Source organism: Pongo pygmaeus, chromosome 5 (assembly GCF_028885625.2).
Source record: "Pongo pygmaeus isolate AG05252 chromosome 5, NHGRI_mPonPyg2-v2.0_pri, whole genome shotgun sequence".
Lineage (NCBI taxonomy): Eukaryota > Metazoa > Chordata > Mammalia > Primates > Hominidae > Pongo > Pongo pygmaeus.
In genome coordinates, this window is record NC_072378.2 from 26614282 (window position 1) to 26757017 (window position 142736).

Below are 142736 nucleotides of genomic sequence, written 5' to 3' on the forward strand. Positions count from 1 at the left end.
GTGTGTCCTGAAACTCAGCATCCAGAAGACGTCACTTGCAAGCTTTGTCCTTATTTGATCTGACTCAAAGCTCACCAAGTGTGAACAGGGTTTTCTCTGGGAGCATTTGTTGACAATAACCAGTGACAATTGTTTAACATCACTGCTGTCTGAGATGGTGGATAATCATTGGAGCAAACAATAACTAAAAAGCTTAATAGGAAAGGCTGAGGAGTGAAATATATACAGAGGGCTTTGAAAATCTCTGATGTATTTCTTAGATTCTAGAAGTCCACACATATACATAGGGTTGTGCACATGCCCAGGGCTGTGTGTGTGCTCTGGGAAGAACTGAGAAGGCCCTAAGTTCTCGCTCTAGCTGATCTTGAGGCTCTGTGTGGCCTCATCCTTCACAGGATGGGGACCCACTGCCACCACCACCAAATTCCTGGTCTCAGAGTCATGTAGAGAGGGCCTGGCCATCTTGACTACCACAGCACAGCACACTCTACCCCATGCCTGGTGGTAAATGAGCTCTTCCCTCTGGTCGCATAAAAGGACCTCTTCCAGTTGCTCCCATTGACACCCATTTTAGGCCCCAAACCCACCTCTCTTCCCGATTAAACTGTTGCCTTAGTAGCTCATTAGCTTATAACCATACGGCGAAGTCCTGTCTCAGGGAAACTATTGCTGCCACAGGGTTGTCAACCGAGGAGAAAAGTGTGAGAAAATGACATGTTGTAAACCACTTGCTTTAACATCAGGGTGGCACATTCAACCTAATGCTTGATTGACACTGTACGCTTGGACTTACAGTCCTCTCTCTCTATATATATATAGAGAGAGAGAGGGGGGTGGGGGGAGAGAGAGAGACAGAGAGAGAACTGCGGGGCCTCCTGAGGAGAAAAGGAAACCACAAACGAAGGTTAGAGACAGAAGTGGACAGATTGCTGGGAGAGGGAAACAGCTGTGAGCCTGATTAAATCCCACCATGACAGCTATGAGGCCCAGGAGCTGACAGCCCATTTCCACCCAACCTCAAAGATTTCCGTCCACACTGGAAATCTCCAGGCCTAGAACTGGGATGAAGAAATATTGTACTCTAAGTTTCCAGGAGAACAAACTCATGATAAGCTGACTTGGTTCAGGAGATCCTAGAATAACTAAGGCTGTAGGCATGGTTACCCATGACCTGAGTTTGAGCTTACTGGCAAGCAAGTAAGTAGTGAACCCGGGCTATCATTAGGTTCATCCTCAGTAGCCGGAGGGGACTGAAAGTGAGCCAGGCATCTAAAATGATGGCTTCAAGGGTAGAGTTTTGGATTCAAATCAATTCAATAATCCATTTTTGTAATAATGACCTGGAAAAAAATGTTTTAAAAAAATAAATTTATCAATGTCGGTCAAAACCATCATTAATGCAGTAGTCAGATCTGGAAATATTTAATAGGAAAGTATAAAAATAGATCTTTTATGGCTGTAGCTCTAGAGGAGTTGTATGCTTTTTTCATTTATTTCTGGTATTGCTGATACTCTTTGAACAGTTTTGTTTAAAGAAAAGGTACAACACTAAGTTTCAGGAAGAGAGAAATTCAGCCCTGGTCTCGCTGGTTGTATTTTTAAAAAGTCATTTTATTAGACCATTTTCACATTGCTATAAAGAACTATTTGAGACTGGGTAATTTATAAATAAAAGAGATTTAATTGACTCACAGTTCTGCATGGCTGTGAGGCCTCAGGAAACTTACAATTGTGGCAAAAGGTGAAGGAAAAGCAAGCACCTTCTTCACAAGGCAGCAGGAGAGAGAGAGGGAGGGGTGAGAGGGAAAGTGTCACACTTTTAAACCATCAGATCTCGTAAGAACTCATTCACTATCACGAGAACAGCATGGTGGAAACTGTCCCCATGATCCAATCACCTCCCATCAGGTCCCTTCTTCAACACATGGGGATTAAAATTAAAGATGAGATTTGGGTGGGGACACAGATCCAAACCATATCAGTCATATCTTCATGGTGTCTCTGTTTCTTCATCTGTACAAAGAGTGAGTTAAACCTGAGGACTTTTTAAAATGAATTTGTGTGTGCATGTGTGTTTAAGTTATAGAATGTTTCTATTCACTCTTTTAGAGTTCTCATGACAACCCTGTGAGACAGTTTATTTATTTTATTTTATTTTATTTTTTTCTTTGAGACAGAGTCTCGGTCTTGCCCAGGCTTGAGTGCCATGGTACAATCATGGTTCATTGCAGCCTCAACTTCCTGGGCCCAAGTAATCCTCCCACCTCAGCCTCCTGAGTAGTTGGGACTGGAAGCGCATTCCACCACACCTAGCTAATTTTTTATTTTTTTGTGGAAACAGGGTCTCACTATGTTGCCCAGGCTGAGATAGAGATTATTAAGTCCATATTGTGGTTGATAAAACTGAGGTCTGGGAAATTTAAGTCTTTTCCTTTCTGAATATTTCCAGATAAAATAAAAAAGAAACTGTTTTGTTTTTTTTCTAAATCCTACTCATCTATATCAATTAGCTATTATTGCTTAGTAAACCATTCAAAAACTCAGTGACTTTAAAAAGCAAGCATATCTATTGCTTACATTTCTACAAGATGACTTGGGTTTGGCTAATCTAAGTTAAGTTCAGATAGGGTGCTCTACTTCTCACCTGCCAGTTTATGTGTCAACTGGAATGCCTCTGCTCTATGAATCTACCAACCTCCTGGGACCAGTAAGCAAGCCAAGGTATCTACTTCTCATGCTGCTGGCAGAGACAGAAGAGGATGAGAAGTGACAGTCATGAGGCTTTTAAGTCCTATGATTAGAACTGGCACACTATCATTCTCACCCACATGCTACTGGCCAAAAAAGTCATATGGGCAAGCCTAGAGTCAAGAGGTAGGACATATATTTCACCCATGAAGAAGCATTGCAAAGGTTTCAGGGATGGTCAATAAGTCCTTCAACCACAACGTATCTCTAGGCCATAATTATTCATGTCTCTCACACATACAAAAATATCAATACATTCAATCCCAATCACAGGACCTTCAAAAGTCTTACCCATCCTGCCATCATTCTTAAAGTCCAGCACCTCATGTTCCACCTGAGGCTTGATCCAGCTCCTCTTGATCTGGAGACCAATGAACAAAAAAAGGGTAAGTCCATCCACCATCAGCATGGATCCCTGCATTACACACACATACCCAATGTACAATGGTGGAATAGAAGCAGAATTACCACATTAACTTCCGTTTGAGAGAGATTTATTGGAGACCCATAGCTGTCACAGTTCCACAGCAATTATGAAATGAAATCCTACTGGGCAAATGTTGCCATTCTTCCTTACTTTGTGATAGAGCCTGTTCCTTGATTAAGCTGTGGTTCTGTTCACTGGGAGTGGCTCTGGTGTCCTTGTCCTCCACAGCTCTTGGTTCCACCCTTTGGGAGAGTCTTCATTTTCCATCCTCCTCAGCCCCTTCTGAAGAGAACTTTAGAGAATAAACCATTTTGGGCTGCTGAGTAACTTTCTTGGCCAGCTTCATGGCATTCAAAATTGGGAGTCCAAACAATCTCAGTCTCTTCTAATGTAGGCTGACTTTGCCAATACAGTTTTCTCAAAGCTTTGTGAGTTTTCTTTGTATTTGATTTGAGTTCACTCGCATGTCAAAAGCAACACCCAAATTATTTTAGAGAAATACCTCTTTCTCTAAATCTTATTTGGGGTACCGCAAGCTGTTATGGGTCCACACCCTTTAAGCTACCTAGAAACCCTCTTGTACATTACCTTATTCCTTTCAAGGGATTTGAAAAGTATTTTGGTCTACACTGGGCTGTAATAATAACAATAATGATAATAATAAAGAAGTATGTTACAGCCACACCCATCATTTGATCTTAAGCCAGAAGCCATGTCTTACATGGCAGTCCCTGGATTTCATCTTTGCTCTCAGAGTATGTCAACTGCTGGCTGGAGATCTACTGCCTCATCTACACTCATAGATGAAAAACAGTTTTTTTTTTTCAACCCAGAAGCTCAAAGTTCTTTATCTTCTAAATTCTACTTAAAAGCTTGCCTGGGCTGTGCCTGGTGGCTCACACCTATAATCCTAGTACCTTGGGAGGCCGAGGAGGATTGCTGGAGGCCAAGAGTTCAAGATCAGCCTGGGCAACATGGCAAAACTCTGTCTCTACTAAAAATACAAAAATTAGCTGGGCGTGGTAGTGCATCCCTGTAGTCCCAGCTACTTGGGAGCCTGAGGCACAAGAATCACTTGAGCCTGGGAGGCAGAGGTTGCAGTGAGCGAGATCGATATTGCACCAGTGCGCTCCAGCCTGGGTGACAGGGCAAGACCCTGTCTCAAAAAAAAACAAACAAAGAAAGCTTGCCCATTCTTTCCTGAGCCCATCTCTTTCCCGCAGTATCTTATATGCAACTAAAAGCAATTAACTCACATGTCCAACATGTTGCCTGGAAATTTCTTTGCCTAAATCCAAAAGTTCATTAGATAACATTTTATATCTCTCAAGTTCTACAGGCAACAGTTTGAATAAATATTTGGTAAATACATAACACAGGTCACCATTTCTTCTAGCCTTCTCTGAGGGAAAAAACCAGTTTTTCTCTCCCTCTACTCACACACTCAAACACAGAACACTTTTGTGATCAGACATATGGGGTTGGCCTCTGCTAACCACAAGGCAATTATCCAGTGGACACCAACTGGGTATCTTATAATTCAATTCTGACACCATCTACCTGGAGATAGTGTCAGATCTCACAAGTTGGGGGCTGGGTCCAATAAGACTGCCCCCACTTCAGATGCCATTCTAAAATCTGGGCCACCCATACTTCTGACCCAACAGCTACAAACCAGGGCTTCCACAACCTCTTCTTTGGGGGGAGTTTGATTAATTTGCTAGGATGACTCAAAACTCAGAGAAATGCTTACTTACATTTACTTGTTTATTCACTTATTTATTTTTATTTTTTTTGCTAAACTCTCCTTGCAGACATTTACTGGGTTATTATAAAGAATATTACAAAAGATAAGCTCCACAGCCAGATGAAGAGATGGACAGGACAAGGTGTGTGTGTGGATGGGAGGGCGACACGGAATGTCCATGCCCTTTCTGGGCATACCACTCTCTAAGCACCTCCATGTGCTAAACAATCTGGAAGCTCACAGAGAGCTGTAGTTGTATAGTTATTGTCAGGCCTCTGAGCCCAAGCTAAGCCATCATATCCCCTGTGATCTGCACGTATACATCCAGATGACCTGAAGCAACTGAAGATCCACAAAAGAAGTGAAACTAGCTTTAACTGATGACATTCCACCATTGTGATTTGTTGCTGCCCCGCCCTAACTGATACGATATAGTCTCCCCGGCCCTTAAGAAGGTACTTTGTAATATTCTCCCCCACCCTTAGGAATTTATTTTGTACCCCTATCCCAAACCTACAAGAACTAATGATAATCCCACCATCCTTTGCTGACTCCTTTTTCAGACTCAGCCCTCCTACACCCAGGTGAAATAAACAGGCTTGTTGCTTACACAAAGCCTGTTTGGTGGTCTCTTCACACTGACAGGTGTGACAGTTATATAGTTGTACAGTTTGTGTAGAGCTTTGTCTGCAAACCCCATACCATTTCCTGGAGGTTGGCCAGTGGGGCTAAAAGTTCTAACCCTCTAATCCTCTGATCACTTAGTCTTTCTGGTGATTGGCCCTGTCCTGAGGCTATCTAGGGGCCCTACCCTAACTTATCGAATTTAATAGCTCAGGTGTTATCTAATTGGCTCACTATGAATAACAAAAGACAATCCTAAGAATTTTCACTCAGGACATTTCAAGGGTTTTTTTCTCAGTACAAAGACCAAATATATTTCATATTATACCACACTTTCCATAACAGTTTCCAGCCATTTTCAGCTTCCTATTAAGATTTTTTTTAGCTCCCGCCTATCCAAAATCAATGCCACATATTTTTGGTTTTCAATATTGTAACACCTCACTTTCAAGTATCAATTTCTGTATTCCATAGCTATCGCTGAGTAAAAAATCACCCCAAACTCACTGACTTACAGCTCTTATTATTGTTCATTTTCTGGGTCTCAGCTGAGTGTGGCTGATCTAGTCTGATGATGAGTTCTCATGCCTTCAGGGTCCCCCTTCCAACACCTGCCTAAATTAAAAAAAACAAAACCAACACCTTCATAGCAATGACCACATGGCCAGAGTTAGACACTTATTCCAGAGTTTTTAGAGATATGAAACTTGCTTCAAAAATCTCCACTTAAAGAAACTGAAGACTAAGAAGCAAAACAGAACAAAAACAAACAACACAGATTGGGTGCAGTGGCTCAGGCCTGTAATCACAGCACTTTAGGAGGCCAAGCTGGGAGGATCACTTGAACTCAGGAGTTCAAGACCAGCCTGGGCAACAGAGTGAGACCTTGTCTCTACTAAAAATTAAAAAAAAAAGCAGCCTGGCTAACATGGTGAAACCCTGTCTCTACAAAAATACAAATATCAGCTGGGAGTGGTGGCACGCGCCTATAGGCCCAGCTATTCCTGTGGCTGAGGCAGAAGAATTGCTTGAACCCAGGAGGCAGAGGTTGCAGTGAGCTGAGATAGCACCACTGCGTTGTAACCAAGCGAGTTATAGAGAAATGCCACACTTTGAGACTAATTCAGGAGTCCTTTATTGCCAGCAACCGAGAGACGGCTGGCACTCAAAATTCTCCCGGCCCCCAAGAAGGGGCTAGATTTTCTTTTACACTTTGATTTAGAAAGGGGAGGGGGAGCCTAGCTGAAGCAATCTTACAGAAGTAAAACAGACAAAAAAAGTTAAAAGACGAATGGTTATGGGAAAACAAACAGTTCCAGGTGCAGGGGCTTTAAATCCATCATAAAGTGATAGATGCAGGCCTTTTGGATACTATCAACCAGACACAAATGTGGGGGCTTAGGGCGAATACCTGGGAACTGCGGATATAGCTTGCCACAGTATCTTATCAGCTAATTGCATTCTTTGATGTGCTGGGAGTGAGCTTGCACAAGTTAAGTCCTTGAGGGAGGGGGTGGGTAAGGGGCTGCAAGTGAAGAAGACAAAATGGAGTTTGTCTGGCTCTCTCAGCTAAGGGAGAGTCAATTCAGGTTAGAACAAGGTAGGGTATCACAACTGTACTTCAGCCTGGGTGACAGAGTGAGACTACATCTCAAAAAAAAAAAAACAAAAAATAGCTGAGTTTGGTGGCGCACACCTGTAGTCCCAGCTACTCGGGAGGCTGAGGTGGGAGGATCACTTAAGCCCAGAAGTTGAAGCTGCAGTAACCAAGCCTGGACAACAAAGCAGGACGCTGTCTCAATAAATAAATAAATAACCAATACCTGAAGGAAAGTAACATCTCAATAGTGGCTGTTTAAAAAGTGGAGAGGGGCTCCTCAGAAAGCTGACTTATTCCTGATTCTGTGTGACTCTTGAGAAGCTAGAGAAAGGGAAGACAGAAGAATCTCCAAAGACGAGACCCCTTGCCACTTCATGTCACATTTTCCCCATTCCTACTCACTTCCCCTTATTCTCACTTTCCTGATTCTCCTCATTTCCCATACTGTATTTATTAGTTTGGAGGGATTTAAACATCAACTCCAGTGGTTTAATTTTTTTGTTTCTTTTTCTCACAAGCCCTTTCTCATAATATCTCTTGCTTATCTCCCTCCTCTCTCTCTCAGAAAGATTCAAAACTTTTTTGAGATGATCAAGTTGGACTTTGAGCCACTGTTTCTTGCTGTAGGAGGGAAGAATGGATTGGAGCACAGATGCAGCAGGCACAGAAGGCCCTGAGTCGCCCCCGACTCCCACACCATCATGCAATTAGGGGGAAAATACTTCCTCAGAGTTTCTCATCAACTTTTCTGGGGTATTTTGTTTTAGCTCCCTTACTCTAAGAGTGATTCTCTGCTCAGTGACTGTAACATGCCTCAGACTTCCCATTTAGACCATAATTTTTCTTTCAGAAATGAAATGGGGGGAAAACAGAGAAACGATGAATTTACTTCCTGGTCCATTTCACCATACCAGGCTATTTGTCAGGAATGTTCCATCCTGGTGGGGATTTAAACCTTAAACATGTGCTTGGATTCACACACTTTATGATGATTTCCAATCAAAAGTCATCTAAATGTACACATCTAGAATCTAGAAAATGATTCTAGGTTTTTCAAAATGGAAGGGACAATAAAAGTTATAAAAGCCAAATATGGCTGGGCGCAATGGCTCACTCCTGTAATCCCAACACTTTGGGAGGCCAATGTGAGCAGATCACCTGAGATCAGGAATTTGAGACCAGCCTGGCCAACATGGTGAAACCCCATCACTACTAAAAATACGAAAATTAGCCAGGTGTGGTGGCGGGCCCCTGTAATCCCACCTACTCAGGAGGCTGAGGCAGGAAAATCACTTGAGCCCAGGAGGCAGAGGTTGCAGTGAGCAGAGATCGAGCCACTGCACTCCAACCTGCAGGACAGAGTGAGACTCTGTCTCAAAAAAAAAAAAAAAAAAAAATGCCAAATACCTTTTAGACCTGAAAGAGAATGAGGGCTCTGATTAGAAAGAAAAAAAGCAGGCCTGACAGCTATCAGCTGAGAACAGGTCAGGCACTCCCAGCTAGGCCGCGTGTTTCCAACTGAAAATAAGAAACTTCACAGAGCACTAAATATCAAACAAGGCTATGCTGTGACTGTGACTGAGTGAGATAAAAACAAGACCACTTCATAATCATGCCAGAGCACAGACAAAATGGCCATACATACCCCTCTCCTGTCTAACCAGATTAACTGCTGCTTCTTTATCAACTACAACTTGAGCCTTCTCTGTTCTCCCACCTCCTAATAAAAAGCACTGGAATAGGGCCGGGCACAGTGGCTCACTCCTGTAATTCCAGCACTTTGGGAGGCGGAGGCAGGAGGATCGCTTGAGCCCAGGAGTTCGAGACCAGCATAGTGAGACCCTATCTCTACCAAAAATACAAAAATTAGCTGGGTTTGATGGTACACACCTGTAATCCCAGTTACTGAGGAGGTTGAGGAGGGAGGATCGCTTGAGCCCGGGAGGTGGAAGTTGCAGTGACCTGAGATGGAGCCACTGCACTCCATCCTAGGTGACAAAGTGACACCTTGTCTCAAAAACAAAAACACCCAATGCTTCATGACATTCATCCAGATCAATCCATTGCTTTCTTGAACATCTCCCAAATCACCTACAACAAATTCCTCCCATATTTTCTCGTGGGTGATGTGCTCCACCTTCCAATTCCCCATGGTGTGTGGAATCTGCCCACAGTGTGTGGAATCCAGGCTGCTGTAACAAGTATCCATAAACCCACTTGGTTGGGCTCCAGGGGGCTCCAGCTGATGAGGTTCAGCATGGCCACAGATCAGAGCCCACTATAATCCTCCCAGTGCCACTCTACCCACCCCAAACTTGGCCCTAAGGCTTTTCGTTCCCAGATACAGCAAAATTTCCTAGCATCTAAAGCCAAAAGGAACTTCCCACAGATTTCTAAGAACAAAAACTGAAACAAAAAGCAAGTTCATGATTTACTGATAATGTTTCAGTAATCAGGTATAATCAGGTATTCACAGAAGGGAACAGTTGTTTCATTGTGTGTTTCATGCACACATTCCATCTTCCTTCCCATATCTTTAACTCAAATGATAATTGGTTTTTTTTTTTTCATTTTCTAAATACACTCATCAAAGGGATTGAAAAATTCTGAGTTTTCTCTCTATTGTTTCACAAACAACAAACCTTTTATAAACCCCTCCGTTGCTGCAAAATGGAAAAGATCACAATTGTGTCCAGGTCAGAGGCTCTTCACTTCTCCAGGATTCTGAGCTCCTTCCTCTCAAGGGCTCAAGACCTTAGGATATATGAAAATGAAGAATATTTGAGACCCTGTCTCTACCAAAAAAAGGAAAGTAGGGTGAAGTCAGGACAATAATGAATTCATAGGCTGCTCCTAAGATGTCTAAGTCTTGCATTTTCACATTTATCATAGCCTGTCCTCCCACGGGAGAATGTACACCTGTTTTGGAAGGATCTACGCCACCAGGTAACAGGAAGAAAGACTAAGATGAACCGATATGGAAGATAGCTCAGAGGCTGCAATGGGATAAATTCTGGGCAGAACTTAGACAGTGGTGCACACAACCTTGATCCCTTCCCTGAACTCTTTCTCTCTTATTCAATCCAACCTCAATTTATTGGCTCCCATAAGTTCCCTGTCTACCCCTCTTGTTCTAGGAACTCTCCATTTCAAAAGTACTTCCAAGAATATAATTCAGGGATGTCCACACTCCACCAGATCTCAGCCTTTTGCTTCCCCAGGGCAAACCCCTGCTAACCCCTCTTCCACACAGAAGTCCACCATCTTCATCTCCACACCATCTTTGCTTCACTTCCCCTCTGCCTTCACATATGCAAGCTGTTGTGCATAAATTACACAAATTATAATTATAACATTATACAAACTCTGTATGTATAATTTTAACACAGGCTTGGTAAATAGCGGAATTATGTCACTATAATAATGTTGAAGCACCATTAGGTCATATCTGATTATTACTACCATATCAATAGTGTGTGCCCCCAAGAAAGAGCAGCTGACCACAAAGCTCACTAGCAAGCCACAGAAGAATACAGTATTGTACATGATGCCCATTCACCCCAGTCCTTTGTCTTGGCTCAGTATGGCCACATGTATAACAAGCCCAAGACCTTGAGCCAGAACCATCCCTCAGAGGCATCTCCATAACTCATGCAAAGCTGGTAGCTGCCTCTTCACAGAAAGCTTCTGAATAAGGAGCAAGATAAAGAGCTATAGCTGGGTAGGTGCAGTGGCACGTGCCTGTATTCCTAACTACTGGAGAGGCTGAAGTGAGAAGTCCCTTGAGCCCAGGAGTTTTGAGTCCAGCCTGGGCAACATAGCAAGACCACCCCCCAACCCCGCACCCTACACCCAACACCCCCCTCCCCACTCAAGAAAGAAAAAAAAAAAAAAAAAGAGCTGTAGGCTGTAGATCTTGCCCTGTGGACCTGTGGACCAGAGCAACTAGTAGTGAGAATCCTGGTCCTATTCCAGACCTACTAAATCAGAAGCTCTTTTTAACTAAGACCCACGTGCTGCTCTGGGAAGAATGAAGAGAGGGGATTGATAAATTACCTGATATGCTTGACTACGGAAACTGTGCTTAGAGTCAATTAGAGGAGTGGGAAAAACCTGTGAGGGGAATAAAGAAAACTAAACAAAGGAACAAAAATGAATCATTTCACCCCCTCTCTACTCCTAAAAAAACAAGAGGTTGTACATGAAAATAAATGTAATCATATATGATACTTGATCCCATAAAACTATAGTCGCATAGCCACAGTATTGGAAATATGGAACAGAAGTTGTGATGTATTACTACTAGTGGTATAAGAGAGCTAAATCATAATTGATCATAATAGGGTATAGAAAAGTAATATCTAGAAATGGATATATAGAGAAATAGCAGCATAAATATGGTATTGTCTCTAGAAATACGCAGATAAGTACCAGATAAAACAACTGAGCACTTAAAGAAGCTGTTTCTGGGGATTCAGGAGTAATAGGTTGGAAGTGGGAAGTGGGACTGACATTTCTTAAAAGCTCTTTGTCCTATTTGGTTTTTTTTTTTTAAATACATGTAATACATATAAAGAGTTTTTTTAAAAACTTTGACAGAATATGATATTGTCTTGAGAAATATGTAGATAAGTAACACATAAAACAACTGAACCACATTTAAAAAGAAAAGACGTTGACTGGGCATGGTGGCTCACACCTGTATTCCCAGCACTTTGGGAGGTCAAGGAGGGCAGATCACTTGAGGTCAGGAGTTCAAGACCAGCCTGACCAACATGGTGAAACCCCATCGCTACTAAAAGTACAAAAATTAGCCAAGCATGGTGGCGCATGTCTATAATCCCAGCTGCTTAGGAGGCTGAGGCACGAGAATCGCTTTAACCCAGGAGGTTGCAATAAGCTGAGATTGCGCCACTGCACTCCAGCCTGGGTGACAGAGTAAGACTCTGTCTCAAAATAAATAAATAGATTCAAATGGTTGCCTCAGTGATGAAAGTCAAGTAAGATGAGAATGAGAGTAACCATTGAATTTGACAAGAGGATAACACTGAGAAATTTGAACAGATTATAGTGAAAAGCAGGGAGGGGAAACAAATGCTGACATTTTATCATTAGGTTCCATATGAAGCATATCATATTCCTCAGCCCAAATGATTTCATGTCTAAGAAGAAGAAGTTTTTGTTTCTATCTCCCAGGGGGCCTGGGAAGAGCAGGAACTTCCTAAGAGCAGCGCCACCTCACAAGGCCTCTCCCAATCAGGAACCATGACAGGCAGGGGCATTCTAGGGGCATCCTAGAGGTTCTGTTCTCTAAACCTTGAGAAATTCAGAGATCCTGTCTTTCATTGTGTAAGACTGATGACTTGGTTTCTGTCAAAATGACCCAGATGCTATCCAATCAAAATAGTGTCTGTTATGCAATAGCTTGAGCTCTAAGTACTTTCTTCTTCTTTCCCCCAGACCCTTTCTTTTCAGTATGGCTCCCTTAGTTGCAAGTAAAAGCTCTTTTTTCCCCCTGAAAACAATGTCTTATGAGAATATGAAGCGTGAGACAAAAGTCTCATTGAAAGGGGCTGATAAGAGAAGTGAGATGAGGAAGGGGAACTAGATTATAGGTGATATGATCAGAAAGTTAAGCATGAAGAGGAAAATGGGACAGGAGCCTTTCAAACTAGGAAGGCTAAGGAACGATGGGTTTGAATGAAGCCACAAATTCTATTTCAGTCTATGTGCTGATGAGAAGACAGGGAGTAAGAACTAGGAAAGCTCAGTTTAAGAGGGGAAGATAAGCTTGGAAACAAAATATGACAATAAACACATCTGCTTCTGAAACTAGGGCTCAGATCAGGTGTCTGCCACGAGAAAGGGACCAAGTGTCACAGGATACACCTGTCCCATCTTCCAGGAAAGCCTACTTCTCTTGGAGGGGACAAAGGCTAATCAGGAGAAGCCCTAGAAGTGAGGCTGCATCTGCTTGATGCAATGTCTGAAAGACATTGCAGAAGGTGCAGCCCTTACATGAGCTTTTGAGGGAAGAATAGGAGTTCATCATAAAGATAAGAGGGAACAGGCCAGTCGCGGTGGCTCACACCTATAATCCCAGCACTTTGGGAGACTGAGGCGGGTATATCACTTGAGGTCAGGAGTTCAAAACCAGCCTGGCCAACATTGGGAAACCCCACCTCTACCAAAATACAAACAAAGCCAGGCATGGTGGGGCACGCCTGTAGTCCCAGCTACTTGGGAGGCTAAGGCAGGAGAAATGCTTGAACCTGGGAGTCAGAGGTTGCAGTGAGCTGAAATTGTGCCACTGCCCTCCAGCCTGGGTGACAAAGTGAGACTCCATCTCAAAAAAAAAAAAAAAAAAAAGTTAAGAGGAGACAGAATATTCTGGAAAAGGGAAGGCAAGCACTGCTATCTGGAGGCCTGAGAGGCATTGTGGGTTGAGGTAACCACACCCACTCCAAATTCAGCCTGTGGGTGGACAAGCAGGGAAGGAGAAGGGGAATGGAGAAAAGGCCCTCAGGAAAGAAGCAAGGAGACTGCCAGAGTATTTTCTTGACCAGATCAAGCTAGACCTACAGCATTTTCCTAATCAGATTAAGGTGCATAAACTTGATGCTGAGGTCACTAGGGAGACGTGGAAGGATTTTTAAGCAAAAAGTGATATGATCAGATTTGCATTTGGGAAAGATCATTCTCTTGGCAGTCTGGTGGGTGAAATGGAGCAACTGTCTTTTGTCTTAATCACAATTCCAATTCAAAGATAAATAACAAAACTGGGGAGAATGTTTGTTGCAAATATAATACAGAATTGATATTTTTAAGTTATTAAAAGTTCACACAGATTGCTAAGAACTAGCACCAGGACCAGTCTTGAAAACAATGGGCAACTGGCCTGAAAAGCTCATTTCTAGAATGTATTAAATGTCTAATTAACACATAAAAAACTCCAGCCTCACTATCATATAAAGGCAGAATAAATAATAATTTAATTAACTTGACTCATCCCAATAGTAAGGATGTGAAATAATAACTTCTCAGTGCTAGCAGGGATTAGGTGAGGGCACTTCCATTGAGGATGTGATGGGTTCAACATTTCAGGAAGGGACTGTAGACATATGCTGATACCAGGTCGGGCATGGTGGCTCACACCTGTAATCCCAGCACTTTGGGAGACCAAGGCAAGCAGATCACTGGAGGTCAGGAGTTCGAGACCAGCCTGGCCAACATGGTGAAACCCTGTCTCCACTAAAATACAAAAATTAGCTGTGCATGGTAGCACGTGCCTGTAATCTCAGCTACTCAGGAGGCTGAGGCAAGAGGAGAATCCCTTGAACCCTGGAGGCAGAGGTTGCAGTGAGCCGAGATTACGCCACTGCACTCCAGCCTAGGCGACAGAGTGAGATTCCGTCTCAAAAAAAAAAAAAAAAAAGAAAAGAAAAGAAATATGCTTATACCATTTGATCTGATGACTCTATTTCTGGAAATTTATTAAACAGCTTATCAGGACATTATCCAATTTGTAAATAAAGACTTATATATAAAGTGTATTATTTACAATAGGAAAAAAATCCCAAATGTCCCACAACCATGGCAATTATACAACTATTAACAATATTTTGAGTTACACAAAAAGTCTAATTGACTGCTTTTATGATATACATAAGCATAATATAAATCTTGGAAGGAAATATGCCAAAATGTGAATTGAGGGTATCGTTAGTAGATTAAGTGTGACCTCCATTTTATAAAAATATTTTTCTGCATTTTTAAATTTTTTAATAACAATGAGAGGTAGGTTTGTAAATTAAGGATTGTAGGCCTCATGATGAGTTGCTTCAAGAGAAACAATTGTCAGGAGGCAACTTTGGGGCCCTGTAAACAGAATTACACTTTATGAGCTGGCATATTCACAGCCTACCCTTAAGACTGGCCTTTAATGGAGTTGTGCCAACGGACACAGCACCTAAGGTGGACGGATGCTCCAATAACGAAGACGGCTATAGCCAGAGGCTACTGCTACCTTGGCCTCTGGGCTTTCATTTTTCAACCTGAAGAAATAATAATAGAATAACAATTTATCCTCCGCTGAGTTCCTACTATGTGCTAAGCACTTTACCTGCTTAATCTCACTTAATCCTCCCAACACCTCTACAAGAAAGGTATGATCAATATTATTACCATTTTAGAGATCAAAGAACTGAGGCTTGGAAAGAGGAAATAACTGGCTGAAGCCATCACCTCTCATTTGTGTGTTTCCTTGCCTCTCTTCTTTTTTTTCTCTTTTCTGCCTTTCATTTGGTCCAGCTCATCAACGCATATCTTGATTTCTGAGCTGAAGACCACAAGTCCAGTTTTCCATCTCTCTGAAAAACTTTTCTTGTCCCTTTTTTTTTTTCTCAAAGTGAATATACCAGGCCACCTGGAGGCAGGCTTTCCCGAGAGCACCTCCCCCTTCCTTTTCCTGCTGGCTTTTAACTTTTGCCCTGGGGGCCACAGCCAGCTTTCTCACTTGGTAGCAGTGGCCTCTTGTGCCTTTTTCTCCAAGATCACCCAGGTCAGTATGTGTGGTTACTCTCGGCTCCCTGAGGGAATGAGCAGCCAGGAGGGCATAGCATACTTCTCTCCCTCCAGCTCCTTTCTCCTTGGTCCTAGGCCCTCTACTCTTCAAGCCCTTTTGCTTGCTTCAGCTCCTGCTTCTTGCTCCATCTCCTCCCATCTTTTCTCTCTTCTCCAATTCATTTCCTTGGACTCCATTTCTGCCTTTATACCCTTATCTTTATTATCATTGCCAAAAGCAAATACCAAATTCTTGTATTTGAAAAAAGACTTTGGCCCAGCACGGTGGCTCACGCCTGTAATCCCAGCACTTTGGGAGGCCAAGGCGAGTGGATCATGAGGTCAGGAGTTCGAGGCCAGCCTGGCCAACGTGGTGAAACTCCGTCTCTACTGAAAATACAAAAAATAGCCAGGCATGGTGGTGCGTGCCTGTAGTCCCAGCTACTCCGGAGGCTGAGGCAGAAGAATCGCTTGAACCCAGGAGGCTGAGGTTGCATTGAGCCGAGATCATGCCACTGCACTCCAAGCTGGGCAACAGAGCAAGACTCTGTCTCAAAATAAATAAATAAATAAAAAGGAGACTTTTTTTTTAGTGCAGTGATTCCAAGATTTGTTCATCGATATGCAACCAACTAATGAGTGTTATGCCTCACAGTTCCCTTCTCCTAAGTTTTAGAGTTAGAGTAGTGGGTGGGAAGGTGATAACCACAGTGTAAACTAAAAATCCATACTGGGGATGGAGGCTGAGAGGAGGTTTCAGGGGCAAATGACCAGAACACTTGCTGCTGGAAAGAACTGTAGAGAGGACTTTGGAAAGCGGAGGGTTGACAGAACCGGTAGTTGTCTCCTGTCCATTCATCTCCTAGGCTGAAGCTCCTGAGGGACTCACATCAGTTATCTTGCTGCTCCAGAAGGGTGGGAGATGGCAGTTTTCCCAAGCTCCAGTCTCCCCAGATGTCTGCTCACCCTCATTCTCCTCCAGCTGCCCAAACTGGATTCAGGTAAGTCTCTCTCTCTCTCTGGGCTGCATAGTTGAACTATATCAATAAATGTAAAATAAACAATCCCACTTGGCTCTCCCTGGAGACCTCCACTGGATCCAGACAAACTCAGCTGTCAAAGGAGTAAGAGAGCGCGGGGCACTGCGCTTTGGCGGGAATCTGGTCGGTGTCTGTCCGTAGTTCCCATCTCCACATCCCGTCTGATCCCGCTCGTTTTTCGGCAGCTCCCTTTGACGTGATTGGACCCCCGGAGCCCATCCTGGCCGTTGTGGGTGAGGACGCCGAGCTGCCCTGTCGCCTGTCCCCGAACGCGAGCGCCGAGCACCTGGAGCTGCGCTGGTTCCGAAAGAAGGTTTCGCCGGCCGTGCTGGTGCACAGGGACGGGCGCGAGCAGGAAGCCGAGCAGATGCCCGAGTACCGCGGGCGGGCGACGCTGGTCCAGGACGGCATCGCCAAGGGGCGCGTGGCCTTGAGGATCCGTGGCGTCAGAGTCTCTGACGACGGGGAGTACACGTGCTTTTTCAGGGAGGATGGAAGCTACGAAGAAGCCCTGGTGCATCTGAAGGTGGCTGGTGAGTAGACGGGTTTTGACTTTCTTCGACGACTCCCCTGCTGTATACACTTTCGTATGGATCAGTTACTTTGGAAACCATCAGATTCATTCTCAAAATCTCTTTTAGGTTGATGTCGCCGGAGAGGGACGACTATCTGGGCGGGAGGCGAGGGGGGTAAAAGAATTTACCAAGACAGTTGTAAAGAAAGGCAGATTTACTTTTAAAAGTATGAAAATACTTTGCGAGGAGGCAAAAGGCAGGATCAGCAAAAGAGAAGCTGACTGCCAGGAAACAAAGGCTTGCTGGAGAATTTGTAGAATAGTTTTTATGCTGTCTGTTGAAGAGGGCTTTGTGCAGTATCTATAAGGCAAAGGTTGCAGTGAGCTAACTTGCAGGTGTTTGGTGGTAGTTGGACACAGGAAGGACGACTGTGAGTTATTTGCACAGGAGGGCTGTGTACTGGACCATGAAGAAAGGCAGACTTGTAGCTTATCTGCCTTATCTCTTTGCTTTCCCCTGATTAGGACTCCACAGCTAGAAGGTACTGAAGGTCCTACAGCAGGAAATCAGTGAGAAAGGGTTTTGAGTTGAACATGGAGAGAACAGTGCAATGTCTTTATTGTAGAACTTTATTTCAATTATCTCCAGCCCTTTTTCAATAATAGGGTAAGCATTTCTTCATGAAATAATTAAATACATGTAAGAGTTATATAACATTCTTTTATACAAGTACACCATAATTTACTTCATGGAGTCCCTGAATTGTACATTTAAATTGTATTTCTCACCATTACACATCTTATGGCTATGGTGAGCATACCACACACTTTAAGGCTGGCTTATGGATTAGTTTCTAAAGACTGACATCCTAAGATTAGAGAGCATGGCCGTTTGTCACATTCCTGATTCATATAGAAAAGATTCTGTTCTTGTTCCCTTTTTTGCTTCAAGCCAGAATTCAAAGGGAAACAATAAAGAAAATAATAAGCTTTGAGGAGGAAAGTACGCATTGAGGTCTGACTTTCTCAATTCCTAGTGAATGACATCAAGCAAATCTCTTTCTGATTTTTACTGTAAAACTGAGGATGTTTTTATCTAAGATTATTTTTTAAGAATAAAATAGTCTGGGACCAGTGGCCAACTCCCATAATCTCAGCGCTTTGGGAAGCAGAGGCAGGAGGATCTCTTGAGCCAAGAAATTCAAGGTTACAGTGAGCTGATGGTTGCCACTGCACTGCAGCGTGGACAATAGAGTGTGCTGTCAAAAAAAAAAAAAAAATGGTGGGGTGTGGTGTCTCACGCCTGTAATCCCAGCATTTTGGGAGGCCAAGGCGGGTGGATCACTTTTGATCAGGATATTCAAGACCAGCCTGGCCAACATGGCAAAACCCCATCTCTACTAAAAATACGGAAAGAAATTAGCTGGGTCATACCTGTAATCCCAGCTACTCAAGGAAAATCGCTTGAACCTGGGAGGCAGAGGTTGCAGTGAGCTGAGACTGCACCACTGCACTCCAGCCTGGGCAACAGAGTGAGACTCGTCTCAAACGAAAAAAAAAAAAAAAAAAAAAAAAAGAATAAAATAAAATTAGACAATATATGAGAAATGACCTCGCCAATTCTAAAAACATTATAGACTTATTAGATACTATACTGTGCCTTAAACTGATCTAAAACATATAATATACAAACATATTGCCTTTCACATATATATCATATAGGCATATGTTATCTAAATCTATATGCATATATTATATATATCTATATACATAGATATATATTCAAGTAAACATAAAGTTTGAAAAATACTTGGGTGAAATGTGGGTCCCTGCTTCACAACAGGGTCCCCCAGTTGCAGTATCATGTATAATTCAAATTTTGACATTTTGTTTTTAGGGAAGAAGTATCTTAAAGGTTGATTATAAAAACCTAGAGATTTGATAGCATAAAATGTGTTACCTTTTATGAGTGGCAGACACCCTTAAGAATCTGCTGAAAGTGGCAGCTCCTTCCATGAAAAGAATATACATTCTTGTATATACACACATTCTTGGAATGTGGATTTTAACCAGTGGTTGTGGAAATGTGTTTAAGAGCTCTTTTATGCAGCTCAGTGTTTTTCTGTACCATGTGGAATTAGAGAAAAAAGTAGGCTAAACACACAAGAAAAGCAGCTTTATGTTTATATATAACAGGCCACAATTATGTGAGGGAATATGAAGTTGAGACCATTTAAGAAAATTTCTGAATCAACATCATAGATAAAGAAAGCTTAAATTGTCAACTATAATCTCAAGCCAAAGAATCGCCAATCCTCTACTCAAGGATATTCCTCTGTTCATCCTTAAATACCCAGTCCTAGTTCTCCTCCTCCCCACCAAAGCCTTCTCATAATGCTCTCAACCACAGAGCTATCGGCCAGCTCTGAGGCTCTCAGCCTAGACCACTAACCCACCTCTGAGTTATTGGTCTTAGTGTTCCTGCTGGCTGGACAAGCACCCCCAAGTCTGCCCACCAAACTGCTGCAAACATTTCAAAGTCTTGATCCCAACAAGGCATCCCTCTCTGATAAGGTATATGAAATTCCTTTTATTGGTACTTCAATTTCCTTTAAAAAAAAAAAAAACTTTTTTAGAAACAGCATTTCACTCTGTCACCCAGGCTGGAGTGCAGTGGTGCCATCACAGCTCACTGCAGCCTTGAACTGCTGAACTCAAGCAATCCTCCAACCTCAGCCTCCCAAGTAGCTAGGAGTACAGGCAAGAACCACCATACCCAAAGAGATGGGGTCTCATTGTGTTGCCTAGGCTGGTCTTGATCTCCTGGACTCAAGTAATCTTGCCTCAGCCTCCCAAAGTGCTGACATTACAGCTATAAACCACTGTGCCTGGCCCTCAGTTTCCTTGTGTATTGAAATATGGAGATGAGTTCTTCCCACTACTAGTCCACTTGTGCCTTTCTGTCTCTCTCTTTCTCAAACTATGTAGCTCTATGGTTATAAGGCTCCCAAAAGGGGTCCACTAAAACATTAAGTCTAGATTCTCTCTCCACAGCTCTGGGCTCTGACCCTCACATCAGTATGCAAGTTCAAGAGAATGGAGAAATCCGGCTGGAGTGCACCTCAGTGGGATGGTACCCAGAGCCCCAGGTGCAGTGGAGAACTTCCAAGGGAGAGAAGTTTCCATCTACATCAGAGTCCAGGAATCCTGATGAAGAAGGTTTGTTCACTGTGGCTGCTTCAGTGATCATCAGAGACACTTCTGCGAAAAATGTGTCCTGCTACATCCAGAATCTCCTTCTTGGCCAGGAGAAGGAAGTAGAAATATCCATACCAGGTTAGTGGAACCAATGCTGCTGGATTCCTATGTTGACACAGCTTCAAAGCCATACCACCTGGGACAACTGCCCAGATGTGACCTCATGGCAGAGTTGTCTACTTTCCCCACCTAAGCTCTTGTCCAGTGACTTAAGGGAACCCCACCAACTTTATTAGAAGAGTTAAGATACTGAAGACGTAAACCTACCTTGATCTCAAATAAATTTCAGATTATTTATCTATTTATTTTTTGAGACAGTGTCTCACTCTGTTGCCCAGACTGGAGTGCAGCAGCAGAATGATCTCAGCTCACTGCAAGCTCCGCTTCCCAGGTTCAAGTGATTCTCCTGCCTCAGCCTCCAGAATAGCTGGGATGACAAGTGCACACCACCGTGCCCAACTAATTTTGTGTATTTTAAGCAAAGGCAGGATTTCACCATGTTCCCCAGGCTGGTCTTGAACTTCTGGCCTCAAGCAATCCACCTGCCTTGGCCTCTCAAAGTGCTGGGATTATAGGTGTGAGCCATCACACCCAATGAAATTCCAGATTTTCCATTTTAGGAGATCTAAGTGAGATAGAGAAGCTTTGTCCCTGGAGGCCTTCCTGATCCAGAGCCTTCTCTCCTCAAGTAAACAAAAAGACTAAGTAGGCCAGGCGCGGTGGCTCACGCCTGTAATCCCAGCACTTTCGGAGGCCGAGACAGGCAGATCACAAGGTCAGGAGATCGAGACCATACTGGCTAACATGGTGAAACCCCGCCTCTACTAAAAATACAAAAAAATTAGCCAGGCATGGTGGCGGGTGCCTGTAGTCCCAGCTACTTGGGAGGCTGAGGCAGGAGAATGGCGTGAACCCAGGAGGCGGAGTTTGCAGTGAGCTGAGATCACGCCACTGCACTCCAGCCTGGGTGACAGAGCGAGACTCCATCTCAAAAAAAAAAAAAAAAAAAAAAGACTAAGTTATTTTTCTACTTTTGCCATTTCCACCCATACTCACTTCTCCCTCCCATCCCATGCTAAGGCTCTGTCTAGGTTTCCAGGGTCCTCAGGGAAGCAAATCCTCTCATTATTCCCCAGATACTGTCTCTGGTTCAGGCAGAAACCTTTCCTTATTCTTTTGTCAATGAGTCCCATTCTGTTACATACAGAGGCACATTTCCCCTTCCTTATTTACCTCCTTCATCCTCTTGGCTCCCATTCTGCACTGATAGTTAAGGAAGAATTTCCATAATGACATGAATTGGTCCATTATATTTATTATTTCACAGGTCCTGTCCCAAAATTACTCTTCATTTCTCTCTTTCTCTGCTGACTCCTGCTTGAAGTCCATTTTTTTCTGAGAAGTTTAGAGTGGCATTGGAGTGAGTATTTTTTTGCTATATGAGGGACGAGAGTGGTCCAGGTCATCACCTCTTCTACCCTCCTTTGGAATCTGGAGAAAAGCTGGACTTGCTCAGAATTTCTCAACTAATGTCCTTCTTGGGGATTTTGTTTTAGCTTCCTCCCTCCCAAGGCTGACTCCCTGGATAGTGGCTGTGGCTGTCATCATGATGGTTCTAGGACTTCTCACCATTGGGTCCATATTTTTCACTTGGAGAGTATACAACGAAAGATCCAGAGAGAGGAGGAATGAGTTCAGCTCTAAAGGTAAACCATAAAATCCACAAGGGCTACGTGTCAGGAGTGCTTCAGAGGCAGGCTGGATCCAAGTCCTTTAGAATGACTTCTTTTAGGATGACAGGTAGATATTTGAGGCCGGGCATGGTGGCTCACGCCTGTAATCCCAGCAGTTTGGGAGGCCGAGGTAGGTGGATCAACTGAGGTCAGGAGTTCGAGATCAGCCTGGCCAACATGGCAAAACTCCATCTCGACTAAAAATACAAAAATTAGCCAGACTTGGTGGTGGGTGCCTGTAATCCCAGCTACTCGGAAGGCTGAGGCAGGAGAATTGCTTGAACCCAGGAGGCGGAGGTTGCAGTAAGCCAAGATCATGCCATTGTACTCTAGCCTGAGCGACAGAGTAAGACTCCATCTCAAAAAAAGAAGATACTTGATTCTAGAATTCTGAAAATTGGAAGAAATCATAAGGTTCCTGAAGTCATAGATGCCAATATGAAGAAGCACAGAGGATTGGGGCATAGGCAGAGTCTAATCAAGATATCAGGGCTGATATTTACTCACTACCCACCCTCAGACCCTACTCCCACTTTTAACTCAATTACCCAGTACCAATCTTATTATTAAAAATCTGAGGCCGAGCACAGTGGCTCATGCCTGTAATCTTAGCACTTTGGGAGGCCGAGGTGGGTGGAACACATGAGGTCAGGAGTTCAAGACCAGACTGGACAACATGGTGAAACCCCATCTCTACTAAAAATACAAAATTTAGCCAGGGTTGTGGCCCACACCTGTAGTCCCATCTACTCAGGAGGCTGAGGCAGGAGAATTGCTTGAACCTGGGAGGTGGAGGTTACAGTGAGCTGAGATTGCACCACTGCACTCCAGACTGGGCAACAGAATGAGATTCTATATTTAAAAAAAAAAAAATCTGATCCCAAGTCAGTTCCAATATGTAGGAACTTCCTGCATCTTTCTTCGAAAACAAAGCAAAACAAAATCTTTGTTCTTGATTAATTGGCAATGCTTCAATATTCAAGTAGTCATGAATTAAACAGTTCCTCCTTTGTGTGTTTCCCACACGAGTTTTGTCCCCTCCTTTACGTCCACTATAGAAAGCCATTGAGGTATTTTTGTTTGTTTTCCAGAGAGACTCCTGGAAGAACTCAGTAAGTTCTGTCTTCTTGTTATTTCACCCACAGAGTTTTCTCTCTCTTATTATATAACCTGTCAATGACTATCTTTCTCTTTTGTTGCAGAATGGAAAAAGGCTACATTGCATGCAGGTCAGTGGCTCTGAACTTCTCTAGGGCTCTGAGGCTCTATCCCCTAGGAATTCAAAGTGCTATGATACTTGGAAATGAAAACACTAACACTTTAGTGATGAGGACAGGAAGGGAAACGGTGATGACAGATGACCTCAACAGTTTCTGTGAGGCACATAGAGAACCCTCGGAAGATGGCACTTCCAGCAGAGTCCCATTAGGCCCTAGGCACAGTCAGCTCTTACATCACCCTCTGGCTGCTGGTAAGGGGGGATCCTGTGGTGAATGGAGACCCCTGAGCAGGCCAAACATCCCCCCACCTCCAGAAGACCTGTCAACTCCTACAACAGTGTTCTGTTTCTTAGGAGAAGGAAAGACAGTCCTGCAACCTGTAATATTCACTGATGTCAGACCTGCTGTTTCTTTCTCTCCAGTTGATGTGACTCTGGACCCAGACACAGCTCATCCCCACCTCTTTCTTTATGAGGATTCAAAATCTGTTCGACTGGAAGATTCACGTCAGAAACTGCCTGAGAAACCAGAGAGATTTGACTCCTGGCCCTGTGTGTTGGGCCGTGAGACCTTCACCTCAGGAAGGCATTACTGGGAGGTGGAGGTGGGAGACAGGACTGACTGGGCAATCGGCGTGTGTAGGGAGAATGTGATGAAGAAAGGATTCGACCCCATGACTCCTGAGAATGGGTTCTGGGCTGTAGAGTTGTATGGAAATGGGTACTGGGCCCTCACTCCTCTCCGGACCCCTCTCCCATTGGCAGGGCCCCCACGCCGGGTTGGGATTTTCCTAGACTATGAATCAGGAGACATCTCCTTCTACAACATGAATGATGGATCTGATATCTATACTTTCTCCAATGTCTCTTTCTCTGGCCCCCTCCGGCCCTTCTTTTGCCTATGGTCCAGCGGTAAAAAGCCCCTGACCATCTGCCCAATTGCTGATGGGCCTGAGGAGGTCACAGTCATTGCTAATGCCCAGGACCTTTCTAAGGAGATCCCATTGTCCCCCATGGGGGAGGACTCTGCCCCTAGGGATGCAGACACTCTCCATTCTAAGCTAATCCCTACCCAACCCAGCCAAGGGGCACCTTAAGGAATATCCCAGCTCATCTGTTTTCCTTTCCTCTAACCCCTCTCCTCCATAGTCTTCTGAGGCTTCACCTGCCAGCTTTATCCAGCCTGTTTCTTCCTGTTGGGTGGCAATTAATTAATCCTGTGAAGGTTGCATTGCTGCTGCTAGACAGGGTGGGGATTGCACCTTCCGAATCTGTTTCTGTACCAATATTTGGGGGATGGAGGGGTGACTCAAACTGCTTCTAGTGTTCTCCTAATCCCTTAAGACTAGAACCTATAGGAAACTACTTGGAGCAAACTCAAAGGACAGATTAGGGATCAAGATCGGGTCAGGTTAGCATGGAGTTGTGGTTGAAATATCTTGGTATCCAGAATAAGGGTATGTGGAAAAACAGGCTTTAGGCAAGTGGAAAATTCAAAATGTGCTGCGAAAGGACAATCTCAGGCTGAAATCCCATAAAGGAACTTGGAGGGAACTTGATGGAGGGAAGTGAGATGAATCCAGGCACATGATGAACACTTGGCTCATCCATAGAGTTTTCACAGCCTATATCTCAAATTTTCTAAGCCATGTCCTATAGGACAGAGGAGACTGGCCCCACTTCTATGGGTGCTGAGCTGTGGAAAAGGGGGAGCAGAGAGGAACTGAGATGAGCAGGGATGAAGGGTCTGACAGAAAGTGTGATAGAGGAGAGAATTTTTGACAAAACTCAAAAGTTGTTTGCACAGCTGTCCTTTGTACCCTGTTCCTTTCTCTGTGCCCTCCTGTTTCTCCCTTGCCTGGAAGTCATTCCACCCTCAATTTGTTAACTCCACAAGTTTCCAGTTGTCCTCTTCTTTTTGTTATAGCATCTCTCTATTTCAAAGATGTTCCTAGAAATCATCCTTCAGTGATATCACCACTTGCTCAGTCACCATCTCAACCTTATGTCACCTCAGCCCTCATCTCAATGCCCAAACCCCTTACACACACCTTCAGTTAGCTTCAACTGCCTCCATTTCCCCACTGTGCACCTTTCACTGTTTCCCTACCCAGCTTTCCTACATGCTGCCTCTCCTCGGGGTCCCCTGAATGCTGCATTATTGTGTTCAGCACAGCTGGACTGATTGCACCTGTGTATTTGCCCCTGAGCACTTTCCTTTACACATGTGGCTTGTCTTGCCAATGGACTCCAGGCTTACACCTTCTGTTTCCATCGTATTCTCCAGTTTCCAGGATAGACATTGCTCATCGTCTTTACCTAATAAATAAGTTTGTCTGTTTGCTGAAAACAGCCTCTTAACCTTTCTTTTTTTATATCAACTGAAACAAAATAAAACATAGGGAAAGAAACCTGCATGGGAATGCAGCTGTCTAAAGCTTTGCCATTGTATGTGGTCTAAGACCCATCCCTAGGCCTGATGGCAGTGGGCTCACCAGGGCAGGTGCACATGGGGGCTGATGCCTCATGAGGGAACAACTACTTACCAAGGGTCTTCAAGCAGGAATACAGAATCTCAACTAAGGAACAATTTTTTATTAGTCCATCCTCATATTTCTGTAAAGAAATACCTGAGACTGGGTAATTTATAAAGATAAGAAGTTTAGGCCAGGCACAGTGGCTCATGCCTGTAATCCCAGCACTTTGGGAGGCCGAGGTGGGTGGATCACGAGGTCAGGAGTTTGAGACCAGCTTGACAAACATGGTGAAACCCCGTCTCTACTAAAAACACAAAAATTAGCCAGGTGTGGTGGCAGGCACCCGTAATCCCAGCAGCTCAGAAGGCTGAGGCAGGAGAATCACTTGAACCCGGGAGGCAGAGGTTGCAGTGAGCTGAGATCGCGCCACTGCACTCCAGCCTGGGTGACAGAGCAAGACTCCATTTCAAAAAAAGAAAAAAAAGATAAGAAGTTTAATTGGCTTATAGTTCTGTAGGCATGACAGCTTCTGCTCAGCTTCCGGGAGGCCTCAGAAAATTTACAATCATGGCAGAAGGCGAAGGGGAAGCAGGCACGTTTTACATGGCCGTAGCAGAAGGAAGACAGCAGCAGGGACGGGGGAGGAGAGAGGGGGGAGCGGGGGATGTGCTACACAGTTTTAAACAATCAGATCTCATAATTAGTCACTCATTCACTATCACAAAAATAGCATTGGCCAGGCATGGTGGCTCACGCCTGTAATCCCAACACTTTAGGAGGCCGAGGCAGGCAGATCACCTGAGGTCAGGAGTTCAAGACCAGCCTGACTAACATGGTGAAACCCCGTCTCTACTAAAAACACCAAAAAAATTAGCCGGGCTTGGTGGCACATGCCTGTAGTCCCAGCTACTTGGGAGGCTGAGGCAGGAGAATCGGTTGAACCTGGGAGGCAGAGGTTGCAGTGAGCTGAGATCATGCCACTCACTTCACTCCAGCCTAGGCGACAGAGAGAGACTCGGTCTCCAAAAAAAAATAGCACTGAGGGGATGGTGCTAAACCATTCGTGAGAAACCGCCCCCGTGATCTAATTACCTCCCAACAGGCTGCACCTCCAACATTAGGGATTACAATTGAACATGGGATTTGGGTGGGGACTCAGATCCAAACTATATCAAATAATATCCAAAGATCACCCACCTCATTTTTTTTCTTTTAATTACAAGGCCTTAACATTAAAGATTTCCCAAATATTTCCTCCTCTTGGAAAAGTACTGTTAATTTAAAGAGATGGCTTCACTTACCTATACCATTGACCAGGTTACCTTTACAGTAGTAGAAATGGAGTCACCACCCAAACAGGGGCAGAGGGTAGGTAGCCATTGGCACTCTGGCCTTTTGGATAGCTGAACACACGGGGGTTTCTGGAGGGCAGTGTGTGCACAGAGAAAGCTTTGGAGCTGCATGCCCCTTCCCACACACCTTGCCCTGTACATATTTTCCATCTGGCTGTTCATCTGTATACTTTGTAATATCCTTTATAATAAATCAGTAAACATGTATTTGCAGGATAGGTTGGATAAAATCAAGAGTAAAGTCTATTGAAGGAAGGAGAAGGCTTAGTAGCATCAGTCCCTGGATTTAAAAGGGATGTTTGAACGAAACTGGGATTCCAAGAAGAGGAAAGAGAAGACTAAAAAAGGAGCTAAAAGAAATTGCTCGATCTATTTATAATACATTATGATGTATTATGAAAGTAAATACCACTCTAATACTTTCAGAATACATTATAATCCTCCCTGCACTTACTTGCTTAAATCCAGCATCTATTTCTGCAATATTAAAATCCTCCAAAGCATTCTATTTGTTTTAGGAGCAAGTAGGCAGTGGAGAAGCTGTGAGCCTGCATTGCATTCTAGTGTGGCCACAGAGAAGAGGACTCTCAAGTTGAAGAATGGATGGTATCAGCCAGAAAGAGGACAATGGGCTTGTTTCTGGAGCTGAGGGGAGAGAAAAGGGGGTCAAATGGGAATTCGCTTGGGGTTATGCATTACATTCAAGTGTGTATTTAGATACAAGCCTTTACCTCAACACCTTCCTTACCCCCATTCTGAATAGATCTCATGCCAAAGTAAAAATAAAACCAATTCATAATCATTCTATTAAAAATAATAAATATTTAAGAACCTCAGGCAGTTGCTTTACTGATTTAATGTGTAATGTATATCTTAAAATGTATCTTTAAACCTCACCCAGAACAGATGGACTGCCACAGAAATCCCCCTCTGAGAGTAGGGAAAAAGAACAGTCACAGATTATAATCAGCTCTATGACTCCTCTTTCCTTTTTCCCCATGACCTTCCAGGAAAATGGTCACTGGGCACAGTACTGAGCTTGTAGTAGATTCTTAGGAGGTACCATGTCCTTCCTTTTTCCCTCCAGCTCCAGCCAGACACACCCCTTAGAAAGAATTTATGTGGGCCAGGCACGGTGGCTCACGCCTATAATCCCAGCACTTTGGGGAGGCCAAGGCGGGCGGATTGCTTGAGGCCAGGAGTTCTGAGACCAGCCAGGTCAACATGGCAAAACCCTGTCTATACTAAAAATATAAAAATTAGCCAGGCGTGGTAGAACACCTCTGTAGTCCCATCTATTCGGGAGGCTGAGGTTGGGGGATGGCTTGAGCCTGGGAGGCAGAGGTCGCAGTGAGCCAACATCATGCCACTGCACTCCAGCCTGGGCGACAGAGCCAGACACTGCCTCAAAAATAAATAAATAAATACATAAATAAATAAATTAATTAAATAATTTATGTGATAGAGCTAAGAACCTGCCTTTGGCTCCCTGTCCTGGTGGCACCAGCTGTAAGAACTGTGCCCCAGAGATAAGGAAATTATCAGTCTCAGTATGTCTGGCCTTATTTCCAAACCTTCTAAAAGACAAGAAATGTTGCATCGCCAATGCTTTACCAAAGCCTGTCTGAGTTACCCAAGCAAAGTAGGTGACACTATGATTTCAAAAGCACTGAAACTAACTGAAGTATTTGCTAATGTCTGTTTTTATTTTTAATCTAGAAACAAACACCTTTCCACCCTACAACTAAAAATCATACTAAAAATGCACATACCCCTAAAATAATAATAGCTGACTTCATTTCACACTGCCAAATGCCAGCTCTGGTAGTCACATGTTTCTGGGAGCCTGCCTCTATTTAACAGAGACTATGAGGTAACTAAGCCCAGACATTCAGATTGTGAGAAAAATAACTGAACAACTTCCCTCTTCCCTAATCAATAGCAGCTCTTCCATGCCATTCCTCCACACATCTTGAGTCATGTCTCTTCTGCCTCCAGACAGCACTCATATTTCCTCAAATCCCCTTCTTGCAATAGTCCCTGACAGCCCACTCCCAACTACATACACATTTACTCTTGTGCTCATTGTATTATTTTAAAATGGAAATAACTTATTTTCCTGAAAATACATGAAAGTATATTTTACAAAGTAACAATGGTCCAAAATCTCATCACTCAAATATGACCAATGCCAATATTTGGGTTTATCCTTTCATTTAAAATATATATATATATTTATGCGCACACACACACACACACACACACACATATACACGTATATATTATATATATAAACACATATATAATATATGCACACATATATATTATATATTATATATATATTATATATATATAATATATATATGTGGTGCCAAGAGCTTCCAAGGAAAGATCAGATGAGCAACAATCATCCATCATAGAAGACTGGCTGACCATGGAGGAGAGCACTGCATAGAGATTCCATTCATACTTTAAAGCATTGCTACTCATGCTGATTCTGGACTGTCTTGTTAGAACCACAGAACCTTAAGTCCCACTGAGAACTCCTGAATCAGAAACTGCATTTAACAACATGGTGATTCATGTGCACTTTAATGTTTGAGAACAGACTAGATGTATGCTTCAAAATATTATGCATCTACTTGGGATTGAAGACCTTAGTTGAAGTAACAAGAGTCTTTCTAGAGGAATATTTCGCTGGGTGCGGCGGCTCATGCCTGTAATCCTAGCACTATGGGAGGCTGAGACGGTGGATCACCTCAGGTCAGGAGTTTGAGACCAGCCTGGCTAACATGGCAAAAACCCCATCTCCACTAAAAATACAAAAATTAGCCGAGTGTGGTGGCCCACGCCTGTGGCGCCAGCTACTCGGGAGGCTGAGGCAGGAGAATTGCTTGAACCTGGGAGGCAGTGGTAGCAGTGAGCCAAGATTGCACCATTGCACTCCAGCCTGGGTGACAGAGCAAGACTCCATCTCAAGGAAAAAAAAAAGAAAGAACAAGAAATATCTCCAAATTTTGATCATTGTGCAAAATGCATTTACGTAGCGACTGAATATGCATACTCATAGTATTAACAGTAACAAAGTACTTATTATGCGTCAGGTCCTGTATTTTGCGTGCTGTAATTCCTGCCATTTTTCAGACCCCTAGGAGGTAGGTAGGTATCAGTGCAGTCTCCATTTTACAAATAAAGAGTCTGAAGAGCAGAGAGATAAAATGGCTTCTATCACCTGCTAGAGAATAAGCAGAGATGGGATTTGACTCCGGGCCATCTGACTCCACGGTCCATGCTGTTGGTTAGGTACAAAGTACATTGTCCAGAAAATGACTTTCAAACAATCCTATAAGCTGAGCAAATCTTGTGTTAGTTTACAAAGCAGCATACAACTTAGAACAAGTAGGAGGTAAGAAAGTTAACATAACATCAAGCTACTGCCACAGAAAGACCTTGTACTGGACTGTACAAGAATTTGGCCTCATGTTCTTCTAAGAGAGAGAGGTGACGGCAGCCACCAGTTCCATTCAAACAGCAAAATAGCAGTGGAAGATAATCAAGTGCCAGGACAGTGGCTTTGGATTGTAATAACCACAGTGAGACACTGTTACATTGTTGTAGTTGTTGAATTGTAGTTCTGGCTGACTAGTTTATTGTTGTTTAAAGCCTTTTAATCCTTTCAAGAGCCTGCTGAAGACTGAATTTTTCTCTCCGTCTGCAGCATTAACTCTCACCTATTGGCTCACTACTCCTGAATTGATGACTCTGGCCCCAACATGGTTTCCAGAATGGCCTTACCTATTCTACTGACTCTTGAACATCTTCTCTGTGACAAACAATAGGTACCTCAAATTTAAGGGGACCAAAGTACAACTCTAGATTCCCTCTGACCAATTTACACCTTACTTAATCTTTTCCACCCCATTAATGACTCTGTCATCCATTTTCTCGAGCCAAAAATACAGGCATAAGCACTAATTCCTTTTTATCTCATTTTCCACCTCCAAACTCCTAGTAAGTCCTGTCAGCTCTGCCTTCAAAACATATCCTGGACATGAGCACTTCTTTCCTTCTTTACCACTAGCTCCCTAAGCCATCATCACTTCTTACCTGGATTTTTTATATAGCACCTGCTTCAACCCTTGCCTCTATGGTCAGTTATCCACAAAGACCAGAGTATTGTTTTGCTTGGTTTGGTTTGGTTTGGTTTGGTTTGGTTTGGTTTGTTTGGTTTGGTTTGGTTTGGTTTGGTTTGGAAATAGAGTCTCACAGCCAGGCGTGGTGACTCACACCTGAAATCCCAGCACTTTGGGAGGCCAAGGCACATGGATCATGAGGTCAAGAGATCGAGACCATCCTGCCCAATATGGTGAAACCACATCTCTACAAAAAATACAAAAATTAGCTGGGCGTGGTGGTGTGCGCCTGTAGTGCCAGCTACTCTGAAGGCTGAGGCAGGAGAATCGCTTGAACCAGGGAGGCAGAGGTTGGAGTGAGCCGAGATCGTGCCACTGCACTCCAGCCTGGTGACAGAGCAAGAGTCCGTCTCAAAAAAAAAAAAAAAGAATGAAAAAGAAAAAGAAAAAGAAATAGAGTCTCACTCTGTCGCCCAGGCTGGCTAATTTTTTTTTTTTTTTTTTTAGAGACAGGATCTCTGTATGTTGCCCAGGATGGTCTCGAACTCCTGAGCTCAAGCGATCTGCCCTCCTCAGCCTTCCAAAGTGCTGGAATTACAGGCATGAGCCACTGTGCCCCGCCCGGAGTATTGTTTTCAAAGACAAATCAGATTATGTTATCAAAATTCTCCAATGGCTTCCCAATGCAGCCTCAGGATTAAACTCAGGCCCTACTAACACCATCTGGTCCTTGGCTATCTCTGCAATTTCATCTCTTTCATTCCCTTATTCCTCCTCTCCAGACACAGAAGCCTTTTGTTGCTCCTTCATTCTCTGCCCAAGTTCTTTGCCCTTGCTGTGCCCTCTGTGTGTGCCCTGGATATGTTTGTCTTGCCCCCCATTTCATTCAGGTTTCTGCTCAAATGATGTCTCTTACCACCCTCTGTAAAATAGCACCCCCCGCCTCCCACTTTCCTACTTTCTGACTCGTCACCCTGCACTACTTTTCTTTTGGGAAAACTCCTGCACAATTACTATTTTTCTTAAAAGTACTTATTAATATTTGAAACTATAAGCATATTTGTTTTTTTTTAAATAGTCTTTCTTCATCACAGAGGCAAGAATCCACAAAAGCAGGGATTTCGTTTTGTTTGTAAATAAAGTACCTGGCACATATTAGTTGCTCAGTAAATATCAACCGACAGATTAAGTTATGAGTGTGCTCAAAGTTCAAGGAAGTTTGAAACTGACCTGGAGGTCAGGGAAAGTATGCTTAAACTACATGGAGAGATGGCTGCTGGATGTTTTTCAAACACACGTGTGGACAGACCAAACCCTGCCTCCCAAGTAGGCTTTTATTGACTCAGCCTCTTTGGGAGTCAGCAAGTAATGTATTTTAATGTTGGACATACTTAAACTAAAAAGTCGTTCATTGTTTATCTGAAATTCTAATTTAACTATGCATCCTGTATTTCATCTTATTTGAGAGCCCTGAGCCCTTGTACCCTCTGGCTGAGTAAACCCCACGCTTCACCAGAAAACAGCTTACCTCAAGAAATTTGTATGAACACCCACTCTCTATCCTCTTCTTATATTTCACCTAATTTTCAATTTTGTGTCTTACAACTTAGTTTTCCAATTCTTAATTTTGTTTCTTCTCACTATTCTTTAAGATTACTGTGGTAGATGGTTGTACAAATACACCCAATAAACCTTTCCTCCCTGGGCCCCACTCTTGCAGTACCCTCTCCCTACACTGCCTTTGGTTTGGGCCCTGTGACTTGCTTTGGCCAATGTGAGGCAAGCAGAAGTTGCATAAGAACATGGCACTGGGGCAAGACCTTGGGGAACTGCTTTCCCATCACGTCTAACCTCCTTGGGAATGAAAGACTTTATGAAGAGAGAGGCTTAGCATCTTGGCTGAATGGTGGGCATAAATGAGCCTAGGCAAAGCCAGCCAGAGCAGGGGGTGGGGAGGTGGGGGGGTAGGGGAGTGGGGGGTGGGGGGGTGGGGGGAGTGGGGGGGTGGGGGGAAGTTTTGTTCTTGTTGCCCAGGCTGGAGTGCAATGGCAGTCTCGGCTCACTGCAACCTCCACCTTCCAGGATGAAGCGATTCTCCTGCCTCAGCCTCCCGAGTAGCTGGGATTACAGGTCTGCATCACCACGCCTGGCTATTTTTGTATTTTTAGTAGAGAAGGGGTTGAAACCCCCCATGTTGGCCAGGCTAGTCTTGAACTCCTGACCTCAGGTGATCTGCCCGCCTTGGCCTCCCAAAGTGCTGGGATTACAGGCGTGAAGCCACCACGTCTGGCCTTCTTTTTGCTTTCTATATTTTTAACCATTTATTTATTTGAGATGGAATTTTGCTCTTGTTGCCCAGGCTGGAGTGCAATGGCATGATCTTGGCTCACTGCAACCGCCGCCTCCCGGGTTCAAGCGATTCTCCTACCTCAGCCTTCCAAGTAGCTGGGATTACAAGCATGTGCCACCACACCTGGCTAATTTTTTTTTTTTTTTTAATTTTTAGTTGAGATGGGTTTTCACCATGCTGGTTAGGCTGGTCTCGAACTCCTGACTTCACGTGATCCACCTGCCTCGGCCACCCAAAATGGTGGGATTACAGGTGTGAGCCGCTGCACCTGGCCATTTTCAACCTTTTATAAAACTATCTAGCCAGAGCAACATAATAACAAAAGAATAAAAAACAGCCAGGCCAGCTGGTGTGTGCCTGTAGTCCTAGCTACTGTAATCCTTGCTCCTGTACTCCTCCTTGGGGAGTTCGAGGCTACAGTGAGCCAGGATCATACTGCTACTCTCTAGCGCAGGCAACAGAGCCAGATCCCGTCTCAAAAAATACATACATATATTGTTTCTAAATTGGGCTTTTCCTCCCCCACTTCTTTCTTTAGAGGGCAATTCTATTTTTCATTGGGGAACTAAGCTGGGATTTCTCATGAGGCCTAGAGACTGGAGTTAAAATAACGACTTTATTAGAGGTCTCAGCTTCTCTCCATTTTATTATTTTTTAAAATTTTTTATTCTTTTTTTTACAAATAGAGTGCTTCAGTCAGGCTCAGTGGCTCACGCCTGTCATACCAGCACTTTGGGAAACTGAGGCAAGTGGATCACCTGAGGTCAGGAGTTCAAGACTGGCCTGGCCAACACGGTGAAACCCCATCTGTACTAAAAATACAAAAATTAGCCAGGCATGGTGGCGGGCGCTTGTAATCCCAGCTCCTAGGGAGGCTGAGGCAGGAGCATCGCTTAAACCCGGGAGGAGGAGATTGCAGTGAGCCGAGATCGCACCATTGCACTCCAGCCTCGGCAACAAGAGCGAGACTTCGTCTCAAAAAGGAATGTTTCACAAATTTGCCTGTCATCCTTGTACAAAGGCCATGCTAATCTTCTCTGCATTGCTCCAATTTTAGTGTAAGTGCTTGCTGAAGGGAGCACAGCTCTGTCCATTTTATTTCATGTTTCTTGGGCTCACTACCCCATTATAGTGTAAGCCCTTCGATGGTGGAGCTTATTCTGTCTGTTTGTTTACTGTTGGATCACCTATTGGGGGACCTGCCCCGATAATCACGTAGGTTCTTTTCTATTTTCCTAAGCGTCGGCTGGCTTGAGAAATAAAGGGACAGAGTACAAAAGAGAGAAATTTTAAAGCTGGGCGTCCGGGGGAGACATCACACTTTGGTAGGATCCGTGATGCCCCAAAAGCCACAAAAACCAGCAAGTTTTTATTAGGGAGTTTCAAAAGGGGAGGGAGTGTGCGAATAGGTGTGGATGACAGACATCAAGTACTTAACAGGGTAATAGAATATCACCAGGCAAGTGGAGGCAGGGCGAGATCACAGGACCACAGGACCAAGGCGAAATTAAAATTGCTAATGAAGTTTTGGGCACCATTGTCATTGATAACATCAGGAGACGAGGTTTTGAGATCAACCAGTCTTACCAAAATTTATTAGGTGGGAATTTCCTCTTCCTAATAAGCCTGGGAGCGCTATGGGAGACTGGAGTTTATTTCACCCCTGCAGTCTCAACCATAAGAGACAGGTACGCCCCGGGGGGGCCAGTTCAGAGACCTACCCCTAAGTGCCCATTCTCTTTCTCAGAGATATCCCATGCTGAGAAAAAGAATTCAGCGATATTTCTCCCATTTGCTTTTGAAAGAAGAGAAATATGGCTCTGTTCTGCCCGGCTCATTGGCGGTCAGAGTTTAAGGTTATCTCTCTTATTCCCTGAACAATTGCTGTTATCCTGTTCTTTTTTCAGGGTGCCCACATTTCATATTGCTCAAACACACATGCTGTACAAATTTTGTAGTTAACGAAATTATTACAGGGTCCTGGAATGATATACATCCTCCTCAACTGACAGGATTAAGAGATTAAAGATAGGCATAGGAAATTACAAGGGTATTGATTGGGGAAGTGATAAGTGTCCATGAAATCTTTACAATTTATGTTTAAAGATTGCAGTAAAGACAGGCATAAGAAATTACAAAAGTATTAATTTGGGGAACTAATAAATGTCCATAAAATCTTCATAATCCACGTTCTTCCGTCATGGCTTCAGCTGGTCCCTCCGTTTGGGGTCCTTGACTTCCCACAACATCACCAGCACCTAGAACGCTGCCTGGCACGTAGTAGGTACCCAATAAATATTTCCTGTATGTTGGATGAATGAATTGCCTCTCTCCTCTCTTGTCTCCAAAGTTGGTATCCACCACTACCCTGTGAAAAGAGCAGAGGTGACTGCATTTTAGAGGCCTCGCAGAGGACTTATTAAACACTTACTGTGGGACTCTATCCTCATAACTTTTTAATTTACGTATTTATATTTTTAAAATCAACAAATAAAGATATATATATTTATGATGTACAAAATGATGTTTTGTTCTATGTGTACATTGTGGGAAGGCTAAATCAAGCTAATTAACATATCCATTACATCACATACTTATCTTTTTCTTTTTGTGGCAAGAACATTTAAAATCCACTCTCAGCAATTTTCAAGTATTCAATAACGTTGTTATTAACTATAGTCACCATGTTGGACATAGCAAAATTTCTGAATCGGTAGGCCTGAGAAGAACAGAATTTGCCTCTAATTGATTCCCTGGAGATGGGGATTTAATGCTTAATTTAAGGGATTAAACATTGTATTCTATCAATTGAACTCACGATGAAACTATTATAGGTGTCTAAGAAAGCTGTTTCTAATGTCCACAGAAGCAAAATGACTCATCTAAGATTCTCCAGGTAGTTAGTGACCAGTTCTAGTTCTGTTTGAAATTTGTACTCAGGTCCCCTGACTTCCAGTCAGTGATATTCCGACCATGGCATCCTGACTGCTAACCCTTGCTAACAAAATTTGAAGTAGGTCACCTCTGACCTTTGTTTATGTTTAGAAAAGTTGTTGTGCTCGAGGCCTTCTATCAAGTACCCGCTGCGCTGGGTTTAGTAAAATACATAAGCTACTCCCCATTTTTGTTGTTGTTTTTGCTTTTGCTTTTTAAAGTTTTTATTACAGTATAACATCCACTCCGAAAAGTGCACAAATCCTCCATAAACTCCGACCGAGAGGCAAGACAAGCCAGCCCTTCCCACGCTCCTGTCCCATCCACCGGCCCTGCCAAGGGTAACCACGTGCTGGGAGATTTGCAGCACAACGTAAAGGAGAGGGATTAGTGAGCACCTTGTTCCAGCAAAAAACTGGAGCAAGCCTAAAACTTCCTGGGAGTTAAGTGTAAATTTAAGCCAGGTATTCTAGTAATGTTGAGTTCAACAGGATTGCCATTACTTTAACTAGAATTCAGTTCAGAGCAGGACGCCATCGCCGTCTTCCGCCTTAGTCACGCGGCCCTGGGCTGGCTCACGCCCTCCCCGCCCCCGCCCCGCCCCCCCACGCCCCCGCCCCGCCCCCCCACGCCCCCGCCCCGCCCCCCCACGCCCCCGCCCCCGTCCCGCTCCCCCCACCCCGACCCGCCCTCCCTCGCCCGCAGCCCTCCCCGCGCAGCCTGGGAACGACTTGGCGTTCACTCGGGAGACGCCGCTCTGTAGCCCGGACAACCGGTCCTATGCAGTGCTTCAACCCCGGGTCGCCGTCCGAGGCAGTTCGCGGAGTGGTGGCTTACCTTTTAACCCAGGAATGCCCATATCTTGAGAAAAAGGGAAACAAGGGGGTGGGGACCTTGGGGGGTGGGGGGGTGGGTGGGCGGTCGGTGGACCGGGAACTAATAGCGTTTAGGTAGAGACAGAAGTGAATTCTGAGCACAAGCTAAACTAAGCGAGTCAGGATGGCCGAGCGGTCTAAGGCGCTGCGTTCAGGTCGCAGTCTCCCCTGGAGGCGTGGGTTCGAATCCCACTCCTGACAGTTGTTGTTTTTAGTATTTAGACACAAATCGAGTTTAAGTTTACGCTACGTTTTCCTACCTGCTCTTTGTGACAGGGCCTTCTCTCTTTTTAAAAAATAAATTTTCCGAGTTCCAGAATAAAACCACTCTTTGTTTTTATTAGCCACTCCAAGGACAGCAAAAAGTACTCTGTACTCCGAAAATAATTTCAGAACCTACTGGTGTTTTGAAATCTCACCTCCTTTCTCCGTTTCTCCTCTGTCTCTAGTTGTCTTTCCCTCTCCCTCCTTCACAGGCAGAGTTGAATGAATGTTACTCTTCAGTTCATGGCTCATTACATTACTGCAGGGCTCCTCTTTACTTAGTTATAGGTATCTTTTTAATTCCCTTTCCTCAGTCTCATTCCCGACCTCATCCTGACTCCGCGTAAGAAATCACTGCAAGAGTTCCGGTCTGGCAGAGAGCGCGGAGAGACGCAGAGCGCGGCCCGCTCCTCCAGGGCCCTTCAGGCCCTCCGGCCCCGGGTCGGCGGGTGAGCTAGGGGGGGCCGCGCCCTCTGCCCTGCAGATACCGGAGGCCTCTGCTGTGGCTGCCCACTGGCTGGGCCCAGGCCTTGAAGCGGTGGCGAACCTCTCTTCCCTACCCTACCTCGGTGACTGATGGCGGCGGCGGCCTCTCCCAGCCCGGACCCCGCCGGCCGTCGGGTCTCCCGGCCCAAGCCTGCCGGGCCTGGACGAAACCCCCGCCGAGCAGCCTGGACGCAGCGCCTTTGGGTGGCGGCGGGAGTGGCGGGCCGGGAAGCATGGCGGCCGCTCGAACGCCGCGCGGCGGAGGGCGTTAGGGCATGCAGGGCCCGGGAAGGCGGCCTAGGGACACAGGCAGGCTCGGCCGCCTCTTCAAGCCACGGAGCCGCCAGATCTGGGTCCCGGGTGATCACTCTGTCGCCATTGGGCGAGACCTACCTAGTCTAACGACAACGGACAAAGGCCTTAACGGGCCTGGGAGGTGAGCGAAGTCCCGAACGACGACGGGTGGAACGGTTAGCGGCGATCGGGCGGTTGGTCTTCGTACTACCAGACCTTACTGTCGGAAGACAGAAATGGTAGAATGACAGGCCACGTTTGGCCCGTTGGAAATGCCCACCATCCTCTGGGAAGATTCACTGGCCGTTTACGGAAGGCCTGTGTATATAATATGAAAAAGCTGCTCTCAACTCCACCCCAACCTTTTAATAGAAAACATTTGTCACATGTAGCCCTTCTAGATGGAAAGAGGTTGCCGACGTATGATAGAGTTAGAAAGTCACACATCTTGTAAATTCTCATTTGTTTAAAAGAAATCATAGAAAATACATGTCTTCTGGAGTTGACTTTTGGAAACTGAGTTGTTAGACGGCCTCTAGAAGCGATACGTTCACGTTTGTTCAGTGGGTTAGATGACATGGAGCTCGAAGACCTGAGAAGGAAGAAAAGAAGGTTCTATGCTAGACTGGTTATATTTAGAAGACATTTTCATATTCTATCCATTGTTTTGTGTGCATTTGCTTCCTCACTACTATGTATATAGTTGACAATGCTAAGCTTTTTTGAAATGTCTATTCTTTTTAGATATTCTGAAGTGTCTGATATATGTTAAAATTAGAGGTAGTAAAATCACATTTTGTAAATATCTTTTTGTTACAATTCATAGAAATGTTGTTTGGGGGGAATGGCCAAATCACCTGTTGAGTAATACTCATTGTGTTTGCGCAGTGGTTTGGGGGAGGAGAGAGGAGGGGGAGGTGCAGAGAGCCCTATGCCATCCTGCTTACAGCGACGCAAGATGAATCACTATGTCTGTGCATTTTGTTTTATCTATGTATATAGTGTACATAAAGGACAAATGAGTCCTAATTTACAACATCTAGTCTTTCTGGATGTTAAAGAGGTTGCCAGTGTATAACAAAACTAGAGTTAGTAAACCAATATATTTTGTACATTTTGTTCTACAAGTTCTAGGAAAGATTGTCTTCTGAAAATTTGAGCATTCTTGCCCACTGGGTTGATGGAGATGGGAAGGGTTCTAGGCCAGAATGTTCACATTTGGAAGACTCTTTCAAATTATAACTGTTGTTACATGTTTGCAGTTTATTCAAGACTGCTGTGTACACAGTGGACAAATTAACTCCTTACCTGAAACATTTAGTCTATCCAGATGTTTAGAAGTGCCCGATGTGTATTAAATGTAGAGGTAGTAAAATACCACTTTGTAAATATCTTTTTGCTAAAATTCATAGGAAATACTTTTGGAAGTTGAATTGTGAAGCCACCTTTGTGAGCAGTATATTACTGTGTATACTTGCTCAATGGTTTGGAGGAGGTGGGAGGGAAGAAATTGCAAAAGATAATATGCTAGTGTGTTCATACTTGGACATTTTCAGACACCATTTTTCTGTAAGTTTTGTGCATTTTGTTTTGCTCTGTATATAGTGTATATAATGGACAAATAGTCCTAATTTTTTAACATCTAGAGGTTGCCAGTGTATGACAAAGTAGTAAAATTAGCATATTTTGTATGCTTTGTGTTGAAATTCATAGGAAAACTTGTCTTCTGTAATTGACTTTTGCATAGGAATTTTTTCAACCATCTCTAAGCATTACACATGCATGTACTTGTCCACTGAATTGAAGGCAGAGAAGGAAGAGAAAAGGGAATGATTCAAGGCCAAAATGGTCACATTTAGAAGATACCTTAGATGATAACCATTGTTATGTGTGTGCAGTTTTATTTAACAGTGCCGTGTACGTGGTGGACAAGGTATGAAATATCTAGTCTTTAGATATTTGGAAGTGCTTGATGTATTTTAAAGTAGTAGTAGAATAACACTTTTTGTAAATAGCTTTTAAAAACTAATGGGAAATGCTGTTTGGAAGTGGATTTGTTGAACCACCTGGGAGGTGAGAGGGAAAAAATTGCAAAAGGTGTTTTGCCATTGTTTATTAGAAAATTTCAGCTTAATCCATTGCCTATATGTTACATGCATTTCATTTAACTTTGCTATACTGTATATATTGGGTATATACTGGACAAATGAGTCCTGATTTTATAATATCTAGTCTGTAGCTATTAAAGAGGTTGCCAGTGTATGACAAAAGTAGTTAGTAAACTAACGCATTTTGTACACTTTGTTAAAATTCATAGGGAGGCTGTCTTCTGAAAAGGACTTTTTGGAAGTGAAATGATAACATCAGCTCGAAGTGACACATGTGCCTATAACCACCAGGTTGGTGGTGGAGAGGAGTTGGAAGGAATGAAGGGTTCTAGACCAGAATGTTCCTATTTAGAAGACACTTTTCAGATATAACCATTGTTACATGTGTGTAGTTTATTTGACAGTGCTATGTATATAGTGGACACACTTAAGTCCTTATTTGAAATATCTAGTCTTTCTAGATGTTTAGAAGTGCTCAAAGTATGTTAAAAGTAGAGGTAGTAAGTAACACATTTTGTATTTATCCTTTTGATATGAAATATTGTCTTGGAAATTGATCAATTCTCTGAGAAGTACACGTTATGATATTTGTACTGGTTCGGGGGAAGGAGGAGCACAAAGTTCAAAGGGCTTTCTACCAGTGTCCAGTGTGTTTATGATGAGGCACATTGACCATTGTCCCTTATGTCTGCATTTTCGTTTACTGTGCTATGTATATAAGCAGACATAGGAGTCCTAATTTACATCTAGTCGATGTTAAAGAGGTTGCCAGTGTATGGCAAAAGTAGAGTTAGTAAACTAATACATTGAGTATACTTTGTGTTAAAATTCATGAGGAACACTTCTTAAAAACAGAAGTAAAATTGTTAAACCCCACCCCCCCAAGCATTACAGATGGCTTATAGCTGTCAACGGGGTTGGTAGAGGTCAGAAAGGGAAGTGTTCTAGGCCAGAATGTTCCTATTTAGAAGACACTCAAATTATAGTCTATGTTATGTATATACGCCATTTATTCAATACTACTGTGTATATAATGGAAAACTTAAGTGCAGTTTGAAACATCTAGTCTTTCTAGGTGTTTAAAAGTGCACAACGGTCAGGTGCGGTGGCTCACTCCTGTAATCCTGGCACTTTGGGAGGCCGAGGTGGGCGGATCACGAAGTCAAGGGATCGAGACCATCTTGGCCAACATGGTGAAACCCCATCTCTACAAAAAATACAAAAATTAGCTGGTCGTGGTGGCACGTGCCTGTAGTCCCAGCTACTCGGGAGGCTGAGGCAGGAGAATTGCTTGAGCCCGGGAGACAGAGGTTGCAGTGAGCCGAGACCACACCACTGCACTCCAGCATGGCGACAGAGCAAGACTCCATCTCAAAAAAAAAAAAAAAAATCCACAACATAGGTTAAAAATAGAGGGCTAAAGTAACACCCCTGTAAGCATTTGTTTTCAGTACTTCCTAGGAGTGGTTGCATCTGGGAATGGAATTGTTAAAACTTGATGCTTAGGAGCGTATGCTGACTATTCACTGCGTGGTGGGGTGGGGAGGAGGAGGAGGTATGCAGGGAGAAGGGTTCTGTGCCCCTGAGTTAGATTAGTTCAGATGGTCTAACCATTGTTCTATATATGCATTTTATTGTGTTAATATTGTGTATTAAAGGATAAACAAGTCTTAATGCTCAAAGTATGTTAAAAATAGGTGTAGTGAATCAGTCCCTTTGTGAATGTCCTATTGTTAGTTTTTAGGAAGGCCTGTCTTTTGGGAGTGACCTTTATTAGTCCACTTCTTGGAGCTAGACGTCCTATACTTAGTCACTGGGGATGGTGGAAGAGGGAGAAGAGGAACGGTGAAGGGAAGGGCTCTTTGCTAGTATCTCCATTTCTAGAAGATGGTTTTAGATGATAACCACAGGTCTATATGAGCATTTTTAGTAAAGTGCCTGTGTTTATTGTGGACAAAGTTTATTATTTTGCAACATCTAAACTTTATGAATGTCTGAGGTGACAATGTATGATAAAAACTAGAGCTAGTGGGCCAGGCGCGGTGGCTCACGCCTGTAATCCCAACACTTTGGGAGGCTGAGGCAGGCGGATCACAAGGTCAAGAGATCGAGACCATCCTGGTCAACATGGTGAAACCCCATCTCTACTAAAAATATAAATATTAGCTGAGCGTGGTGGCGCGTGCCTGTAGTCCCAGCTACTCAGGAGGCGGAGGCAGGAGAATCACTTGAACCTGGGAGGCGGAGGTTGCAGTGAGCCAATATTGCGCCACTGCACTCCAGCCTCGGCAACAGACTCCATCTCAAAAAAAACAAAAAACAAAACAAAAAAAAACTAGAGCTAGTGAATTAGCCAATTTGTAAATACCTTTGTTATAATTGATAGAAAAGATGCATCTTGGACATGGAATTGTTAAACCGCCTCTGAGCAGTATATGTCAGGTTGGCAGCAGAGGGGCAGAAGGAGGTATACAGGGAGAGATGTATGCAGATGTGTCCATATGTGTCCATATTTACATTTTGATGATAGCCATTGATGTATGCATCTCTTTTGGCTGTACTATAGGAATATATTAAGTAATTCAATGGAAATATACCTTGCTAATATTATAATGGTATAGCTCTGCTAATGAATTCTCTTAGAAATGTTATACTTAGTGTATTCTGTTGCTGTATGTTTCATTTTAAATTGAGCTTTAAGGGAATGCAGCATTTAAATCAGAACTCTGCCAATGCTTTTATCTAGAGGCGTGTTGTCGTTTTTGTCTTCTATGAAATTTTTGTCCCAAGAAAGGTAGGACTACAGTTTTTTTTTTAACAGATTAAGTTGGTGTAGTGTATTCTTGTTTATCAAAATACTCATAAAGCTTTGGGATTTTGAATTGGTAAATATTCATGATGTGTGAAAAACCATGATACATACTGTACAGTCTCAGTCCCATAAGATGGGATGTTGTGCCTACACACACACAGGACCTAGAAGAACATGTCAAACTATAAACTGCTTGTGATTGTGAATGACTTTGTTCTTTGCTTCTTGTGATTTTCAGTTTCCTATAATGCACATATTAACATATTAACTTTTTAAAATAAAGGTTATTTTAAAAGCCTGTTTAAAAAAAAAGAAATCACTGGAAAAGGCCTCCTTTTCTTTCTATATGCTTTTATAGAACAAGTATGATTGGTTTGGGTGAATGTGTTTTTAATTTATGTAAGTGGTACTGCGTCATAGATCTCTTTCTTATTCCATTGGTACCGCAGTTTTGAGTTATGTTGCTGTGTGCACATCTAAACCAATTATTTTCATTGCCACATAGAGGTCTGCAATGTGAAGTCACCTACTCTTCCACTTTGCCACTACAAATAAGGGTTCCATCAATGAACATCTTCCTATATTTCAATTATGAGGCTGCGTAAGATTTTCCTTGAGATACAGCAGGAACACATTGCAGGTCATGAGATCTGACAATCTACTAATTTTGCAGTTCAGAACAGGACCTAGGACCCAGGGAGCATGATGTATACACACAGAAGTTCATGTTTAATGACATCTCCAGAAATATTCCTCAAATTGAAGTTTCCTAATGTCTAGCCTGATCATCTTGAGCATTAATAGCTACTGTTAGAAACATGAATAGGCAATGTTTCTATTTTGAGCTCATAATTTACTGCAAAGCCTCAATTAATCAAAAACCTCAGATGACTGGAATTTTCTCTTCATTATTCCTTTTTAAAAAAGAAATTCAATCTAATTACCGAGTTACCAAAGCAGAATATAGAGTGAATCTGTTTTATGATCATTGATATTCAAAAATTTTCTGCCCTCTTTCTCTCCTAAAACCCTCAAACTTCACAAAAAGATTCAAGCATGCACTAAAAGAAAAATGAATTGATATGCGTTAGAAAGATCATCATCAGCAAGGCTAGAAAAGAACAAAGTTCCCCCTTATTGCCCAAGTATTCGCTCCACATATTCACTCCATTTCTGCCTACCCTGACATTCTGATCAAACATGGCTTTGAATTCCTCCTTCAGAGGTGGCAACATAAGAGAAAGGAGGAAATGGCAAATAGGTGTACCCCCTAGGGTAGCAGAAAAAACACTTAAAGGTGCTTGGAAGGCCAGCAGATTAGTCGAATTCAATTCAGGCTGCCTAGGCCCATCTCTGGACGCTGCCACTTGCCAGCTACTTACCTTCCAGGAAAGTGACTTTGCATCCTTGTGCCTCAGTGCCCTTTTCTTTAAAATGGAAGAAATAACTGCACCCTTCCTCATAACTATGCAGTAAGGATTACATGACTTGGAATATGTAAAAAGCTTAGAAGAGTGTCTGGCAAACAACAAATGCCTGATACATTGTATTTTTTTTTCATAATTGAGTACTTGCTTGTATTAGGGTCCTTCAGAAATACCTAACTAATAGTCTATCTATCTATTAACTATGTATGTATGTATGTATGTATCTATCTATCTATCTATGCCTGTCTATCGAGAGAGAGACAGTAATTTATGATAAGGAATTGGTTCACACAATTATGGAGGAGGCTGAGAAGTCCCACAATCTGCCATCTGCTAGCTGGAGCCCCAAAAAAGCAGGTAGTATAATTCAGTCTGGGTCTCAATCAGGCCTGAAAGCCTCGGGAGTCAACGATGTAAATCCCAGTCCAAGAGCAAGAGGAAAAAAAATGAGATGTAAAGCAGTGGGGTAGGGGGAGAAGAGGTGAATTCCTCCTTCCTCAACCTTTGTTCTATTAAGGCCCTTAACAAATGGGAGGGATCATACCCGGGAGGGCAATTTGCTTTACTGAGTCCCTGATTCAAATGATAATCTCATCCAGAAACACCCTGAGATAAGGTCTCACTCTGTCACTTAGGCTAGAGTGCAGTGGCACAACCAGGGCTCGCTGCAGCCTCGATCTTCTGGGCTCAAGCATTCCTCCCACCCCAGTCTCATGAGTAGCTGGGACTACAGGTGCGTACCACCACACCTGGCTAATATTTAATTTTTTTTTTTTTTTTTTTGTAGCGACATGAGGGCCTCACTATGTTGGCCAGGCTGGTCTCAAACTCCTGGGCTCAAGCGATCCTCCTACCTCAGCCTCCCAAAGTGCTGGGAGTACGGGCATGAGCCACCAAACCCAGCCAGAAACAATGTGTAATCTGAGTATCTAATGAACCACTCTAATTGACACATAATATTAATCATCACACTGCTGTTGGCCAGGCCCCGTGCTGGTCTCTGGAGATACAGCAGTGAAGAGGACACGCACAGCCCTTGCCTTGAGAAGTAAACAGGCTGGCTCAGACAGATATGAAGCAAGCAGATGAGCATTGCTACTTAGAATGCAATGGGAAACACAGTCCCTTCTAGCTCCACCTGCCCATAGGAGAACCTCAGCAGCTGAGCTAGAGGCCCTACTTAATCCACAACTTGTAAATTCAAATGCTATCCAAACTGCTTTGGTACGGCATTGTCTTTTTAAAAGAAAGCATGAAACACTTGACACTTATCAACTGCCAAGTCAAATGTTCTCCAGCTATCTCCAGATAAAAAACAGTTTTAAGACTTGCACATACCCTCACCTAACTGCTTTCCACTTATCTGAACTGAGCATTCTCTTCCTCACCTTTAGTTACACACTGTTCCCTTTGCCCAGGGCATCTATTCTACTACTTCTCCCACGTCTATCCTCTTTCCTTGACAAGTTCTTTGTCTCCCTCGTGGCTCGGTGTGGGTATCACTTCTTCCATGAAGTCTTCCTTCCACCTTCGCCCAATCAGGGTTTTTGTTTGTCTGTTTTTCTGTTTTGTTTTGTTTTTTTCAGCCTCAACCTCCTGAGCTCAAGAGATCCTTCCGCCTCAGCCTCCCGAGTAGCTACGGCTACAGGTACACACCATTATGCCAGGCTAATTTATTTTATGTAGAGATGTGGTCTCGCTATGGACTATGTTGCCCAAGCTGGTCTTGCGCTCCTGGCTTCAAGTGATCCTCCTACCTTAGCATCCCAAAGTGCTGAGATTACAGAGGTGATCCCCACTGCACCCAGCCCCACACAGACAGGTTTGTTTTCAAATGAGGCTGCAGGCCTGCGCAGTGACCCATGCCTGTAATCCCAACACTTTGGAACACCTAGGCCAGAGTATGTCTGGAGCCCAGGAGTTGGAGAACAGCCTGGACAATATTATGAAACCCTGTCTCTACAAACAAAACACAAAAATCACCTGGACATGGTGGCAGACACGTAGTGGCACACACTGTTAGGCCTAGCTACTCAGGAGGCTGAAGCAGGAGGATTGCTTGAGCCCAGAAGTTCAAGACTGCAGTGAGTTAGGATTGTGCTATTGCACCCCAGCCTGGGCAACCGAGCCAGACTCTGTCCCTAAAAAAAATAAATAAATAAGCAAATGTGGGGCCAAGTGTGGTGGCTCACACCTGTAATCCCAGCACTTTGGGAGGCCGAGGCAGGTGGATCACTTGAGGTCAGAAATTAGAGACAAGCCTGGCCAACATGGTGAAGCCCGTCTCTACTAAACATACGAAAAGTAGCCGGGCGTGGTGGTGGGTGCCTGTAGTCCCAGCTACTCGGGAGGCTGAGGCAGGAGAATCATTGAACCCAGGAGGCAGAGGTAGCAGTGAGCCAAGATTGTGCCATTGCACTCCGGCCTGGGCAACAGAGCGAGACTACATCTCTAAATAAATAAATAAATAAGCAAATGTGGCTCAAAGCACCGTGTACTCCCAATAATATTACATCCCACTATACTATAACTGCCATTAAATTGTTTTCCCTTCCCATCAGCCTCTTCACCCATATGTGATTAGCATGGTAACTGCCACATCATAATTGGCCATTGAGAAATAGCCACTCACTAGACAAACAAGCATCTGATTGCAAACCATTTCCACTTTTACACATAAATTGTTTCCATGATGTATACATATATGGAGAACTAGGAAGACAGGCTTTTGGGAAAGATGGAGAGACTCATCACCTGGAATATTCAATAGCTTCAGTAGCCAGTACCACTACTGCCAACTCAGTGTACAGACCATGCAATCTCTTGAGGGCCACTTGGCCACAAGCCTCCTATAAAGGTATTTCTGCAGCTGATGGAGCAGGAGAGTGGAAATGAGGCAGGATTGGTAAGGAGATGAATTAATGATTTAGTGTTGACATCTGCACCAGTGACCCAGCCTGTCTTATCATTTGAGGGAAGTTTGTATCTGGGCCTAGGGAAAAAGAACAGAAGATAGAAGGCTCTAGTGGAAAAAAAAAAAAAAGGGTCTGCCTTTCCATTGCTGCTTGATGTTTATAAAGAAAAGTGGGGAATTGGCCGGGGGCAGTGGCTCACGCCTGTAATCCCAGCACTTTGGGAGGCTGCGGTGGGCAGATCACCTGAGGTCAGGAGTTTGAGACCAGCCTGACCAGCGTGGTGAAACCCTGTCTCTACTAAAAATACAAAAATTAGCTGGGCATAATAGTGGGCACCTGTAATCCCAGCTACTCTGGAGGCTGAGGCAGGAGAATCGCTTGAACCCTGGAAGCAGAGGTTGCAGTGAGCCAAGATCACACCGTTGCACTCCAGTCTGGGTGACAGAGCGGGGCTCCGTCTCAAAAAAAAAACAACAACAAAAAAAAAGAAAAGTGGGGAATTAAGCTGCAGAATGGGAGTAGAAAGTCTCCATAAAAGTAGAGTTGCTTCTGAGCTGTTCTTCCAAGTGTTGGGATTTTGTCTCCACAGCTAGAAGAGGAAATCATATTTCAATCCTTGACAATCTACATAAAATAATATGCTCTGAAAGCAAAAGCCAGAGAAGTGGAACTTTCTGTGCCAGGTGAGCTGTGGGCTGGGTCTTGGGAGATGGGTGAGAGGGTTGGTAATAGTTACAGTGAACTTCCATTTCCTTGGTCTTGTGTTTCTATGTGGAGGACTTCTGCTAAGAGTAAAACTGACTTCTTTCCTACTTCTCAATTTCTCTTTCTTCCTCTTGGAGAGTTTGGGAGAAGGCATCTCAACCCTTCCTGGACTTCTTCAAGTCAGCCTGTTCTAGTGGGCCCCATAAGCAAATGGAGGCTTCTCTGACAGCTTCTTCTTTTCTCAAGTCTTGGTGACAAATATTTGTTTTTGCTTTGATTTGTTCCTTTCCAAAAAACTCTGAGTACAATGCAATATTTTTAAATAGCGAATCACAGCTTGTTTTATGTGGCCAGATCTTACTGTTTGCTGTGAATTTTCAGAGATGCTACAGCCTTCTCAACAACAGATTATGAATCATTCGAAAGATTGACCTTCCAAAAACATTACCTGCAGATTCTGACAATGAATCTGTTTAGGATTTCCCTAGGAAAGAAAATAGAATGACTAGAGATTATGATGTTGCTTGTAGTTTAAATTTGGTGTTTGCCTTCTGCTTTCCCTGGTTCCTCTCGTACATGTTGTAAGAATATAACATGTGGAAGAAAAGTGTAAGAAAAACAAGAAATTCAGAATTTCATTATTCTAAAAGAAAGCCAAATTTATCTTTGCTTCTTTTTCGTAAGCAAGGAGGTTTCACAACGGACGCATATAAAACACTTTGCTGGAGCCCCATAGGGGAAAATAACCTTTCACCCTGTATTTTAACGGTTCCCTGGGTACTTTGAAGGCAGGAAAACTACAACAGGCCCCGCTGGGATTCGAACCCAGGATCTCCTGTTTACTAGACAGGCGCTTTAACCAGCTAAGCCACGGAGCCACCGTACTGTTAATGGTACAAATGAGCATGGAAAAGAGATGATCTTTGCCTTTGTTCTGTGCATTGATACACTTTCTTGTTACTGAGGTTTGAAAGTAGCCAGACGTTTCTTCAGACACTGAAGATTAACCTTGGCTTCGCCCCAAAAGACCTAAGAAACCGCTCAGCTGCAGGATAACGAAGTTTTTCGCGTGGGGGAGGTGGAGGGGGTGAGGGAAACGCTGGCGATAGCCTGACCTCCGCCCCGGGGCGAACAGGAGAGTCCTCCGAGAAACTGCCTCAAATAGCAAGCAGCTCATCCTAACGTGGGTAAAGTATGACCTCGGGCTTCAGGGAGAAGAGGGTAGGAGAGCGGGTAGCCAGCCACATTTACAGAACACTCCTCCGAGTCGTGTAATGCATTTACACCAGAACACTTACGGCACCAAGAACTGATCCTAGCAGGAAGCAAGCTGTTTCCTATTTCATGGCTTTTAAATTAAACTGGAATTAGATTAAAATTCCAGTCATTCCTTACCCCATTTCTTTCCGTTAAAATTGGGCTCCACCTACCTGCTTCTTGCTTATTAAAGATTAACTAATGGGGTTCCAGAGTTGCTTCCTAAAAATGCAAGATTTAAGAATTAACAACTTAATCTTGGAAAGAGATAAAGAAGTCCCCTTCCCGGTATAGCTACACAGAAAGAAAAGCTTTCTTGTCCTAATACTTGTCCAAAGGATCTGATTTGATGTGTCAAATCAGCATTATATATATATGTGTGTGTGTGTGTATGTGTGTGTGTATACATATATAGAGAGAGAGAGAGAGAGAAAATTTCTATATTGTCATGGGGGCTTATGTGTTTCCGACTTATTCTGTTCTCTATTAAAAATAAATCTGATCTTGGGAGTATAATTTGAATAAAGGGGTTTAATGAAATTCTGAAGAGTATACAAATTGTTGGCACAGCTGTGAAAGTAACTTCCCAAATGAAACCTGTAATTATGTTTGGCTGTTTTACTTGAAATCTGTTGTCCTGGTGATTATGCTGAAACAGACATTTCAGTATTCCTTAGCTGTATCAATATTTGAAGGATTTCTCTATCACAGTCTAAGGCAGACATTGGCATGTACCTTTGCCTATGCGTGTGATGGGGGGAACAGTAAAAGATCATGCCGACTAGAGTTTTCATTTTTATAAAAAGATGCAAGTCGGCCGAGCGCGGTGGCTTACGTCTGTAATCCCAGCACTTTGGGAGGCCAGGGCGGGCGGATCACGAGGTCAGGAGATCGAGACCGTCCTGGCTAACACGGTGAAACCCCATCTCTACTAAAAATACAAAAAAATTAGCCGGGTGTGGTGGTGGGCGCCTGTAGTCCCAGCTACTCGGGAGGCTGAGGCAGGAGAATGGCGTGAACCCGGGAGGCAGAGCTTGCAGTGAGCTGAGATAGCGCCACTGCACTCCACCCTGGGCGACAGAGCGAGACTCCGTCTCAAAAAAAAAAAAAAGATGCAAGTCTATGAACTCAGCACTCACTATGATTGAGACTCATGAAATAAGCACTTATTACTTTATTATTATAAGATTAGCCATCATATTATGAACTCAGCACTCACTTTCATTGAGACTCATGAAATAAGCACTTATTACTTTATTATTATAAGATTAGCCATCATATTATTAGTGTGCTTGGAGTCAATATAATCATCATAAATAGCACAGTCACACCTAATATGGCTTTAACCCAACTGTGGTGGGCCCCAGACAACAGAGCCAATAGTATTTTATTTTGGTTTTTCCTTTGACTGGCAGCTGACGAAGTTTGCACAGAATTTCTACAATGTCAAAGGAATTGTTTAGCCAGAGATGAGCCTTGGAAGCAAATTGAGACTTTGAACAATCATTTACAGAACTCTTGGTATGAACCATATCTTCTATTCAGTTCCGACTGTGATTAGGGACCATGGAACCCTCACATTGTCTCCGCTCCACACATCCGAAATTGGAGAGGATGCAGGTGGCTGTGTCACAGACTGCCGACAGTCATGTAAAACAATGTGAGAGTGGCAGATGGTGCAGTTTTCCATGTGCCTGGGAGTGAAACTAAAAAAAACTGCACTGAAACACAGAGAAGAGTCCACCACTGTCATAGTTGTATGTGTCAACTTAGGCTACCCAGTTATTCAATTAAACACTAATCTACATGTTTCTGTGAAGTTATTTTGTAAATGTGGTTAACAATCAGTTAACCTTAAAAAAAGATTCTCCTTCATGTAGATGGGCCTTATCCAATCAGTTAAAAGGCTTTGAGAGCAAAACAAAGGCCTCCCTAAGGAAGAAGAAATTCTGTTTCAAGACTTCAGCATCAGCTTCTACCTGAGAGTTTCCAGCCTGCCCTACCCTCACCCTAGATATATATAGATATATATCTAGATTTATATATCTGGACTCTGTTTCTCCGATATATGCTGAAGAAAAGACTGGAAGTTGAAACTGGAACTGTTAGAAAAGATGTAGAAAGATTTCCAAAAGCAAAGCGAAAGCATTTCTTTTTCTTTTTCTTTTCTTTTCTTTTTTTTTTTTTTGAGACAGAATTTTGCTCTTATTGCCCAGGCTGGAGTGCAATGGCACGATCTCGGCTCACTGCAACCTCCGCCTCCCGGGTTCAAGTAATTCTCCTGCCTCAGCCTCCCGAGTAGCTGGGACCCACGCCCGGCTAATTTTTTGTATTTTTTGTAGACACGGGGTTTCACCATGTTGGCCAGGCTGGTCTCGATTTCCTTACCTCGTGATCCGCCCACCTCGGCCCCCCAAAGTGCTGGGATTACAGGCGTGAGCCACCGCGCCCAGCCGAAAGCATTTATTGTAGTGAATATGGCTAAGAAATTTGAGGCACCCAAGGGAGGTCTTCAAAGCCTGCAAAACACAGATAAATTTTTATAGACAAACACTAAGGACAGTGAACGTGGACAGAGCCTACAGCCAGCTGGGTTACAGCTCATTTTTAAGGTGCTAGGTGGGACCTGTGACTTCCAGGGATGCTCTAGCCTGACCAACATGGAGAAACCCCGTTTCTACTAAAAATACAAAATTAGCCGGGCGTGGTGGCGCATGCCTGTAATCCCAGCTACTTGAGAGGCTGAGGCAGGAGAATCGCTTGAACCCGGGAGGCAGAGGTTGCAGTGAGCCGAGATCGCGCCATTGCACTCCAGCCTGGGCAATAAGAGCAAAATTCTGTCTCCAAAAAAACAACAACAAAAAAAGTTTTGGTAACCTATTTTAACATAATTAGTTTTCTTTTGAAATCTTATATATTTATATTTTCTTTCGTATATTTAAAAGTATTATTCTGAGATACAGCTGCCCTTGGGGTCCATAGTACAAAACCTAACGAGAAGATCCCTATGCTATTGCCTAGGGAGGAATCCATAAACTAGGTCTACCTTAATGTTTGTGCAGAAAGAGCAGAATATTTTTTGTAAGGGCTGTTGAAACCTTATGAACTGAAAACAAATATTTTCTAATCTCAACGTGTATATTCTCAATATCAGGCAGTTTTACTTCTGTTTAGTAGACCTCAACTTATTTAAAATGCTCACCAGGCATGGGGATGATTTATTCTCAGAAATATGGACAAACTAAAACACACACATATGAGACGTTTGTTTGCTTTCAAAGTGAACAAATGAACATTCATATGTGTGTCCGGGTTGATGATGCTCCTTATAAAGCTGTCAAATTCTGAGATCAAGGCCCTGCAGTAGAAGCAGCATGCAGTGAGGATGCCTTGCACAGTTTCGCTTAGTAAAATATTTGAAGAAAAAAAAAAAAGACCCACAGAGAGACAAATAAAAACTCAGACCACGTCGCCCGTACAACGGCTTCCAGTTTCCTACAGAATACCAGCCAGAGTCCTTACAAGAGCCTGTAAAGCTGGCCAGAGTCCTTACAAGGGCCTATAAAGCTGGAGGTGGTCTCCCAGGATCTCCTATTCCTCTCCACTGAGTACCGGCATCCTCAACATAACTCCCAAGCCTGCTTCCACCTCCAGGCCTTTTCCCTAGCGATTTTCCCTGTTCCAGATCACTCTTTTCCCCCGATATCAGCATTTATCTCTCATTCATCACTTTTACTGCTGGCCTTTCCTATCCTCTTTCCCTGTTTTATTATTATTTTTCTCCAATCGCCTATCACTATTATTTTGTTTATTTAGTGCTTTATTATCCGCTTCCGCCACTGCCATGTAATCTTGAGAGCAAGGGTCTCTCATGTTTTCTTCACCGTTATCTGCAGTGCCTTGAACACTAATACTGGTTGAATGAACGAACGCATTAATGGAGCTGTGATATTGGGGCAGAGAGGATGCAGGGCTTGCTTTTCACCGCCATTTTTCAGCCGGCAGAGACAGACCGAGAAAGGAATGAAGGCTACGAGGAGTATGCAGAAGTAGCTACCAGGGAGTCCATGAGCTGCGAGCCTGGACCAGCAGGCAAACGCAGCTTACAGGCCTTCGCCCGGACATTACGGGTACAATCTAGTTTCTTATGAAATACCTCGCCATTGAGGAACGCGCGGGGCCAGTGGCGCAATGGATAACGCGTCTGACTACGGATCAGAAGATTCCAGGTTCGACTCCTGGCTGGCTCGGTATAGGAAGGTTCATTTTACAACTTTCTGACTCTGCAGGGGTAAGGAAATTCCCGCATCTTAAATTTGCCTGGAAGTCTCAGAAGCAAGAGGGGCCGCTCACGACAACATATGGGGTTATCGTTTCTCTGCGGAGCATTCTGCCACTGACCACGTGGTAACGCCAACTACGTCAGAGAAACGCTCGCCCTACCCAAGTCGTGCCTGGCCATTTTGGCCGAAGTACGAAGGACCGTTCAGAGATTAAATTAAAGTCTCTATTGTGTTCTTCCCTATTCAGTCATTTGTAGAATAAATTCTATGACTTCAGTTTGAACACTGGAGGGGCTAGGTCTGAGCTTTTCATTGGTTTTTCTGGTTTGAGAGGTCGGTACAGAGACACACGCGCACATCAGCAAAACTCGCGCTTGGAACGAAGAAACACGGAACTAGGCAGGCAGAACTACTTACTCTGAAAAGTAATACCCTAGCGGGTTTCCGTAGTGTAGTGGTTATCACGTTCGCCTCACACGCGAAAGGTCCCCGGTTCGAAACCGGGCGGAAACATTTTTTTTTTTTTCCCTCATCTTACTACGAAATTCTTACAGTGTGTATCTTTTAAAGATTTTTTCAGGCCGTCACAAATTTCCTGTCTTCTTGTCTTGCTAGATCGGGGCAGCAGTGCTTAGGGCGGGCCTCAGAGGCTCACACACGTATCGCCAGGGGGAGAACCAGCTCCCTCCGGCTTGGACTCGGGGCGGCTCCCCGCCTGCAGCCCCGGAAGCGCATCCTCACCTTCCCTCGCCTTCCTGTTCCTGGAGGAGCCGGGCTCCGCTCGTCTTCTCCGTCTTAGGGCTGGTGCTGGCCCTGCCCACGCCTAGGGCTCCAGCGCGTCACGGGCCTCAGCTGGGATTCCCGCGCCCCTCGGACGGCCACGAGACTCGGGTAAGTGCCTCACAGACTTTGTGCGCTACCCCGGAAAATGAGGGACGTGGTGGGGGGGTCCCGCCGCCCTCCGTATACTTAGGAACCTCCTGCCAGCTGGCCCGGGTCATGATTAGGGGCCTTGGGCCCGGTCAGCCCCGCGTGTCTTCCCGTCTCCAGAGTAATCGCAGCATCTCTCCTGAGCTCCGAGTGTGAATCCCTGGGAAAAGCTGAATCCAGAGGTGGGGTCACAGAGAGCCGCAGGCCCGACCGGGATGAGAAGTCCTAATCGGCTCTCTAGGGGCGTTCTAAAAGAAGGAAGGAAGGGGATTTGAAAGGATTGCTCCCGCAGGGCTGTGGCCTTGAAGAGGTGGTGACTGGCAGGTTGGACTGATCTGCCTTGGGCTCTCCCTTCCTCCCCAATTTACCTTCGAGAAACCCTCGTTGAGGAGACACCTAAAGGCTGAGTCTTCCTCCACTTTGACCTTTTGCTATCCCATCACAAAGGAAAAATGGATCCCAAAGTTAAGAAATGGACCAGCACTTGTTTAGAATCAGGACTGGTGCCTTGGTGTTTGGCCTCTTACCTCTGCCTGCCACATGGCTTGCTTACAAGTTAATTGGATTAATCAAAAGCTTTTATGAGAAAGTTTTGTTGTGTCACCTGGCAGCCTCGGGTGTTCCCTAAAAGAGATTTCCTTCTTAGATGTATTACTACTTTTTCTAGGGATTAGCCAAGCGTAGCCTCTCAGATCATATTGCTCCAGGTTCCCTCAAATGACTGATAAGAATGTGATGTGTTTGTTTGTTTTTGAGACGGAGTCTCACTCTGTCGTCCAGGCTGGGGTGCAATGGTGCGATCTCGCTCACTGCAACCTCCACACAAGCGATTCTTGTGCCTCAGGCTCCCGAGCAGCTGGGACTACAGGTGTGCAACACTACACCCGGATAATTTTTGTATTTTTAGTTAGAGACGGAGTTTCACCATATTGGCCAGGCTGGTCTCAAACTCCTGACCTCAAGTGATCCGCCCGCCTCGGTCTCCCAAAGTGCTGAGATTACAGGCATGAGCCACCGCGCCCGACTGAATGTGATATTTTTATGACCATGAGAAAAGAAGGGCTGCATTCTTTGGTGGGTCCGCAAAATTAAAAAAAAAAAAAGAAAGAAAGAAAAGAAAAAAGAAAAGGACAACGTTAATGAGCTGTTTTCTTTTTATCGTTTTCTTAAACAGGCTGCTTGGGTACACGTTGACTTGAAAGGTCCATTCTTTTGTCATCTTGCTGGTTCCCTTAACAAAACAACATCTTGGCTAGCAAGATAATACCTTGGTTAGCAAGACAATAAACTTGGGCATGTGCTCAACAGCAACCTGTCTAATACATTTTCATTTAAAATCCCCTCTGTACTACTCAGAAATATAAGCAAGTTATTGTGGTGCCCAGAAAGGGGGCAAAGGTTCCAGGGTCCTAGGAGATGACAAGGATTCATCCTCTTCATCTTTCTGTGATCCCAGTTAGCAGGAATACTTTAGCCTGGAAGCTAAAGGTTGGAACCCCTAACCAACCTTTCCAGATGGGTGACTGTTGGGGAGCTTATGGCTCACTCCTCTTTAAACCAGATGCATTCTGGCAAGCTGCAGCAGCAAACCTACCCTTTTAGACACCCTGTGTTTTCTCATCTTTCCTTTCTACCCCTGCATCTCCCAGTCTCTCTCACGTAACCTCCATGGAAACTCATGCTACGTCTCTAATACTTTGGAAGATGAAGAACAAACAGGCCCTGGAGAGTGACTGACACCATGTGACCTCTTGCTTCTGTAGCACACTACATCTTGCCTGTGAATCTTTTTTTTTTTTCTTTCTTTTTTTTTGAGACCGGGTCTTGCTCTGTCACCCAGGCTGGAGTGCAGTGGCACAATCTTGGCTCACTACAACCTCCGCCTCCCGGGCTCAAGTGATTCTCCTGCCTCAGCCTCCCAAGTAGTTGGGACTATAGGCATATGCCACCACACCCAGCTAATTTTTGTATTTTTAGTAGAAATGGGTTTCACCATGTTGGCCAGGCTGGTCTTGAACTCCTGACCTCAAGTGATCCACCTGCCTCCACCTCCCAAAGTGCTGGGATTACAGGCGTGAGCCACCGTGCCCAGCATTTGCCTGTGCATTTTTTGTTGTATTTTAATTATATTCTTTATTCTCTCCTTCCTAAGCTTGGTGTTCTTAACTTTCTTCCAGATCTTCCCTTCAACCCCCAAACACGATCTCTCCTTAAGTAAGAGGCAGGGAGGAAGAGGGGAACCTTCTGATTTTGGGGTGGGATTGAGGCTAAAACCCAAGTTAGAACTACCTCCCAGAAACCCAGTTCCGTATCCATCGAGTGAACAAAAAGATGCTGCTAAAATGTGCCTTGTGTTTGCTAGGGATGAGGTGAAAATGAGTATTGAGTGAGGTAGCATTTTGGTCCATGGATTTGCTTGCTATGAAGGAGAAAAAACATGGAAAAATATATTTTGAGAGCTGGGTGAGACCCCCAAATTAATCTAATCCAAGATGTTTCCGTAGTCACTACATTCCTTTTTTTTTGAAACAGAATCTCACTCTATTGCCCAGGCTGGAGTGCAGTGGCGCAATCTCAGCTCACTGCAACCTCGGCCTCCTGGGTTCAAGCAATTCTCCTGCCTCAGCATCCTTAGTAGCTGGGATTACAGGCACGCACCACCACCCCTGGCTAATTTTGTATTTTTAGTAGAGATGGAGTTTCACCATGTTGGCCAGGCTGATCTCAAACTTCTGACAACCTTGGCCTCCCAAAGTTCTGGGATTACAGGTGTGAGCCACCACGCCCTGCCTGAGTCACTAAATTCTTACACTGTTCCCTCCTATGTTAGTCCGCTAGGGCTGCCAAAACAAGATACCACAGGCTGGGTGACTTAACAAAAATTAATTTTCTTTGACTTCTGGAGGGTAGAAGTCCAAGATCAAGATGTCGGCAGGTTTGCTTTCTTCTGAGGCCTCTCCTTGGCTTGCAGATGGCCACCTCCCACTATGTCCTTAGATGTGTTCCTCTATGTTGTCTGTATCCTAATCTCCTCTTCCTATAAGTACACCAGTAATATTGAATTAGGGCCCACCCATAATACCCTATTTTGCTTTTTATTTCACTATTAGTTTTTTTTTTAAAGCTATTTTTGCCAGTTAATTTAAACATCATGATCTTCTTCTAATGATAAAAATGCAAGTCTTCATGCTAACAAAAGGATTGGAAGAAGGATGAAGCAGATGTTTCTTCTCCCCTACAGCAATCTGGTTAAATGAGGAGTTAAATTGAGAGCTTTCATGAGAATTTCAGTCCAGTTCTGTGCAATGAAAACAAGTGATTCAAAACTTTCACTAACTTGCTCTGTTGTTTGTTAATATAATGTTATTGGAAGAGTTATTTTAACAAAGGGGAATTGTTATATTTCTAAAACTTTTAAAATTGCTGCCATGTCTTGGGAAAATAACTTCAGTATCTGTCTTGATAATTTCTTGCTCTGATGATACCACTGAAAGTCATTTCTCTATGTTTCCAAAAGTTATACAATTACTAGTAAGATTTATCTGCCAGTTAATAATTTTTCTTTTCTTCCACATGCATGAAGGAGTATTTGTAATGACTTTTATATTTTATCATTAACATTATTTTTTTGAACTCTTAAAATGCGTATTTTTTTTTACATTAATAGACTTCATTTTTTTAGAGCAATTTTTGGTTTACAGAAAATTGAGCAGAAGATAGAGAGTTCCCACATACTTCCTTTCCCCTACCTCAGTTTCTCCTGTTATTAACAACTTGCACTGGTGTGGTACATTTGTTACAAATGATGAACTAATATTGATAGCTTATTATTAACTAAAATATATAGTTTACATCAGGGTTCACTCACTGTATGAAGTTCTGTGGGTTTTGTCAAGTGCATAACATCTACCATTTTATAGTATATGCCATTACAGCAGCATACAAAAGAGTTTCATTTACCTAAAAATCTCTTCTGCGCCACCTCAAATTATTTCTTCTAAGTTAAAACCACTGTGTGGTGAGAGCTCCTTCCTTTTCCAACCTCCTTGTCCTTTGTGGAAATGGTAAGAGCTTTTACCCATCTCCCTGGTCCCTTTTCATTATGTGTGTATCTGTCTCCTACATTTGTAAGGTCTCTAGAGAGTCAGTGACCTGGTCTCCTAATCAGCTTCCTAAAGGTGAGTTTCAAGAATTAAATCCATATTTATATACTCAGATACAGCATCCAGGCAGTGGCCTATTTTTCCTGATTTTATTTTGTCACCTGCTGTATTTTGGCCTTTGACATGTGGAGATCATGGCCCCCCTACTTGGGATGGACTTCAATGGATCTAACTCCAAGAAGACTGAACCCAGGAAAAGAGACTGTGTGAGCATTCTCACACCAGGAAATGGGCTGAGAAACAATTTTGGAGTGAGATGGAAGGAGAATGGTATGGAGTATCCATTCTTAGGGAAATGTGTGCTAAGCCAAAAGCTCACTTTTTGGTTAAACACTCTCATTCTCTGATAACATAAAGGCCTCTAAAAATATATACAGAATATTTGGGGTAACCTTATTATTCATTGCCCAAGTTGGGTCACTTTTCAAAGTAAAAGGGAACATTATGAATAATTATACTAGGGCAACAGGTATAAATCAAGTCACCCTACCATTAGACAAAGTGATTTTCACTGGTTCCTTCATTGTAAGAGTAGCTCCTTTTGTTTCCTAAAAATTGTTAAAATGATTCCTTAATGTTGCATTTGAAATAAAGGGAAAAAGACAAAAATTAGCAATAAATTCATGTAATGTCTAGGCAAGGATTTCTTCAGAAGAGAGCAGGTCAGGTGTAGTTAGATCAGTAGAACTGTATGTCTCAGTGGCACCATTACCTTTTTTTTTTTTTTTTTTTGAGGCAGAGTCTCTCTCTGTCCCCCAGGCTGGAATGCAGTGGCACGATCTCGGCTCACTGCAACCTCTGCCTCCCAGGTTCAGGCAATTCTCAGGTGGATCATCTGATGTCAGCAGTTGGAGACTAGCCTGTCCAACACGGTGAAACCCTGTCTCTAGTAAAAATACAAAAATTGGCTGGGTATGGTGGCGTGCGCCTGTAATCCCAGCTACCCAGGAGGCTGAGGCAGGAGAATTGCTTGAACCCGGGAGGCAGAGGTTGCAGTGAGCCGAGATCGCACCACTGCACTCCAGCCTGGGTGACAGAGCGAGACTCTGAGACTCCGTCTCAAAAAAAAAAAACTGGAGCAATTTGGAGACAAGATTAAAAAAATAATCATAATGTTGTAGAATGGTGGCCACTCACAAGGTTACAGAATTTCTCAGTAAATGTTTTCAAGGGTGGGGCAGAAGGTATGATAGACAAAAGCTTTAAAAAAGTCACACGGTGCCTATGAATGCCAGCCCTAGGCCTAAGTCCTAATTACTCAAACTCAAACTATTTTCTATTTCCTACCTGTGTGGCTCTCAATCTGTGCTCTGGGCTACCCAGATTTTTTAGTACTTTTATTAATTCTTGAGCAGACACATGCAATTTTTCTGTGTAAGACATAGATAATACTCCAGCTATGTGCTTCCCCTACAGTTTAAAGAAGAGAACACAACCTCCCCCATCTCTGGACTAACCTACATGCCTTCTCCAAGTACATCCCCTTCCCAACTCCCAAGAGATGACCACTGTCCAATTTTTATTTATCCCTTTTTTTTTAAGTTTTACTATATGTCTGTGGCCTCAACATGTCATAGTTTTACATGTGTAAATGGATCTATAGTGTACATATTCTGCAACTTGCTATTTTTGTTCGGCATTATATTCTTGAGATTCATCCTCGTTTTTGAGCGTACCTGTAATCTATTTGTTTCTGCTGCTGAATAGTATTCCCTTTTATAGATACTACCAAAATATATGTATCCCTTCTACTACTGAAGGACATTTGGGTGATTTACAGGTTTTTGAAATTACAGTGTTGCTAGAAACATTCTTGTGGAGATCTCCTGTCCACACCTCCAAGAATCCCTCTAAGTAAACACCTAGAAGTAAAATTGCTTTACACAATACCACTGTTTGCAGAGTGCTTTACAAATAACCACTGTTTCCAAAAGCAAATACACTAATTGGCACACACACACAGCAGTACATAAGGGTTTTGATTGCTCCATATCAGGTGAGCCCTTGATATTGTCAGACAACTTGGTTTTCCTCAATTTGATGGATATGAAATGTTATATCCTATGCTTTTAATATGTACTTCTTATATATTTTTAGGTGCTTATTCCTCACTCATGCTTCCAAGAAGTACCTGTTAACATTTTTTGCCATAGTTTTAAAATTTTCATTTTGTCCTTTTCTCATGGATCTATAGGAATGCTTTATGTATTCAGGATTCTAACATTTTGTCCATTATATATGTTACACATATCTTTGCCAAGCTGGTACTTATTGTTTTACTTTTATTATGCTATCTTTTTTGATATACACAAATTATTAACAATATAGTCAAATTTTATTTTTAATGTTTACATTGGTCAGTCTTTCCCTTTATGGTTTACACTTTTTGTGTCTTGTTAAAGACATCTTTCCAGGAGCAGCGTGAGGAGGACAGAAGCACCCAACAGGACTGCTCAAGCCACCTACGAACACTGCTGCCACCATGCCCAAGAGAAAGGCAAAAGGAGATGCTAAAGGTGATAAAGCAAAGGTGAAGGATGAGCCACAAAGGAGATCAGCACGGTTGTCTGCTAAACCAGCTCCTCCAAAACCAGAGCCCAGGCCTAAAAAGGCCTCAGCAAAGAAGGGAGAGAAGCTTCCCAAAGGGAGAAAGGGGAAAGCAGATGCTGGCAAGGATGGGAACAACCCTGCAAAAAACCGAGATGCCTCTACACTCCAGTCCCAGAAAGCAGAAGGCTCTGGGGATGCCAAGTGAAATGTACATTTTTGATAGCTGTGTACTTACAGTGACTCTACTGTTTGAAATACTATTTTTTTAAATCAAGTTTTATAAAACTGTAGAATTTTGGCTCTCTTTTTTAAGTTATGTTGTTAGCACACAGGACACTTCCTCGTTGTCTTTTGTGGAAAGGGCAAGTACCACTAATAGGGTGTATCTCAGAAACTGAATTGAAATAAGGGGAAATAGGATTTTCTGTCCTGGTTTTTGAAGATTGTTCTTGATTCCCTTGATTCCCAGGAGAGATTCTCTGACATTCACATGTCAGCCACTTTGGCACGGAAGCCTTACAGTGTGGGGAACCAAAACTTCGTGTCTCCTCTTTCCCTGATGCCATCAGCATAGACTTGACTTCCTTAAACCGAGAGTTTTGATGTGGTCTTGGCAACCCTAAAATCAACTGTGTTAGGTAACAAAACTCAGGCTTTCTGTTGATGACATCGAGATGGTGTCACTTAAAAGAGCCAAGATTCCTGTTTTCAGTTTGTGGATTCATCCTGCTGGTTTTACTTTATTCCCTCCATGTCAAAGTGGGCCTGTGAAAAGCTCATACATGCCTCATGTGAAGTGTCCACCCTCTCTGAAAATCTTTCTTGTTCAAAACAGCAACGACATACGTTGTTAACTTCTACAGTGACTTTTGGAGGAGGGGAGTTTGGAAATTGTAAAATGTTATAGATCGTTGCCTATTTCCTGCTGAAAGTAAATGTTTTTAAAAAATATCATATAAAGCTGAATACAAGTTGGTTTGGGGGGAGATCCTTTCCTACCCAAAGTCATAAATATATTCTTTACTGCCTTGTGGAAATTTTATAATTTTGCCTTTCACATTTGTCTTTAGTCTGTCCTGAACTGATTTTTGTGAAAATTATGAGTTAGAAATTCAATTTAACATTTTTCATATTTTGAAGTGGTTGTCTCTGCATTATTTACTGAAAAGTTCATCCTTTCCCCAGTGATTTGTAACACTGCCTCTTTCATAAATTAAATTTTTGTGTACGTGTGTGGGTCTTTTGATGGTTTCTATTCTGACTGACATCAATTTGTCTAATCTTGTAGCAGAACAGTACAGTTCTGATTATTGCAACTTTAGGAAAAGGTCTGATAAAAACCAAGATGCCTCCACATTTTGTCATAATTGTAACCAATTTCACCTCTGTCTCCAGTATCACCACAAAATTGTTCTTCCTTGGAGTGTCTTGGCTATTCTTAGCCAACTGTTCCTCCATATTACTTCTAGAATTAGACCAACAATTTATAAATCAAACAAACCCAAGAACATTGAAATTTTGATTGGATCTGTATTGAATTTATAGATTAATCTGGTAAACCATGTCATCTTTACAATGTTGTCTTCCAATACATGAATATGGTACAGCTCTCCATTTACTTAGGCCTTTGAAATATCTTTCAATAAAGTTTATAATTTTCTCCATAAAGGTCTTCTTGTTAATATTTCCTAGGGACTTTATGCTTTTTAACACTACTTCGTATGGTATATTTTTAGTTACTACATTTTCTGTTTTTAGCTACTGTTGATTTCAATTTTTGTATCCAGCAACCTTGCTACCTGTCATTCTTGTATCTGCATATTCTTGTGGGTTTTTTTTTTTTTTACATAGACAACCATATATTCTGTGTATACAAACAATTTTGTTTCTTCTTAGTCCTTATTATACCTGTAATTTCTTTTTCTAATGCTCAGCGTAGTCTAGGTTTTGGTGTCTGCTTTTTTTTTTTTTTCCAGACAGAGTCTCACTCTGTCTCCCAGACTGGAGTGCAGTGGTGTGATCTCGGCTCACTGCAACCTCCACCTCCCGGGTTCAAGCGATTCGTCTGCCTCAGCCTCCGAGTACCTGGGACTACAGGGGTGCACCACCAAACCCGGCCAATGTTTGTATTTTTAGTAGAGATGGAGTTTCACCATGTTGGCCATGCTGGTCTCGAACTCCTGACCTCAGGTGATCCACCCTCCTCAGCCTTCCAAAGTGCTGGGATTACAGACGTGCGCCACCACGACCGGCCGTGTCTCTGCTTCTTTTTTTTTTTTTTTTTTTTTTTTTTTTTGAAATGGAGTCTCACTCTGTTACCCAGGCTAGAGTGCAGTGGCGCAATCTCTGCTCACTGCAACCTCCGCCCCCGATTCTCCTGCCTCAGCCTCCCGAGTAGCTGGTATTACAGGCACCTACCACCAGGCCCGGCTAATTTTATTATTACTATTATTATTATTTTGCATTTTTAGAAGAGACGGGGTTTTGCCATATTGGCCAGGCTGGTCTCAACCTCCTGGCCTCAAGTGATCAGCCCGCCTCGGCCTCCCAAAGTGCTGGGATTACAGGCATGAGCCACCATGCCCGGTGCCATTAGAGTTTTCAGCAAAGAAATGGCACAATCTAAGGTGTTTTATATATGTGTGTGTGAATATGCCTGGTGCATGAGCAATAGACTGTAAGCTGTCACAGCAATCTAGGCAAAACATGTTGATAATTTGGACCTGGTATGGAACGCGAAGAGGTCTGAGAGAGTTGGCAGTAAATAATGCCAAGCTTGGATGATTGCTTAGCCTTTCTGAGCCACAATCTCCTCAGTAACAAAGCAAGAACTAATATCTATTTTGCAAGGTTTTGAAAAGAATTAGAGATACTTTATGGAAATGACTAGTATTGCAATTTACCTAATTAGCATATTGATGCATAAAGCTCTGTTGGAGATTTGAAAAAAAGATTCATATTTCCCAGAATCTTACATCGCCACTGAAAAACTGAAAGAAAAAAGACGATTCGATTACTCCAAAAAACTGAGACCCAGGCCACTGCATATGGAGCCCTTACTAAAACCAGTAAGTAGCATATATAGTAAAACTGGAATTACATAATAGCATTTTTTTCCATTGTAATAGTGAATTGCTGGCATTTCTACTTTGTCATGCCGTATTACCATCCTTCATCTGCTCGACTATTCCCACTCCATTTTATTTGATAAACAGCAAACATTTATCTGCACTTTATGCCTGACAACAGATTAGGATCAAGGATAAAAGAAATATTCCCTGTCCTCAGTTCAAAGTTGAATGAGAGCCGGGTGCAGTGGCTCACACCTGTAATCCCAGCACTTTGGGAGGCCAAGGCTGGCAGATCATTTGAGGTCAAGAGTTTGAGACCAGCCTGACCAACATAGTGAAACCCTGTCTCCTACTAAAAATACCAAAATATTAGCCAGCCGTGGTGGCGCATCCCTGCAGTACCAGCTACTCAGGAGGCTGAGGCAGGAGAATCGCTTGAACCGGGGAGGCAGAGGTTGCAGTGAGCCGAGATGGCGCCACTGCACTCCAGCCTGGGCGACAGAGTGAAACTCCGTCTCAAAAAAAAAAAAAAAAAAAAAAAAAGTTGAATGGGATAGAGAGATAGGTCACCATACAGTAGTGTGCTCTCTGTTATGACACAGCAAGAGACCCAAACCCGGATGCCAGGGCATGAAGGGACCTTAGGGAGGACTTCCTGGAGTATGTTGACATATGACCAGCAAAATGAAAACAGAAAGGAGCTGGTCAAGCAAGGAGTGGGGAAAAGGCTTCCGGTAAGAATAATAACACTTACGAAGATGTTAAGAGAATATGGATAATGCATATGGATGTGCATAGTAGTTGTTTACTTTTATTCTTTTTTCCCCCCTCTTGCTGTCATCTTAGGTGCATAGTAGATGTTCAATAAATTATTGTTGGATCAAAAAAATTAAGATGAATAACCAAATTATATCAGGTTTCTGACTATAATAAAAGAGAATTATTAAGTGTTGTTGCCAAACTGTGTGCCCAGGGATTTATATGAAAAATTTTATTTCGAAAACCCTATGAGCTGAGTAGTATTGTTCTCATTTAACTTTACATTTAGACAAACATAAATTTAGACATATATCAGCCTGAGTGATCTAGAGTTTTTTTGTTTGCTTGTTTTCTTGAGACGGAGTTTCACTCTTGTCGCCCAGGCTGGAGTGCGATAGTGCGCTCTCAGCTCACTGCAACCTCTGCCTCCCGGGTTCAAGTGATTCTCTTGTCTCAGCCTCCCGAGCGGCTGGAATTACAGGCGCCTGCCACCATGCCCGGCTAATTTTTTGTATTTGTTTTAGTCGAGACAGGGTTTCACCATGTTTGCCACGCTGGTCTCAAACTCCTGACCTCATGATCCACCCGCCTCGGCCTCCCAAAGTGCTGGGATTACACGCGTGAGCCACCACGCCCGGCCTAGAGTTTTTGATAACCAAATTTCTGACCCTCACATCTGAGGCACTGAGCATGGAAGAGTTGGAAAGAAGAGGGAGGGAAACTTATTTTTCTGTATCTGTCCTTGCACCACTACCTTCTTTTCTCAATAGTGGTTGTGTTACAGAAAAGGGGTCCCGATCCAGACCCCAAGGGAGGGTTCTTGGCTCTCACGCAGTAAAGAATTCAGGGCGAGTCCGCAGTGCAAAGTAAAAGCAAGTTTATTAAGAAAGTTAAGTAGTGAAAGTACAGCTACTCCATAGACAGAGTAGGGTGTTCCTGAAACGTGGAGGAAAGCGTCCACCCTAGATACAATACTCGTATATATGGGGAGATGTGCTCTGCTACAAGGGTTTGTGATAAAGGATTAATTTTCTTATTATATTTTGTAAGAATCGATATTATTATCTTTAAAGCAAAATTTGGAATGCCTTTGTTCTCCAGATATGGGGACATCTGGACACTCCCAAGTCTGGGTCTGTTTAGTAAACATTATTAATTTGTTCCCTTAACCATAAACATCTAGAGGCTAGGAATGCCTGACTTTCTGGGAATGCAGCCCAGCAGAAGTCCCGGCCTCGTTTTCCTCGCCCTCACTCAAAATGGAGTCGCTCTGGTTTGAATGCCTCTCACAGAAATCCCGCTAAAATGTACCTCCCTCGGTTGTGGTGAGCCGTGATCGTGCCACTGCACTCCAGCTTGGGAGATAGAGTGAGAACTCCGTCTCAAAAAAAAAAAAATACCTCCCTCTTCTCTCAAAACTCTCCAATGGCTTCCTCCCCGGGTCATCAACATGGCCTGGAAGAGCTCTACTCTGGATACCCGAGGGCGCGGCCCCAGCGCCGCGACACCCCGCCCCTCTGGCTGCTCCGCTCTGGGACGCACTTCCGACGCCCTCTAGGCCTGGGAGTTCCGCGCCTCTCGGTGTCGCCTGGGGGGCCTGGGGGGCCTGCTCTGCTTGGCGCACTGATTCCCAGTTGGGTAGGAGAGGCTTGACTGAGCTCCCACCCGGAATTTCACCTTAGACCTTTAAAGACCTTGCTCCGGTCTCCCGCGCCAGCGCTAACACCTAGTCCTCATTAGTGGAGTTCTGGCATAAGGGGATGGCGGGCATCCGACGGTGGTCTCCTCCCAGATGGCGAATTTCCGCGGTGCTTCTTCATCTTCTAGCTCCCAGGGAGCCCTCTGGCCCCAGCATGAAGCCCATGGAGCCCTTTTCGAAATTGTATTTTTAAAAGCTTTTAAAAAATACACAGGATTTTAAAGAAAGCCAATTGTACTACAAAACAGTTTTCAAACGATTAAAATAGTTTCATAGAGTAATGTGTGCTTCTCATTAATGCATTAAATATTAAACATCAAGACCCGTCTTATGACTGCTGTAATTTTCAAACAGTTGTCTTGGGTATTTGTAACAACTGTATTGTGATACAAAAATATGTGATTTTTCTTTTCTTTTTTTTTAGACAGAGTCTCTCTCTGTCGCCCAGGCTGGAGTGCAGTGGCGTGGTCTCTGCTCACTGCAAGCTCCGCCTCCCGGGTTCACGCCATTCTCCTGCCTCAGCCTCCCGAGTAGCTGGGAGTACAGGCACCCGCCACCATGCCTGGCTAATTTTGTTTTTGTATTTTTAGTAGAGACGGGGTTTCACCGTATAGCCAGGATGGTCTTGATCTCCTGACCTGGTGATCCGCCCGCCTCGGCCTCCCAAAGTGCTGGGATTACAGGCGTGAGCCACCACCCCCGGCCAAAAACATGTGATTTTTCTTGATGACAGTCATAGTTACTTCTCTTTCAATTGTGGTTTGTTACCTGTATTAGTAAGTGAAAGATATGTTAAATTTCAGTTAGAATAGACTAGAATCAGAAATAATCAGAATGCAGTGTGTGTGGTAAGAGTAAGGAATAGTTCATGCAACTTTTGTTTCTGTTACATATGTATGACTGAATGACGATGTAAACTAAATTGTAGGTCACCACCAAAAAAATGAAAGCTGCTGCCACTAGGCCCAAGTTCTGGGTGACGAACCACGTCTGTTTACCTGGGCAACCCCAGAGATCAGCAAAGCAGGGGATCAGAAAGGAGCACACTAACGGAGAAAAGAGGGAGCCTGTGCATTTTTGTTGCTTTTCAAGAAAGAGTTTAACCTTTAACAACTTGTAGCCATTGTTATTGCAACTTTTACTCCTATTGCAGATGAAAAGCTTTGTGCGCTGTGGCTCCCTTTCCAAAAGTCCCATCTATTTTCTAAACAGCTCCTAGGTTATGAGACCTATGGTCAGCTCAAGAGTCCTTCATTTATTCGGGGATATCAGCCTGTAACTTGACCTTAACCTTCCTCTCTCTAACTGCAGTAACCTCTCCCGCCTTGTCCGTAGTTTCCCTTCCGCTGTCTCAGTTACCCCCTTCAACCGTGGTCCAAAAATATTAAATGAAAATTCCAGAAATAAAAAATTCACAAGTTTCAAATAACTCCCCTTTCTCAGTAGCGTCATGAAATCTCCCATCCGCCCGAGGATCATCCCTCTGTCCAGACTGTCCACGCGGTATGCGCTCCCCACACCTTAGTCACTTAATATTCATCCTGGTTATCAGATCGAAAAAACATAGTATACTATGGTACTATCCGAGGTTTCAGGCACTCACTGTGTGTCTTGGAACATATCTCCAGCTGATAAGGAAAGAATACTGTACGTATTGGGTTAAAAATGAAGAAATGGAAATAAAAAAGGAGAAATACAGCGACACCTGAACAGGGACTTGAAACCTGGGTCCTCAGATTAAAAGTCCATGGCCATACTGACTGAGCTACCAGGGTTCATACAAAATGTCCAAACTACATCAACCCTGGTTTATTAATCTACGTATCTGACCTAGAACGTAATTTTAGAAGGTTCAGCTGCGATTTTAATAAGGACCTGGTAATTTAGAAATTCTTGCTAATAACAGCACAGAAGCTCAGCCATAACGAGGGTCCGTTTTAAGGCTGCGGTCTAACCATATTACAAATCGATACTAACATCCCCCCAAAATTCTATCTATCATCTATCTACCTACCTACCTACCTATCTACCTATCTTTCTACACGCATGTATATGTATTCATATAATTCAGTCCAGTCAAGGACTAACAGAATGCTCGCCTTCAGTTCCTAGGCTTCCCAGATAAATATCTCAAATCCTCTCTCTAAACTTGGGCCCAAACAAAACATTTTCAAAAGTAACCTGATCTGACGCTGGTGCACGTAAAGGGGAGTAACTGAATCACCTTTTCGGCGACGTACTTAGGGAAGCTGTTGTGAGACGAAGATAGAGAAAACTGATTTAGCAGTTCTTGGTTTCACCTGCCTTGGTTTTCAGTGTTTCGTTTCTTTGAAAAAAGGAAAAATAAATTAAAGAAGTTTGTAAAGAAGCGTCCTTACTCTCCTTTTTTTTGTCAGATTTCCAGGTAGTTATCAATAGTTCTATCCCTGGGTCAGTAGGTTAAGTATTTGACAAGTGTGTCTGATGGCTGGAAGGTTTTCCACACTTTGAAAACTGATGGATGCTGCCCCATTAATAATTTCAGGATTTTTTTCGACAAATAAAAGAGAATTTAGTTTCAGCAGTCTGCAAATCTTAGAATTTTGGGGACAGAGATGGGGACGGGGACAGATATGGGAAGACGGAGACGGCGGGGAGGTGGGGTGGTAACAGAAATCTTTCACAAACAACTAGGGAGAGCTACAAAGAGGGAATTCGTACGGCTGGGGATGTAGCTCAGTGGTAGAGCGCATGCTTCGCATGTATGAGGCCCCGGGTTCGATCCCCGGCATCTCCAAGTGTTTTATCCTATCTGCCCAATACTATTAGAAACTGTATTTCAAAATGTCAAATAATTATGTTTTGTATCCTCCACTTCTTTAACTTTTAATGGCCTTCTTTTAGCCACTGTATGTAGAATTGTATATGGAGCACGAGGAACAAGATTGCTCTGAAGTATTTTGAACTGTCTATGTGAAACAAATGGAATTGAGAACACAGAAAAACGTGCCCAATGGGGAGATGACAGAAGAGGAGCAACCTGGAAAGTTGCCCGGAACCCATTAATGAGCCCTATTTGCGGTATATGGTTTGCCTTTAGGGCAGAAATAATCTTGGTTTGAGAACATGGAAACGGGAGGGAAGACGGGCTATTGTTAGTCCTGTGCGTCATAGGATGATAAAAATAGGACAAATATCGAGAGAAGGATGAATCTCAGCTCAGCACGGGAGAATTTGGCTGCTCTAGTGCACCGGTCTCCCGTAGGGGAATAACAAAAACGAAAACATTCCGAAACACTATGAAATTCTTGATGCAGTTTTTAAGACTTCTAACACGTAGGTGGCCGGTTAGCTCAGTTGGTTAGAGCGTGGTGCTAATAACGCCAAGGTCGCGGGTTCGATCCCCGTACGGGCCAGCTCTCTTTTCTTCCATCACATAACTTACGGCCAAAGACAAGGAAAAACCAATTGTCTGAGGACTGTTACTATATAACTAACACTTTGCCGGAAGTCCAAACCTCTGTAGCAAGTCCAGAGGTCCTGTTTTCTTAAGTCATGGTGCTCAAAATGTTTGCTCACGAGAAGCAGAAAAGCAGCAGGATATTTTGAGAGTTAGATTTAAATTCAATAGAGGGCAAAACAGTGTCACCAATTTGTTTAGTGCCCCAACACTGTCCTTGAAATAGTCTGAAAACAGATAAATCTTCAGATAATGAAATGCCGGGCAAGTGTGAGAAGGCAGTGTTCATTATCTCTGATTGCCCAGTTAAGGATCCCTACTTGAGAAGATCAACACTCACACATCAAGACAGAAATTCCATTCCGAGAGAAACATTTTCTTGTTACTTTGATTTCCCAAGAAAGGACTAAGCCCCTTTCCAAAATCTACCTTTTCCACATCAGCAACCTGGACCCGTTGGTCCAGGTTGGCCAACGCAAGGAATAACTGCTCAGTCCACATCTTGATGTTAAATATCCCCCGTTCCTTGTACAACTAATGTCCTCTGTTTATTTACGACCTCACAGCTGTATAGCCTGTCGAGTGAATCTTCACGTGTTTTACTGTTTTCTATGGAAAATGCTGATCTCAAGTCACGAGCTCCACGTGGGCTTTGTTAGCCCCACACCTGTGAGTGAGCTCGAGCGCTTGTGAAAAACGAAACTTATTGGGCCTCGCCTCCAGAGACTTAGACTCAGATTTGAGAAGGAACCTAGATTTCTGCGTTTTAAACAAACGCCACAGCTGTTTCCCAGAAAGGATGTGTCAAGAGCCCTTTGAGATAACAGTCCTTAGGATTGGATTGAGGGAAAATTCGGAGAAATTCTGAGAGCCTCATTGACCTGATAATTTTTTTAACAAAATTAATTAAAGGTATTATCAATTATAGTTGCATATAGCTACACGTACATTAAAAAAAAAAGAAATTTAGTAAATATTTAATGCGTCTAAAATGAGGAATCCTCAGGTGGCTCGTTGGTCTAGGGGTATGATTCTCGCTTAGGGTGCGAGAGGTCCCGGGTTCAAATCCCGGACGAGCCCAAGTTTTGTCTCTTGCTTCTGAATCTGGCTGCTTTCACCCAACCTTAGTTTCTAAGTTAAAACTTGCCAGCTAGAAGTGCCGATAATTGTGGCATCGATATGCGTTCGAACCCAACAAGTGAGTTGCGTTCTCTAGTTAGGGACTTTTTTTTTTTTTTTTTTTTTGTTTTTTGCTTCTCTTTAGTCCGCTGTACAGACTTTTGCAAAGGCAAACGTTTCTGGATCTTCTAGAAGTTCCAACTCCACGATTGTGTTCGTGTGAAATATGTTAGAAATAAAATGGTCACATCTTAATTCAATGCTATTTATTATTGATTCATTACATCAAAGGATGGATTTAAATGGGAAGATCAAGAGTCAAGGTGTTAGGAACCTTTGAGTTATTTCGACTTTCCTCGTTGCTACAGCGTCAAGTACTACCCTGTCACACAGATCACGGTTCTGCTTTCTTCTGAGAAGGAGCATTTTTTCCTCTCCAACTGGAGCGTACCATTGGTATACTCATTAAGTAGATTTTTTTTTAATCTGTTGTGCTGAATCTACTTTTGCGGTTGGCGGTAAACACAACACACAAAAATCACTGCATCCTATATTGTAGTGGTTGTCAGATACTTTATATTAAAATATAATTGCAACCCTGCCTCCTTTTCTATGTGTGCCTTAATTATGAAAGACAACAAATGAGCAAACATACGGGTCCTGCAAAGGTGGGAGAACACCGCAGACATTTTCTTGAGGGCCATATCCACATAGCTTGGCAGGAGGGGCAAGAATTGATGGGTTATGAGAACAAGAGAGGAACGCCTCACTGGGCCACAGAGAGGGTCCAGGAAATTGTTTGGGCTCAAGGACCTAAGGTCCTTGGGACTACGCTTGGAGCCACATTGGTAACCGGGTCTGGAGTTTTGGGAGTGCCAGTGCAGGGGTCACTCTGGTAAGCATCCAATGACACTGACTTTTAGGTCCCGGAAACATTTTGCGGCCTATCAACACAAATTGGTGAGAATGGGGAAAAGAGGGAAGATGTAGAGAAAGTGACTGGAATGCATGCTAATGATTCAGGTAACGTTTACGTCCTTTGAGTTTCATTTCATCTTACCTATAAAACCAACAAAAACATTGAAATCCAGAATCCGAACCATACAAAAGAAATTATGTATTCTCTTAGTATAGAGGGGAAGAGCTCTAGCCGTGTGAGCCCGGCTAGCTCAGTCGGTAGAGCATGAGACTCTTAATCTCAGGGTCGTGGGTTCGAGCCCCACGTTGGGCGTAATGGTTTTAATTCCAAAACGTTTTCAGGTTCCTCATTACTGTCCAAAAAAAGGGCATTATTAAAGCTCATCACTCTGGAAGAATGGAATTGTGTGATCATTGTGGCCAGTTTAGTCTTACCGACTTGACTGACACATTCCAGCCTTCTCTGAAATTCCAGCTGAACTTAGTCTCAGTGCTCCCTGGTGTGGATACACTTTTCTGGCCTAGAGGTTTTGTAAAACCAGATATACTTAAACATAGGTTATGTAAGTCGTTGGTAGGGCATGAGCTCTTGTATATTTAAACAAGTTCCTGGGCTGATTCTGAAGCACAAATCCCAGCAAAAAAGGTTTAGGAGGCAGGAAGGACCCATGACCATGAGTTAAAAAAGCATACCACACACCTCTTCGTTGATTTCAAAAGCCCAATTAGCCACATACCTTTCTCTCACTTCACTAACATAGTTCTCATCTCTTCAGGTCTCAGGACAATATAAAGAAAATGCTCTAGCTCAGGTGTCCAAGACTGGCTGTACATGTGAATCACCTGAGGCACTTCTAAAATTTTAGATTCCTGGGCCCTAACTCAGACTCACAGGATCTGAATCTCCAGTGGTTTAGAAACCATTGTTTTATAAGGTCCTTTTTTAATTTTATGATACATATAGCAAGTTGGCTGCCTATTCAGTCCAGAATTACACAGGAAATCAATGCCTTATGGAAAGCAGCATGTTTCTATAATAGGTGTAAGGTATTAGCTTTTTGGGTTGAGAAACTTGATGTTACATGTTTTCCTGCCATTCCCAGCGGCTGTAGCAGTATGAGAGAAGAATGATGGGGAGGAAGTCAAAAAGATATGGAGCCTTCTGGGCTTGTAAGGACTTTAGATTTAACTGAGAGATGGGAAGTCTGTGAAGGTTCTGAGCAGAAGAGTAACAGAATCTAACTTACCTTTTAAGAAGATAATTCTAACTGCTGTGTTGAGAAAAGACCTTAAGGGGACAATGATAGAAACAAGGAAACCAATTAAGAGGCTCCTGGTGACAAAAAGTATTAAGAAAGATCAGAGTGCTAACAGGGAAAGAGGAGAAGTGGGTCTATCTGGAAGGCTGAATCAGTAAGATTTCCTGGTAGCTTTGAATGGGATGGAGAAGAATAGTCAAGGATAACTTTAAGGTCAGAACACCAACCTTATACATCTATACCAATGAATAAACTGTTAAGTGGCCCAGTGTATTTTTTAAAAATTGCCCTCAAACTTGGAAAGACTGAATTCACGTGAAATGTTCTCTACTATATAATCAGAGCAAAAGGGGTTCAATGACAACAAGAGTTGTATCACTGTGAAGACTTGATATATCAGGTCTGCAGCCCACATCATCTGTAAGGAGCCCCAGAACATGGATATTGCATTGAAAGAATGCTCACCTCTGAGCACACTGGAGAAACAGTGACAAATTACCACTGTCTGTCCTCTGCCATCCAACCCTTCCTTTCTTCTTCTTCTTCTTTTTTTTTTGTAGATCTCCCTGTGTTGCCCAGCCTGGTCTCAAATCTCTGGCTCAAGGAATCCTCCCCCCTCGTCCTCCCAAAATGCTGGGATTACAGGCATAAGGCACCACAGGCCCTTTTTTCTTTACTCAGTAACCTAAATATTATCAGTAATTTATCACTTGCTCCATGTGATATGTTATATCCAGTTTTAAAATGATTCCATATTTTATCTACTTAGATAAATAGCACGTAGAGTTGGGCAAAGGAAATCACGAGTATTAAACTGGATGGGGCCAGTCACAGTGGTTCACGCCTATAATCCCAGCACTTTGGGAGGCCAAGGTGAGTGGATCACTTGAGCTCAGGAGTTCGAGACCAGCCTGGCTAACATGGCAAAACCCCATCTCTACAAAAAATACAAAAATTAGTTGGATGTGGTGGTGCTCACGTCAAGTTCCAACTACTGGGGAGGCTGAGGAGGGAGGATCGCTTGAACCGAGGTGGCGGAGGTTACAGTGAGCCATGATTGCACCACTACACTCCAGCCTGGGTGACAGAGCAAGACCCTGTCTCTAAATAAATAAATAAATAAATAAACAAACAAACTAACTAACTAGATGGACTCCCTAGGATTTGGGTGTATTGTTGGTATATACACCATGAAACTGAGAATTATGAGTTATCATAAAATGGATGAATTTGACCACAGTAACTTTTCTTGAGTACAGTGAGACTTGACTGTTCTCTAAGTCTACTTTATAAAAGATACAGTGTCTTTCAAAACAATTGAGAAACACATTTTTATTAAGCACCTTTTCATTGCTGGACATTTAATAAAAATATGAACATGATATAGTCCCTGCCTTCAAGAAAGCTGCCATCAAGACTACTTTCAGTGATCGTTTCTATGCTTTGTTACTAGAGAAGTTTCTCTGAATGTATAGAGCACTGCAAGAAAAAATAAATAAAAAAGAAAATTGCCATATACCTCCTGGGTGAATGTGACTGATTTAACAAAAATTATATCCACAGCTATATTTTAATTGTCTGGCAATAGGAAATGAAGATGCAGCCAGGTGCAATGGCTCATGCCTGTAATTCTAGCACTTTAGGAGGTCAAGGCAGGAGTACTGCTTGAGGCTGGGAGTTCAAGACCAGCCTGGGCGAAATAACGAGACCCTGTCTCTATATTTTAAAAAAAAATTCTTTTTCAATAAATACAATAATTAGCTGGGTGTGGTGGTGCACACCTGTAGTCCCAGCTACTTGGGAGGCCGAGGTGGGAGGATCACTTGAGCTCAGGAGGTTGAGGCTGCAGTGAGCTGTGATGGAGCCACTGCACTCCAGCCTGGGTGACAGAGCAAGACCCTGTCTCAAAAAAATTAAATACGCCGGGCGTGGTGGCTCACGCTTGTAATCCCAGCACTTTGGGTGGCCTAGGCGGGCGGATCACGAGGTCAGCAGATCGAGACCATCCTGGCTAACACGGGGAAACCCCGTCTGTACTAAAAATACAAAAAAATTAGCCAGGCGTGGTGGCGGGCACCTGTAGTCCCAGCTACCCGGGAGGCTGAGGCAGGAGAATGCCGTGAACCCGGGAGGCGGAGCTTGCAGTGAGCCAAGATTGCGCCACTGCACTCCCGCCTGGGCGACAGAGGGAAACTCCGTCTCAAAAAAAAAAAAAAAAAAAAAAATTAAATTAAATAAAAAAGGATAAAGCATTGTGCATTGCTTTATGCTTCTGTAAATAATTTTAGGGTTTGAGTGCTAGAAATAGCATCAAAAAATGTTAGTGGGGCCAGGCGTGGTGGCTCATGCCTGTAATCCCAGCATTTTAGGAGGCCGAGGCCAGTGGATCACCTGAGGTCAGGAGTTCGAGACTAGCCTGGCCAACATAGTGAAACCCCATCTCTACTAAAAATACAAAAATTAGCAGGGTGAGGTGGTGAGTGCCTGTAATCCCAGCTACTTGGGAAACTAACGCAGGAGAATCATTTGAACCCAGGAGGCAGAAGTTGCAGTTAGCCGAGATCGTGCCACTGTACTTTAGCCTGAACAACAAGAGCGAAACTCTGTCAAAAAAAAAAAAAAAAAAAAAAAAAAATTAGCCTGCCGGGCATGATGGCTCATGCCTGTAATCCCAGCAGTTTGAGAGGCTAAGGCAGGTGTATCACCTGAGGTCAGGAATTTGAGACCAGCCTGGCCAACTGGCAAAACCCCGTCTGTACCAAAAATACAAAAACTAGCTGGGTTCGGTGGCTCACACCTCTAATACTAGCTACTTGGGAGGCTGAGGCACAAGAATCGCTTGAACCCAGGAGGCAGAGGTTGCAGGGAGCCGAAATCGCACCACTGCACTCCAGCCTGGGTGACAGAGTGAGACTCCGTCTCAAAAAAAAAAAAAGGTTAGCCTTGTATGGATATATGATTTTAAATATCATCTTAAAAGCAATCTAAAATGAAAATTGAAAATATTTGGGTCATCTAATGTATTACAATATGAAATACCAGCATCATCTATGAAATCCTTTTGTCAAAAATATTTTAAGTTGAATTGAATCAAGTTTCTAGTCATACCTTCTAATTTATAGAACATAGAGGATCAAATGCAACTAAACTATGAATCAAATGGTTTTTAAAAAGTCAACGTTATAAAAATATTAAGAGACTAAAGACATTACAGTCACATGTAATGAGTGACTCTATACTGAATTCTAGTTCAAAAAAATAAATACATAAATATATTCTTGGGATAACTAGAGAAATTGGGTCATAAGCCATTTATTAGATACAATGAAATTACTGATACTTTTCCTAGGAGTGATAATAATTTTGTGATGTGTAGAATGATCTTACATGTAGGAGTGCTTGCTGAAGTGTTTAAATGGTAAAGTCATCACATCTGTCACTTATTTTCAAACAGTTCAGCAAAAGAAATGTACATGCTGTGTGTGTCCATACACAAGAAAGATGGATTTAAAGCGAGTATGGCAAATACTAGCAATTGTTGATTGTGGAGTGTATATATTGTTCACTGCAATATTACTTCAATTCCTTTTTGTAAATTTAAAACTTTTCATGGTAAAAAACTATAGGGCGAAAATAACCTCCTTCAAGAGCAACATAAAAAACATGACACATCTAAAAACTGTGATAATTGTGTCTCTTTTGTTATTTCTGAGAATCCCAAAACATTGTCTTGTATTCTTTTGTAAAGGAAGAAAGTTTAGTCAAGAGTTTATTTTAGGGACAAGCCTAAGAACATGTTCTCATTTATTATTTCTGTTTTAATCCAAAGAGCTTCTTCAGATGTCAAAAGTCATGTAAAATTTGTGTATGGATGAGATTACAGCAAGGCAAGTTCCTAGTTAATGATTCACATTAAGGGGCTGAACATACTGGGTTTGAAAATGGCTCAGGCTGGGCGCTGTGGCTCATTCCTGTAATCATAGCACCTTGGGAAGCCGAGACCAGCCTGGCCAACATGTTGAAACCCAGTCTCTACAAAAAATACAATAATTAGCCAGGCATGGTGGCAAGTGCCTGTACTCCCAGCTACTCGGGAGGCTGAGTAGGAAGATGGCTTAAGCCCAAGGAGGCAGAGCTTGCAATGAGCCATGTTCATGCCACAGCACTCCTGTAGCAGGAGGAGTCGTAGACAAAATCCCTCAGACACTGTATTGTGGAAGGGAAGAGCTTTATTCAGCTGGGAGCATCGGCAGACTCGCGTCCTAGAAACCCAGCTCTCCGAATAAGTAATTTCTATCCTTTTTAAGGGCTCACAACTCTAAAGGGGCTGTGTGAAGTGGGGGTTATGATCGATTGAGCAAGCGAGGGGTACATGACTGGGGGCTGCATGCATCAGTAATCAGAACGAAACAGAACAGAACAGGGAGTTTCACAATGCTTCTTCGTGCAGTGTCTAGAATCTATAGATACCAAAAGCGGTGAGGTCAGGGGTTGAATTTTAACTACCAGGCCTGAGACGTGGCGCCGGGCTGTCTGACTATGAATTTCACTTCTGCCTATTCTTTTAACTTCTACCTTTTCAGCAAACAAGAAATTAAGTATAAGACAATATGAGGAGTGGTCTCCTCTCTCACTCCAATCTGGGAACAGAGCCAGACTATCTCAAGAAAAAAAAAGAAAAAGAAAAAGAAAAAGGAAAAAGCAAAAACAAAGAAAGAAAAGAAAATGGCTCAGTAAATTGGATTGGGATTGTCGCGAAATTTGAGAAACTAGGTATTAAAGCATGTACAGTGGCAGCACCTTGTATGCACTATATGCTAATAAATAATTACTTAATACTGGTGAGGTTTGGCAGGGTAGTGGGACATGTGTTAACTGAAAGAGGACACCAACATCTAAAAAAGGCAAAGTTCTTACCAGCTGAGGGCTGAAAACACAGCTAATATTTTATTACTCATAGAAGGAAAATAAAATGAAGAAAAATCTCGACTGATCTATCTTCTAATGTTCTGAAATTTACAGCTCATTGCTTAAAGTAGGCCTAGTAAAGAGAATGGAGTCAATGCTCTTTTTTTTTTTTTTTTTAACCAAATAACATCTATTAACATCTCAAGGAACTATTGATACTGAAGGAACTAACATTTGGCAAAAATACATTTTAGAAAATATGGTTATTTTCAAATGTAAATTATTAATTGTGACAGGCAAACAACCAGGAAATAACAGAAAAGACTGGAAGAACTGGTTAAAGACACATCTAATGCCATAAAAGTTCACAAGGCTACTTACAGATAAATAATAGTTTATTAACAATCTTGTACTTTTAAAATTCACACTGGTAATTCTAAAATGCTTCAAGTGACATCAGAATCACCTAAGATGTGGGCATGACAATCCATTAATTAATTTATAATTAATCTAAGAAAAGTGATATACATTTTAGAGACCAGGAAGACTAAAGTGGCTTCTGAATTACTCTGTTTATGAACCAAGAACTGGATTATGAAGACTTTTATAAAATCATCTTGAGGTAGGGAAAAAACCAACGTTCTGGGAGTATGATGCCCATTTTTGTGTGTATTTACAATATTGTGATTGCTGTAATAATCAGGCAGTGAGAATACTAGCCCTTCATCTGATAAGCCTTACCCTCAGGTCCTTCTTAACCGTTTATAAAGCTGGTGATATGGTGTGATATGGTGTGGCTGTTTCCCCACCCAAATCTCATTTTGAATTGTAGTTCCCAAAATCTCCATGTGTCATGGGAGGGACCCAGTAGGAGGTAATGAAATCATGGGGGTGGTTGCCCCCATGCTATTCTCTTCATAGTAAGTTCTCACCAGATCTAATGGTTTTTATAAGGGGCTTCCCCCTTCACTTGGTTCTCAGTCTCTCTCCTGCTGCTCTGTGAAGAGTAGGCACCCTTCTAGGGGCATGCATTATCACGTGAAAGTATACCAATGTTAAATGCAGAAACAATAGACTCTAAGGAGACTTCAGAAAGGAAAAACAGTAATATAAAAGAGGTCAGAAAACGGATACCTCTCATTGACACCTATTAGACAAGTACAGGACGAGATCTTGACAGGGAGTGGAGGGATATCCTGCCCTATCTCATTAAGGTTACTCTGTGAGGCAAGACCAGGAGTGGAGATAGGTCTGGAACAGCCATGTTGTAATAACGCTTTCCAAGAAAACATCACTACATTATTTTGGAGAACAGTATGAAAGGTAATGTAGCTGGGAGAATTGGGGATAATCAGAAAATAGGCTATCTCACTCAGCTTTCTTCCTATTTATTTATTTATGACACAGGGTCTCCCTCTGTTGCCCAGGCTGAAGTACAGTGACGCGATCTCGGCTCACTGCAGCCTCGACTTCCTAGTGAGGCAGGAAAATAGGGTCTGGAGTCAAAGAACATAAGGCCAACTCACACTTCAACTATAATAGGAAATATCCTCTCCATAGGGCATACACGGAGTAAATTACTTTGTAACTTTACTTCATCCTCTTCATTTACATAGGGCGTACCCCCAGTAGACGGTATTTAAACTCACGAAAACTCTGTAATGGGGCCTTTGAGCTGCTATGCTCAACCCCACTCCCACACTGTGGAGTGTACTTTCATTTTCAATAAAACCCTTCATTCTTTCCTTGCTCTGTTTGTGCGTTTTGTCCAGTTCTTTGTTCAAGACGCCAAGAACCTGGACACCCTCCACCATTAACACCAGGCTCTAGTGGTCCTCCCATTTCAGCCTCCTGAGTAGCTGGAACTGTAGGCACGTGCAACCACGCCCAGCTACTTTTGTATTTTTTGTAAAGACGGGTTTTAGCCATATTCCCCAGGGTTAAATTTTTTTTTTTTTTTTTTTTTTTTTGAGATGGAGTCTCACTCTGTTGCCCAGGCTGGAGGGCAGTGATGTGATCGGCTCAACTGCAACCTTTGCCTCCTGGATTCAAGCGATTCTCCTGCCTCAGACTCCTGAGCACCTGGAATTATGGGCATGCAACACCATGCCTGGCTAATTTTTGTATTTTTTTAGCAGAGAGAAGGTTTCACCATATTGGCCTGGCTGGTCTCGAACTCCTGACCTTAGGTGATCCGCCTGCCTCGGCCTCCCAAAGTGCTGGGATTACAGGCGTGAGCCACTGCACCCAGCCAAAAATTTCTTTATTAAGCATTAATAACTGTTATCATTTATTAAAACCCTGCCACAGTCAATCAAGGCCCTATACTATGTGCTCGAAGGCTAACTGAACACAAGACAGAAAGTCCTGACCTCAGTTAGTGAAGGCTACATAAGTAATGCCTAAACATATCAGGTATTTGCCAAACGTATCAGGTACTTTGAAATGTTAGATGTTTTCCTGACAGTTATCGAAAGTCTAGCAAAATTTTACGGACTTTACCATTCACTTTTCCTACTTTCCTAGCTCTTTTGGTTTTTCCTTTTTAAAAATCTTACACTTCTAGCATAAAATACCTTTAACCAAAAGTCATGGGGGAAGGAGAAGTTATGAATCAATTAAAAAAAAACTCAAGGGAAAAAAATGATACAATTTTACTCTGAAAAACTTCTAGAAATACTGATGTCTGCTGGTATGTATAAGGCATATTTTAACCATCTTATGGCATTCTTCATGTTAGATATTTGCAATTAAGCTATATAGCATACCAGGGGAGAAATTTATCTTAAAGCAGGGAAGTTGTTGGCAAGTATGATTAATTTAGCTTTGCCTTGTGTAATCATTTTTATATCTGTCTGTGTCCCGGCACATATTTCCTAATTTTCATAATTAGTTGGGTCTAGAGTTCAGAGAGTCCGAGGACTTTTTCCAAAAGACATATGTTTACATAAGCAAAATACAGTTTTACTATAGTATGGTGTAAATCACCAACCAGAAAGCTTCTACAAACCTAAATTCCAAGCATTCTGAATCAGACCTTCAAAACCAAAAACCTTTATTTCCATAACTGACTCATGACTTATTCTTTGAGCTTTTAACTTTTGACAGCTTTGAGGAGGGAGGCTGTCTTGTTTCTGTGTGTTCCCAGCACTTAGCATAGGACCTAGAATAGTGATCAATACATGTCTGTGAATATACAGGTCACCGCTGTGTACATATTGTTTCCTTTTAGTACTTTTATTCTCAAAATTACAATAGCTGAAATGTTCACTCGTTTGACTACCAAGACCAATGTAAAAAACACAAATAAAAAAATCAAGTAACTTTTAGATCTTGCTCACATATACATAATCCTGGGATGGATTCAAAATGTCTCTACTTAACTTTTGTCAGGAATCTATTCAAAAGGTCACTACTAACTTTTGTCAAAAGTGATTCTGGGCAGGGTGCGGTGACTCATGCCGGTAATCCCAGCACTTTGGGAGGCCAAGATGGGAAGGTTGCTTGAGCCCAGGAGTTCGAGACCAGCCTTGGCTACGTAGTGAGATCCCATCTCTATTTATTTTATTTATTTATTTTTTTTAAGTGATTCTGGCCAGACACAGTGGCTCATGCCTGTAATCCCAGCACTTTGGGAGGCTGAGGCGGGTTGATCACGAGGTCAGGAGTTTGAGAACAGCCTGGTCAACATGGTGAAACCCTGTCTCTACTAAAAATACAAAAATTAGCTGGGCACAGTGGCGGGCGCTTGTAATCCCAGCTACTAGGGAGGCTGAGGGCGCGGTGGCGGGGGCTTGTAATCCCAGCTACTAGGGAGGCTGAGGCAGAAGAATCTCTTGAACCTGGGAGGCAGAGGTTGCAGTGAGCCAAGATCAGGTCACTGCACCACTCCAGTCTGGGTGACTGAGCAAGACTCCGTCTCAGGGAAAAAAAAAAGTGATGCTGATCAATCACTTCTTTAAAATTCCTATCTAAGCATGGGCAACATAGTGAGACCTATGACTCAACATACTAAGTCTCTACAAAAATACAAAAACAAAATAAACCAGCCCATTAGCTGGGCATGATGATATGTGCCTTAATCCCAGCTGCTCAGGAGGCTAAAGGGAGAGGATCCCTTGAGCCTAGGAGTTCAAGACTTTAGTGAGCTATGATTCCACCGCTGCATCCCAGCCTGGACCACTGCACCCCAGCATCAACAACAGAGTGCGATCCTGTCTTGAAAAAAAAAAATCCTCTGTAAGGACTATAACTCCATCTAGGAGGCTTCCTTAATTAATCTCAACCAAATCTGATCTCTTACATAGTCTAAATTCTTGTGTACTTAGCTTTTTTTGTGGTACTGTTTGGGACTTGTTTTAATGATTACATTATTACTCGTATGCTTCCTATGGTGTTATTCTTGAATTTTTAATACTGTAATTTAACCAAAGATGAGGCCCAGCTAAGAGGCTTTCAAAGTACCCTCTGTGGGTTCCCCTGTTTGAGCCTGTGGGAGTAAGGCAGTGGACAGCACACTCTGAGAACTGTGTATTACAAATTCTATTTCATTTGATATTCACAACTATCCCCTTAGGATCTGTATTATCTTCATTATCATCATCTCCATTTTGCATAAGGCATGAGGAAGTTAGGGAAGTCATACTACTAGTGACACATAGATTCAAAGGTGGACTAAGTGGCTCCAATGCCTCCCTGTGTTCTTTCCATTACATCATACATACGAGTAAATAGCCTGTCGTGTTGCTGTAACTTCTACTACCAAAATTCATTATTTACTTTTAAATTGTGTTCAAAAGGGTCTATGTATACAATTAGTTCAATACATATTTACTCTTTTTAGGAAGTATTACAGTACAGTTACTGTTGAAACACATGCCACAGAAATTGGTTCTTCACTCACTCCCAAAGGACCCAAGCAGCCTCCACTTGGGGTTCTTCCGGCGTTATCTGGCGCTGCTGCACCACGTCCTCCCCTACACGTGGAGGTCGGTGGTCCGATTTCGTCACCCTCAAGGGACTCAAGGGACCACGCGCCCGATTTCCTCACCCTCAAGGGACTCAAGGGACCACGCGCTCGCAAAGAACCCAGGGCCTCTTCCATCAGCCCGCAGCAGGTACGCCGTAAACCTTTACCGAATGAATGAATGGAAATCAAATCTGCCAATTAACTGCATGTTAGCTGGCCACACGGGCTGCATTTTTAAATTTTATTTATTTATTTATTTACTTAATTTTATTTATTTTTTTTGAGACGGAGTCTCGCTCTGTCGCCCAGGCTGGAGTGCAGCGGCGCGATCTCGACTCACTGCAAGCCCCGCCTCCCAGGTTCGCGCTATTTTCCTGTCTCAGCCTCCCGAGTAGCTAGGACTACAGGCGCCCGCCACCATACCCGCCTGTATTTTTAGTAGAGACGGGGTTTCACAGTGTTAGCCAGGATGGTCTCCATCTCCTGACCTCGTGATCCGCCCGCCTTGGCCTCCCAAAGTGCTGGGATTACAAGCGTGAGCCACCGCGCCCGGCGGGAACTTCTTTTAATGGTGCCAATATTATGGACCTCAGACACCACTCAGTGAGAACTTGCTAGCATTTTGTGTGGAGAACAGAACCGAGGGGACCAATCTGGTCAAGGGGAGCCAATTAGAAAACTGCAGGCCCAGGATTATCTTACTTTCTTTCTCTAGAGCAGAGTTTCAATAGACCGCTATTAATATTTTGGACTAGATATTATAATTCTTTGTTGTGGGGGCTGTTCTATGCATTACAGGATGTTTACTAGCATTCCTGTTCTTTTACCTACTACATTCCTCAATCACAACAATTTACCTACTATATTCCTCAGTCACAACAATTAAAAATGTCTTCTTACATTGTCAGATGACCCTTGTGAAGGCAAAATTGCTCCATTAGAGAAATTACTGCTCCACGAGTATGTACCATTATTTTGGCTTACTATTTATTTTTGAGACAGGGTCTGGCTCTGTCGCTCAGGCTGCAGTGCAGTGACACAATCATAGCTCACTGTGGCCTCAGACTCCTGGGCTCATGGGATCCTCCCTCCTCAGCCAGTCCCGGTAGCTGGGACTACAGGCGCCCAACCACTACGCCCCGCTAATTTTTGTATTTTTTGTAGAAACAGGGTTTCACCATGTTGGTCATGGCTGATCTCGAACTCCTGGTCTCAAGAGACTTAGCTGCCTCAGGCTCCCAAACTGCTGAGATTACAGGCCTGAGCCACCAAGCCCGGCCTACTTTACTATTTATTGATTAGGGTATTTTTTCAGCTTTGTAAGGGAACGTCGTTAACTTGTAGACAACTGTGGTGATGCAAATGAACTTCGTTTGATATTTAGTTATTTTCCGTCCTGTAGAAACAGTAACAGTTTTATTGTCCTGTAAGGCAGTTTCCAGTTCTCTACCTCACTTAGCAATGTTAATTTACAGCATTGCTTCTTTCAGCGACTATCAATAAATTCTTTGAACCAGTTTTACCATCTTGATGATTCCCTCATTAGTGAATTAAACCTTTGACAAGTGTTTATTTCATATTCGTATACGAATCATGCATTTAACCGTTTGAAAAGTGTATTTTGACCAAATGTATAATAGTAAATACATCTATGAAATAGGATAACTTATTCAGGCAATTGAGGTTGGAGAGGAGATAAAACATTACATTTAATTCATCCAGACTCACCCCACTCAAATAAATGTTTCATGGACTTGAGGATATTAATGGCCAAGTTAAATGTACTTTCAATTCTTGTTCAGAAAAGAAAAAAAAATCTGTGTGCCATAAAGGAGTGAACATTGGGCTCAATGGCCTACTTGCATAAGAAGGATCATTTGCCCTGTGCATGTTTCATTATAGGACAAGGTAATTATCTTTAATGGAACATGAAGAAGAATGAAACAGATTTTTTTTTTTTCTTTTCTTTTCTTTTCTTTTTTTTTTTTTTGAGACGGAGTCTTGCTCTGTGGAGCAGCTGGAGTGCGGTGGCAACATCTCTGCTCACTGCAACCTCTGCCTCCTGGGTTGCAGTGATTCTCCTGCCTCAGCCTCCCAAGTAGCTGGGGTTACAGGCGCCCACCACCACGCCCGGCTGATTTTTGTAGTTTTAACAGAGACGGGGGGGGGGGGGGGGGTGCCACCATTTTGGCCAGGTTGGTCTCGAACTCCTGACATCAAGTGATCTCCCCGTCTCGGCCTGCTAAAGTCCTGGGATTACAGAGGTAAGTCACCGCGCCGGGCCATAATGAAACAAATTTCGGATCCCAGATTCCACTACAAGTGGATTTCTTCATTAACAAGGGAGGATAATAGCTATTCTGAGCTTCAGAGTCATAGACAGCTAGACAAGAATCTTACACTTTGCAAAACTAATATTTGAAATGATATTACCTTGTGTTAAAGTTGATCATTTAAAAATGTATCATTTTAGCACACCCATGGATAGGTTTTTGCTGAGTTAAGAATTAATGTGATGGTCAGCTGCTGTGGGCTCACGCCTATGATCCTAGGGCTTTAGGAGGCAAAGCGGGCGATTCACCTGAGGCCAAGAGTTCGAGACCAGCCTGGCCAACATGGCAAAATCACATCTCTACTAAAAATACAAAAATTAGGCGGGCGTGGTGGCTTGCGTTTGTAATCCCAGCTGCTCGGAGGCTGAGGCGGGAGAACGGGAGAATCGCTTGAACCTGGGAGGCGGAGGTTGCGGTGAGCCGATATCGCGCCACTGCACTCCAGCCCGGGCGACAGAGCGAGACTCTCTTTCAAAAAAATAAAAAATAAAAAAAATAAAATTTATGCTTTCGAAGTTGCATTATTTAGCCTGCTCTTCCTTCTCTTCCTCCTGTCAGTTATCTCAATAAAATCTCATTAAAATTGCAGTGTTAAAGTGTTTAAAATTCTATTTTTAGGTAGAGGTTAAAATTGGTTATATAATGCATTCATCACAACAAAAGATGGTCATTGCTAAATTCTTATCAGTTCCTTGTGCCTCCTTAACATTTTATGTTTCTTTTTGTAAACTACTGAGGGCGGTGCTCCCGTTTTCTCCCTGTTTCAGAGAAAAGGGCCTCTGAATATCAGTCAGTTCTGAAGCAGTACTGGATGTCAAAAGAACATCAACAACGCAGGTAAATAGGACGGCAAGCATCCACGATTGCCCAACCTTGCGCAGAGATGGCATCCCCAGCGGGAAATGCAAGTCGTGTGAATCCTTCGATAGCTCAGTTGGTAGAGCGGAGGACTGTAGTTGGCTGTTTCCTTAGACATCCTTAGGTCGCTGGTTCGAATCCGGCTCGAAGGAATTCGCGGTTTGGGTTTTTTTTGCCTAAGTTTTAAAATTCATTCTCAGAAATGCGTATTTCACTTATACATATCCTCGATGAGAATCTATTTAAAACTATTCTTGATTTGCTGTGAATCTCTTTAATTTTTTATTATTCTCCGTAACAATTTTTAACACGCGCCATCAAGACTTCATCCCTATAATTCATATAATCCAACCCTCTTAGAAGCCCTGGGCACTGAGGAAGTGAATCAGACACTGGTCCACTGGGCTAGAGATCCACAGAGGCGTCTCTACCCCTCAACCCCGGATCCAAGCGGCGGCTGGTGGGAATTACTCGGAGCAACTGGTAATTGGTGGGGCACGCGCGTCCCCTGGTGTTCAGAGTTCTGAATCGTTGAGAGTCAGTTACAAGCTGAACCACTAGCGTCTGAACCCTACACATCTGTAGCCGGGATGAAATTCAGGGGGTCTATTCCCCCTTCTCCTTTTAATTGTCATGGTGGTGGCTTTCGACCCTAGCTGAGACTATGTGGTCGATATTAGAATCACCTGGGGAGATTTTACAAAGCATCTATGCTTGGGTTTCTTTGGAGGTAAGATTCAGGTATTGTAGTTTCAAAAGCTCACCAGGTGACTTTCATGTATTGCAAGTTTTGAAAAACACTGGTAGAAGAGAATCATTTTAGGAGAAAATAGTACACAAGGGAAAAAATGGACAGGATGTCCTACCCACATAGGGAATTAGCTCACAAAGTAGAGATCTGGCATAACAGTGGTACATATTTGCTAATTTTGTGTCAATCTAACTACAATATATTAATCCTATTGTACCCTTTTGTGTCTCAAAAATGTGATCCCAGATACCTATGGAAGAGTTCTTAATGACAAATATCTTTGTCTAGATCAAAGTAAGGAAGCGTTTTCTGAGGATTTTGTACCTGGTAATTTCTTGTACGTTCCTTCCCATGTTTCCAAACTTTTATTCTTTATGAAAACAATTCTCAAACTTGGATATCAGAACCACCTGGAAAACTAACAAAAAACACAGAAGCCCAGGCTTATTGAATTAGGGTGGTGGTTGGAGAGCCCTGCCCAAAACGCATTGGAAGCCACTCCTATTAAGGGCTGGAGATGGATCTAAACTGATAGCTCCCCGTGAACTTGCTTTTTGAAAGCTGGTTGGGGGCAACAGAAAAATGGCCTTTTGTTTGTTGGTTTTTTGAGACGGAGTCTCGCTCTGTCGCCCAGCCTGGAGTGCAATGGCTCCATCTCAGCTCACTGCAACCTCCGCCTTCCGGATTCAAGAGATTCTCCCGCCTCAGTCTCCCGAGTATCTACGATTTCAAGCGTCCACCACCACGCCGGGCTAATTTTTGTGTTTTTAGTAGAAACGGGGTTTCACCATGTTGGCCAGGCTGGTCTGGAACTCCCGACTTCAGTAATCCACCAACCTTGGCCTCCCAAAGTGCTGGAATTTCAGGCGCGAGCCACCGCACCCAGCCAGAAAACAAAACAAAACAAAACAAAACAAATAGGTATTTTCAGAGGTAACGTTTGGGGCTTGAATGCAATATTTGTTAAATAGTCCTGGACTAAGCTTCTTGCCAAGGCACAATAGATTTCAGTCCAGATAGATTCTCTGTTACAATTCTCCTCCCATGTGCCAGCACCAGTAACAGCAGCAGACCCCCCACTCCACCCTCCGGCAAGATATAGCAAGATGACTTCAGAAGAGGAAGAGTGAATGTCAAAACAAAACAAAACAAAAACCCTCAAACATACCTACATACGCTTTGGCTCTCCATCATTTTATTTTTATATATTTTATTTATTTTTTTTCGAGACAGAGTTTCGCTCTTGTTGCCCAGGCTGGAGTGCAGTGGCGCGATCTCTGCTCACTGCAACCTCCGCCTTCCGGTTTCAAGCCATTCTCCTGCCTCAGCCTCCCGAGTAGCTGGGATTACAGGCATGCGCAACCACGCCGGGCTAATTTTTGTGTTTTTAGTAAAGACGGGCTTTCACCATGTTGGCCAGGCTGGTCTCGAACTCCTGACCTCGTGATCAGCCTGCCTCGGCCTCCCAAAGTGCTCAGATTACAGACGTGAACCACCACGCCTGGCCCATCCGCCATCTTGTTGAGATAATGGGAGTGCATTTGTTACTGTTGTAACAACTTAAGGTGGTCCTCAACAGGTCGGACATGTAGGAAATAGATTCTAAGAATAAAAATGTAATTTAAAAAATCTTTTAAAATTTGTAATACAGGGCCAGGCGCGGTGGCCCACGCCTGTAATCCCAGCACTTTGGGAGGCCGAGTCGGGCGGATCACTAGAGGTTAGGAGTTCGAGACCAGCCTGGCCAACATGGTGAAACCCCGACTCTACTAAAAATATGCCGGTGTGGTGGCGCACAGCTGTAATCCCAACTACTCCAGAGGCTGAGGCACAAGAATCGCTTGAACCCGGGAGGCGGAGGTTGCAGTGAGCCGAGATCGTGCCACTGCACTCCAGACTGGGCGACAGAGTAAGTCTCTCAAAAAAAAAAAAAAAAAAAAGGAAAATAAAAAAATTTGTAATACGTCCTCAGTCTGCTCTGATAAAAATGTAATACATAAATGATCGAAGTGTATAATAGATTTGCCAATGCACCTGGCAGAGGCCAACACTCAGAACTGAAAATAGTGAAATTCGAAGAACCCAGCTCTGTCTACGATGGAACAGTCTGAGGACTAGGGAACCACCGAGTAGGTGGGTTTTCATGGGTGGTGAGAGAATCTTGAGCTTGAAGGAAAGACCACCCCCATTATGATACGGGAGTGTGTTGTTAGGTGCTTATGTGTCAGCAAGATATTCATGGAAAGATACGAGTGAAGGCCAAAGGGTAAAGTGGGAAAGGAAACTACGTAAAACTGGAGAATGCGGGGATCGATCCCGCTACCTCTCGCATGCTAAGCGAGCGCTCTACCATTTGAGCTAATTCCCCCCGCGGAAAAACGCCTTTTACATCCTTTACCCTCTTTGATATCTGGAAGTAATTCAGGACTCGCGCTATTTCAATTGACTTTCGTCACTAGCCAATAGGAAAAAAATGAAGAACTGTGTATCAATGGTGACTAAAGAGCCTCAGCATGACTTTCGCCCCTCAGCGCCATCTATAACCTGTTTTACCATGTCGGATCCCATCTGGAGAAGACCACCGAGTGCAGGTGAACCAGGGAGCCGAAGTCCATAGAAACAGCTGTCTTGGGGATCCGGGAAGAGTTTAACACTGGAATCACATCTACGGAAACCGGGAACTGGAAGCAAATTGAGGATGCAGCCAGAAGGGAAAATCAAGTTTTTTAAGCAATGAGGTTCGGCCTTGGCCTAACCAATAGTTTCTACCACTCTCCGCACCGCTAAAATTTCCATCTATTCATCTGGTTCCAGAAACAGATTATCCAGCGTCTTTGTGGATCTACGAATATCCCTTAAAGTCGGGTGCGGTGGTTCACGCCTGTAATCCCAGCACTTTGGGAGGCCGAGGCGGGTGGATCACTTGAGATTAGGAGTTCGAAACCAGCCTGCCAATATGGTGAAACCCCCGTCTCCACTAAAAATACAAAAAATTAGCCGGGCGTGGTGGCGCACGCCTGTAATCCCAGCTGCTCGGGAGGCTGAAGCAGGAGAATCGCTTGAACCCAGGAGGCAGAGGTCGCAATGAGCTGAGTTCGCGCCACTGCACTCCAGCCTGGGCGACAGAGTAAAACTCACTCTCAAAAAGAAAAAAAAAATCCGCTTTTTGTCTGGCTTTGTCGCTGCCGAAGGACCTGTGGCCACGAGGGGGCGTGCGTCCCATTTGATTTCTTTATTCTGGTTTCTGTAGTCCTGATTTCGATCAAGGGGTGCACAAATTATTTTTCTAAGGTAAATATTAGCAAGAGAAGCGAATATACTTATGGCTGCAGACTTAGAGGCAGAGTCTTTGCACAAAGACAAATGCTTTAGTTGCCACTTTTTCTTCTGGGCCTACTGAGTACCAGGTACTGTGCCAGGTGCTATGTGCTAGGTACTGTTCAGCAGAAGCTAGTTGGGAAAAGGAGGATCCGCTGGGCATTACTAGAGGCCCATCACTCTCAGAAAAGCCATACGAAAGCCGTCACCCAACATCTGCACCTTCAACTGCTTCTTTTCCAGAAATTCCATCATTAGAAACTTCCTCTTTTTATTTGCTAGTCTCAATGAAATTGGGGCAAGATGCTAAAAATTGAAAATGGAGAAGACAAAATATCTTATTTAAGAAAGTGACTATGCTGCGCAGGGCATAGTAGGTCTTTTAAAGACCTCAAGACAACCTTCAATACTTGCTTTTCTCTTTTGCTTTTTCATTGCAATCAGGGCTGACAAAAAGTGGATAACTCTGTTGGAAGAAGACCTCCCAATTTCCTGCCCCCACCATTTTAGACGAGAGTTAAAAACTCAGGTATTAGCCAGGCGCAGTGGCTCGCTCCTGTAATCCCAGCACTTTGGGAGGCTGAGGCGGCTGGATCACTTGAGGTCAGGAGTTCGAGACCAGCTTGACCAACATGGCAAAATCCTGGCTCTACTAAAAATACAAAAATCAGCCGTGGGCGGTGGCGGGTGCCTGTAATCTTGGCTACTTGGGAGGCTGAGACAGGAGAATCGCTTGAACCTGGGAGGCAGGGGTTGCAGTGAGCAGAGATTGCACCACTGCTCTCCAGCCTGGGCGACACAGTGAGACTCTCTCAATAAACAGAAAACCAACTCAGATGTTCTAAGCACGTGTAGAAACCCACCATTCATCTCAGGACTTGGCTCAAAGTCAGCCTTGCTTTGAGGCTCACACTACCTAGGTGCTTTCTCCTTCTTCAACCCTGGACAGAATTTACCCAGTCAGTTTGGCCTTCCCTTACTCGTTTCTATTTATTTTCTATGACTCTATTAGGAGTGCAGGCGTGGAAATGAGGTGAAAGAAAATTAGCCCAATCCCATAGTTCAGATCCATAGGTTGTATATTGGCATGACTGTAAACTGGGAGCAATTGGTTTGCCTAGGGCTTTTGAATTGGGAGTTCTGGTTTCTATCAAATTTTACAACTTCTTAGCTTCCACAGAAGTAAATTAAGGTCAAGAAACCCCATCTCTACAAAAAGTACAAAAATTAGCCAGGCTTGGTAGCATGTGCCTATAGTAGTCCCAGCTACTAGGGAAGCTGAGGTGGGAGGATCACCTCAGGAGGGTGAAGTTGTGGAACTGTGATCATGCCTCTGCACTCCAGCCTGGGTGACAGAGTGACAGACTGAGACCCTTTCTCAAAAAAAAAAAAAAAAAAAAAATCTTAAGTTTCACATGGAAGTTTTAACAGTTGTTAGCAGTTGTTAAACTATTGACTGTCAACTCCAAACCCACTGCTATGGACTGAATTGTGTTTCCTTAAAATTCTGTGTTGAATCCCTAATCCTTAAAGTGACTTAGTTGGAGTAAGGAAGTAGTTAAGGTTAAATAAGGTCATAGGGATGCATCTTGATCCCTAAGATTAGTTTCCTTATAAGAGGAGACAGAGTACTCAAACCATGTGAAGTCACAGCAATAAGGTGTCCATCTGCAAGCCAGGAAGTGAGCCCTTACCAAGAACCAAATCAGTTGGCAACTTAATCTTGGACTTCCCAGCCTCCAGAACTGTGAGAAAATAAATTTCTGTTGTTTTAAGCCACCCAGTCTGTGGTATTTTTGTCATAGCAGCCTGCTATAGTTTGAATGTCTGTGTCCTTCCAAAATTCATTATACTGAAATCTAAGACCCAATATGACAGTATTAAGAGGTGGGGACTTTAGGAAGTCATTTGGCCATCAGAGCTCTGCCATTTTTTTTGTGGGGGGCCTTCTCTTTCTTCTGCCATATGAGAACACAATGTTTCTTCCTTTTGCCCTCCATTTCTTCTGCCATGTGAGGACACAAACATAGGTGCTATCTTGGAAGGAGAAAGCAGGTCTCACCAGACACTGAATCTATGAAACTGAATCTGCTGGTACCTTGATCTTGGACTTCCCAGCCTCTAGAACTGTGAGCAATAAATTTCTACTTTTTTTTTTTTTTTTTTTTCAGATGGAGTCTTGCTCTGTCACCCAGGCTGGAGTGCAGTGGTGCAATGTCGGCTCACTGCAGCCTCTGCCGCCGGGCGTCTCCTGCCTTAGCCTGCCCAGTAGCTGGGACTATAGGCGTGAGCCACCATGCCCAGCTAATTTTTGTATTTTTAGTAGAGATGGGTTTTCACCATGTTGGCCAGGCTGGTTTTGAACTTCTGACCTCAAGTGATCCACCCACCTTGGCCTCCTAAAGTGCTAGGATTACAGGTGCGAGCCACAGCACCTGGCTTCTACTCTTTATAAATTACCCAGTCTTAGGTATTTTGATACGCAGCACAAATGGATTCATTATACAGAATACTTCCAGTGTCTGAAAAAACTGCTTTAAAGCCGATTGTAGTTTTAAAAATGAGTATCAATATAATTAAAACTGAGTCTCCTTAATGTAAGAAGACTTGAAAACCCAGAAACTTTCAGGACACATATTATTTTAGGAATTCTAGAAGGTAAAAGTTTACAGGTCCTTCGATAGCTCAGTTGGGAGAGCGAAGGACTGTAGGTTCATTAAACTAAGAGATCCTTAGGTCGCTGGTTCGAATCCGGCTCGAAGGACGAAAGTTTTGAATTACCGGCTAAATAATTCCAGAAATACGAACTTTACGAAAATAAGGATCTAGACAGGAAGATGTATTAGACTGCTGTTTAATCCCTTCTTTAATCCCCTTTGTGATACAGGAAGTAGGACTCTGGTAATCACATTGCAGTTTTACCACTTGACCCTATGGGTAAGCCTTGCCAAAAGGGAGGTTAGAGACTCCAAAGCTGGAGGTGGAAAAGTGAACTTGTTTTCTTTCTGGGGCCTTCCTGTTTCTCTAGGTGTCACCCCAGTAATTCTAACAGAGACAACAATTTTGTAGCAGCCCCGTCTTGAAATTTCACTTCTTATTGGCATCTCTGTAGCTTTTCCGCCTGGTGTCTAAGGCACAGATAGGACACACAATAATGTCAGGAGAGAATGTCCACATCCTGGGATCCCTCCTCTCTAGCTCCTAGCTCTCTATTAGGTTAGAAACATTGAAAGTTAGCATATACTATTTTCTTAGTTACTCATGCAAGGGACTTAATTACAGAGTTCAATATCAACTGTATGCTATTAATATTTCTGACAAGAGGCACTGGCAGTTGCCATTTGAAGAAAAATTTGGGATTTTTCCTTTTAAAGCCTTTTCTCCCGAGATAGTTTTAACATATTCCCCATTTCTGCCTTAGGTATAAGGAAGCTGAGCAGACAACAATCTACACAGAACCTCTCTTTATGTTGGACAATTTGCTTTGAAAAACGAATATTTATATTTCCACGTAAAGTTTTCAAGAGTTTTTGCTTCATTTTAACTGCTCCACCATGATTATGTAATATACACTCAAATTTACACATACACGCACAGATGACACTTCCACGTTTCATCACTACAGTTATGAATACACACAATTTATCATTCGACTTTCAGAAGGGAGAACTGCGATGATACCAGAATGCTTTGTTCACAACCCTGGGATCCTCATCAATCCAGTTGTCTGTATTTATCAAGCAAATACATTTTATCAAGCAAATACAAAAGCCATAGCATTTATCAAGCAAATCCAGACACTTTTAAGAGAGAAAGGAGGAGTTAATCAGACAACACAGCAGGACAGAAGGCGTAATCTGGGAGATTGTGTATATCTAGGGGAGGAGGACGGGGGATTCCAGTAAGGTTTTTGGTTTGAGCTATACATAAATATCCTAATGTTTTCAATAAAAAACCCAATGCCTTTTACATATTTATAAACCCATGAAGCCAATTACCTAGAACATTACACAGAATACTTCCGGTGTATGAGAATACTGCTTTAAAGCCGATCGTAGTTTTAAAAATGAGCATTAATATAATTAATTAAAACCAAATCTCCTAAATGGAACAAGACTTGAAAACCCAGAAACTTCCAGGACGCACATTAGTTTGGGGATTCTAGAGAACGCAGAACTACGTGTCCAGAGAGAACAAAATTATGTGTCCTTCGATAGCTCAGTTGGTAGAGCGGAGGACTGTAGGCTCATTAAGCAAGGTATCCTTAGGTCGCTGGTTCGAATCCGGCTCGAAGGACGGTACTTTTGACCTACTAGGCTACTAATTTCAGACAATACGATCTTTACGGAAATAAGAACCTAGACAAAAAAATGTGTTAGACGGCTTTTTATGCTCAAACATGCGCAAGTAAACCATTTTTGGTTACATGCGTAAAAAATTTTAGGAATAAACTAGAAACGTGGTAGCTTCACCGAAGGGCACCTGCGTAGATGAAAAGCAGCGTTTCCAGGAAGTCTGAGGCTTCACTTTTTCCTTGTGAAATTTGTACCTCGCAACACTCTTCACCTCCACTCCCTCCCTGAGTCTCCTGCTGGCTGGCTCTTGGTTTCTCGACGCCATTCTTATTTCCCGCTACTGATCATCAAATGCAGTTTTTATTCCCACTTCCCCTCCCCATACCCGACCCGAGTTGACGTTCGACCAGCAAACCACAGCCAACGCCCGCAACGGAGTTCAGTTAAGAAGGTGCTTGGGAGGTGTGGGGAATGACAGGAGCACTCTGGCCCCAAGGTTTTCATTTCAGTTTTTATTGGAGGTTAGGATATACGATGACTTTTGGGGTCCTCTGTTATCTTGTTACTTTTCTTCTCTCTCTCTGTTTCTCTGTGTGGTTTTTGTTGTTGTTGTTGCTTTAGACAATCTCGCTCTGTCGCCCAGGCTGGAGTGCAGCGGTGCAATGTCGGCTCACTGGACTTCCCGGGCTCAAGCGATCCTCCCACCTCAGACTCCCGAGTAGCTGGGACTACAAGCGCGAGTCAGAACCCCTAGCTATTTTTGGAGAGACTAGGGGTGTGGTGGGAGGGTCTCGCTATGTCGGCCAAACTAGTCTCGAACTCCTGGATTCAAGTATTCGTCCGCCTCGGCCTCCCTCAGTGCTGGGATTACAGGAGTGAGCCACCGCGCCTGGCCAATACTTTTTTATTCTTTAGGCACAGAAAATGAAGAATAAAAATTGAGAACTTTTTTATTTTTAAATTTTCGATTCAGGGGCTACATAGGCAGATTTGTTACCTGACTAAATTGCGTGTCGCTGGGCTTTAGTGTATGAATGTTCCCATCACCTAAGGTAGTAATCGTAGTACCCGATAGTTTTTCAACCCTCATCCTCCTCGCATCCTCCTGCCTTTAGTAGTTCCCAGGGTCTATTGTTCTCACCTTTGTGTCTGTGTGTACTCAATGCTTAGCTCCCTACTTATAAGTGAGAGAACATGAGGTATTTGGTTTTCTGTTCCGGAGTTAATCCACTTACAATAGTGGCCTCCAGCTGCACCCATGTTGCTGCAAAGGACGCGCTTTTGTACTTTTTCATGGCTGTGTCGTATTCCATGGTGTATATGTACCACATTTTCTTTATTCCACCATTAGTGGTATGTAGGTTGATTCCATGTCTCTGCTATTGTGAATAGTGCTGCAACGAACATACTGATGCATGTGTCTTTCTCGTAGAATGATTTATTTTCCTTTAGGTATATACTCAGTAGTGGGATTGATGAGTCAAATGGTAGTTCCAAGTTATTTGGGAAATTTTCAAACTGTTTTGCACAGTAGCTGAATTAATTTACATTCCCACTGTCAGTGGGAATGTAAGCATTCCGTTTTCTCTGCAATCTTGCCATATATCCATTATTTTTGATGTTTTAATAACAGCCATTCTGACTGATGTGAAATGGTATCTCATTGAGGTTTGATTTGTTTTTCTCTAATTAGTGATATTGAACATTTTTCATATATTTGTTGGCTGCATGTATGTCTTCTTTTGAAAAGTGTCTGTTCATGTCTCTTGCCCATTTTCTTTACTGGAGTTATTTGGTTTTTGCTCGTGGAATTATTTAAGTTCCTTATGAATCCTTGGCATTAGAGCTATGTTGGATGCATAATTTGTGAATATTTTCTCCATTCTGTAGACTGCCTATTTACTCTGTTGATGGTTTTTTTGTTTGTTTGTTTTGTTTTGTTTGTTTCAAGACAGAGTATCACTCTGTTGCCCAGGCTGGAGTGCAGTGGTGTGATCTTGGCACACTGCAATTTTGGCCTTCCAGGTTCAAGTGATTCTCATGCCTCGGCCTCCTGAGTAGCTGGGACTACAGGTGTGTGCCACCATGCCTGGCTGATTTTTGTATTTTTAGTAGAGATGGGATTTCGCCATATTGGCCAGGCTGATTTCAAACTCCTAACCTCAAGTAATCCACACACTTCCACCTCCCAAAGTGTTGGGATTACAGGTGTGAGCCAGTGAACCAGGCCCCTTGATGGTTTCTTTTATTGGGCAGAAGCTCCTTAGTTTAATTACATTCCCCTTAACAATTTTGGTTTTTGTTGCAAATGCTTTTGGAGACTTAGTCATAAATTACTTGCCAAGGCTGATGTCCAGAATGGTATTTCATAGGTTTTCTTTTAGGATTTTTATAGTTTGAGGTCTTACATTTAAATCTTGAATCCATCTTGAGTTAATTTTTGTATATGGTGAAAGGTATGGGTCCAATTTCAATCTTCTGCATGTGGCTAGCCAGTTATTCCAGCACCATTTATTGAACACAGTCCATTCTCCATTGCTTGTTATTTTGTCAACTTTGTCAAAGATTGGATGGTTATAGTTGTGTGGCTTTATTTCTGGGTTCTCTATCTTGTTCCATAGGTTTATGTGTCTGTTTTTGTCCCAGTACCATGCTGTTTTGGTTACTTGTAGCTTTACAGTATAGTTTGAAAATGAGTAGTGTGATGCCTCTGGCTTTGTTCTTTTTGCTTACTATTTCTTTGGCTATTTGGGCTCCTTTTTATTTCATATGATTTTATTTTATTTATTTATTTAGGGATGGAGTCTTGCTCTGTCACCCAGGCTGGAGTGCAGTGGCACCAATCTTGGCTCACTGCAACCTCTGCCTCCCAGGTTCAAGTGATTCTCCCGCCTCAGCCTCCCGAGTAGCTGAGATTACAGGCGTGAACCACCACACCCATCTGTTTTTTGTGTTTTTAGTAGAGATAGGGTTTCACCATGTTGGCCAGGCTGGTCTCAAACTCCTGACCTTAGGTGAGCCGCCCACCTCAGCCTCCCAAAGTGCTGGGATTACAGGCGTGAGCCACCATGCCCAGCTTGATTTCGTATAAATTTTAAAATAGTTTTCTCTAATTTCTAATTGGGGAAAACGATGTTGGTAATTTAATAGAAATAGCAGTGAACCTGTAAAGTGCTTTGAGCAGTATGGCCATTTTAACAATATTGATTCTTCCTATCCATGAGCATGGAATGTTTTTTCATTTGTTTGTGTCACCTCTGATTTATTTCAGCAGCGTTTTGTAATTCTTCTTGTAGCGATCTTTCACCTCCTTAGTTAGCTGTATTCCTAGGTATTTTATTCTTTTTGTGGCTATTGTAAATGGCATTGCATTCTTGATTTGGCTCTCAGCTTGACCTTATTGGTGTATAGAAATGCTATTGATTTTTGTACATTGATTTTGTTTCCTGAAACTTTAACAAGGTAGTTTATCAGTTCTAGAAGCCTTTAAGGTTTTCTGAGTATTGTATTATGTCATTTGCAAAGAGAGAAAATTTGACTTATTCTTTTCCTATTTGGTTGCTTTTTTTTTTTTTTCCCCCTGAGACAGAGTTTCACTCTTAATGCCCAGGCTGGAGTGCAATGGTGAGATCTCAGCTCACTGCACCCTCCGCCTTCTGGGTTCAAGAGATTCTCCCGCCTCAGCCTCCGGAGTAGCTGGGATTACAGGCATGCGCCACCATGCCCACCTAATTTTGTATTTTTAGTAGAGACAGGGTCTCTCCATGGGGTCAGGCTGGTCTCAAACTCCTGACTTCCAGTGATCTGCCCGCCTCAGCCTCCCAAAGTGCTGGGATTACAGGTGTGAGCCACCAAGCCCAGCTTGGATGCTTTTTATTTCTTTCTCTTGCCTGATTGCTCTGGCTAGGACTTCCAGGACTTTTTTCTATATTCTGAGGGCAATAGATAGACTTTACAGCTGTTTATCAAATATAGTTACCCTCTTAGATTTGTTTTTTATAAAGCATTTAGTAGCACCATGAGAGTGGGGAATACTGTTGGAAAGGGGGATGGAAAAGGAGTTTGAGGGAAAGGGAGGGAGGTTTTCTAAAAGGTTACATGAGAGATAGTGAAGGGTGATACTGATGTACTATGCTGGCAGCAGAAATGGAAACATTCATTTAGAAACATTCTAGGTTTCTAAAAAGTGATTGTTAACACTTTCTTGCATCGTGGAAGATGCTAGTCTGAGTCCAGAGACTATTCTAGCCTCCCAAATAGAGGCTGTCAATGAAGCAAAGGTCTGTCAGAAAGGGAGGTTCAGGATCAAGTGTGAATGGTGGATCCCTATTTGTATGCCAAGCTAATGGACAATGTACTTTGATCAAACAAGTTAGTAGAGGTACTGATTTTACAGATACTCTTACATAATCGTATTTGTCCTCCTGGGCACTAGATCCCATCCCATTCTCAAGGATGACACTCCAGCTGTTGTCCTGATTATCATTCCTACATCATCTCCCCTGCCCCCTCACTTCCTGATATTTTACATTCAAGGCTGGCTTTATGCATATGCAACCTGTGCAGTTGCACAGGGCTTTGTGTTCAGAAAGACCAGCTCTTGGTTTAATACTCTGTTGTTGCCATCTTGAGATTCATGATAATATAATTTTTGAATTTGTGTTTTGAACGTGATGTCCAATGGGACAATGGAGCATTCACATGAACAGAGGAGACAGGTCAGGTGGCAGCCTCAATTCCTTGCCACCCTTTTCACATACAGCATTGGCAATGCCCCATGAGCACAAAATTTGGGGAACCATGATGCTAAGACTCAAAGCATATATAAACATGTTACCTCTGTGACTAAAAGAAGTGAAGGTGCTGACAGCCCCCAGAGGCCACAGTTTATGTTCAAACCAAAACTTGCTTAGGGTGCAGAAAGAAGGCAATGGCAGGATCTAAGAAACAGCCCATCGTATCCTTGTTTATTCATGTTACGTCCCTGCATAAACTAATCACTTACACTGAAAATATTGACAAGGGGAGGAAATGGAAAGATAGGGCAACTCATAGTTCTTTTTCCTTTTAGTCTTCCCTTATCAGTAAACCAAAGATAGTACTGGTAGAATGTGTGTGAATTAATTAATGAGTTAGTTTTAGGCAGTGTTTCCACTGTTGGGGTAAGAACAAAACCTATAGGCTTGTATTGAGCTATTAAATATAAATTGTGGAATGTCAGTGATTCCAAATATGAATTAAATATCCTTGTATTTGCATTTAAAATTGGCACTGAACAACAAAGATTAACAGTAAAATTAATAATGTAAAAGTTTAATTTTTACTTAGTTAGAATGACATTAAATAGCAAATAAAAGCACCATGATAAATCAAGAGAGAGACTGTGGAAAAAAGGAAAAAGTTTTTATTTTAGTATATTTAATGGGACTTTCTTCCTGATGTTTTGTTTTGTCTTGAGAAAGAGAGATGTGGGGGCAGGGAGGTCTCATTATGTTGCCCAGGCTGGACTTGAACTCCTGGGCTCCAGCTATCCTGCCTTAGCTTCTTGAGTAGCTGAGACTACAGGCACACACCACAGTGTCTGACATTTTCTGGATTTTTTTTTTTTTGAGACAGGTTCTGGCTCTGTTACTCAGGCTGCAGTGCAGTTGCGTGATAGCGGCTCACTGCAGCCTCAATCTCCTCAGCTTAAGCTATTCTCCCACTTCAGCCTCCTGAGTAGCCAGGACTACAGGTGCGTGCCACCACACCTGTAGCTAATTTTTGTAGAGATGGGGTCTCTCCACGTTGCCCAGGCAGGTCTCCAACTCCTGGTCTCAAGCGAACCTCCCGACTTGGCCTCCTAAAGTGCTGGGATTACAGGCTTGAGCCACTGCATCCAGCCTGTCCTCTGTGTTAAACCTACTCCAATTTGTCTCTCATCTCTACATAAATGGCTCTTTTCAAAGTTCCCACAGACCTCACTGTTGCTAATCTAATAATAAATTCTCTGCCTTTTCTTACATGGTTCATCAGTAGCAGCATTAGATTGGGCTGCTCAATTCTTCTTGGTATATTATCTTCATTTGGCTTCTGGGGCATCACACTCTCTTTGAGTTACTCCTTCCTCTCACTGATAGCTTCTTCCTAGTCTTCTTTACTGGTTCTTCCTCTTCTCCCTGACTCCTTAATATTGTTTTTCTCCCCAGGCTTTAGTTCTTAGTCCTCTTCTGTTATCTATTTACATCCAATTCTTTCAGAGTCTCCTCCAGAGTCATGAACTTAAACCTGTTTCTGTGCGGATAACTCACATTATCATATCTCCAGCCTAGACTCTCCCACAAACTGCAGACTGATGTATTTCTACCTACTCAACATCTCCACTTAGAAGCTAATAATCATCAAAACTGGACTCCTTATCTCATTCCCTCCCAAATCTGTCCCACCCACAGTCACCCTCACTCCATTCCATCCTTCAAAGTTCTCTGGTCAGATACCTGGGAGTCATCCTGAGTCTTCTTTGTGTCACATTCCACATCAATTTATTGGGTGATTCTGTTGCTTCTATTTCACTACATATCCATGATCTTACAGCATCTCACCACTCTTACTGCCACAACTCCTTTTGGAGACATCGTAATTTTCACCTGAATCAATCTTGTCTTCCTGCTTCTGCCCGTGACTACTTACCTATTCTTCCACAGCATATTGGATGACCTTTCAAAAACCTACTGTTTTTTTCTGGGGTGGGGTGGGGTGGTTTATTCAAGGATTTAGGGGCAAGTGGTTTAATCCAGAAAACACTGGTGTGGAAAAAACAAAGTGAAAAAGAAAAGAAAAGAAACCAAGGAATACCACTCTGGGCTATTCAAGCTTAATCCTTCTTAACCCCTCTTAATCCTCAGAGGAGGAACTCTGGGAAACAATGTTGAAAATATGCCTAAAAATGATCAAACTTCAAGGGTAAGGGAGCTGGGATAGTCATACATCATTTACCAAAAATTGCTTGGGAGCTGTTCTAAACCCCCAATTCAGTGGAACATCTGGCCTGCCATGAATGTGGGCAAAGTGTGATCAGCAGGTAGGGAAAGCTCTCATGCAATGAGATGCAAGTACTGGCAGGTAGAAATCAGCCTGGTGGACACTGACATGGTGAAGGTCAGGGGGATATAGGTGGGGGTTCTTGGTGGGATGCCGGAGGTAATATGGTGAGGCTCCAACATCTTCAATGTGGAGTTGATCCTTGATCCTTGGTCTTCAAAGTTGGTCAGTGGCCAGGTGCGGTGGCTCATGCCTGTAATCTTAGCAGTTTCTGAGGCAGGTGGATCACTTGAGGTCAGGAGTTCAAGACCAGCCTAGCCAACATGGTGAAACCCCATCTCTACTAAAAATACAAAAACTAGTCGGGTGTGGTGGCACATGCCTGTAATCCCAGCTACTCAGGAGGCTGAGGCAGGAGAATCACTTGAACCCGGGAGGTGGAGGTTGCAGTGAGCCAAGATCACACCACTTCACTCCAGCCTGGGCAAAAGAGCGAAACTCCGTCTCACATACACACACAAAATAATAATAATAATAGTAATAATAATAACAAAATAAAAGTTGGTCAGTGGTCAATACATTTTCCAGGTCATTCCTGGGAGAATAAACAGTTTAAAAAAGGCTCAGATATCTTAGAGAGCCTGAGATGTTCCTAGAACTGAAACCAGTGTTGTACAAAAGGAACACTGATGTTGAAGAACTAGTGCTGGATTAGAAGGAGTTAGGAGTATTAGGAAGCCCTGCCTGCCATTGGGAATAAAAGTAGAAGATAAGACAATGATCAGGTTCCTTGTAGCTATTTTAGCCATGAAAATAGAAACTTTAGACCAGATACAGCATGCATATATAAGATAGTCATGTAACTTTCCATAGAATATGATGCTCAGTCTATTTACTACTAATAATTAGGCATAAAACTCAACATTAAGAAATGATCTCGCATGGTAATTTTCAGGTGCAGCAAGGATTTAAGAGGCTAAGATTTGGTGATTCATGCCACAATTTTCTATTTGTCTTAGGGAAGATCTGTCCCCAAAGAAGCAAATGGTTGGTAGAAGTTATGGGGGAAAAAGGAAAGCAATCTGAATTGTGGGTGCTGTGGCAAGGGAGAAAAGAAGAAAAAGGACAGTCACTATGGCTACATATGGGGACAAGAGACAGAGCAGGTGAAATGCCTCTTGTGTCTAATAATTATTTTTGCTGTAATCCTAATGACTGAACTTTCCAGGCTTGAAAAACTGTCATAGTATTTTAAAATCCCAATCTTAGATCTGTGTTCATTCTAATTTTGAGATTTTTACTACTTTTAGCTCAATACATTTAAATGTTCTAGAATTCTACCACAAAGAACCAAAGAAATTTTAGACATTTTCCTAGCTTATCATAATATAAAGTGACATTAGGCTGTACGTAGACCATTGGCAATACTTCACTAAGCTTTTTCTTGGGATATATTGATATTAATATATTAAAATATATATGTATATTTAAAAACCTGTTTTCTATGAACACTTTTAGCATATGTCTTAGTGCTCAAGTTCACACAATTTTGTTGGATATTTACCTAGAAAGGAATCTGGGCTTCTTAATGAATTCATACTTCTGAATTTCCTGGATGTATCCATCTGGATATGTTAGCTTATGCTGCAGTAACAAGTAATTCCTCTCCCCCATGCCAAATCATAGTGGCTTATAACCATAAACTCCTATTTCTGTGTCATAAAAATCTATCATGATTTAGTTGGTGGTCTCTATTTCACTAAAAAACCCTGATTTGTAGATCCTCTACAATCAAAATAATCAATTATTTTGTCAAGGTAAGGTAAAAAGGGACCCGATGGATTGCTCACTGACTCTCAAACATCTGGAAGGGACACCTCATTTTCCAAAACAAAAGTGTCATATGTCCACATCTATTTCTGAGGAAGTAAGAACTACAATCTACACATGGTACATTACTAGAAGACTGTGGATCAGAATGACCATATGACCATCACAGTGCACCATAAAGCTACCAATTATTCTGGCCACTCTCCTTCCTAAAAGCCAAATACACTTAGCTTTTCCCTATGGGAGACAATACAAAGGTCCATTGGAACATGAGCCAGTTGGAAGTCTAGCATCTCTGAACCATGGTGGTCCCTTCATTGATGAAGGATTGCAGTAGTTTCTATGGTGATTTTCATAAAAGCAGCTAGGCAAGTTTCCCAAATCTGAAACTTAGTGCAATTAAAAATATTGTACATAATATGAAATCGTCAGAACAAAAGCATTGGAGGCAAAATATGGTGAAAACAAACTTGCATACGTTAGAACATAATTATTATGGGCAAAAGAACAAACAGTTCTTTTAGTTCTCCTAAACATTAGAGAATACTTTGTTTTTGTTTGTTTTTATTTTTTATTTGACTTATTTTTTGTTTTTGTTTTTGTTTTGAGATGGAGTCTCGCTCTGTTGCCCAGGCTGGAGTGCAGTGGCTACATCTCCACTCGCTGCAACCTCTGCCTCCCGGGTTCAAGTGATTCTCCTGCCTCAGCCTCCCAAGAACCTGGGACTACAGGCACCCGCTCCAATGCCCAATGAAGGTACCTGCCACAATGCCAGCCGGTTTTTGTATTTTTAGTAGAGACAGAGTTTCACCACGTTGGCGAGGCTGGTCTCGAACTCCTGACCTCAGGTGTTCTTCCCACAGCTGCCTCGCAAAGTGGTGGGATTGCAGGTGTGAGCCGTGCCTGGCCTAAGCAGTGTCTTTTAAAAAGCAAACATTTAAATTTGATTAAGTCTAATTTATTAATTTATATTTTTATAGCTTTGTGTGTGTGTGTGTTCCTTTAAAGAATTTTTTACCTAACCAAAGGTCATACAAATTTTCTTCTAGAAGTTTTACAATTTTATGATAAAGTTTTAATTATTAAATATGTTGCTGATGTGGGGCCATAGATTTTTTTAAATACATGAATGTCCAATTTTACCAGTACCAATTATTGAATGCCTATCCTTTTTCCATTGAATTATTTTGACAGCTTTCTCAAAAATCAGTTGTCAATATGTGTGTGAGTCTGTTTCCTGGCTCTCTAGTTTGTCCCGTTGATCTGCAGGCCTATCCTTACACCAACACCATTTTGTCTTGATTACTTAATTTTTAAATAAATCTTGAAAACTTACAGTGTATGTCCTCCAACTTTGTAATTCTTATTTAAGATGGCTGTTGTTATTCTGAGTTATTTGTGTTCCAAGTGAATTTTGTAAAATAATCTTGCCCATTTTTACAAAAAAAACCCAACCCACTGGGATTTTTATTGGGATTGTGTTGAATCCATAAATTAACCGGAGGGACTTGGTAGCTCCACAGTATCAAATCTTCTGATCCATAAATATGTTATATCTCTCATTTATTTGGTTCTGTGTTTTTCTGAGTGATTTATTTATTTATTTATTATTTAAATTTTTGAGACAGAGTTTCCCTCTGTCTCCCAGGCTGGAGTGCAGTGGCAGCATCTCCTCTCACTGCAACCTCCGCTTCCTGGGTTCAAGCGATTCTCCCGCCTCAGCCTACTGCGTAGCTGGAATTACAGGCGTGCACCACCACGCCCGGCTAATTTTTGTATTTTTAGTAGAGACAGGGTTTCTTAGTCATATAGTAAGTTGATGCAAAAGTAATTGCGGTTTTGCCAGTAGAAAACGGCAAAAAGTAATTGCGGGTTTTCCCATCTTTTACTAGCAAAACCGCAATTACTTTTGCACCAACCTATAAAGTACAACTTATAAAGTATTTTGTTTACTTTATAAGTCAGGGTTTTGTACAAGTAAAACTTTCAAAGTGTGCATTTAAAATTTTTTTTAAAAAAATTGACAGCAGTCTGTAAGTGTTCAGAAAGTGCACGTTTTAGCAAGTTCAGGCAAATGTATGCTGGATGTAACCAACACAAACACAAAGATAAACACATATCCTTTGCTTCCCAAAACTGTCTCATACCCTTTTACAGTCGATTGCTGCTATCCATTCTCAGCCCCCGGCAACCCAGGCTGGAGTGCAATGGCGCGATCTTGGCTCACTGCAACCTCCATCTCCTGGGTTCAAGCGATTCTCCTGCCTCAGCCTTCCGAGCCTCAGCCTCCCGAGCAGCTGGGATTACAGGCATGTGCCACCACTCCCGGCTAATTTTTTATTTTTAGTAGAGACGGGATTTCACCATTTTGGTCAGGCTGGTCTCGAACTCCTGACCTCAGGTGATCTGCCCGCCTCGGCCTCCCAAAGTGCTGGGATTACAGGCGTGAGCCACCGCGCCCGGACTGATTTTGGTTTTTATACTTTGTCTTTTCTCTAACTGTGTAAATGAAATAATTTGGGACCAGGCGCTGTGGCTCATGCCTGTAATCCCAGCACTTTGGGAAGCCGGGGCGGGTGGATCACTTGAGGTCAGGAGTTGGAGACCAGCCTGGGGAACATGGCGAAACCCCGTCTCTACAAAAATTAGCCAGGCGTGGTGGCACGTGCCTGTAGTCTCAGCTACTCGGGAGGCTGAGGTTGGAGGATAACTTGAACTCGGGAGGCGGAGGTTGCTATGAGCCGAGATCGCACCACTGCACTCTTTAGAGCCTGGGTGACAGAGTGAGACCCTGTCTAAATAAAAAAAAAAAAAAAAAAAAAAAATTGAATGTATCCCTTTGTAATTCACTTTTTTGTTGTTGTTGTTGAGACAAGAGTTTTGCTCTGTCACCCAGGCTAGAGTGCAGTGGCGCGATCTTGGCTCACTGCAGTCTCTGCCTCCCGGGTTCAAGCGATCCTCCTGCCTCAGCCTCCCAAGTAGCTAGGGTTACAGGCTCCCGCTACCGTGCCCGGTTAATTTTTGTATTTTTAATAAAGACGGTGTTTCACCATGTTAGCCAGGCTGATCTCGAATTCCCGATCTCAGGTGATCCGCTCTCCTTAGCCTTCCAAAGTATTGGGATTACAGGCGTGAGCCACAGCGCCCAGTCAATGATTGACTTTCTTTATATAACATAATGCTTTAAGATTTATCAATGTGGTGGCCTTTTCGGAGGCCCAGGCAGGCGGATCACCCGAGGTCAGGAGTTGGAGGCCAGCCTGCCCAACGTGGCGAAACCCCCTCTCTACTAAAAATACAAAAATTTAGCCGGGCGTGGTGGCGGGTACCTGTAATCCCAGCTACTCGGGAGGCTGAGGCAGGAGAATCGCTTGAACCCAGGAGGCAGAGGTTGCAGTGAGCCGAGATTGGGTGACAAGAGCGAAATTCTGTCTCAAAAAAAAATTTATCAATGTGGCATATATTAGTAGTTAATTTCTTTTATTGCTGAGCAGTATTCCATTATGTGGATTTACTACAACTTATCCATTCACCAGCTTATAGATACTTGGATGTTTCTGGTTTTTGGCAGTTATGGATAAAACTACTATAAATATTCATGTAGTGTTATGGCAAATATATGTATAACTTCATTTTTAAAAACTGACAGTGTTCTTCAAGGTGGACCAGTCTGTATTCCCACCAGTAATATATAAGAATTTCAGTTATTTCACATCATCATCGGCACTCGGCACTGTTAATTTCTCACCTTTTTTTTTTTTTTTAACTTTAGCCATTCTCTTAGGTGTGTAAAGTATCTCATTGTGGCTTTAATTTGCATCTGCCTAATGAATAGTGATGTTACATATCTTATCATGCTTATTGGCCATCAGTACAGCTCCTTTTGTAAAATATCTGTCCAAATCATTTGTCCATTTAAAAAAATGTATTGTCTGGTCTTATTATTGAGTTGCAAGAGTATGTTATATGTTCTGGTTATAAGTCCTTCATCAGGGAAGTGTTTTCCAAGTATCTTTTTCTAAACTGTGACTTGACTTTTTTTTTTTCTGGTAGAGAGGGGATTTCGCTGTTTTATCCAGGCTGATCTTGAACTCCTGGACTCAAGCAATCTGCCGGCCTCAGCCTTCCAAAGTGCTGGGATTACAGGCTTGAGCTACCACGCCTGGCCTGACTTGTCTTTTCTTAACAGTATCTTTTGAGGAGCAGATTTTTTGTTAAACTTTAATGAAATTCAACTTATTTTTTCCTTTATGGTTTATGCTTTTGTGTCCCATTTAAAATCTTTTTGCTTAACCTAGTCACAAAGAGTTTCTTCTACGTTTTCTTCTAGAGGTTTTGTTGTTCTAGTCCTTGCATTTAAGTCTTTGATTCATTTTGAATTAATGTTTGTAAATTGTGTGATATAAGGATCTAAGTTCATTTATTAGCACATGGATATTCAGGTTTTCTAGCATCATTTTGCAAAGATTATCTTTTTCCTGTAGAATTACCTTGGCACCTCTGTCAAAAATCAATTAATCATAATCATGTAAGGTTATCTCTAGACTCTATGCAGCTTTGTTGTAAGTCTTGAAATCAGGTAGTGTTCTTCCAACTTTGTTCTTCAAAATTGTTTTGGATATTTTCCATCTTTTGACTGTCTGTATACATTTTATACATTTTATATTCGGCTTGCCAATTTCTAAAAAAAATCATTGAGATTTTGATTGTTATGGCATTAAATGTATCAATCAGTTTGAAAGATGTGGAATTGATATCTGAAAATTGTTTAAATTTTCTGTTCTGGAAACAATGCATTGCTTTCATTGCATCTTGGTAAATTTATTTCTAAATGTTTCATATTTTTTATACTATTTCAAATGGTATTTTGTATTTCAACTTCTAACTATTTATTGTTAACAAATACAATCTATTAATAAATAGAATTACAATTTATTATATTTGTGTCCTGCAGTTTTGGTAAGCTTACTCATTAGTTGTAGTAGCTTTGTAGAAATTTCCTCAGTATTTTCTCATAGACAATAATGTTACATGCAAATAAAGACAGTCTCACTTTTTCCTTTTAATCTGAATTTTTTTCTTTCTCTTGTGTTATTGCACTGGCTAGAATCTCTAGGATAATGCTGAATAGAAGTTGTGAGAGTGGACATCCTTGCTCTGGACCTGATGTTAGGGCCAAAACATTCAGTTTTTCATCACTAAATATATTAGCTGTTGAATTCTTAAATATGTCTTTTATACTTTGCAGAAATTCTAACAAATGTATCTGAATTTTGTCAATTGCTTTTTTCTACACCTATTGGAATAATCATATGGCTTTTCCTTTTTAGTCTGATAATAAAGTGATTACACTGATTACATTGATTTTAAAATTAAATTCTAAGCTACACTTTACTTTTCTTCTACTTTAATTCTTTGAAAGTTACTCTTCCCATTTTTTAGATTAAGGTACAATTCACATACAGTAATGTCATCATTTTTAATGTACATTCTCCTTAGTGTAGCAAATTTTGTCAAACATAGACAGTCATGTTATCACCATTACAATCAAGATATGGAATAATAATATCACCCTACCCCCAAATTTCTGCATGTTTCTTCTTCTTCTTCTTTTCCTCCTCCTTCTTCTTCTTCTTTTTTTTTTTTTTTTTTTTTTTTTTTAATAGACAGGGTCATGCTCTGTTGCCCAGGCTGGAGTGCAGTTCTTCCATCATAGCTTACTGCAGGCTGGAACTCCTGGGCTCAAGCCATTACAGGCATGACACCAGGCCTAGCCTCCCAGGAGGAAAGAAGAAAGAAGTTGTTTCTTCTTCTTTCTTCCTTCTTTCTTTCTCCTCCTCTTCCTCCTCCTCCTCCTCTCCTTCTCCTTCTTCTTCCTCTTCTTCTTTTTCTATTTTGTTCTTACTGAATCACTATGTTTCTCTTATACTTAATTTCTCCCCTATCTTCTACCCCAGCAGCAACTAAGGATATTTTCTGTCCCTATAGTTTTGCCCTTGCAAGAATTTCATAGGAATAATATAGTATGTAGCCTTTTGTATCTGGCTTTTTAAATTCAGCATAATGCAGATGAGTTTCATCCCTGTTGTTACGTTTACCAATAGTTTGTTCCTTTTTATTCCATAGGAATATTATAGTGGTCTGTAGGCATCAAGAGAAGTTAAAACCATCTAGGTAGGACTCAATTCACAAGTTGAAAAGGTGCTAAAACAATAGAGAAGCTACAGGGTGAGATTGTAATCAAGTGATGATGATACATTTCCAAGAATTATTTCAGATAGTTAGATTTAGCCATAAACCCATTTTGAACTTGTGTCTGCAACAAGAGGGAATAAATAGAATGGTCGTTCTGACACCAGATTCTGTAGGAAGAGGAAGAAGAAGTCTTCCCACAAAGTGATACAGAAATCTAGTGCGGAAAGGTACTAATTACTTGTTCTTGTATTCCCAGGAGGCAAATCTTGGGGATTATCAGGGGAAAGAGCATTTCAGACAAATGAAATTCCAACTTTAACAGCCCTGAGGTGGGATTCTTATGCTAAGATTAGTTTATAGGTAAAGAAAATAATTGATGAGATTAGCTATTGGAGTTCTTCCTGATCAAAATAAACCCTATAGTACCGTGTCACTGAGAGTCAGGAGGCTCTGGGAGCTCCTGAGCATAGCAGTAACTGATGAGAAACATACTGGGCATTTTTTTTCTGTACGTTTGCTGCCCCCTGTGAAAATTAGTGAAGCTTTTATTCGAGAAAGCATGTGAACTGAGATCCTGGGGTTTGGTGGTGAAATGGCAGGGTTGGTCAACTGCTTTCACATCTGGTGTCCAAGGCTCAGTTAGTACACTTCATATGGGCAGAGAACATCTCATAAGAATCTGCTCATTTCTCTTCTCTGGCTTCCCGTATTTTCCCCGACTAGGTTACATTATTGGAAAGGAATTTACCAGCATATATTCTTAGTTTCTCATGGCAATGAATTGAATAACTGAATTAAATATTAGTTATGTTGCTGCAGATATTTCTCATGGGAAACGCTGGAGAGGATCTTTTGAAAAAAACCGTATTTTTGTCAAGATTACAATTATGGAGAACTTTAACTGTAATAAGTGATGATCTTTTATAAATAAATTCACCAACACTCCTTTCCATAAATTTCACAATTTGTAATTTCCATATACTTTTAATAATTTTATAAAAAAGAAAAGTCTCTCCAGATGCCTTCCCGTTTTTCCCATTGGTGTTCATTTCTGTTTTAGGCACCAGGAAGCTGAATACCATGATAGGTATTTATTAGCAAAGCATGACAGCATACCTTTGTGAAAACTGTCAGAATCAAAATGGAGTCACTATTGTTAAAACACACAAACACACAAAACAAACTAAAAACGCTAATTAATAGAGCTGGAAAAGGCCATGCTTGATAACAAAAACTATCACAAAAGACTGCAAAAACCACAACCTTGCACAGGCCATCACAATCTTACACAAAAAATACTTCTACAAGGACATCTGCCCCACAACTACCTGTCCAACCTCGGACTAGCTTCCTCTTTGCTATCCATTTTTGTAGCAGACGATAATTACTTCAACACAGTTATATAATCCTTCTCATTTTTTCCCTTAAAAATCTTTGTTGCTGAGCTCGGTGGCTCACGCCTGTAATCCCAGCACTTTATATTCTGTATCATGAGGTCAGGCGGGCCGATCTCTGAGGTCAGGAATTCGAGACCAGCCTGGCCAACATGGTGAAACCCCGTCTCTACTAAAAATACAAAAATTAGCCTGGCGTGGTGGCGGGCATCTGTAATTCCAGCTACTCGGGAGGCTGAGGCAGGAGAATTGCTTGAATCCGGAAGGCGGATGTTGCAGTGAGCCGAGATGGCGCCATTGCACTCCAGACTGGGCGACAGAGCCAGACTCCAACTCAAAAACAAACAAACAAACACCTTTGTCTTCCTTTACCTCCCTGAATATACATAGTTTCCTATGGCACTCGTATTTTCATTGCAATGCTCTATTCCCAAATAAACATCATTTTCTTTCAGAAAGCTTCTCTTTGTTATTTAGGTTGACACCTGTAAATAGAATGTTATATTTCTTTTTTAAATTGTAGGGGGAGAGAGAAGTGTTGTGTTTCATTTATTTGTCCCATTACAATTGTGCAATATCATATGAGCCGCTCAATTCCTAAACATATGTACACACACAACGCACTTCTGTTTTGTGTCTCGAACACAAATTACAAATTATACAAATTGTGTAATTTTCCTTGCCCTTCAGAAAGGAGAATCTCAATGTTTTCAAAATGAACTGGGCAGTAACTTTGCTTCAAGGCGGTAGGTCCCCCCCTCTTCAACCCAGTTGTCTAAGATAACTTTGTCTTTATTATTCACTTCCTATAAAGAGAGGAGGTGCTAAGCGGACAGGACAGCTGGACAACACGCGCAATAAGGGCAATGGTCCTATCTATTCTAGGGGAGCAGGACATGGAATATTGGTGTGGTTTTGTTTATTTTTTATTTTTTATTTTTTTTGGACCTATGTGAAACATTTTTACAGTAAAACTCACAAATTTTAAATGTTCAAGGGAATTGTTCATATACGTGTATAGTTAGTATCCCTACTCAGATGAGAACATTTTAGAACATTTTGGAACATTTCTAATATCCTCGAAAATTTCCTCACGTTTCCCTATATTTTCAAAATGAACAAGAATACAGGATAGTCAAAAGCAATAGGTAAATCATAAAGAATCCGAAAGAAGCGTAGTAGTATCCTCCGATAGCTCAGCTGGTAGAGCGGAGGACTGTAGGGTGTTTGAAGATGGTCATCCTTAGGTCGCTGGTTCGAATCCGGCTCGGAGGAGTTCCATTTTTAAAAGGGTCTCTTCTGGGCCTGAAATAAGGAAACTTGGAGAACGCAATGTACAGCTTGCTTATTCGTGAATTTGTAAGACGCTCAGAGAAGGAAAATAATCCACCTTGAAAATTGCTAGCAAGGGTTTCTTCACGGACAGTCGAGTGGGACTCGATTTTCACCAAGTTGAGAAGGGATCATGAGGAATGTGGGGAACGGGAAGAACACGCTGCCCCAAGGCTTCATATTTTTTTTTTGGCTGTTCCACGGTCCTTTAGCACCCCCTGTTATATTGATACTTGGTGTGAATAAACATTTTATTAATGATAATTTCAAATATATACAAAGTAGAGAAAATAGCATGAAGAACTACCATTAGCCACCACACTGGCACAACTGACCGACACTCTTGCATCCATCATGCCCCTCCCCTAGCTCCCGATCTTTTAAAGCCACCCCAACACGTGTTCTCATTTCATTAACTGTACTGTGTTTTGAAGATGTCAGTGTTTATAATTAAATAGCAATAGACGGAGTTTATCGCTCTCATCGTACCCCGCTCCTCTTCAAAAAAGGAGCAGTGGACACTTGACAGAAAGTTCTCTTCAATAAAGTTAATGAAACAGGCGTGTTTGAATTCGAGAAGTCTATTATTAGACTTTTAGACACTCCATGAAAGAGTGCAGGGCCCTGTTACTTTAGAAATTATACTCGGGGACTGGCAAAAACAGTCATCTTCTGATTTTAATAGTGGACACATTTACTCCCTGCTTACATTCTCTGGGCTACTCTGCGCTCTTGGAGCGAGATGGGAAATTTTGTCAGGCCGCAGCAAGGGCGGATTTATGTTGATAGTCGTCAAACTCGCCCCGGGCTGCTTCCAGAAAGCTAACCGGATTATTTTTACGCGGTTCCCAGCACTGTCCTTTGCAGTCAGTTTGTCGCTGGCGCGGATGGGAAGAACTGAAACGCCTCAAGGGTGGGGACGGCGCCCCCTGCTGGTCGCGCCCTCGGGCGACGATAAGAGACTGAGGACCCGAGCCCGCGCGGGGAAAACTGCCCTGAGCTTGGCTTAGGGATGGTCCGCAGGCCTCCTGGTAGTAGCAGGACCGCCGTGGCCCGGTCCGTTCTGCGGTTGCGTAGGTCATAGAAGGAAAAGTGGTTTGTGATCTAATGGGGAATCTGAGGACAGACCCAGGGAGAGCAGAAATAAGCGCGCCGCCAGGGGGTCGCCAGAATTGGAGGCTTGTGCGCCTCTAACAAGTATTTGCAACATAAGTATGCATATGGATAATATATCAATACACACGTGTAATAGATGCCAAACAAATTATTCAAATAATTGTCACACATTTAAATTTTCAGACATTCACAAAATCAAATGTAAAATATTAAACTGAAAGTTCACAACTTAAATTTTCAAAAATTAAATCTAATTTCCAAAATTAAACTTTTCAAAATTAAATTTTAAAATATTCAAAATTCCGAGGTAAATTTCCAGAAATAGTTAAAACTTCAAAACTCAAAATTTTTAAATGAAATTTATAAACTTTAAAAGGTTAGTCATTCCTCAGCTGGAATCGCACCCGGGGCCCTTGAATAAAATGCTATTTTGATCGCTAGAACACATAGAAACTTCTCTAAAATTGTTCCGCAAAATTCCCTAAAAAGCCGGCATCAACCCGCCTTTTAGCGTCTCGACAAGGCGTTCTATAGGGTAGGTTATATTTGGGGATCTGCCTTTTCTGGTTCTGCCTGTCCTGAGTTGGAGATCTGACCGGGAATCTGAGCCTAACCCAAGTTTCCCATCCCGCTTCCGCGCTCTGAATCAGGCTTCCGACCTGACACACCACTTCCTCCCTCTCCCCTCGGCCTTCCCCTGGACCCGACCATATTGCCCAATCATTTCCTTTCATTTGTCATCACCGCCTTGGACCCGCCCCCTCGTCTCAGGCCGTCGCACGCGTTTTGCGTCAGTTGGCAAGGCACTTTACGGCCGTCGTGCTGCTCGTGTCAGTCAACATGGAGGCAGAGGAATCGGAGAAGGCCGCAACGGAGCAAGAGCCGCTGAAAGGGACAGAACAGACACTAGACGCGGAGGAGGAGCAGGAGGAATCCGAAGACGCGGCCTGTGGTAGCAAGAAGCGGGTAGTGCCAGGTATTGTGTACCTGGGCCATATCCCGCCGCGCTTCCGGCCCCTGCACGTCCGCAACCTTCTCAGCGCCTATGGCGAGGTCGGACGCGTCTTCTTTCAGGCTGAGGGTAAGTATGCAGGCCCTGACGGTGACAGGAGGAGGTTGTCGCTCGCTGGCGGGGTGTAAGCATGCATGTCCTGTTGCTTCGCTGCGCGAGGCTGAGGCACGAGTTGCTAGATTTTGGGGGTGGGGAGTGCGTTGCTTGGCTCCTGGCTGGTGAATCAGTCTGTGAGGATGCTGGGGTGGGTGGGCGGAGGGGATATGGGGAGAGTGGGTAGCGCAGTGTGTCTGGTGGTTCTTTAGTTCTCCGATTGTTACTATTTGTGTTCTTATCCCGGCTCTGCTCACCTCTCTTTCCAGACTTGTTTACTGGTTTGTTACATGAATACAACCTGAGTAAAAGTCTCGTCAGCTTTTCTACAAAACTGAACATAACCCTTTAGCATTGCTGCCTAGGTCAAGAAACTATTTGATCAACCGCCCCTCTTCTTTCCACCCTCAATTTTACATTGAGGCTGAGGACTTGTCCCGGTTTTAAGTAGCGTTCGGGGCTGGCCAGATTAAGGAGTGGAGAATTAAGGAAAGAATTGAGTTAGCTAGAGGAAAGGGTGCGATTTACAGTTTTCTTCCTCCTGGGCAAAAACTCTTCGGGTGGGACTCCCACTGGCAGATGTGAAGAACGTTGCGGGCAGTGGGAGTTGCTTTTGAGTGAGTGCTGCATAGGCGTCCTGGACGGGTCTTTGTCTTTGGCGCGCAGACCGGTTCGTGAGACGCAAGAAGAAGGCGGCAGCAGCTGCCGGAGGAAAAAAGCGGTCCTACAGCAAGGACTACACCGAGGGATGGGTGGAGTTCCGTGACAAGCGCATAGCCAAGCGCGTGGCGGCCAGTCTACACAACACGCCTATGGGTGCCCGCAGGCGCAGCCCCTTCCGTTATGATCTTTGGAACCTCAAGGTGAGGAGATAGATTTTTCTGCCACACCTCTCACCCTCTCTTCTTCCCAACTCTGGCCCAAGTATCCCCATGGCCTCTCATTGGCCTTGTCCCCCTGTCTCATCTTTCTCCCTAATCTGCACTATCCTGATCTTTTTTTCTTTTCTGCCCACAGTACTTGCACCGTTTCACCTGGTCCCACCTCAGCGAGCACCTTGCCTTTGAGCGCCAGGTGCGCAGGCAGCGCTTGAGAGCGGAGGTTGCTCAGGCCAAGCGTGAGACCGACTTCTATCTTCAAAGTGTGGAACGGGGACAACGCTTTCTTGCGGCCGATGGGGACCCTGCTCGCCCGGATGGCTCCTGGACATTTGCCCAGCGTCCTACTGAGCAGGAACTGAGGGCCCGGAAAGCGGCACGGCCAGGGGGGCGTGAACGGGCTCGCCTGGTGACTGCCCAGGACAAGGCACGCTCCAACAAAGGGCTCCTGGCCAGGATCTTTGGAGCCCCGCCACCCTCAGAGAGCATGGAGGGACCTTCCCTTGTCAGGGACTCCTGAGGGCCTGGGTGGCCCCTTCCATTTCCTGGCCCTGCAGTGCTTCCTGTCTACCTCATACTAGAATGATCGTGACTACCCAGGCAGACATTTTACTGTGTTTCTCAGACCAAGTGTCTACTGATGGCCCAAACGTGGAGTCTTGTGGGCTTCCACTATCCCCACTCCGAACTCCTGTATGTGCCTGGCTGAGTCACCTAATTCATACTGTCATACTAGTATGATTATGACTATTGCATATGCTTGTTTTGTTTGACTCTTGGCTGCCTACGTCTGTAGGGTCCCCTAAAAATCCCACTTCCTGCCCCCAGAAAGGGCCTTTATTTCCAACTAGGGGGATAATGCCTAGTCCAGGCAATCTTTCTCTGTTTAGCAGTCACAGGTGAGAGTGGTATTAGCATCTTTTTTATGTAGAAAAAATTGACAGTTATGGGGTGGACTGGGTTGGGAAGAAATACATTTCTTCCTGATGTATTTATAGAAAATAAAAATATTTTTATATGCCTTTTTATTTTTGTTGGTGGGGGGGTCATTGGACAAGTTCCAACTTTCTTTTTTTTTTTTTTTTTTTCTTTTTTTTGAGACGGAGTCTCGCTGTTGCCCAGGCTGGAGTGCGGTGGCGCGATCTCGGCTCACTGCAGGCTCCGCCCCCCGGGGTTCACGCCATTCTCCTGCCTCAGCCTCCCGAGTAGCTGGGACTACAGGCGCCCGCCACCTCGCCCGGCTAATTTTTTGTATTTTTAGTAGAGACGGGGTTTCACCGTGTTAGCCAGGATGGTCTCGATCTCCTGACCTCGTGATCCGCCCGCCTCGGCCTCCCAAAGTGCTGGGATTACAGGCGTGAGCCACCGCGCCCGGCAAGTTCCAACTTTCATCTTGTGTTCCCTTCACCTTCATATCCTGATCTTAGAGCCCCCCTCCCACTGCCACCCACCTTACTGTTTAACCTGGATTTTTTTTTTCTATTTAATTTTTGTCTAATATCTTAGCCCAGTTTATCAATCAGTTATCTTAAGTCAGCATTTTCTAAGCCATTGTTTGAGGAAACAGTGACAATAGGTAATAACACATCTTAGTATTAAGAGTTTTACAGGCCACTATTATAAGATAGGCATCGTGGTAGATGCATATAAAGGGTGGAATGGGAGCCATGGCAGGTCATAGAGTCCTCTCAATGGGAACCTGATTGATGATCACAGTCTTCAGTGGTAAGTCAGTCCTCACTAAGTTTTCCAAATCATTCTTACAAAGTAAACTGGGAGAATAATAAGTCTGAAAGAGTCTGGAGTGCTCCCACAATTGCAAAGAATGCTTCCTGGGTGGAGTGTCGAGTTGGAACCATTGTAAAGGTGGGCAAAGCCTAGTAGAGAACCAGTGCACCTGAGGTGCACTTATATATGGTGTGGCTGAGACAAAGCAGCCCTGTAGGCTTCAAAGAATCAGTGTAAGCCACTAAAAGGAACTGGAAACCTAGGTGTCACAATAAACAGTCTACACAGTCTCACGTAGACCAAAATTCTGATCATTTTCCAGGCTGTTGCAGGAAGTGGTAGAGTATTATTATAATTTGTATTTTGCTTGTGCTGTTTGTTTTTGTTTTTCATCTGTCAATGTGATGATCTGTGTTTTGTGGGGTAGAGTGGATTTGTCTACTTTGGCTGTAAAATACCCTAACCACATTATCATCTTGATAGGTGCACTTTACTGGGGAGAATAAAAAGGACCATACGATAAAGCTGGTATAACATTTCTCACAACCTACATACCTCTTATATTTGGCACACAAACTACATTTCCATTTAGAAACTTTCGTCTTGTTTCTGTGTTTATTTCTTGTGGGTTTGTTTCATGTGAATTATTTCCTCAGGTCATTGATGTCTTAAAGTGAAACAGAAAAATCCAGAATCAGAATTTGACAGGCTGGCATATTCATTTATTCAGAATTCCAAGTGCCCATTGCTACTTCTGCTAGATAAAGAGATACCAAGGTGAAGAAGCAACTTTCCCTCTAGTTGCTAACAGCTTAGAAAATACAGTAGACCTACTGGGGTTTTATTTAAGACTTTCTTGAATGAAGAAAGAAATTGCATTCCTAGGGTGGACAGCATTAGATAACAGTATGTTCAAGGGCTGGTATTTCAGGGTCCATCTCCAAAACAGTTCTGTACAAAGAGCTCACACCTGCGGCCAGGCAAGCTGAGTAAGTCACAGGTGGAGTGAGGAATGAGAATAAGTGGGTGGAAGAAAATATCCTAGGAACTTTCATCTTGACTTTAAGCCCATTGAGGGTAGGAAAATAATTTTTTACATCCACAGTTTTGTTTCTATTTAAACAGCACTTGTTTTTTTATATGAAGTAACTCATTCAATCCACAACTATATAATATTGTTATCCCCCCATTAAAACTGAGCTCAGAGATATGACTCAATTTGCCTCTTAATATTTTATCCTTTGTTCACCTTTTCCCCAGCTTTTCCCAGCGTGTATATGGTGAATGCTTATTACATGAAACTCATGAGAAATGCACACGTTATAGACTAGAGAATGAAGTGTACCTGCCAATATGAGTGGATTTATTTTATCTAGCACCAAGAGTAGCAAACTGAGTAATAATTCTCAGTCATGATCCTGTGGTTGCAGTGTATACTCAGATTCAACTTTGTTTCACTCCTGACTGAGAAGCTGGGACTCTGCATTTGATGGCAATGGAGTGGGCTGATTTCTTTCCAAATAAGTTGAGGTGAGACTCCTGGTAGAGTAAGAGGGCTTAAATAGGGTATGTCTGGGTGCCTAAAAACTTTCTTTCTTTTTTTTTTTTCAGAGACAGGGTCTCTCTATGTTGCTCAGGCTGGCCTTGAGCTCCTGGGCTCAAGTGATCCTCCCGCCTCAGCCTCCCAAAGTACTGGGATTACAGGCATGAGCCACCACGCCCTGCCCTAAAAATGTTCAAAAGTCGTATTTACGGCTACTCAATTCCTTTTTTTGTGATTCCTCACAAAACCTTTCTCCCTGCAATTTATCTTGTTATATTACAGTAGAATTATGAGGGGAAAATCCTTTGGTGGAAGTCTAGGGACATGCTCAGTTCCCCAGGAGGCTTAATGTGAATTTTAGTGAATTGCTTAAGATCCAATATTAGATCTGCTGGTCCCTGCCTACCCCCCTTTTATTTTTTGAGACAGAGTCTCACTTTGTCACCCAGGCTGGAATGTAGTGGCATGATCCTGTCTCACTGCAGCCTCCATCTTCTGGGCTGAAGCGATCCTCCCACCTCAGTTTCCTGAGTAGCTGGGACCACAGGCATGCACCATCACGCCCAGCTAATTTTTAAAATATTTTTCGTAGAGACGAGGTCTCACTGTGTTGCCCAGGCTGCTCTCGAACTCCTGTTCTCAAGCGATCCACCCACCTTGGCCTCCCAAAGGGCTGAGATTACAGCCACGGTGCTCAGCTCCCATCTTGAAATCAATACCTGACAGAAAAAGAAAATGAAAATTGGCCAGGTGTGGTGGCTCACGCCTGTAATCCCAACACTTTGGGAGGCCAAGCCTGGTGGATCACTTGAGGTCAGGAGTTCGAGACCAGCCTGGGCAACATGGTGAAACCCTGTCTCTACTAAAAATACAAAAATTAGCCGGGTGTAATGGCGGGCGCCTGTAATCCCAGCTACGCAGGAGGCTGAGGCAGGAGAATCGCTGCTTGAACCCGGGAGGCAGAGGTTGCAGTGAGCCGAGATTGAAAATGAAAAATTTTCAATCTTCTGTTACCAGGGCCCTTGAAACCACACTGTTTTCGCACCCCTTGTTAACTGGAGACACGAAGGCGGGCGGAGGGGAGAGGCCATCGGAAACCTGGCAATGTCTTTTGCAGCTGCATGGTGTGTGCCCAGCCACCTTCAGCAGTTATTGTAGTGGCCAGTCTGTGGCTGACCTGGGCTGTAAGGGTTAGCGCACTCCAGTGAGTTCCCCCAGCACATTGGCTGCAAATGAATTCAGAGAACTTTTTTGTTTTTCACCTTTGCCTCCAATTCCATTGTGTCAATTATCATTGATTATTTAATCAGGACTTTATGGATGGACGTGTAGCTTCTTCTAATCTTTTTTTCTTTTAAGTGTTTAAAAGAATAATGCTGACATGAGTCAATTTTAGTTGTACAAATATAGCTATTGTGTAAAAATTGTCAGAAGCGGAATTGCGGAGTCTAAGAAAGACCATCTTTGGTATTCATTTTGTTAGCAAGAAAAAAATTGAGAGTCTGATAATTTAGGAAAATACCAGTCACAGGAAAATACCAGTCACAGGAATACAGGTGGAAACCTAGCTAGAGGTCTCCACCCCTTTCATTCGTGGTCTATTGTGACGTCCAAAGCCTGACCCAAGGAACTGATTCAGGTAGAAGCGACGCCAGCTCAGTGTACAGGGCAAGCTCTGCAAGACCTTGGCTGAGTGACTTCTGCTGCTTTTTGCTGTGGGGACTCTACTGGATGGACCAGCACATGACAGAGATGGAGTTTGGAAACAAAACAAGTGGTTCAGAAAGATGGGATTGCTTTCATATCTACTGCCATTTAGAAGGAGCTTGGTAAATTTAATCAAAAAACAAGGAAACGAAGACACCCAAGGAACACCAGGGGAAGAATAATGGTTGGATTTTAATTTAATTTGCCAGACACAATCCCTGAAGTAAGAAAATACCATTTCTCACGAAATTCCGGCACCCGAGGCTCAAACCGCCAACCCTACGGTTAACAGCCGAACACGCTAACCAATTGTGCCACAGAAATGAATGTGGTGAAAGATCTCCATTCCAACAAGGTTATTTTACTTTTTTTCAGTCTAAACAATACATTAGAAAGGAGGCTGCTTCTCCGTGTATTGGAAAAATATTTTCCCATTTTTTGACTCTCATTGTTCCTATGTTAATGTGTTTTAAAAACAGAGGTTTATAGGCTTGCCGCCGTGGCTCACGCTGTAATCCCAGCACTGTGGGAGGCCGAGGCGGGCGGATCACGAAGTCAGGAGTTCCAGATCAGCCTGGCCAACATGGTGAAACCCATCTCTACTAAAAATACAAAAATTAGCTGGGCGTGGTGGCGGGCGCCTGTAATCCCAGCTACTTGGGAGGCTGAGGCAGGAGAATTGCCTGAACCCAGGAAGCAGAGGTTGCAGTAGGCCGAGATCGCGCCACTGCACTCCAGCGTGGGTGACAGAGCAAGACTCCGTTTCAAACAACAACAACAACAATAACAAAATACAGAGGTTTATAATAATACAGATATTATTCTTAGAGAGGAACATAAGAGTGTTAATTGGGTGGAGCGCAGGACGCGGGACTGGTGCGTTTTGCAAAATGAATAGAATCAAAGGAAAGAATTTATTTTCGGTTCAATAAGGAAGTTTTCACTGATAGTTCAGTTGAGAGAGAAACCACTGGAAGGCTGTTGCATAGAAGAATATATTAAATGAGAAAGACACCAGTAAGAGCAGAGGGGAAAACCATTTAATGGAAAATCTGATACAAATATTAAGGGATAGTACTTGAAGGGGCCAAACCCCAGGACACAAAACCAGAAACTCCTATACATTACTGCTTGACCACCAAACTGCGAGCCTGAAATTGCGATCATACTTTATATTTGTGTTTTAAAGAGTAAGTTGCTGACAGATTTTATTTCATTTCTTTTCTGCCTGTCTTCCTGCTTCCTCTTTTTCTTTCTGCTTTCCTCTCATTCTCCAGTATGTGTATACCTTCTAATCATTTTCTTCTGGGTTTTATTCTGAATATTAGGATTTTCTAAATTTGTTCCTATTTTTCTCATTTTCTTAAGCATATGTGGGTTGACCTTGGAAGTACAATGATGGGTAGGGGTTGGGTGGATGTGGTGATATTCACTACCCTATTTGTCTTTCTAGTCCTTTCAGTGACATTTAAGCCCAGGAGCCAGGTTACATTAGGATGATGTCCTCAACTTGAACTGTTGACTCTTGGATGTCCTCTATTCGTTTAGTCTCCCAACTAACAGTTATTGAGTGTCTGCTAAAAGCTAGGCACAGTTCTAGGCATTTGGATACATCAACAGTACATGGCAGAGACTAGGGTGGATTTTTCAAGCTGGGGAGAAACACATAATAAACACAAATAAGTAAATTGTATATATTTGAAGGTAATAAGTTCTGTGGAGCAAAGAAAAAGTCAAGCAGGGTAAGGGGACCAGGGAGTGGGAGGTATGTGGTTTGCAATATTAAACAGGCAAGTTAGGGTGGCCTCTTTGCTTATGATATTTTGGAATGGCTTGTTGGAGTTTTGATATATCCATCTTTGTCTTATAAGATGTCTCTCTGAGAACCTAGGCTGAAACAGACAAAAGAGACTGGATAGATCTTTCAACAGCAATTATGGGGAGTTTTGAGAGGAGGTGCTCCCTGGGATTGGATGAAGATACCAGTTAGGAAGGATGTAAATGTCTATTATTTAGGAATAGAAAAACCTCATAATCTATTTTATGACCAAGAATTCTGTATTTGCCATTTTCAGAGATTTGGGTTGGTGGCTCAACGTAGAATGCCCTTTTCTAGGGATCACTATATTCCATGTTGGACTTCTGGTTGGGTTGTTTAGTTTTTTCTTTGGAATTCAATGCTACCACACACATGTGTGCAAACACACACACACACACACCATTAAACAAAGGCCAGTGGGTCTCTTGGCTAAGGATTCTATGGTGCATATGCAAGAAATGCTACTGATAAGGAATGTTAGATCAAGTTTCTCAAGAGTGGATAAAGCTGACCAATCTTGCTGCTATATTTGGAGAGGATAATATGGATGGTGTAAATTAGAATTGTATATAAGCAATAAGTTAGAATATGGACAGTCTTTTTTTCCTTTTTTTTTTTAAAGAAAATGGACATTCTTTCATGATTCATCAAAAGAATCATTGGAGAAACTGATTTATCATACGACGTCAAGTGTTTCTTGAAAACCTGTTGGAGGAAAAAGAAATTAAATATGCCAAATTGGCTGAAAAAAATATAGAAGAAGCACTTTCAGATCGTATTAAATATATACAAACTGGAAAGAATCTATGCACACAGGAAACACCCAATTTGAAGTGACTTTTAAAGTCTTCAGCAGAGTTAGCGGCATGACAACAGAATGAAATGAAAGTCTGGACAATGTTTGCTCCACTTAATATGGAGAAAAAAAATTTCCCAAAATAGATGATGGTCTGAACCATGCACATGAAAGTTGCATTTCTACGGAAAATGGGCCAAACGTCTTACAGAAAATCCTGAAAGTGCTATTTGTTCTTCACAAAGCCAGATGAGTTCCCATGAGGAAAAATTATGATAACTGGAGGTCATCGAATATGCTTGCTGAGAAAAACTTAGTTACATAAGAAAATAAAATGCGCCAGGCATCGTGGCTCATGCCTTTAATCCAAGCACTTGAGGAGGCCCAGGTGGGAGGATTGCTTGAAGCCGGAGTTCAGAACCATCCTGGCCAACATAGTGAGACCTCATCTCTATTTTTTAAAAAATTAAAAATTTGTTGTATGCATTTTATATTTATTTTATATTTTATATATAAAGGAAAATAAAATGCATACAACCAACAAAGTATATTGAAGCCAAGATCACATGCGGCTTTTGGGAAGAGGATCCACATGCTCCTGTTCTAACAGGGCCACTTTGGAAAGGCCCAGGACAATATGTTTCCCTGGAATATCAGATCACTAAGGAAGGTTAAGCCAGGTGGGCTCAGAAATCTAGAATCCGTAGTTGTCCTGTGAGGACCTGAAGAAACTTAGGATAAAAGACAAATGATTTCCCTAGAACAATTCCATTCTGCTCCAGATCTTGCTCCTGAAAGCCTTTTGACTTTGATAGACTTGCAGAATCTGAAGACTTCAGAAGTTTGAGTACACCTTAAATGGAAATAAAGTCCAATAGAAATACTACAAAGATGTACTTGATGAGAACAAGTGACTTGTCTCCCCCACCTGAAAGTGGAACAGCTGGCTCAAGCATAGTTCTGCCATCTCACAGTCAGAGTCCCAAACATTCTCATGAACTCCAGGGGCATTTCATGTTCCAAAGACTTCCATTTGCTCGCCCTTCTTTGGAGAGTATATACGGATGTTCCCCAAGTGCTTGTTCTCTTAAGTGATTTCCAGGACCTAACACTCTCTCCATTTACAATGCCAAGTTATTCTCTCCTAATTGCTGTATTCCTCCCCTCCCATTTGAAAACCCTGAAGGTAGATGTGACCCGCACTTAGGGTTAGTTGAGCTTTCAAATAAAACTCAATCCAAAGATCTGAAACCATAGTAAGGAATTCTTTGGTCCTTTGTGTCAACTAATTCTTAATTATCTCTTATTCAATGCAAATAATCTTAGTTAAGTAGTTATAAAATGGGATCAAATGGAAGCCTGATAGAATTTTAAATCTTAGTGCTTCCATTATATCCTAGAAGAGATAGTATAAGTATAGTAATTGTTATTATCTAGTCTTCTATAACAAAAACTTCAGTGGAAGTCTGACATGAGCAGTTTAGCATTTGGAGAAATTTGGAAGTGCAAAGGTCATATTTCTATGTCATAAATTGTGTTTATTATAATTCTTAGACAAATGTTAAAATAACTTGTTTACTAATACAATTTAATTTTTTTTAAAAAATCATCTGTATATTGTCAAAATTAGCATAATAATTTGGGATACGGGAAGAAACATTGAGGACCATGGGGTAAAGCAATGTGTTGCTGGTTTTAGGGTTGTGTGAGGGAATAAGCAGTATATATTTGCATGAGCACTACATATTCCAGTAACTGAGGCAGATCTAGAGTCCAGGTTTTCTGAGGTTCAGATTTGGATCTTAAGCGCAGGGAAAAAGGAATTTTATAAGAAATTTTTAATCATTTCCTAATTTCTATTCAATTTACTTTGCAACAAACATGTAAAGGCATAAGTTTACCTCTGCAATAAGGTCTGGAAATAACACTTTTAAAACTTCTTGCAGTGGGGTAACTTGTAGTAAGAAAACTCACATAAACACACAAATTCAATATAAAAATGATGCCAGTTGTCGTATGTGCCAGTTATCACACGATTGTATCCCAGCCCTGAATCCACCCTGAAGTACTGGGCTTTGAGATGCGGGACTTGGGCTCTGCAAAACATATTTCTCTTTTGCTTGCGGTTCCCTGTTAGATTCTGACACTAGAGGGCCCCAGGAGCCTGTTCGTTCTCTGTTATTTTATTATAGGGCAACAGCCCTTCACCCTGGCAGTGATAGAACAGTCTGTTCCACTTTCCAGATTTTGAAAAGTGCCTGCAGACCCAGGCTCATTGCACCTTCAGAGGTGCCCGCGTCATCTAGGAAGTGTCTCCTTTTCAGATACTGAGTCTCAGCTCCACAAGACCCCAATCGTAGGAGCTCCTGAGGTACTGACGGCAGCCAGGATGCACTTTCTATTCAGAGGTCTAAGCCCACATGCCAGGATCTCTCTTCTCACTTTCTAATTTCTGATACCAACTCCTTTCCTTTATTCCCCACCATAGTGGGTAGGAGCTGTTTGCTGCAGTTTTCAACTGTGTGTTACCTTTTTGTGTTTTAGATTTCTAAAACCTGAGCAAGCAATTCCCTATATGAACTTCACGTTGAAATGCCTCACGTGGTTTTTGAGTTGCTGACTAATTTATTTCTCCTTGATGTCTATCCGAATCCTGCCCCCGCTTTCAGGCCCAAGTCTTTCCCCACAGGTTTTTCCCTTTGCAGACTGGATGAATCTCCAGGTCCTCCAAATCACTATATTATATCATGCACACCTCAGTTATAGACCTCTGGGTAGTTATTTTAGTATTCATGCTTTATTATAGACTTCTAGGTTTTTACAGTCATATTGAAGACATGGTATTTTGTTACCAACTAGGATATATGCTCTTCAGGGACAAAGAACAAACCTCAATGTGCTTGGGATGTTTTTCGTGTTTTTTTTGAAAATCGAAATGGTAAAAGTGAAAATAAATATGCCCCATCCAAACTTAGAATTTTCATTGGTTACAGAGCTGAGATGATCCAGGAAGCTGCCACCTAGCTAACAAGCCTGTCCTATTTGGGAAAGTATGGGCATGGGGGATAATTCTAAGTTAGGAGAAAGATCTTTAAGTGTTAAAAAGACAATTAGGCCGGTCATGGTGGCGAATGCCTGTAATCCCCCCACTTTGGGAGGCCAAGGCGGGCAGATCACTTGATGTCAGGAGTTCAAGACCAGCCTGGCCAACATGGTGAAACCCCATCTCTACTAAAAATACAAAAAACAAGAAAAATAGCCAGGCGTGATGGCACATGCCTGTAATCCCAGCTACTCAGGAGACTGAGGCAGGAGAATCACTCGAACCTGGGAGGCAGAGTAAGCTGAGATTGCGCCACTGCACTCCAGCCTGGGCAACAGATCAAGACTCTATCTCAAAACAAAAGAAAATTATTCCAAAGTATGTCCATTATTCAGAATTCTTAACATACACTAGGGGTGACATAGGCTGTACTGAGGTCAAAAAGATGGACAAGAACCAAAAGAAGAAAGAAGCAAGGGTCAGCCATGCTCCTATTCCTTCCCTGTTTCCTCTGTTTCCTAAACCCTCACTGATGAAAATCAATGCATGGTTTGACAATTCAGAAATTCGTATTTGAAGACATAAAATGGTGCTACTTTCTTTATCCTGAAAACTTGGCCCCAGAATATGTTAAGAAGTAAAGTTCAGTTCTTACCAACATACCATCTTTGGTAGACAGAATGACTCCCTGAAAGATATCTAAGGCTTAATCCCTGTAACTTGTGAATGTGCAGCATTTCATGGCAAAATAGACATTGCAAATGTAACTAACATTGTGAATCTTATAATAGGAAGATCATATTGGATTTCTGGGTGGGCCTAGTCTAATCACATGAACCCTTATAAGCAGAGAACTTTGAATTCAGAGAGATGCAGAAGGAAGAGAAACCAGATATTTGAAAAAAGAAAAAGACTTGACAAGCCATTGCTGGCCTTAAGATAAAGGAGTCCATGAGTCAAGGACCTTAGTTATAAGAATACTAGAAACTGAAAAATGCAAGCAATCTGCATGATCTTGGAAGGAGAATTTTTTTACAAGCCTCCAAATAAGAGTCCAGCCCAGCTAACACCTTGACTTTGGCCTCGTGAGGTCCTGAGCAGAGCACCCGGTTGGAATACTCTGTGCCCAGACTCCTGGCTCAAAGTGCTGTGAAATAATAAATGGGTGGTGTTTTAAGCTGCCAAGTTTGAGGTGATTTATTATGGAGGCAGTGTAAAACTAATTTATCATCTTTCATGCAAGTCAATTCCTCCTCCAACTCAAAGAGCAAATATACACAAATGTCAGGCAAAGTCACAAGAGAAAGGCTTTTCATAAGCAAACGAGGGGAGACAGAGATGAGTCTAGTAAAACAAATGGGGAAGGAAGGGGAGGTGACAGCTGTAAGCAGCAATGGGCATTCAGCCCACTCCAAAATTGTAGGAAAACTGTCTAAGAGGTTCTTTCTCAAGGAGCAAGGAATCTGACTGATGTTTTCCAGGCTAACAGTCTTAAACCTCTAGGTGTTTAAGGCTAAATGGGCAGAGAGAGGATGGGGATGGAACATCATTTTTCTTTTCTTGTTTTTTTTTTTTTTTTTTTTTTGAGACGGAGTTTCGCTCTTGTTGCCCAGGCTGGAGTGCAATGGCGCGATCTCAGCTCACCGCAACCTCTGCATCCCAGATTCAAGTGATTCTCCTGCCTCAGCCTCCTGGGTGGCTGGGATTACAGGCATGTGCCACCACGCCCAGCTAATTTTGCATTTTTAGTGGAGACAGGGTTTCTCCTTGTTGGTCAGGCTGGTCTCAAACTCCTGACCTCAGGTGATCCACCCACCTCAGCTTCCCAAAGGGCTGGGATTACAGGCGTGAGCCACCGTGCCCGGCCTGAGCATTATCTTTCTAACGGACAGTGCAGACTTGGTGGGAGGAAGTGATTCAGCAGGAGCAGCATCCACGGTGTCTCTCAGGGGATGATCAGTGTTTCCCAAGGATAAGCTAGATTCAAGATTTTCTTAGAAAGAGCTCCTCCAAGGACTGTGTATGAACAACTAGTGAAATGTGGAGAAACAGGCTCCCTACAAAGCCAGAGGGGGCCGGGCCTGGTGGCTCACACTTGTAATCCCTGCACTTTGGGAGGCCAAGGTGGGCAGATCACTTGAGGCCAGGAGTTTGAGACCAGCCTGGTGAAACCCCATCAAAAAAAGCCAGAGGAAGAAAACCACACTTTAAAGCCAGACCAAGGAAGGGAAAGATTAAAGGCAAATGCAATTTCCCACCCCCAAGATGCAAGTGAGGAAAGACTATCTTCCCTTTTCTTCAGGCAAGCATATTCCCAGGGAAAAGCAGGAAGGTAAGACTCCTATCTGAGCTTATATATTGAAAAGAGAAATGTCGGCCGGGCACGGTGGCTCATGCCTGTAATCCCAGCACTTTGGGAAGCTGAGCTGGGTGGATCACATGAGGTCAGGAGTTTGAGACCAGCCTGGCAAACATGGTGAAATTCCTTCTCTACTAAAAATACAAAAATTAGCCGGGCATGGTGGCAGGTGCCTGTAATCCCAGCTACTCGGGAGGTCGAGGCAGGAGAATCACTTGAACCTGGGAGGCAGAGGCTGCAGTGAGCTGAGATCGCACCACTGCACTCCAGCCTGGGTGGCAGAGGGATGCTGTCTCAAAAAATAAAAAGTAAATAAAAATAAAAAATAAATAAAATAAAAAGGGAAGTGTCAATAGCATGGGCAGAAAAGTTGTGGAAATTTCCCAAAGGTTGTTGCTTCTGGGCTTGGCAGCTGTGGCTGAGCTCTTGTCTTATATCCCAAACTGATGGAAAATGAAGGTGCTGGTGCTCTGACAGGTCCTTCTCCCACTGAACCCTAGTCAAGGAGCATTGGCTCCCTAGGGGCACTTCTGCTGCTTAACAGGCCCACTCTAAGCAGGACACTCTGAATGAGGCAGCAGTGAAGAGGTTTTGAAACCCAGGCTTACTCTGTGGTGCTGTCTCCTTTGAAGGGAAATCATGTGCCCTGAATAAAGGATCCTGGGTGTTCAGGACCAAGTATACCCCAAAGAGCTGATGGCACCAGTGGTCCTACTAGGGCCTGCTTCACTGATGAATGCTCCAGAAATGGAACTCCTGTCTGAGCTAGACAGACCTATCCTAGAGCACCAGTGCCTTAGGATTGGCATTTCTCCAGAAGGAAGGCTCATGGGGCTTTGCTATCAAACGCTGAGCCACTGGCCTCATTGTCAGGTGACTGTGTGGGACCCAAGTGGCCTTCTTTCTTTCTTTTAGATTGGGCTTATATACTAGCCTAAATATAGATGGATCAGAAGATCCAGAAGGATCTGTATTTGTAGGAGAATTAAGGGTTGGGATGCTTACAGGAATTGGTTTAGAGCAGGTATGGTTGGGGGCTTGGCAGACCTGTCAGCCTGAGGGGTCAGAGGTGGCTTGGTGGGGTCAGTGATGAGTAATGTGGTAGAAGCAGGAGTCAACCAGGAGTAAGTGACTGTTGGCCTCAAGTCTGAAGAGGTGCCTGTAAGTGTCTCTGACTTCGAGGACACCAAAGGGGTCAGCAAGCTGGATGTCTCCTGAGGCAAAGCAGCCACACAAGTTATCCTTCCAGTGGATTATAGGAAGGCCAGTGGGCCTGGGGTATTCTGCATCACATTCAAGCTCTAAAGCTTGGATTAGAGCTCACAAATGGAGGGGTAGTTGGAAATGGTGCGGTCCCAGCAGCAGGTAGGGTGACAGAAAGGATGGGCTGAGTGGCAGGCACAGTCTCAGGGACAGTCATTGGTGGCCTCAGTCTGCTCCTTTATGACTTCATTGATCTACAAGAGTGCAGCTTTCTTGTCCAAGTTTTCTGCAGTGACTGCATAACCAAGATGGGGAGTTGAAGACAGGATACCCTCCCCCTATGGCTTAGAAGGCAGTAGCAAAGTTTTGCCTTCATGGGGCCCAGAACTAACAGATGTGGGCAATATATTCCTTGAGTTTTGCTTTGTTTTCTTCTGTGAGGGAGTGTCTGCAGCCTGAACCTCATTGTTTAATCCCTGTACAGAAAAGTGTGGACAGATGTTTTTCTGTGCCTTTTTGTTTGTTTTTGAGAGGGAGTCTTGCTCTGACACCAGGCTGGAGTTCAATGGCGCGATCTAAGCTCATTGCAACCTCAGCCTCCTGGGTTCAAGCTCTTCTGTGCCTTTTTTAGGGGAAGAGGATAATGAGTACTTTAGACATCAGGAGCAGATCAGGAGGGATGTGAAACTGCAAACTGGGACCTCCTCTCTTCCCTGCCTTTGAAATGTTTCCAGTAGAGCTGTAGGAGCTGCCAATGTCATTTCTGTTGGAGCTAAGGCGACCACTTGGGAATATGCTGGTCAAGGGGCTCTTGGAGGGATGATGAGACTTCTTATTCCGGTGCTCATCTGAGCTCTGGGAATGGAGGTTTGGCCTCAAGGGACTCGAGCACCAAATAAACAGGGATTCCATTGGCCATCACAGTTAAATGCCGAATATCTGGTCTCCTGGAGACTTGTTTTCCTGTCCTGGCTCAGGGAATATTGGGTCTTCCACTTTCATTTTTTTTGCGTTCTCTGAGGGCCTCGGTTTGATTTTTTGTGCCATAAGGGTCTGGAAGCTTTAAGGGTGCTTAGCTCAAAGTCGACTTTGGTACTGGAAACTGGCTCCCATGGATGAGGTCAGGGGAAGCAATCTTGATGGTCACCAGGCTCCTGCAGGGTGACCTCCTGGCTAATCTGTGGAAGGGAGTGGGGCGAAACACGTCAATGTATTGAACACTGCAGGGTCGTAGAGAGCCAGCGGCTGGCGGTCTTCTCCGAAAGCTCCTGGTCCCCCTAGGAAGGCGGCGGCGAGGGATCAGGCTTCTCCATGTAGAACTACCTTTGGTGAGTGATGCGGCTGGACCTGGGCTTTCGAGCTAGGTACTGCCTCCAAGGAGTTTTCGTTGGCTGCCGATGAGACCCCACGCAAAGTGCACAGGGTTCTGGTGACAGGTGGCCGTCAGGGACGAATGATGTGCACGGGTCTTCCGGGGCCCTGGAGCCCTTCTAGACAGCCGGCGCCCAGCACATGGGCACTAGGGAGCACTGAGGTATAGCCACAACCCCAAAGAGCGTCCCCAGCCCCAGCTCTGCCACCCCCGTCCCCTCCAGTTTCTCGTCCAACCACCTCATTTATCACTTGCCTTAGCGAGGGCTTGGGAGACACCAAAGGAAAATAAACCCTGCGAAAGAGGAGCCCGGGCATCAGGACTGATAGGCCCACCCGGCTGCCTCATCTCCCGCTCCTGCTTAACTGCTGGAGGTCTCAGATTTGGGTTCCCGGGCACACGGGAACCCTCCCTCCGCGCTGTCCGAACCCTAAAGGCAAGTTGCCGGGGAAGGTTCATTAAAGAACAGCGGGCCTCCCGGTAGCCGGGTTCCCAGCCCAAGAACCTTCTCATTCACCTGCGCAGCACCGCGGGACCTCACCCTTCCGGTGTGGTGCCAAGATCCAGACTGCCTGACGTGTTTTCGTGCCGCCGGACGGTGTGTTTAATCGATGCTGATTTTTTACTCTCTAGTTTGAGGACCCGGCGACAGGGGTCTAGCCCCTCTTCCTACAGCTGCAGGTGACAGACATTGGCTCTTTGGGAATCGCAGCGCGCTAGCCCAGGAGCGTCGCGCTGTCTGGGGACTGTGGGGCAGTGGTCCCCCGGGGCGGACAGAGCTTGGGTCCAGGGGGCTCGCGCTCCCTGATCCCGGCTTCAAGGTTCAGCTTGAAGAGAGTTGGTTTACCTTCCCACCCACACCGGGCCCTGGTGCGGGTCGAAGGCCACAGGCTGAGAATTTGCTGGGAGGGGTCGGGAAGAAGCGTAGGAGGGCTGACCGCCTCCCCTTCCTCTTTCTCTGTCTTTGCGGGCGGCGCTACTTCCCTTTCCCGAATTCCGAGCCCCCCTCTTCAGGTCAAATGCTGGGCGCGGCCTTTCCGAGACTACCCGAGAAATTCTGACGGTGAGCGCCAGACAGCTGCGTGGTAGCGGCCTTCCAGGGAACTGCCTCCCGGGAGAGGAGGGGACGGGCGGGGAGAGGCCCTCGGCCCCTCGTTCCCTGAGTCCCTGCGGCGGCCCCCCCTCCTGGAGCTTGAGACCTCAGGGATTGAGGATCGCGGGGAGCCTGGGACACAGCAGGCAGGTGGTGTGGAAGGTGCCACCTTCATTCTTCAGTCTCTGGGGGCTCTGGCTTTTCCTGCTTACTGCCCATCGCTGGCGATCCCGGGAGGAAAGGGTCAAATGGCAAACTCGCAGGAAAATTCAAGTTTCCAGGGTTTTTGCCCCACAGGTCTTTAGAAATTTTTCGGTGGGTGAAACTTCTTCCGGGGTCCCTCTTCCTTCACCTCTCTCTCACCTATGACAACTTCAGATTGTGCACCAAGGATGGGAGGGAAGTTATCGGGAAAGGACAAGATTATATTTAGAATTCACTGGGGAGATGGTGATTTCTGAAGACAGACCATGATCCCTTGGTCCTGTGCTTCTCAAAAGTCAGGTGTGGAGCTGCTTTTGCCCTTGCTCTGGCACTGATCTCCCATAGGATCTGCATCTCAAGCCTCTCCAAACTCCAACTCATCCTACGCGGGACATCAAACCCACATACTGCCCAACGATAAAAAATTGTTATTTCAAGGGCTCCTCAACCTTTGGATACACAATGAGTTATCACTAAAGCTAATAGGGATATTCCCAACTCACAGACCCCAGGGAGCAGCAGGGGGTGAGAAAGGATTTAGCAGCAGGCCATCAACACTGGGGCGAGCAGTGCAGGCCTGATGGAGGTCTGGCAGGGAGACACCTCAGTGCTGGACGTCTGGATGAGGCACCAAGACCTCAGCACAGGTCTGGGGTGTGTTCACAGTTGGCTTCTTTATTAGAGTGGAGAGTGGAAAATGGAAGCAATGGAAATATCCAAAAAAAAAATTGGAGTGTTTAATTAATACAAAGATAATTTAGATAAAGTCATGTGATGGGAAAACAGACAAGATAGACTGTGTGTGTGTGTTGTGTATCTTGTCCCTGATACACAGTATATTATGTAAATCATACTTCTATTTATATTTTAAAATGGCTGTTGATATATAGATAGAGATGTGTTTACAAAGGCATAAAAGAACAATTGAAAGGATATAGACTGAACTGTAATAAAGTGATTAACTCAGGTGTGGGACTGGATTGGGAGGAATGGCAATGTTATAGTGGTATATTGTTTCAAATTTTCTACTTGTATTATATCTTTCCAGTAACAAAACAGTGAACATAATTATAATTTTATTTATTTATTTATTTATTTTTGAGACAGAGTTTTGTTTTTGTTGCCCAGGCTGGAGTGCAATGGCGCAATCTCGGCTCACCACAACCTCTGCCTCCGGGGTTCAAGTGATTCTCCTGCCTCAGCCTCCCGAGTAGCTGGGATTACAGGCATGTGCCACCATGCCTAGCTAATTTTGTATTTTTAGTAGAGACAGGGTTTCACCATGTTGGTCAGGCTGGTTTTGAACTCCCAACCTCAGGTGATCCACCCTCCTCGGCCTCCCAAAGTGCTGGGATTACAGGTGTGAGCCACCATGCCTAGCCATAATTTTAATTTTAAAGGCAAAGAAAAAAAGAGTTCATTTTGGCAACTGGGAAGAATGGATTGGAAACCAAGAGTTTGGAGGCTGAGATGTGAAACAGTTCATTGGAAGAGTCAACATTATCCTGATATCAAGATCAAATAAAGACAGTACAGGAAAATAAAAACTACTACTATCCTTCATAAATATAGACACAAAAATTCCCAGCAAAATAATAGGAATTTGAATCTGGCAATATATATTTAAAAATACAATTAGGAAAAAGGTAAGGATGTCCCTCTCATCACTGCTTTTCAGCATTTTACTGGAAGTTCTAGCTAATGCAGTAAGACAAGAAAAGAAAATATAAGGTATACAGATTGGAAAGGAAGAAATAAAAACTGTCTTTGTTCACACTATTGTCTATGTAGAAAATCTGAAAGAAGTGAAAAAAATTCTTGGAACTAATAAGTGATTATAGCAATGTTGCAGGATACAAGGTTAATATACAAAAGTGAAATATTTTCTATATATCAACAAAAAACAAGTGGAATTTGAAATTAAAAACACAATACCATTTACACCCACCCAAAATGAACATTAAATGCATACCACTAAGTGAAAAAGGACAATTTGAAAAGGCTACATACTGTATGATTCCAAATAATGTATATGACATTCTGGAAAAGGCAAAACTATATGAAGACAATGTAAGAACCAGTGGTTTCTAGGAGTTAAGACTAAGGGAGGGTAGGAGGGAGGGATGAATAGACAAAGTACAGAGGATTTTAGGGAAAAACTGTTCTATATGATACTATTATGGTGGATACATGTCATTATACTTTTGTCAAAGTCCATGAAATGTACAACACCAGAGTGAACTTTAATGTAAACTATAGACTTTGAGTGACAGTGATGTGTCAATGTAGGTTCACCAATTTGAACAAATGTACCACTCTGGTACAGGATGTTGATAGTGGAGGAGGTTCTGCATAGTGAAGGAGGTAGCAGGTATGTCAGAATTCTCTGTACTTTCTGCTCAATTTTGCTGTAAACCTAAAACTTCTCTAAAAAATAAATCTATTTAAAAATGCACCACTGGTAAATGGGGTTAATCCTTTAAGTGTAAGGCTGTTTAAATATTTGAAAATCAATCAATATTCTCTACTACATTAACAGATTAAAAAAAGAAAATCACATTATCATATCAATGAATGTGAAAAAGCATTTGACAAAAATCAACAACCATTCATGATTAAAACTTTCAGCAAACTAGGAAGAGTTTGCTGTTCCTAGCAACTATTTTGCTAGGAACAAAATAGTTTTGTTCCTAGCAAGCATTTATTTCCTAATAAATGACATCTACAAATATGTATATTACACAGCATATTTAATGGCAAAAGACTGAATGCTTTTCCTGAAGTTCAAGTACAAGTTAAAGATGCCCACTATCATCACTCTTATTCAATATCTTACTGATATTTTTGACAGTGTAATAAGGCAAGAAATTTGCATAAAAAGTGGAAAGGAAGCAATAAAAAATGTTCCCATTCACATATGACATTTCTGTCTACATAGAAAATTCAAGGAAATCTATAAAAAAGTTCTTAGCACTGGCTGGGCATGGTGGCTCATGCCTATAATCCCAGGACTTTGGGAGGTCCAGGCAGGCTGATCACCTGAGGTCAAGAGTTCAAGACCAGCCTGACCAACATGGAGAAACCCTGTCTCTACTAAAAATACAAAATTAGCCGGGCGTGATGGTGCATGCCTGTAATCCCAGCTACTCGGGATGCTGTGGCAGGAGAATCGCTTGAACCTGGGAGGCAGAGGCTGCAGTGAGCTGAGATTGTACCATTGCACTCCAGCCTGGGCAACAAGAGTGAAACTCCATCTCAAAAAAATAAAAAATAAAAAATTCTTAGCACCAATAAGTAACAAGTTTGCAGAATTCAAATTCATCATAAAAAATCAATACTATATATACTATCACTGAATAATTGGAAACTAAAATTTTAAAACATACTATGTACAGAAGCTCCAAAATATTAAATTACTTAGATATAAATCTAATAAACATGTGCAGAGTCTGTATATTAAAATTTACAAAGTGTTATAGACCTAAATCAAAGAACAGATAAATTAATGGAGGGATATACCATGTTCATAGATTGGAAGACTAAACATAGTTTAGATGTTAGTTCTCACAATCTGATATATGAATGTAACCCAATTTAAATTAAAACCCATCATTATTTTATTTGTATATGTATACAAGATGATTCTGAAATTTATATGGAAAGGCAAAGAATCAGAATGGCCAAAACAATTTTGAAAAAGAACACAATTAGAGGTCTCAAACTAGCTATTATAAAAATTATTATAAAGAAACAGTCATTAAAAGTTTGGCGGCTGGGCTCGGTGGCTCACGCCTGTAATCCCAGCACTTTGAGAGGCCAAGATGGGCAGATCACGAGATCAGGAGTTCGAGACCAGCCTGACCAACATGGTGAAACCTGGTCTCTACTAAAAATACAAAATTAGCCGGGCGTGGTGGCACATGCCTGTAATCCCAGCTACTCAGGAGGCTGAGGCAGGAGAATGGCTTCAACCCAGGAGGCAGAAGTTGCAGTGAGCCGAGTTCGTGCCACTGCACTCCAGCTTGGTCGACGGAGCAAGACTCCATTCCCCCCGGCCCCCCCCCCAAAAAAAAGTTTGGTATTAGTGAAAAGATAGACTCACAAACCAGTGAAATAGAACAGAGAGTCCAGAAATAGACACATACAAATACACATAGTTGATTTTTTTTCCCTGAAAATTATACTACTTTATTTGGAGTAGAGACAGAGGAAAGAGTTTGGAATGATATTATCAAAAATATGTGTGTGGTATCTAGAGCAAGGCCATTTACTATGTATAATGGAAATGAATAAGAAAACAATTGTCAACTCATACAAAATCAATAATTTTAATCATAACATCATAGCTAAAAATATTAAGAGATTTAAGAATAATTCACTTATTCTTTTAGTGTCAAAAACTCAAGGGACTCCATCATCTCCTCATTTTCTTTAAAAATCTGTCTGCATATTAATGTTCTAATCATGTCAATATAGAATGAAGAATATATTTAAAATTGACAGACTGACATTATAGAAAAGGATGCTTTCAGCCGGGCGCAGTGGCTCATGCCTGTAATCCCAGCACTTTGGAAGGCTGAGGTGGGCGGATCACGAGGTCAGGAGTTTGAGACCAGCCTGGCCAATATGGTGACACCCCCATCTCTACTAAAAATACAAAAATTAGCCAGGCATGGTGGCGTGGGCCTGTAGTCCCAGCTACTCAGGAGACTGAGGCAGAAGGATCACTTGAGCTTGGGAGGTGGAGGTTGCAGTGAGCCAAGATCGCGCCATTGCACTCCAGCCTGGGTGACAGAGCAAGACTCTGTCTCAAAAAAAAAAAAAAAAAAAAAAAAGGATGCTTTCAAAATTATACATGTTGTGCAGAGATTTAATGCTCAGTTCAAAGATGAACAACAGAGAGAATGTACCTGGCCTTATTTCTCCTGGTTTTCAAGGAATCATGATCTTTGATAGGTTTCTTGAGAAATGCCACAAAAAAGAACAAAAACATTCTGGAATTTTCTATTCTTTAAAAAAGAAAATGGACCAAAAAATAATAAGGTATAACTTTTTGCCATAGAAAAGATAACAAGCAAAGAAATACAAAGTCAAACAGATTCAGAAGACACTTGCTCATGAGCAGCTTTGTCTCTTTTAGCAGAATCTACAGCCATAATTCCTGATTCAGATATGCATTTTTATTGAAGATTACTTTTTTTTTTTTTTTAACATACTAACTGAATCACAGGCCGTTTACAGTCAAAGAAGTAGCAGTGGGTAAACAGATGGCACTGGAAAACAGTACAGATCACAAACAGTTCAGGGATGAAACTCTGAATGTAGCGTCTTCAGTGAAACTTGAAAAGGCCTTTTTGAACACATACTGTTATGTGAATGCGGGCAATTGATTTTTGATAAAGGTGCAAAGGAATTCAACGGAGAAAAAACAAAGTATTTTGTTGTTGTTGTTGTTTGATTTTTTGAGACAGGGTCACATTCTGTCATTCAGCCTGGAGTGCAGTGGCATGATCATGGCTCACTGCAGCCTCCATATCCTGGGCTCGAGTGATTCTCCTACCTCAGCCTCCCAAATAGCTGGGACTTACAGGTGTGCACCACCATGCCGGGCTAATTTTCATTTTTTTGTAAAGATGGGGTCTCATTATGTTGCCCAGGCTAGTTTCAAACTCCTGAGCTCAAGCAGCCTCCTGCCTTTGTCTCCCAAAGTGTTGGGATCACAGGCATGAACCACTGCACCCCACATAACGTATTTTTAACAAGTGCTGTTGAAACAATTCAGCATCGGTATGTAAAAATAAGAAGCCTTCACCAAAACTTCATGCTGTATATAAAAATTCACTTAATATGAATCATAGACCTAAATGTAAAATCTAAATTAGCTATTAAAACTTTTAGAAGAAAGCATGAGAAGAATTTTGTGACCTGACATTAGGCAAAGACTTCTTAGATATTAGATACTAGGACTAGCCTAACATGTCTTTGGAGGAATGTTTATTCAAGTCCACTGCCCATTTTAAAATTAGTTGTTTTTGCTACTGAGTTGTAGGAGTTCTTTACACATTTTGGATATTAATCTCTTATCAGAGATGTGATTTGCAAATATCTTCTACCATTCTGTAGGTTGTCTTTTACTTTCTATGATAGTGTACTGTGATACACAAGTTATTAATTTTGATGAAGTCCAATTTATTTATTTATTTTGCTGCCTGGACTTTTGGTGTCTGTCATATTTATGAAATCGTTGTCAAATCCAATGTCATAAAGATTTCCCCCAATTCTTTTTCTAAAAGTTTTATAGTTTTAGCTCTTGAGTTTAATTTTTGTGTATGATATAAAGTAAGGGTCTAACTTGAATCTTTCACATTGTGAACAAATGTGAACCTGAAAGAGCCAATCGTTAAGATGGACCTTAAGTGGCTAATTGGGCCTAGATTTAAAATAGAGCCAAGTGTCCTTTTATTGATTAGAGGTCACACCGGTACGCTGAGATTCCTTGAAAACGCTATCTCTGTTCAACTTAGGAACTTTCAGAGCTCATCTGAGCCAACCAATCAGAGCTCACCTGTACCACCCAATCAGGGCTCAGCTGTATTGATGAATCAGAACTCAGCTGCATCAACCCATGGGAACTAAAGCAAATTTCAATCTTTAATTTGCATAAAGGGACTAATTGGGAACCTTGGCGGGAACGTTTGCTATAAAACCCTCTCTTTGTCCTCTGGAACACACCTTTGTTTTTGAAGGCTGCTGCATCTCCCCATTTGCAAACTGTTCACTGGACAAAAGTCACTTTCCTGTAAATTTCTTTTCAGAGAACTTTTGTTCACAACATGTGGGTCTCTAGCACCATTTCTTGAAAAGGCTCTCCTTTCCCCATTGAATTCTCTTGCCACCCTACCAAAAATGAGTTAGTCATATATCTGAGGGTTTATTTCTGGACACTATTCTATTCCATGGACCTATATCTTCATATGCTAGTACTATACAATTTTGATTACTGGAGTATCATAGTAAGTTTCAGTCAGGTCAGGAAGTTTGAATCCTTTAATTTTATTCTTATGTTTCAAGATTGGTTTGGCTGTTAATGGCTCCTTGCAATTCCATAAGCACTTGAGAATCTGCTTTTCCATTTAGGTGAAAAGCGCTGTTGGATTTTTAGTAGAGATTGCATTAAATCTGTAGATCAGTTTCGGTAGTGTTAGCAGTGGAATATTAAGTATTCCTATCCATGAATGTGGGATGTCTTTCCATTTTTTTAAAAATTTTTTTCAGCAATGTTTTGTAGTTTTCAGGATACATGTCCTTCAGCTTCTTGGTTAGATTTATTCCTAAGCAGTTAATTATTTTAGATGTTATTATAAATGGACTTGGTTGTTAATTTCCCCTTTCTGATTATTCATTGTTGGTGTATGTTAACACAACTGATTGGTGTGTGTTGATCTTGAAAACTGAAACTTTGCTAAATTAGTTTAGTAGCTCAAGTAGCCTTTTGTGGATTCTTTGAGATTTTCTTCATAGAGGATTCTGTTATCTGTGAATAGAGATGGTTTTACCTTTTCCTTTCCAATTTGGATGCCTTTTATTTCTTCTTCTTATAATTTCCTCTATTATTAACATATTATATCAGTATAATTATTTGTTACAATCGATGAACTAATTATTACATTATTATGAACTAATAGATGTAGCATTCATATTTCCTTAGTTTTTACCTAATGTCCTTTTTATGTTCCAAGATCCAATCGAAGGTACCACATTTAGTTGTCATATCTCCTTAAGCTCCTCTTGGCTATGCCAGTTTCTCATACATATATTTTTAGTTTTGAAGTCCTTCACAGTTTTGAGGAATGAAGATGCTTAGGTCCCAGTGGATCCTGGATTCAAAGTCCAGGGTGCTAATCGTTACACCAAGAGGTCTGGCAAATTTACCAATTTTTACTTTTATGGATTGTATTTTTGGTGTCAAGTCTAAGAACTCTTAGTTTAGCATTAGATCTCAAAGATTTTCTTCTGTTTTTTTTCACAAGTTTAATAATTTTACTTATAGAATATTACACTTAATGCAAAAGCCCACCAACCAAAGGCCAGCACACTTACAGATAAACAAAATTAGATTTATTTAGCTTCCTGTGGTAAACCAGAATGCACCCTAGAGGAACCTGCAGAAATCGGTAAGGAAGAGATGGGAAGTTAATTTTTTTAGAAACATAGGGTTTGGCCTGTACTAGCTGTCTTCACCTCCAGTTGAAGACATTAATTTAGCTGTTTGCTGATTTAGCTTCTAGAAGAGGTTCAAATACCAATGGTGAGTGTGTCAGTTTTGGCTTAGCTTGATTGATAGTTTTAGTTTTTATTTTCATGTATGAACCTTGAACAAACAAAATTAAATCAGGGTTATCCAAAGGAGTTTCCAAGAGAACTATAAGGGGTATGGGTAGTTCACAAACAGAAGTTAAAATATTGTGTGGGCCTGGAGCAGTGGCTCATGTCTATAATCCCAGCACTTTGGGAGGCCGAGGCAGGTGGATGGCTTGAGCCTAGGAGTTCGAGACCAGTCTGGTCAACATGGCGAAACCCAATCTCTACAAATAAATTTTTAAAAAAATGAGCTGGGTGTGGTGACGCGTGCCTGTAGGCCCAGCTACTCAGGAGGCTGAGGATCACTTGAACCCAGGAGGCAGAGGCTACAGTGAGCCATGTTCGCACTACTGCACTCCAGTATGGGCAAAAGACAGGGACTTTGTCTAAAAAAAAAAAAAAAGAAACAAGGAAAGAGAGAGAGAGAGAGAGAAAGAAAGAAAGAAAGAAAGAGAGAGAGAAAGAAAGAAAAAAGAAAGAAAGAAAAAGAGAAATCGGATAAGGGAAAGTGTTACTAGATTAAGGGTATTATAAAGATGAATAGTGGATATGTAAAGATGAAATAGATAGGAAAGGCATAACATCTTCAGAACCTTTAATTTTTTCTCATAGAGTATAATATGAACACCACTTAATGATAAAGGTATTTAAGGCCAGAGACAAAACCTTTTTTGCAATCAATTTGTTGACAGTTATTGTGTCAGTCTTTATATCTGAAAATCAGTATTTTTATTTTAAGAAGGACACAACTGTTTCAGCAACCATTCAAATATTATATTTTTGACTTCATCTTTTATTTATTTATTTATTATTATTAAACTTTAGGTATATCTCCCAATGCTATCCCTCCCCCCTCCCCCCACCCCACAACAGTCCCCAGTGTGTGATGTTCCCCTTCCTGTGTCCATGTGTTCTCATTGTTCACTTCCCACCTGTGAGTGAGAATATGAGGTGTTTGGTTTTTTGTTCTTGCGACAGTTTACTGAGAATGATGATTTCCAATTTCATCCATGTCCCTACAAAGGACATGAACTCATCCTTTTTTATGGCTGCATAGTATTCCATGGTGTATATGTGCCACATTTTCTTAATCCAGTCTATCATTGATGGGCATTTGGGTTGGTTCCAAGTCTTTGCTATTGTGAATAATGCCGC

The 142736-nt window shown here is 42.7% G+C and overlaps 3 protein-coding genes, 1 long non-coding RNA gene and 14 other non-coding genes across 19 annotated transcripts; 15 read left to right on the forward strand and 3 right to left on the reverse strand.

Moving 5' to 3' along the window:
* Positions 1–15650: 15650 nt before the first annotated feature.
* BTN1A1 (butyrophilin subfamily 1 member A1) lies at positions 15651–25821 on the forward strand. Its single transcript, XM_054490585.1, has 8 exons — positions 15651–15706; positions 16575–16709; positions 16934–17281; positions 20317–20598; positions 22077–22226; positions 23345–23365; positions 23456–23482; positions 23896–25821. Exons 2-8 carry the CDS (start codon positions 16631–16633, stop codon positions 24567–24569), a joined length of 1581 nt encoding a protein of 526 aa, XP_054346560.1. The 5' UTR covers positions 15651–15706; positions 16575–16630; the 3' UTR covers positions 24570–25821.
* Positions 25822–34761: 8940 nt separating this feature from the next.
* Positions 34762–34866, reverse strand: LOC129039694 (U6 spliceosomal RNA). Its single transcript, XR_008503413.1, has one exon. It is a non-coding gene; the product is annotated as a U6 spliceosomal RNA (small nuclear RNA).
* Positions 34867–37711: 2845 nt separating this feature from the next.
* On the forward strand, positions 37712–37794 carry TRNAL-CAG (transfer RNA leucine (anticodon CAG)). The gene has a single exon. It is a non-coding gene; the product is annotated as a tRNA-Leu (tRNA).
* An 11614-nt stretch (positions 37795–49408) lies between these two features.
* TRNAT-AGU (transfer RNA threonine (anticodon AGU)) lies at positions 49409–49482 on the reverse strand. The gene has a single exon. It is a non-coding gene; the product is annotated as a tRNA-Thr (tRNA).
* A 196-nt stretch (positions 49483–49678) lies between these two features.
* On the forward strand, positions 49679–63455 carry HMGN4 (high mobility group nucleosomal binding domain 4). Of its 2 annotated transcripts, XR_010126607.1 has the most exons (3): positions 49679–49791; positions 54760–55035; positions 61640–63455. XR_010126607.1 is itself a non-coding variant. In XM_054490620.2 (2 exons), exon 2 carries the CDS (start codon positions 61720–61722, stop codon positions 61990–61992), a length of 273 nt encoding a protein of 90 aa, XP_054346595.1. In that variant the 5' UTR covers positions 54774–55035; positions 61640–61719; the 3' UTR covers positions 61993–63455. The 2 variants fall into 2 exon arrangements, 1 of the variants encoding a protein (XP_054346595.1); XM_054490620.2 differs by lacking the exon at positions 49679–49791 and having other exon boundaries at positions 54774–55035.
* TRNAR-ACG (transfer RNA arginine (anticodon ACG)) lies at positions 54039–54111 on the forward strand. Its single transcript has one exon. It is a non-coding gene; the product is annotated as a tRNA-Arg (tRNA).
* On the forward strand, positions 54585–54657 carry TRNAV-CAC (transfer RNA valine (anticodon CAC)). Its single transcript has one exon. It is a non-coding gene; the product is annotated as a tRNA-Val (tRNA).
* Positions 63456–70020: 6565 nt separating the features above from the next.
* On the forward strand, positions 70021–70092 carry TRNAA-CGC (transfer RNA alanine (anticodon CGC)). Its single transcript has one exon. It is a non-coding gene; the product is annotated as a tRNA-Ala (tRNA).
* A 545-nt stretch (positions 70093–70637) lies between these two features.
* Positions 70638–70711, forward strand: TRNAI-AAU (transfer RNA isoleucine (anticodon AAU)). Its single transcript has one exon. It is a non-coding gene; the product is annotated as a tRNA-Ile (tRNA).
* A 1052-nt stretch (positions 70712–71763) lies between these two features.
* Positions 71764–71835, forward strand: TRNAP-AGG (transfer RNA proline (anticodon AGG)). Its single transcript has one exon. It is a non-coding gene; the product is annotated as a tRNA-Pro (tRNA).
* Positions 71836–73032: 1197 nt separating this feature from the next.
* Positions 73033–73105, forward strand: TRNAK-CUU (transfer RNA lysine (anticodon CUU)). Its single transcript has one exon. It is a non-coding gene; the product is annotated as a tRNA-Lys (tRNA).
* A 14075-nt stretch (positions 73106–87180) lies between these two features.
* TRNAY-GUA (transfer RNA tyrosine (anticodon GUA)) lies at positions 87181–87271 on the forward strand. The gene is given in 2 exon segments: positions 87181–87217; positions 87236–87271. It is a non-coding gene; the product is annotated as a tRNA-Tyr (tRNA).
* A 365-nt stretch (positions 87272–87636) lies between these two features.
* LOC129038083 (uncharacterized) lies at positions 87637–92967 on the forward strand. Its single transcript, XR_008503072.1, has 2 exons — positions 87637–87849; positions 90330–92967. It is a non-coding gene; the product is annotated as an uncharacterized LOC129038083 (long non-coding RNA).
* TRNAA-AGC (transfer RNA alanine (anticodon AGC)) lies at positions 90166–90238 on the reverse strand. Its single transcript has one exon. It is a non-coding gene; the product is annotated as a tRNA-Ala (tRNA).
* Positions 92968–93862: 895 nt separating the features above from the next.
* Positions 93863–93952, forward strand: TRNAY-GUA (transfer RNA tyrosine (anticodon GUA)). Its single transcript is given in 2 exon segments — positions 93863–93899; positions 93917–93952. It is a non-coding gene; the product is annotated as a tRNA-Tyr (tRNA).
* A 1443-nt stretch (positions 93953–95395) lies between these two features.
* Positions 95396–95484, forward strand: TRNAY-GUA (transfer RNA tyrosine (anticodon GUA)). Its single transcript is given in 2 exon segments — positions 95396–95432; positions 95449–95484. It is a non-coding gene; the product is annotated as a tRNA-Tyr (tRNA).
* A 17388-nt stretch (positions 95485–112872) lies between these two features.
* Positions 112873–118605, forward strand: ABT1 (activator of basal transcription 1). Its single transcript, XM_054490594.2, has 3 exons — positions 112873–115451; positions 116142–116338; positions 116493–118605. Exons 1-3 carry the CDS (start codon positions 115211–115213, stop codon positions 116871–116873), a joined length of 819 nt encoding a protein of 272 aa, XP_054346569.1. The 5' UTR covers positions 112873–115210; the 3' UTR covers positions 116874–118605.
* On the forward strand, positions 113108–113197 carry TRNAY-GUA (transfer RNA tyrosine (anticodon GUA)). Its single transcript is given in 2 exon segments — positions 113108–113144; positions 113162–113197. It is a non-coding gene; the product is annotated as a tRNA-Tyr (tRNA).
* Positions 118606–142736: the final 24131 nt, after the last annotated feature.

Coding starts and splice junctions, on each gene's coding strand:
- BTN1A1 (XM_054490585.1), top strand. CDS start 16,631: ATGGCAGTTTTCCCAAGCTCCAGTCTCCCCAGATGTCTGCTCACCCTC. Junction 16,710..16,933: donor GCTGCCCAAACTGGATTCAG/GTAAGTCTCTCT, acceptor GTTTTTCGGCAG/CTCCCTTTGACGTGATTGGA. Junction 17,282..20,316: donor GGTGCATCTGAAGGTGGCTG/GTGAGTAGACGG, acceptor CTCTCTCCACAG/CTCTGGGCTCTGACCCTCAC.
- ABT1 (XM_054490594.2), top strand. CDS start 115,211: ATGGAGGCAGAGGAATCGGAGAAGGCCGCAACGGAGCAAGAGCCGCTG. Junction 115,452..116,141: donor CGTCTTCTTTCAGGCTGAGG/GTAAGTATGCAG, acceptor TTTGGCGCGCAG/ACCGGTTCGTGAGACGCAAG. Junction 116,339..116,492: donor ATGATCTTTGGAACCTCAAG/GTGAGGAGATAG, acceptor TTCTGCCCACAG/TACTTGCACCGTTTCACCTG.
- HMGN4 (XM_054490620.2), top strand. CDS start 61,720: ATGCCCAAGAGAAAGGCAAAAGGAGATGCTAAAGGTGATAAAGCAAAG.